The sequence below is a fragment of the Asterias rubens genome, chromosome 5, assembly GCF_902459465.1.
Source record: "Asterias rubens chromosome 5, eAstRub1.3, whole genome shotgun sequence".
In the NCBI taxonomy this organism is placed as follows: Eukaryota; Metazoa; Echinodermata; class Asteroidea; order Forcipulatida; family Asteriidae; genus Asterias; species Asterias rubens.
Genome location: NC_047066.1, coordinates 16820891 through 16937903, shown reverse-complemented (window position 1 = coordinate 16937903; position 117013 = coordinate 16820891). Strand labels below are relative to the sequence as shown.

Below are 117013 nucleotides of genomic sequence, written 5' to 3'. Positions count from 1 at the left end.
GGGTCTACTCTTAAATTTGTAAATAGCATAAGAACTGATTTTTTAAAACCTTAGTTAACTGTTTATTCACATTCCACTCATCAAAACACATATATTAGTGACAAAAGCTTTATTTTGAAAAAATACCACTTCCAGGTGACTTTAATGTTGTATGTTGATAAATTGTTGAGCGTGCACAACATAGTTGTGAAACTCGCCTCCCCTCCTCACCTTCTCTCTTGCGTTCTCCAACTAAATATTGGGGAAGTGTATATACTTTTGGCAATGATGGTACTTGGCATTGTAGGGTTTTTAGTGATATTTTAGTGTTGATCGAGCGGGCCAACGCATTATCCGTTTATTCAATCAGCTTTTGTCATTGTATCAATTTTATTCACTGCACTGAGTATTTCCCTGCTAAAAAAGATGACTGTCAGGGTAAATACTTAGTCGACTAAAAATATAGCACGTACACTGCTATAATGACACACTTATTTTATTGTGTTGAGCACATTGGGTATAATTCAAATATTGCCGACAAGGCGGTCTTTGTCAAAGAGCCAATCAGACAATATAACCTGACGAATTTGGAATCAGCAGTGGTATTTGGTTCCCTCCGCAACAAATCCATAGTCACCGTAGCTGTGGATTTACTCGAGGCTCGATCGTAAGAGTCTGGTCTCCCCCTCAACAATAATCACCGCTGCCAATAGCAGAGGAGATATCCGACTAAAAAGGCTTGTATGAAAGTGGTACTCTCCTCCTTTAAAGGCAGTTGACACTTTTGTTAATTATTCAAAATAATTATTATATTGAGTAATGGGGAGCTGTTGACAGTTTAAAACATTGTGCGAAACGGCTACCTCTAAAGTGACGTAGTTTTTAAGAAAGAAGTTTTTTCCACGAATTTGATTCCGAGACCTCAGATTTAGAATTTGAGTTCTCGAAACCAAGCATCTGAAAGCACATAACTTCGTTTGACAAGGGTGTTTTTTCTTTCATTATTATCTCGCAACTTCGATGACCGACTGAGCTCAAATGTTCACGTTTGTTATTGTATGCATATGTTGAAATACATCAAGTGAGAAGACTGGTCTTTGACAATTACCAATAGTGTCCAGTGCCTTTAAAACAAACTCATAATCGCGAAGTTTATCTGACTGAGAAGGAAGAAGTTCTGGTAAACAGCAGATATTAAAAAAAAAAAAGCGCCAGTTGGTATGGACGGCTCGGAACACTTTAACGACAAAGTCAATTTCTGCAAAATTGTATTGAAATAGATACATTTAATGATTGGTTGCTATACTTATGTTGAATAATTTTTTGTTTTGTTTCCAATAACGTTCACTCAACTTTAGAATCTAAGGCCCATTCATCGTGATTTATCGAGCGTACGTCCAACGACGCATACAAAGTTGTCGGATCACCAAATAAAGCGAGTTTTCGGAACATGCTGTGCAACAGATATCTAATCTACGGTTTTTACCGCCGCTTTTGGGGAGTAACAGAGAGTCGACCTCATCATTCTCATATTAATTCATTCTCGTGTAAACTTTCTGGTCAACATCCGCCGGGGCGCGTGCCCCGCGTGTGAATTCCCTGATAAAACATCAAATTTTATATGTTATCATATCTCTGGAACCCTATACAAACTAAAAATTAATAATAGAACCGGTAATTTTATTGGTCTCTATTCCTACATCCTCTCACTTATTTCACTTTTAGAAAACATTTGCCTCGTTATTTTGAGGGTTTGTACGTCCAGTTTGGTCAATTTTGTAGAAGTTCGGAGAGGTTCGTAAAATTAATGTAGTACCCGATTCAGCCGCACATGAGGGCTCTTTCGTGAAAAAACCCCGAAGGTTACGAACTTTGTGAAACATTTGCCTTGTTATTTTGAGGGTTTGTACGTCCAGTTTGATTAATTTTGTATGGAGAAATTCGTAAAAATGTAGTACCAGATTCAGCCGTTAACTCTTTCGTTAAGAAAACCCGACGAAAACGGATTTTGCTAAATATGTACCCTGAGTCCTGACCAAACTGCTCTCTAACAATTTTGTTGCTTCAGAATTTTGACAAATGGAATGTTTTTACAGCTTCAAAACAGCCGTTGATGTTTCACAAAATTATGCAACTTTTGTGTGTATACGTTCTCTGTGTGAGGGATGACATGTGGACTGTACCAACAATGGTACAGGGTTAAATGGTGTTGTGTTTACGAGCGACTAACAGCGCTAGTCTAATTACAGTTAGGTCAAAGGTCGTGTGTGCATGTGCCGACGCCATTGTGATTTGTAGTTTAGATACGAATAAACCGAAGATTCAACATTGGCGACGAGGATGGGATCCGGAAAAAAAATCATGGAGAAAACAGTAATCCCCATATTTGACTGTTTTTCGGAGCCAGCAACCCTTGGACCACGATGGGAAAGGTGGCTGATGTCGTTTGAGCTCTATGCAGACGGCAAAGGCCATATTATTGGGTCCACCACAACACCGGAGGTGAAGCAACGAAGACGTGCACTAATGCTCCATCTAGCCGGACCGGACGTACAGGAAATTTTCTTGACGCTACCTGACACGGGCGCTGCTACTGATTTTGACGCTGCCAAAACCGCACTGAACAAATACTTCGTGCCACAGAAAAATGCAGCATTTGAACGGCAGACTTTTCACCAAGTTGTCCAGAAGGAAGGGGAAACGGTATTACAATTTGTAACCAGACTTCGGAGAGCGGCTAGAGACTGTGATTTTGGAGGTGAAAAAGACAACCAGATAAGAGATGCTGTGCTGAGTAAGTGCAAATCTGATTACGTTAGACGCAAGCTATTGGAAGCAGGGGATGAACTAACTTTAGCAAAGGCAATGAAAGTAGCTGATAAATGTGAAAAGGTAGAAAGTCAGATGGCTGCACTGTCTGTCAAGGGCAAAACCTATCAGTCTGACACTACTGTCAACATGGTGTCTGACAGAAAACCAAAGCCTCATGACAAATCAAGCAAGCCTAAGAAATGGACCCAACAATCCAAACATCAGAGACAGGAAAACCAATCGGTGAAATCCGCAACCACTACCATGACTACCAAAGGTGCTTGTTACAGGTGTGGTCGAACTGGGCATTTTGGTCGAGACCCTAAGTGCCCCGCAAGAGGCCAGACATGCCAAAAATGTTCTGGAAGAGATCATTTCGCCAAAGTCTGCAAGACCAAGTCCAAGCCAACAGTCAACCAAATCGATGAGCAACATCTTGATTCAGAACCATCGCATGACTATGCATTTCTCATTCATGAGAATACTTACTCGAATAAGATGAAAGTAACTGTTGGTGGAATTGACCTCCACATGTTGATTGATTCTGGGGCCACGAGCAACGTTATTGATGAACATACATGGGAATCACTAAAAAATGCAAAAATTAAGTGTGAATCCCGTGTCGCCCCACCAAACAGGAAATTGTGGGCATACGGTGCTGACCAAGCCCTATCATTGAAAGGTCTCTTCAGCTGTGAAGCGAGTATATCGGGAAAATCTGTACCAGCTGAATTCATCGTCATTAAAGGCAAAGGTGTTCCCTTACTTGGCAAAGTTACTGCAATGGAGTTGGGTGTACTCAAAATTGGAGTGGATGCAGCCAACAGTCCTCCACACACCACAGCGGTAGCCAGTATTGATGAGCGCACAAAGAGTGGCTCGACCCAGTTCCATAAGCAATTTCCAGATGTGTTCAAAGGCGTGGGTAAGCTCAAAACTGAACAAGTGAAGCTTCACATTGACCCCTCTGTAAAGCCAGTAGCACAACCACTAAGACGCACTCCATTCAATTTGCGCAGTCGAGTGGAGGAAAAGATTCGTGAATTGGAGGATCTCGATATCATTGAGCGTGTGGATGGTCCAACCCCTTGGGTCAATCCAGTAGTCACGGTGCCAAAACCGAATGGTGACATACGACTCTGCCTCGACATGAGACGTGCTAATGACGCAATAATACGCGGTCGTCATCCAATACCGACAGTAGATGAACTGTTACAGACAATGAATGGATCAAAGTTCTTCAGCAAGCTCGACCTCAAATGGGGCTATCACCAGTTGGAACTTGATAACGAGTCGCGAGGGATCACAACCTTTGTTACTCATTGCGGTCTCTACCAATACAAACGCCTTCTCTTTGGAGTTAGCTCTGCCAGTGAGCAATACCAATACATGATCGCAAAGACACTAGCGGGACTTGAAGGTGTGGAAAACATCTCAGACGACATCATCGTTCATGCGTCTGACAAGAAGACACACGATAACAGAGTATTCGCAGTGTTACGCAGATTGGAGGAGGTAGGTCTTACCTTGAACCAAGAGAAGTGCCAGTTTAACATGAGTCGGTTGGTATTCATGGGAATCCTACTATCAGAGAAAGGCATTGGTCCTACACAAGAGCGCGTAAGAGCTGTAGCAGAATTTCACGAACCGGAAAACGTCTCAGAGATTCGAAGCTTTCTTGGCCTCGTTGGGTTTAGTAGCAGATTCATACCTAACTTTGCTACAGTGTCAGATCCACTTCGAAAGCTAACCAGGAAAGGAATTCCATTTCAATTTGGACCTTACCAGCGAACAGCCTTCAATTCGCTAAAGGAGAGCCTCGTAAACGCAACTACGCTCGCGTACTATGACAACAACGCACCGACAAAAGTGATATCTGACGCGAGTCCAGTAGGACTGGGTGCCGTTTTAATCCAGGAACATCACGACGGTTTAGTTCCAGTCTGCTATGCCAGTCGCAGTCTGACAGATTGCGAGAGGAGATATTCGCAAACAGAGAAGGAAGCCCTATCACTCGTCTGGGCTTGTGAAAGATTTCACGCATTCATCTATGGTCGCAGTTTTGAACTACTGACTGATCACAAACCATTGGAGGCGATATATGGACCCCGATCTAAACCATGTGCACGAGTTGAGCGATGGGTATTACGCCTACAGCCATACGAGTACAAAGTTGTATACATCCCCGGACGCGATAACATCGCCGACGCTTTGTCCCGGCTTTCGCAGGAAAAGATTCAACTCAAGCATGACCACGGGGCAGAGGACTATGTGCGTTTTGTAGCCATCTCTGCCACACCCAGTGCTATGACAACGAAACAAGTTGAAAGTGCATCCGCAGAGGATAAAGAGCTAGCAGAGCTAAGAGAAGCAATTCGAACCGGGTTCTTTGAAAACTGTAAGGCGTATGCACCGATCGCAGGAGAGCTATGTGTCATCGGACAGCTGATATTACGTGGAACGCGTATCGTCTTACCACAGAAACTCAGACAACAAGCCTTAGCTCTTGCGCACGAGGGTCACCTTGGTATTGTGGGAACGAAGCAAAACCTTCGCACAAAAGTATGGTGGCCAGGAATGGAAAAAGGTGCCGAAAAGTTCTGCAGATCGTGCCATGGATGTCAAATTGTAGCACGACCTGACCCCCCCGAGCCACTGAGACCAACCACGCTCCCTGACGGTCCTTGGCAGGACTTAGCAACGGATTTACTTGGACCATTTCCATCAGGACATTCCGTTCTAGTAGTTATTGATTACTATAGCCGATACTATGAGTACCAGATACTGAGTTCCACTACCGCAGACAAAGTCATTGATTCCCTAGAGGAAATCTTCAGCCGTCATGGACTTCCAGTGACACTGAAATCCGACAATGGTCCCCAGTTCCGTTCTCATGAGTTTCGAGAGTTCTGTGAGGAGAATGGTATAGACCATGTCAAGGTTACAGCTAAGTGGGCTCAAGCAAATGGCGAAGTGGAACGCCAAAACGACTCAATCATGAAACGAATCCGTATCGCACAGGCCGAAGGTCAAAACTGGCGAAAGGAACTACGGAAATACGTCACAAAATATCGCGCTACTGAACACCCTGCCACAAGGAAAACTCCAGCTGAGTTGTTGTTCAAACGGAAAATGCGCGGGAAACTACCAGTGTTTCAGGCCGATAATCATTCTGACTTGGAAGTCCGGGATCGCGACGCCGAAAACAAAGGAAAAGCCAAGCTTTACACGGACGCTCGTCGGAATGCAAAATACTCGGAGGTGGAAGTCGGTGATCAAGTCCTTGTGAGACAAGAGAAAACAAACAAGTTTTCTACCCCGTTCAACCCTGAACCCTTCACAATTGTGAACAAAACCGGCAATAGTGTCATAGTTGCCTCCCCGAAAGGTGCTCAATATTCGCGAAACACTAGCCATGTGAAGAAGTTTATGCAAACTGCACATGACGCGGATATGCCACTGTCTGACCCTGCCATTCAACCATCCAAAATGGATCACGGAAGTGCAGTCCCTGAACAGATTCTTGTTTCCCCGACTCAGAGTTTGGCAGATACCAATCCAGTCGCAACCCCCCCCCAACTGTCGTGGACAAACAATCTTCCCCACACAGTGCCAGACCCAAAAGACAGTGTGGCATGCATCCGAAATACAAAGACTTTGTTCTAAACTGAATGAACTGGACAGAACTTTGAACTCGAAGATGAGAGTTAAATTGAAAACATTGTTCTTTGTTTATTGAAGTTTGTTTAAAAAGTTAAAGTTTTCATTGTATTAAAAAAAGCAGTTGGTCTATATTCATGCACGACCGGTTTTTCAATATTGCTAAGTCAAAAGTTAAAACTCAATAAAATGTGTTTTATATTGTACGCATAGGTTACCTATATAACAACTTCATTTGAACCAATCAAGTCTTTAAACAAGTTGTAGAAATTGCCTTGTCAGAAACATACATGTAGTAAGTCAGAAAATAGGCTACTGTTGAGTTTTTGTCTAAAAAGGGACGGATGTTGTGTTTACGAGCGACTAACAGCGCTAGTCTAATTACAGTTAGGTCAAAGGTCGTGTGTGCATGTGCCGACGCCATTGTGATTTGTAGTTTAGATACGAATAAACCGAAGATTCAACAAATGGAACAAATAAAGTTATTCACAACAATGGGTTGCTGTTTGACGCGTTTAAAAAAATGTTGGAAAGTTGGGTAGGCCTACATGAGTGACTTCATTATAATAAACACATCCTGTAAAATACGCATGTATTTTTGTTTCTCATAAAGCCTTAAACGGAAGGTACACGTTTGGTTATTGTCAAAGACCAGTCTTCTCACTTGGTGCATTCCATCTCGTGCATAAAATAACAAACCTGTAAAAATTTGAGCTCAATCGGTCATCGAAGTTGCGAGAAAATGATGAAAGAAAAAACACCCTTGTTGGACGAATTTGTGTGCCTTCAAATTGGAATAAAAGACTTCTAGCTAGAAGTCTTTTATTATTTTAGTGAGAAATTACCTCTTTCTAAAAAACTACATTACTTCAGAGGTAGTCGTTTCCCACAATGTTTTATACTATCAACAGCTTATATTTTTGTTTTGAGTAATTACCAAACGTATACCTTCCCTTTAATATTTTGTATTTTACACGCAAAATACCCCCCCCCCCCCTGTACAAAATGGTATACACAATGCCATTTACCCCTCTGCAAAACATCAACGAGTCACTCTCTGAAATGTTAATGGGAGTCCGAGGTCGCAACTCACTTCAAACCTAAAGAGGTGGCTCTGTGTGCAGCCTACGGCTTCCCCCTTGTGGCCCATATCAAAACCAGACGTAAGGAGATATCGCTCGTAACTCCAGCCAATCAGTAAGAGGGAGTTTGAGTCAGGGTTTTGTAGACTTGCAACCCGACGTCTGAAACGACACAACAGTGTTGAATTCCACAAGGATGCCATGCCACTGGACCTTCTAATTTCAATCCAAGAAGATGGTGTGGGTTACGGCTCTAAAATAGTTTAGATAATTATGGCTTGTTAATTTGAATCAGAAAAAAACAATGATGCCATAAACGATATCAACCGATGCCCTTATTACCTTCATTTATAAATAATAATAAATAATTCGAGATTTATAAAGGAAAAGCGCACATGTATATCTGCCTAATGGCACCCAGGCGCACAAGAAAATACTAGACACTTTAGCAAAATAATGACAAGTATGGAAAAAGACAGTTAATTGCTGTCCATTTGTTCATAAGAAGTACATGCAAACGATGGCCATTGAAATTTTCACACCACACACCGATCTTCGATGACTTCAACATCAAACTGGTCCCATTCTTGTATTGAGTTTTTCCTGTTTCCGAGGCAAACGAGAATAGTGTGGCGGAACTGGTCCCTTACCAATCGAGCGGTCGAGAAAGGTAGCTAGTCAGTTTTGGATGAAATATACCGCCTATACATGTATATGCGTAGCTGCACTCACTGCGCCTCAGCCTTCTAGGACAGACAATGGACAGACAATATAAAAACACAGAGGCAGATATATCACTGTTCCAACCTATTTATTATGCAATCATTCTTGTATTAACTGGACCCCTGTTGAATAACCTTCCTAATTATTAATGTAATCCATACATCACAATAGCCTCCTATTCATCAATGAGAGGCAATGCTGTTGGTGGGGTAATGCCTGGCTGGGCTTAGCCTCCGGGTGTCCGTCGTGCCGTACGCCTCAATTGCGTGATAGTGCGCCTCCCTAGATGCCCGCCCTCTACGGCTCTGAGACCTCGGATCTCCCTCGTAGAGCTAAGAGGCGGCCGGTGCATCGACGCGCGCTCCCCGGCTCCGTCCCGTCGCGCTAGCTACCTACAGCAGTCCGTCTCTGCGCCTCCCAGTAGCCTCCTGACACCCAGTAACCAGCGCCCAGCCCGACTTCACCCACCGTGCAGCACGCCGTCTGCCCCGCCCGTGCCTACTACCCCTTGGACGTGCTGGATACACCAACTATACGACGAACTGATTATGACCTAACTGCGTGGGAGACTGAGAGCTGACTGAGAGACCCGACTGTTGCATGGTTTTTCTTGAGCTGGCGTGGTCTGCCATTTTCACGGAATGGCCGACCGTGTTAGTTCGCGACATAGGGGGAGGACCGTGCAGTTTCGGAGAGGGGGGTGTTTAATGTGTTGATTATTCTGCTCTACTCTCGAATTATCTATCCGGCCGCATGCAGTTTAAACCGGCCGCATGCAGTTTAAAGTAGCGGACGGTCTCGGGCACTTTTTGGTGATCGACTCGACCGATCCGGGGCAACGTGTTTCTTTAATGTTTTTCTGTCACAAATTTGTTGCCTGTGTGTTTATACATTTGATATTTTATTCTTTTCTTTTTTAATATAATAGTAATGTTTTTAATGACTTTTTTGTTAACTGTACATTTCTGCTTTTATTAGACGCTGTATTGCAGTGTTTTAATAAATAAACCATGAATAATAAATAATAATAACCGCTCGGCCACTACACTTCCAACAGAGTGGAAATGCTTCATGAAAATGGCCTTAACATTTCATTTGACAGAGCTCTGGAAGTCCCAGCACAATTAGGTGATGCCGCTACCAGCAAGTATGTTGATGATGCGGTGGTATGCCAGCAGGTTCTCAGAAAAGGGATATTCATACTCTTCCATGGATAACATAGACCACAACCCAACTGCTACAACAGCAGCTAGTTCGTTTAATCCAGTATTTCTATCTTCCAACATCCAATCTCAAAAGATGAAGGTGAACAATGCGAAACCCGTCAAGCTTTGGGAGAACAAGATCAAGTCTGTTCCTGAACTTCCTGACTCTTACACTAACATCCGCCCTGGACACACTTCACAACAAAGAATCAATTCCTGTCCAAGGTCAGTTTCACACAGAGCGTAAATGAGGCAGTAGATGTTACTTGGTCAGCCCATCATGCCTCAAAAGGAGGGGCCCAGCATTTGAAGTTAACATTACATCACTGTTACCTCTTCTTCGAGACCAAGCCCACTCGGTTTCAAATTTGAGACATGTGATGGAGAAGATCAAGGATACAGTAGCATTCCTCAACCCAGGACAAGTACATGTACCTGTCATTGCTGCTGACCAACCAATCTACGCCTAGCCAAGCAGATCCAGTGGCACTGGGCTGAGAAATTTGGTGAGGACAAGTTTGTAATCATGTTTGGTGGACTGCATATTGGGATAATAATAATAATAACAATAATAATAATAATAAGACTTGTAATGCGCACGTATCCACCCTACTGGGTGTTCAAGGCGCAGTAAAACCAACGACGAACAAAGAACAAAACAAAGAAAAACAGACGCAACAAAAATTAGTCCTTGAAAACCTGTGACATAAGATAAGTTTTGAGAAGAGATTTGAATCTTGTGGTACAAAGACAAGTGGTAGAGAGTTCCAGATGCGTGGCGCAGCTGAAAAAAAAGACCTGTCTCCCCATGAGTGTTGAGACTTTGGTTCAATGAGAAGAAGCATGGAACTTGATCGAAGATTTCTTGATGGAGTGTAAACTTGGAGAAGTTCAGAAATATAGAGGGGAGCCTTGCCATTAAGTGCTTGTGGACAATGAGCATTAGCTTGAAGATGATTCGCTGAGAGATACGGAGCCAGTGTAGTTGTTTCAGAATGGGGATGATGGAACAGGATTTTTTAGACAGTCAAATGCGGGCAGCAGTATTTTGGAGGCATTGAAGACGGGAAATCTGGTTAAGAAGACTGTAGAGAAGAGCATTGCCATTGTCAAGGCGAGAAGTAACAAATGCATGAATGACCTTTTCAGTGGCACTTTTGTCCAAGTACTTACGAGTCTTACCAATATTCCTGATGTGGTATGATGACAGACAAACGATGTTGTTGATGTGTGGTTGAAGTGTCATTAATGAATCAACAATAACCCCTAAGTTCCGAGCTTGCACCGATGGAAATGTATGGCACTGAAACCTTTGTTAACTGTTGACGTGACCCAAATAGAAGGAACTCTTTCTTATCATCATTTAACTTCAGGAAGTTTTGTTGTGTCCAACGTCGAATCTCTTGGATGCATTTCTCAAGTCTTGCAATAGATGCGTTGGCGTTTTCTTGAGAAGATTTAAACGTGAAGTATAGCTGAGTGTTGTCTGCATAGACATGGTAATTCAGATTAAATTTCAGGATGATGTCACGAATCGGTAAAGTGTACAGTGTAAACCACTGCGGGCCCAGGACAGACCCCTGTGGCACAGAGTAGTTCAAAACAACAGGGTCGGATACCGCGGTGCCAATACAAACATGCTGAGTTCTATTGTAGAGATACGATTTGCACCATGCTAGGGCCGTGTCCTCTATGCCAAGGTGATTCTTGAGCCAAGAGAGAAGGATGTTGTGATCAACAGTGTCAAAAGCAGCACTCGAGTCCAGCAGGACTAGTGCTGTAAGATTACCATTGTCCATTGCAGAAAGAATATCGTTGCTCACACGGACTAGTGCAGCTTCTGTCCCATGGAAAGGCTTGTATGCTGACTGGAAAACGTTGGACAGGTTGAAAGCGTGAATGTGATCAGAAATGCGTGATGAGACTACTCGTTCGATGACTTTTCCAAGATATTTTAAGTTTACAACTGGTCTGTAGTTTTTGAATACCTCCTTGTCCAGGTTTGGTTTTTTGATGAGCGGCCTGATGTAGGAAACTTTGAGGCTATCGGGGAAACAACCGGAACTGAGAGATTCGTTGACAAGATTAGTGATGTAGGGTACAAATAAACCAATGTTTTGCTTCATCATGGATGTTGACACTGGATCCAGCTCGCAGGATTTTGAAGGAGATTTCATAATAACCCTTTGAATCTCAGCAACAGTGGCAGGCTCACAATTATCTTGAAGAGCTTCTTTTGATCTCCTGAGGATTCTTGTACTTGAGATGAATAATAGGTAATCTTTGCCTGGTTGATCAAATTCCTGACTACTTTACATTGATTGCGATATTCTTGTCGTTGTATTTCCAGTTTGCCATTTTGTCCATGGAACTGGTAATTCTTTCACTCATAAGGTCATTTAGAGAAGCTCACTCACATCCTACTATCTTGCACTCACTGAACTGATTCCATATTTCTTTGCAAATAACAATATCAACTATGCACGGTGGCTCCCTAAAACAGAAACACCCAGAGGTTGCTAATGAATACAATGGTGGAAAGTTTGTGGTGCACAAAACTTCACCAAATGTGAATCACTTTGTACGTCTTTTAAAAAAATTACCTGCGAGGTTCAAGCTTTCAAAATATAACATTACATGTACATGTATATAGACATGTATACATTATAGACATACCGGGTATCATCGCAAATACTCACGCATTAGGGAAGAATGAGGTGCATGCTGGTACCTCATTCAACAGGAGCCCTTGCGCAATGGGTATTTGCGAAAAGTTCTTTGATGGTGTCATCTGCTGTTGAAGCATCCTCAGGTAAAAATGTTAAAGTACATAAAAACAAAAAGTAAATGTGGCCACTAAATGTTGTAATTTTCTAGCATGCCGTCTCAAATGCCGTCTCAAATAGTATAACCACAGTGTATGTGATTACTAATAGTTTGCCAAATTAAGATGTAACTATATGCAGGGCCCAGTTTCATATAGCTGCTTAAGCAAAAAATTGTGCTATTAAAGCAAAAAAATCTTTGCTTTTTTGTAAAATCAGATTACCGGCTAAGACTCCAATCAATTGTTATGCTAAGTAAACAACAGATAAATATTAGTCACAAGCAATGTACATGGCATAACATTTTTGCCAGTAACATGTGTAAAATAAGCAAGCTATTTTCGTGCTTATGCAAATTATTTGCTTAAGCAGCTCTATGAAATTGGGCCCAGGTATGAATATTATCAAAACAGCCTTAAAGGCAGTGGACACTCTTGGTAATAACTAAAAATAACTAGAGGTACATGTACAGTTTTTGTTTACTACAAAAACAAGGTGTTCGTGGTGAGTGAGTGAATGAATTGAAGACAACATTTTACCTCATCAATCCAATGACTGGTTAAGGAGTTATGATTTTTTTACAAATTAAACACCAACTTCCGGGTTGCTTCGGATAAAAGGTCAAATAGCGGTTACTTTTTATGTAGCGCGTGATAAGTTTATTAAGACCTTTTAAATGATGGATGGGTTGTAAAAATCCAATATTTGGTTTAGGAGTTATGATTTTTTCAAATATAAAGTTTCAACTTCCGTTTTGAACCGGAAGGTACTGTCAAATGAGGTCACACTTGGTAGCGTTGGTGATGTCTTTTGAGTTCTTTCTTTTGACGTATAGATGATAAAAATCAAATCATGTGGTTTAGGATTTGTTTTATTTTTCAAACATATTATATATCAGTTTCCAACTTTAACTGGAAGTCAAGGTCAAACAGGGTCGCATATTGTATAGCACGTGATAAGTCTATTAAGACCTTTCAGATGATGCATAGATTGAAAAAATCCAATGTATGGTTCAGATGTTATGATTTTTTTCAAATATTAAACATCCGGTTTGAACCGGAAGACAATTTTGTCAGGTCACAAATTATAGCGTTAGTAATGTTTTTCAAAGCCTTATCTGACGACGTTCAGATAATAAACAACTAATTTCTGGTTCTGGGGTAATATTTTTTCAAATAATTAACTGCATCTTCCTGTTTAACTGGAGGTCAAGGTTTAATAGTCAATGTTGTGTATCGTTTCTTAAGTTGTTACATACCTACCCAATGAATATAAATATATAAAAAATCAAATGTGTGGTTGTGAAATTATTTTTCTTTGACCAATTATTTTCAACCTCTGGTTTGAACAAGAAGCCAAGTTTAAACTGATTTCATTTGTGTAGATCCTGACTAGTTCATTATAACCTTTCAGCTGATGTATGACTTGTAAACATTTTATAATTATGTGATGGACTATCTGAAGGTGTATAATGTATCTTATAACATCAATGCATATGTATTCCTACTTGTAGTTTTGGTGCGAGACGTTGTTCATTATTACTCAACTACTGCGATTCACAGCGATTCACTCAGCGCTCGATGTTACTAAAAACGTTACAGCGCCCTCTTTCGCTGGACTAAAGAGAGCACTTTTGGGAATTCCCGCGCTTGCACTGCATAGCGTACATATAGCGTGCGTTGTTGATCAAAATGGGGTAAACGCGTGGGTCAACAGGTGCTTTGACGTCCCTTTTCGACTGATGTAAAGGTCAAAATTTTGTTATTTCTGTGCAAAAGATTGAGCGGGATTGCTGTTTTACAATCTGAAACAAAAATTACGTTGAAATGATTAGTAGTTTTAAAAACATGAATACGATAAGATTTTATGAAATTTCCAAATTTTGTTTTGCACTAGAAGTATTAAAAATATTTTACGTGTTCTGTGAAGCATTTGTCCAACTTTTAATGATCTATCCGATGATGTGTAGATTGTCAAAATCCGATTCATAGTTTTTGAGTTATGATTTTTACAAATATTAAACTTTGATCTAACGTAATTCAATTCCCGATGACGTCATAATGACGTAATTAAGTATGTGTTGTCTTGATACTGAGGTTCAACTATCTGTTGAGTTTCAACATTCCATTCAATCTCAATCTTGAGTTATTCCGTAGAAAAGCTCGAAATATGTTTTTTGACGAAAAAAACCCGAAGGTGAACTTCAACCCAGGAGAACGACCCGGATGCTAAGGTCGGACGATTTTGGCGTTAACTTTTCAAATGTTGCCCCAGTCTTGGTCTATCAGATGCGAAAACTTTGAACATCATAGCTTTCATATTCGTTGAGATACAGCAAAACGAAAATGGTCCCTTTTCAACTTTAAAAACCCTGTAATTTTACACCTAATGACGTCATCATGACGTAATGAAAACTGTGCCGTCTTCGTATTGAGGTTCAATTGTCTGGTGAGTTTCAAGGTTCAGTTTGGCTTGAATCTTGAGTTATGCTGTAGATAAGAGTTGACGGGAAGAAGGAAGATGGAGAAGAAAAAAAAACCAGAGCAATAACAATAGGTGTTCGTGCATCAGCACGACCACCTAATTATTAGCATAAATCTACTTGGTAGCAAGTAATGGGGAGCCGTTGACAGTATAAAACATTGCAAGAAACGGCTCCCTCTGAAGTAACAGAGTTTTCGATAAAGAAGCAATTTTTCATGAATTTGATTTCGAGACCCCAGAATTAGATTTTGAGGTCTTGGAATTAAGCATCTGAAAGCACACAACTTCGTGTGACAAGGGTGTTTTTTCTTTCATTATCTCGCAACTTCGGCGACCAATTGAGCTAAAATTTTTACAGGTTTGTTATTTTATGCATACGTTGAGATACACCAAGTGAGAAGACTGGTCTTTGACAATTACCAACAGTGTGTCTTTAAGTGTTTTAGCCATAAACGCATCCCCAAAAAGGACAAATCCTTACAACATTTGCCTTTTTGGCTGTATTGAGCTCAAAAAAGATCGACTGCATGGACTTGCTTGGTATGATTTGGTCATAGAGCTATATATGGATTTGGTACATATCTCCAAATGGTGGACTGACTTGCATGTACACGTACTAGCATTTTGTGCAATATTAAAACTATAAAGAAGTAGCCCACACTGTACATATACTCACAACAGCATTTACGGTTGGGGAAAATGAAACAATCTTGATAATTAATTTTACAAACTGTGGCAGCAGGATAATTCACTCAAATAAAATGAGAGCCATTCAGTTACCTATGTAAGATGAGTTTAGTCTCTATTTATTACAAATAAAATATACAATAATCTCTTTACATTGTGTATTCAACTCTGCTAAAATAAAAACAGTTTTGTATTACATGTACACTGGTAATTTCAGGCATATCAATCAAACATTTTTTATCACAATCACATAATCATGTCATCATTTATAGCATTTCACAAAAATTAAGATCATTCAATAATTATAAATTTGTATAGAACTCAACCAAATAATACACATGAAGTTTGTAATGGTGTGACATTGGTGTTGGAATTATATGCAAACAACCTATTTCATGTAGGTAATCAGGAGATTTTAAATAGGGAAAAAATGTTATTTTGAAAGAGAAAGACTTAAATTACTTTAGGTATATACATGTACAAAACTATTATTTTTAGACTTGAAAAACATGTCAAAGTTAAAAGGGTATTAAGACTTTTTGAAAGAATATACTTATGATACCCTCCTTAATTATTGCACAAAACTCCAAACATACAAAACTCTACACCCTAATACTGGATTACACAGTTTATTCACACAAAATTGTACTAAAGAAAACCACATGATGTATAAATGCTGAAAAGTTTCTACTTTTTTATTTTGTATATGAATTTTTGCTTGTAAGGAACACTATTTGTTTGACTAAAATGCTTTTGAATAGCCCCTTTGTTGCCATGAAAGTCGCCATCTTGTACGGCAAACTGTATGCGTGTCTAATCGCGTACATCAATGAAGCACGCAGCATTCCGGTTTGATTTCTATGGCACAAATACGCCCACACACACACAACCACGCACACACCATCCGAACTCGCTCATAGACGCCATGTTGTAGGGCAAGTTTTTGAATGGTGACGTCATATACAGTACAGTCTATAGCAATAGCAACTTTTATAAGTTATGGATCCCTTATCTTAGATGGTAAATTTTGTTAATCAAGGTTCTAATATGTAGAACCATATTTTTTTGAGGTTTCTCATCTGAGTGCATACACTCATAAGGCACTTCATTCATTAATTATTTGTAATTAGGAGGTCACATGATCATCAGCTGATATCTGCACTTTAAAATACATGAACATTGCATGTTATATAACACCCAATCAGATCCTTGCCATTTGATTGGAGGATTGTCCGTCATGTGATAGCAAATAAAAGTACCATTGCACGCAGAGTCACTCACCGTGCTTTTTCGTTCCATCCAAAAAGTACCATTGCACGCTGGCAGCGTGCAATGGTACTTTTCGGATGGAACGAAAAAGCTGAGTAAAAACATCACTGCGTGCGCGTGTCTTTGGTAACGCAGCAGTGTTTACTGCAAGGCATAATAGTAAAATTACTAGCATTCGGCTTCTACAATTAAAAATTGTAGGCCTACACGCTTTGTTTGTCTTGAAAGTTGTATCTTTCAATCAAAATGACAAAGATCTACTTGGCTGTTATATAAAACAAATAATTAATATTTTTCATTCGTGCAATGGTTCAAATATGTTCCTTCGTTGAAAGCTGGAATGTTCCATTCAACTCGGCTCCGCCTCGTTGAATAGCACATAAAATCTTTCAACTCATGAACATATTCGCACCATTGCAGTCATAAACATTCATTATGTGTAAATTTGTATCAGGGGTGGATTTCATAAAGAGTTAGGATTAGCCTTGTCTCGAGTTAGGATGAGTCTTAAGTTTGTTATATCTCCTTGTCTGAAGTTCTTTGTGAAATCAACCCCAGGTAAGGTAAATACCTTCAACCCCTTCATCAATTTAAGTCCAAAAGCAGGGACAAGTATAGATCCCACTCTAGAATAATATGCAGAAGGGTATGGAGTCCTTTCAATGGTGTGGATGCTGGGGTGATCCAGAGGCTGAGTGATGGGTCATCAGTAATATTCTGCAAATGAGTTGGAATTTCACATTTAGTACTTTTCACTCTAGATTAATTGTTGCAACACATTGATCTGGAAAAACAAAAATAATTAAATTCATTGAAATAAATAGTATGAACTTATTAATGCATATTGCACCCGTCCCCTAAATGTATGGCAGCTTTCTCCAGAAGACGATCAGAGCATAATGATCGAAACGTCGAGTTGAAACCAACGGTACTTTTCAGAACCAACCCAACTCATTAGAGATGGTCATTACATGGTGTTACCGCAAACCTTATATCGTATTTCCACCATGCAAAGTTTTAAATCCTACCCATAAAATGAACACAAGCGTATAACAAGAGGAATTATCAGTTGTGACAGGAACACTAAGATGACAATTAAATTATTTATCATTTAACATTTTATTTAACATAGAAATTATTCAATAAATCGGCAGTGGATTTTGTACTGGTTCACCCTTCAAATGAAATGTTCATTGTTTAGCTGTATTTTGTGGTGCACATAGAAATTTTGGCTTTTATAATGGCTTTTAGCAAGACACTTAACCATTACTTTGTCCTTCGGATGGGATGTAAGGCCGTTGGTCCCATGATATGTTGTGTAGGCCTATAACACCAGAATAAGAAAAAAACCAGTGCACTTATTGAAAAGAGACAGGGTTTGCCTAGGTGTTCCTGGCTGTGGCTGCTAATGCGCCGTATAAGGTGCTACATAAATGGGTCTCAGAATTTATAAATTCAATAACTATCTTTCTGTAAAATTGTATAGATTAGTACCTTGTTGGTAGATACGTGACTAAGATTTCGATGTCATGTTATTATTTTTATTATAAAAGTTTGATTCAGGTGCTGTTTGGGTAATGGAGGTTGTTTTAGGTTGTCTGACAGATTTAATTCTAAGTCACCATTATGACGTAACTCAGTAATCACATGAGATAGCGCCACCGCCCGGCAAGATCATTGTGCTTCAAACCCAGCTTAGGATCAGACGTAACCATTCTAGCACTCTTCAAGTCTTTGTACTGTGCATTGTATGTACTACCCATGCTGTGTGCCAGCCAACATGACAGAGTCTGTACTAGACTTTGATAACTTATCGGCCTCTGATTTTTCCCCGACGGTTTCTCCCTTGAGGGTGGGGAACAGACAACTTATGGAGCAATCTCCTGACGGAAACCAACACCACCCGTGACGCTGTCAATGAAGGTGGTAAAGGCAAACTAAACCATACAGGTAAATTTAAAGATAAAACTATCATCGAGAAAAGACGGCATGATCGAGCCAATGCTCTGATGCCAACTGCAACTTGGGGCGACAATTCGCACCCACAATCTGATGATACTGACAGGTTTGGCAGTTTAAGTGATGCTTTAATAACAAAATGCAAGTGGGCTTTGACAACATTGCAGGAGCCCTCACTGCCAAAATACCAGGGCTATATGAAGGCAAAGCCAAAACTGCAATCACTTATCCTTTGCCAAAAAAGCAGAAACTGTCAGATAATAGTAGTGCTATAGTGAAAATTCTGATGCCAAATAGAGGACCTAATAGCCCCCAGTGTTAGCAACATTGATGATGATGATTGCTCGACTGACATTCAGCAAGTACACATGTATATGAAGCTGAAGACAAAATAGGTCAGAAAATAAAGGACAAATTGGAGGCTTTAACAGATAATTTTTTTAAATCAAAATTGTCCGAGGACAAACTGTCTGCTAAACAAGACAAATACTGCCGCCCGCAAAATTGTGAAAATCCCAGGAAAAGGACTGTTAATCCAGAAATCTGGTCACAGCTTAAACCTGGTACAAGGTCTCGTGACATTAAATGTCAGAAGGTGCAAGGACTTTTGGTATCGCCATTTGTGCCACAACTCCAATTGACAGATAAACTACTAGCGAAAGAAAACTCAAAAAAAGGAAAAACTGGCCAGGGACGCTATGACTGTTATGGCAAATGACAATCTTGAGTTGAATAATCACAGACGAGAGCTGATTAAGCCAGAGATGCCAAGTCCAGAGGCCAGCTATGCGTGATATTTGCAATATCAACCCTATAAATGACCCAAACAGGGTTTATTGTTCATGGATGAGGTCAAATCAGTAGTTTACCCAGCTAAAACATTTACATTCTTGGGCTTTGTACTAGATTCAGAGAACATGTGTATTTTGCTAACAGAAAGAAAGTCGGTCACTACTGAAATATCATGCAAAACATTGATACTCAAGAAATCACCCTCAATACGAGAGGTATCCCAAGTTCTCGGCAAGCTTGTGTCAAGTTCTCCAGGCACATTGTATGGCCAGTTACATTACCGTCACCTTGAATGGGACAAAATTGATGCGCTTAGGAGCAACAACAATGACTATGATACTCTAATGGGGTTGTCACAAAAAGCAAAGGAAGACCTGACTTGGCGGAGTGCAAATATTGAATCCAAACAAACTCGTAACAGTTTGACTCGTACCCAGCCAAATGTTATATTGTCATCTGATGCATCTCTTGCAGGATGGGGCGCAGAATGCAATGGAATAACCACAGGGGGGCATTGGACACGGCAAGAATTGAAAAAACATATCAATGTACTAGAACTTATGGCTGGTTACACGGCTTTAAGGTCATTGTGTAAAGATCTGAAACATGTACATTTAAATATGGACAATACAACAGCAGTATTGTATATAAATAATATGGGAGGAATACAATCAAGAGCTTGTAATGATGTAGCTCAGGATATGTGGTCGTGTTGTATCCATAGACATATTTGGCTGTCTTTATCAGACACATACCAGGCAAACTGAATGTGATACCGGATTTAGAATTTAGACGAATTATTTTGGATACTGAATGGATGCTCAAGCCGTTTTTTTTACGGCAAACACCAGATAATGATTTATTCGCCTCCAGGCTGAACTACCAATTAAAAACATACGTTTCATGGCGACCACACCCTGGCGCACATGCAGATGAAGCTTTTTTGATACCATGGAATAATTTTTGTTTCTATGCCTTTCCTCCTATGCTGGAATCAGCCAACCCTTTGCCTTTAAGCTGCAACCAATTATCAGCCATGGTATGCTGGAATCAGCCAACCCTTTGCGTTAAAGCTACAACCAATTATCAACCATGGTATGCTGGAATCAGCCAACCCTTTGCCTTAAAGCTACAACCAATTATCAGCCATGGTATGCTGGAATCAGCCAGCCCTTTGCCTTTAAGCTACAACCAATTATCAACCATGGTATGCTGGAATCAGCCAACCCTTTGCCTTAAAGCTACAACCAATTATCAGCCATGGTATGCTGGAATCAGCCAACCCTTTGCTTTAAAGCTACAACCAATTATCAACCATGGTATGCTGGAATCAGCCAACCCTTTGCCTTTAAGCTACAACCAATTATCAGCCATGGTATGCTGGAATCAGCCAACCCTTTGCCTTAAAGCTACAACCAATTATCAGCCATGGTATGCTGGAATCAGCCAGCCCTTTGCCTCTAAGCTACAACCAATTATCAACCATGGTATGCTGGAATCAGCCAACCCTTTGCCTTAAAGCTACAACCAATTATCAGCCATGGTATGCTGGAATCAGCCAACCCTTTGCTTTAAAGCTACAACCAATTATCAACCATGGTATGCTGGAATCAGCCAACCCTTTGCCTTTAAGCTACAACCAATTATCAGCCATGGTATGCTGGAATCAGCCAACCCTTTGCGTTAAAGATACAACCAATTATCAACCATGGTATGCTGGAATCAGCCAACCCTTTGCCTTAAAGCTACAACCAATTATCAGCCATGGTATGCTGGAATCAGCCAACCCTTTGCCTTAAAGCTACAACCAATTATCAGCCATGGTATGCTGGAATCAGCCAGCCCTTTGCCTTTAAGCTACAACCAATTATCAACCATGGTATGCTGGAATCAGCCAACCCTTTGCCTTAAAGCTACAACCAATTATCAGCCATGGTATGCTGGAATCAGCCAACCCTTTGCTTTAAAGCTACAACCAATTATCAACCATGGTATGCTGGAATCAGCCAACCCTTTGCCTTTAAGCTACAACCAATTATCAGCCATGGTATGCTGGAATCAGCCAACCCTTTGCGTTAAAGCTACAACCAATTATCAACCATGGTATGCTGGAATCAGCCAACCCTTTGCCTTAAAGCTACAACCAATTATCAGCCATGGTATGCTGGAATCAGCCAACCCTTTACCTTTAAACTGCAACCAATTATCAGCCATGGTATGCTGGAATCAGCCAACCCTTTACCTTTAAGCTGCAACCAATTATCAGCCATGGTATGCTGGAATCAGCCAACCCTTTGCCTTAAAGCTACAACCAATTATCAACCATGGTATGCTGGAATCAGCCAACCCTTTGCCTTAAAGCTACAACCAATTATCAGCCATGGTATGCTGGAATCAGCCAACCCTTTGCCTTTATAGCTACAACCAATTATCAACCATGGTATGCTGGAATCAGCCAACCCTTTGCCTTTAAGCTACAACCAATTATCAACCATGGTATGCTGGAATCAGCCAACCCTTTGCCTTAAAGCTACAACCAATTATCAGCCATGGTATGCTGGAATCAGCCAACCCTTTGCTTTAAAGCTACAACCAATTATCAACCATGGTATGCTGGAATCAGCCAACCCTTTGCCTTTAAGCTACAACCAATTACCAGCCATGGTATGCTGGAATCAGCCAACCCTTTGCGTTAAAGCTACAACCAATTATCAACCATGGTATGCTGGAATCAGCCAACCCTTTGCCTTAAAGCTACAACCAATTATCAGCCATGGTATGCTGGAATCAGCCAGCCCTTTGCCTTTAAGCTACAACCAATTATCAGTCATGGTATGCTGGAATCAGCCAACCCTTTACCTTTAAGCTGCAACCAATTATCAGCCATGGTATGCTGGAATCAGCCAACCCTATACCTTTAAGCTGCAACCAATTATCAGCCATGGTATGCTGGAATCAGCCAACCCTTTGCCTTTAAGCTACAACCAATTATCAACCATGGTATGCTGGAATCAGCCAACCCTTTGCCTTAAAGCTACAACCAATTATCAGCCATGGTATGCTGGAATCAGCCAACCCTTTGCCTTTATAGCTACAACCAATTATCAACCATGGTATGCTGGAATCAGCCAACCCTTTGCCTTTAAGCTACAACCAATTATCAACCATGGTATGGTGGAATCAGCCAACCCTTTGCCTTTAAGCTACAACTAATTATCAGCCATGGTATGCTGGAATCAGCCAACCCTTTGCCTTTATAGCTACAACCAATTATCAACCATGGTATGCTGGAATCAGCCAACCCTTTGCCTTAAGCTACAACCAAGTATCAGCCATGGTATGGTGGAATCAGCCAACCCTTTGCCTTTAAGCTACAACCAATTATCAGCCATGGTATGCTGGAATCGGACAACCCTTTACCTTTAAGCTACAACCAATTATCAACCATGGTATGCTGGAATCATCTAACCCTTTGCCTTTAAGCTGCAACCAATTATCAGCCATGGTATGCTGGAATCAGCCAACCCTTTGCCTTTAAGCTACAACCAATTATCAACCATGGTATGCTGGAATCAGCCAACCCTTTGCCTTAAAGCTACAACCAATTATCAGCCATGGTATGCTGGAATCAGCCAACCCTTTGCTTTAAAGCTACAACCAATTATCAACCATGGTATGCTGGAATCAGCCAACCCTTTGCCTTTAAGCTACAACCAATTATCAGCCATGGTATGCTGGAATCAGCCAACCCTTTGCGTTAAAGCTACAACCAATTATCAACCATGGTATGCTGGAATCAGCCAACCCTTTGCCTTAAGCTACAACCAATTATCAGCCATGGTATGCTGGAATCAGCCAACCCTTTGCTTTAAAGCTACAACCAATTATCAACCATGGTATGCTGGAATCAGCCAACCCTTTGCCTTTAAGCTACAACCAATTATCAACCATGGTATGCTGGAATCAGCCAACCCTTTGCCTTAAAGCTACAACCAATTATCAGCCATGGTATGCTGGAATCAGCCAACCCTTTGCTTTAAAGCTACAACCAATTATCAACCATGGTATGCTGGAATCAGCCAACCCTTTGCCTTTAAGCTACAACCAATTATCAGCCATGGTATGCTGGAATCAGCCAACCCTTTACCTTTAAACTGCAACCAATTATCAGCCATGGTATGCTGGAATCAGCCAACCCTTTACCTTTAAGCTGCAACCAATTATCAGCCATGGTATGCTGGAATCAGCCAACCCTTTGCCTTAAAGCTACAACCAATTATCAACCATGGTATGCTGGAATCAGCCAACCCTTTGCCTTAAAGCTACAACCAATTATCAGCCATGGTATGCTGGAATCAGCCAACCCTTTGCCTTTATAGCTACAACCAATTATCAACCATGGTATGCTGGAATCAGCCAACCCTTTGCCTTTAAGCTACAACCAATTATCAACCATGGTATGGTGGAATCAGCCAACCCTTTGCCTTTAAGCTACAACTAATTATCAGCCATGGTATGCTGGAATCAGCCAACCCTTTGCCTTTATAGCTACAACCAATTATCATCCATGGTATGCTGGAATCAGCCAACCCTTTGCCTTAAGCTACAACCAAGTATCAGCCATGGTATGCTGGAATCAGCCAGCCCTTTGCCTCTAAGCTACAACCAATTATCAACCATGGTATGCTGGAATCAGCCAACCCTTTGCCTTAAAGCTACAACCAATTATCAGCCATGGTATGCTGGAATCAGCCAACCCTTTGCTTTAAAGCTACAACCAATTATCAACCATGGTATGCTGGAATCAGCCAACCCTTTGCCTTTAAGCTACAACCAATTATCAGCCATGGTATGCTGGAATCAGCCAACCCTTTGCGTTAAAGCTACAACCAATTATCAACCATGGTATGCTGGAATCAGCCAACCCTTTGCCTTAAAGCTACAACCAATTATCAGCCATGGTATGCTGGAATCAGCCAGCCCTTTGCCTTTAAGCTACAACCAATTATCAGTCATGGTATGCTGGAATCAGCCAACCCTTTACCTTTAAGCTGCAACCAATTATCAGCCATGGTATGCTGGAATCAGCCAACCCTTTACCTTTAAGCTGCAACCAATTATCAGCCATGGTATGCTGGAATCAGCCAACCCTTTGCCTTTAAGCTACAACCAATTATCAACCATGGTATGCTGGAATCAGCCAACCCTTTGCCTTAAAGCTACAACCAATTATCAGCCATGGTATGCTGGAATCAGCCAACCCTTTGCCTTTATAGCTACAACCAATTATCAACCATGGTATGCTGGAATCAGCCAACCCTTTGCCTTTAAGCTACAACCAATTATCAACCATGGTATGGTGGAATCAGCCAACCCTTTGCCTTTAAGCTACAACTAATTATCAGCCATGGTATGCTGGAATCAGCCAACCCTTTGCCTTTATAGCTACAACCAATTATCAACCATGGTATGCTGGAATCAGCCAACCCTTTGCCTTAAGCTACAACCAAGTATCAGCCATGGTATGGTGGAATCAGCCAACCCTTTGCCTTTAAGCTACAACCAATTATCAGCCATGGTATGCTGGAATCAGACAACCCTTTACCTTTAAGCTACAACCAATTATCAACCATGGTATGCTGGAATCATCTAACCCTTTGCCTTTAAGCTGCAACCAATTATCAGCCATGGTATGCTGGAATCAGCCAACCCTTTGCCTTTAAGCTACAACCAATTATCAACCATGGTATGCTGGAATCAGCCAACCCTTTGCCTTAAAGCTACAACCAATTATCAGCCATGGTATGCTGGAATCAGCCAACCCTTTGCTTTAAAGCTACAACCAATTATCAACCATGGTATGCTGGAATCAGCCAACCCTTTGCCTTTAAGCTACAACCAATTATCAGCCATGGTATGCTGGAATCAGCCAACCCTTTGCGTTAAAGCTACAACCAATTATCAACCATGGTATGCTGGAATCAGCCAACCCTTTGCCTTAAAGCTACAACCAATTATCAGCCATGGTATGCTGGAATCAGCCAGCCCTTTGCCTCTAAGCTACAACCAATTATCAACCATGGTATGCTGGAATCAGCCAACCCTTTGCCTTAAAGCTACAACCAATTATCAGCCATGGTATGCTGGAATCAGCCAACCCTTTGCTTTAAAGCTACAACCAATTATCAACCATGGTATGCTGGAATCAGCCAACCCTTTGCCTTTAAGCTACAACCAATTATCAGCCATGGTATGCTGGAATCAGCCAACCCTTTGCGTTAAAGCTACAACCAATTATCAACCATGGTATGCTGGAATCAGCCAACCCTTTGCCTTAAAGCTACAACCAATTATCAGCCATGGTATGCTGGAATCAGCCAACCCTTTGCCTTAAAGCTACAACCAATTATCAGCCATGGTATGCTGGAATCAGCCAGCCCTTTGCCTTTAAGCTACAACCAATTATCAACCATGGTATGCTGGAATCAGCCAACCCTTTGCCTTAAAGCTACAACCAATTATCAGCCATGGTATGCTGGAATCAGCCAACCCTTTGCTTTAAAGCTACAACCAATTATCAACCATGGTATGCTGGAATCAGCCAACCCTTTGCCTTTAAGCTACAACCAATTATCAGCCATGGTATGCTGGAATCAGCCAACCCTTTGCGTTAAAGCTACAACCAATTATCAACCATGGTATGCTCGAATCAGCCAACCCTTTGCCTTAAAGCTACAACCAATTATCAGCCATGGTATGCTGGAATCAGCCAGCCCTTTGCCTCTAAGCTACAACCAATTATCAACCATGGTATGCTGGAATCAGCCAACCCTTTGCCTTAAAGCTACAACCAATTATCAGCCATGGTATGCTGGAATCAGCCAACCCTTTGCTTTAAAGCTACAACCAATTATCAACCATGGTATGCTGGAATCAGCCAACCCTTTGCCTTTAAGCTACAACCAATTATCAGCCATGGTATGCTGGAATCAGCCAACCCTTTGCGTTAAAGCTACAACCAATTATCAACCATGGTATGCTGGAATCAGCCAACCCTTTGCCTTAAAGCTACAACCAATTATCAGCCATGGTATGCTGGAATCAGCCAGCCCTTTGCCTTTAAGCTACAACCAATTATCAGGTATGGTATGCTGGAATCAGCCAACCCTTTACCTTTAAGCTGCAACCAATTATCAGCCATGGTATGCTGGAATCAGCCAACCCTTTACCTTTAAGCTGCAACCAATTATCAGCCATGGTATGCTGGAATCAGCCAACCCTTTGCCTTTAAGCTACAACCAATTATCAACCATGGTATGCTGGAATCAGCCAACCCTTTGCCTTAAAGCTACAACCAATTATCAGCCATGGTATGCTGGAATCAGCCAACCCTTCGCCTTTATAGCTACAACCAATTATCAACCATGGTATGCTGGAATCAGCCAACCCTTTGCCTTTAAGCTACAACCAATTATCAACCATGGTATGGTGGAATCAGCCAACCCTTTGCCTTTAAGCTACAACTAATTATCAGCCATGGTATGCTGGAATCAGCCAACCCTTTGCCTTTATAGCTACAACCAATTATCAACCATGGTATGCTGGAATCAGCCAACCCTTTGCCTTAAGCTACAACCAAGTATCAGCCATGGTATGGTGGAATCAGCCAACCCTTTGCCTTTAAGCTACAACCAATTATCAGCTATGGTATGCTGGAATCAAACAACCCTTTACCTTTAAGCTACAACCAATTATCAACCATGGTATGCTGGAATCATCTAACCCTTTGCCTTTAAGCTGCAACCAATTATCAGCCATGGTATGCTGGAATCAGCCAACCCTTTGCCTTTAAGCTACAACCAATTATCAACCATGGTATGCTGGAATCAGCCAACCCTTTGCCTTAAAGCTACAACCAATTATCAGCCATGGTATGCTGGAATCAGCCAACCCTTTGCCTTTATAGCTGCAACCGATTATCAACCATGGTATGCTGGAATCAGCCAACCCTTTGCCTTAAGCTACAACCAAGTATCAGCCATGGTATGGTGGAATCAGCCAACCCTTTGCCTTTAAGCTACAACCAATTATCAGCCATGGTATGCTGGAATCAGTCAACCCTTTGCCTTTAAGCTACAACCAATTATCAGCCATGGTATGCTGGAATCAGCCAACCCTTTGCCTTAAAGCTACAACCAATTGTCAACCATGGTATGGTGGAATCAGCCAACCCTTTACCTTAAGCTGCAACCAAGTATCAGCCATGGTATGCTGGAATCAGCCAACCCTTTGCTTTTAAGCTACAACCAATTATCAGCCATGGTATGCTGGAATCAGCCAACCCTTTGCCTTTAAGCTGCAACCAATTATCAGCCATGGTATGCTGGAATCAGCCAACCCTTTGCCTTTATAGCTACAACCAATTATCAGCCATGGTATGGTGGAATCGGCCAACCCTTTGCCTTAAGTTACAACCAATTATCAGCCATGGTATGCTGGAATCAGCCAACCCTTTACCTTTAAGCTGCAACCAATTATCAGCCATGGTATGCTGGAATCAGCCAACCCTTTGCCTTTATAGCTACAACCAATTATCAACCATGGTATGCTGGAATCAGCCAACCCTTTGCCTTTCAGCTGCAACCAATTATCAGCCATGGTATGCTGGAATCAGCCAACCCTTTGCCTTTATAGCTACAACCAATTATCAACCATGGTCAGCCAACCCTTTGCCTTTGAGCTGCAACCAATTATCAGCCATGGTATGCTGGAATCAGCCAACCCTTTGCCTTTAAGCTGCAACCAATTATCAGCCATGGTATGCTGGAATCAGCCAACCCTTTGCCTTAAAACTACAACCAATTATCAACCATGGTATGCTGGAATCAGCCAACCCTTTGCCTTAAGCTACAACCAATTATCAACCAGGGTATGCTGGAATCAGCCAACCCTTTACCTTAAGCTACAACCAAGTATCAGCCATGGTATGGTGGAATCAGCCAACCCTTTGCCTTTAAGCTACAACCAAGTATCAGCCATGGTATGGTGGAATCAGCCAACCCTTTGCCTTTAAGCTACAACCAATTATCAGCTATGGTATGCTGGAATCAGACAACCCTTTACCTTTAAGCTACAACCAATTATCAACCATGGTATGCTGGAATCATCTAACCCTTTGCCTTTAAGCTGCAACCAATTATCAGCCATGGTATGCTGGAATCAGCCAACCCTTTGCCTTTAAGCTACAACCAATTATCAACCATGGTATGCTGGAATCAGCCAACCCTTTGCCTTAAAGCTACAACCAATTATCAGCCATGGTATGCTGGAATCAGCCAACCCTTTGCCTTTATAGCTGCAACCGATTATCAACCATGGTATGCTGGAATCAGCCAACCCTTTGCCTTAAGCTACAACCAAGTATCAGCCATGGTATGGTGGAATCAGCCAACCCTTTGCCTTTAAGCTACAACCAATTATCAGCCATGGTATGCTGGAATCAGTCAACCCTTTGCCTTTAAGCTACAACCAATTATCAGCCATGGTATGCTGGAATCAGCCAACCCTTTGCCTTAAAGCTACAACCAATTGTCAACCATGGTATGGTGGAATCAGCCAACCCTTTACCTTAAGCTGCAACCAAGTATCAGCCATGGTATGCTGGAATCAGCCAACCCTTTGCTTTTAAGCTACAACCAATTATCAGCCATGGTATGCTGGAATCAGCCAACCCTTTGCCTTTAAGCTGCAACCAATTATCAGCCATGGTATGCTGGAATCAGCCAACCCTTTGCCTTTATAGCTACAACCAATTATCAGCCATGGTATGCTGGAATCAGCCAACCCTTTGCCTTAAGCTACAACCAATTATCAGCCATGGTATGCTGGAATCAGCCAACCCTTTGCCTTTAAGCTGCAACCAATTATCAGCCATGGTATGCTGGAATCAGCCAACCCTTTGCCTTTAAGCTACAACCAATTATCAGCCATGGTATGCTGGAATCAGCCAACCCTTTGCCTTTAAGCTACAACCAAGTATCAGCCATGGTATGCTGGAATCAGCCAACCCTTTGCCTTTAAGCTACAACCAATTATCAACCATGGTATGCTGGAATCAGCCAACCCTTTGCCTTTAAGCTACAACCAATTATCAGCCATGGTATGCTGGAATCAGCCAACCCTTTGCCTTTAAGCTACAACCAATTATCAGCCATGGTATGCTGGAATCAGCCAACCCTTTGCCTTTAAGCTACAACCAATTATCAACCATGGTATGCTGGAATCAGCCAACCCTTTGCCTTAAAGCTACAACCAATTATCAGCCATGGTATGCTGGAATCAGCCAACCCTTTGCCTTTATAGCTACAACCAATTATCAGCCATGGTATGCTGGAATCAGCCAACCCTTTGCCTTAAGCTACAACCAATTATCAGCCATGGTATGCTGGAATCAGCCAACCCTTTGCCTTTAAGCTACAACCAATTATCAGCCATGGTATGCTGGAATCAGCCAACCCTTTGCCTTTAAGCTACAACCAATTATCAGCCATGGTATGCTGGAATCAGCCAACCCTTTGCCTTAAAGCTACAACCAATTATCAACCATGGTATGCTGGAATCAGCCAACCCTTTGCCTTAAGCTACAACCAATTATCAGCCATGGTATGCTGGAATCAGCCAACCCTTTGCCTTTAAGCTACAACCAATTATCAGCCATGGTATGCTGGAATCAGCCAACCCTTTGCCTTTAAGCTACAACCAATTATCAACCATGGTATGCTGGAATCAGCCAACCCTTTGCCTTTAAGCTACAACCAATTATCAGCCATGGTATGCTGGAATCAGCCAACCCTTTGCGTTAAAGCTACAACCAATTATCAACCATGGTATGCTGGAATCAGCCAACCCTTTGCCTTAAAGCTACAACCAATTATCAGCCATGGTATGCTGGAATCAGCCAACCCTTTGCCTTAAAGCTACAACCAATTATCAGCCATGGTATGCTGGAATCAGCCAGCCCTTTGCCTTTAAGCTACAACCAATTATCAGCCATGGTATACTGGAATCAGCCAACCCTTTGCTTTTAAGCTACAACCAAGTATCAGCCATGGTATACTGGAATCAGTCAACCCTTTGCCTTAAGCTACAACCAATTATCAGCCATGGTATGCTGGAATCAGCCAACCCTTTACCTTTAAGCTACAACCAATTATCAGCCATGGTATACTGGAATCAGTCAACCCTTTGCCTTAAAGCTACAACCAATTATCAGCCATGGTATGCTGGAATCAGCCAACCCTTTACCTTTAAGCTACAACCAATTATCAGCCATGGTATGCCGGAATCAGCCAACCCTTTACCTTTAAGCTACAACCAATTATCAACCATGGTATGCTGGAATCAGCCAACCCTTTGCCTTTAAGCTACAACCAATTATCAGCCATGGTATGGTGGAATCAGCCAACCCTTTACCTTAAGCTACTATCAATTATCAGCCATGGTATGCTGGAATCAGCCAACTCTTTGTCTTAAAGGAAATTTCTCAAAACAAATATTACCTTAAAAGCTGACTTGGTAATGAGCATTGGAGAGCTGAAAAAAATAGTATAAAACATTGTGGGAAACGACTCTCTCTGAAGTAGTTTTTTAGAAAGAGGTAGTTTCTCACTAAAATAATAAAAGACTTCTAGCTAGAAGTATTTTATTCCTATCTGAAAGCACACAAATTCGTCCAACAAGGGTGTATTTTCTTTCATAATTTTCCAGCAACTTTGATGACCGATTGAGCCCAAATTTTCGCAGGCTTGTTATTTTATTCTTATGATGGGATACACCAAGTGAGAACACTGGTCTTTGACAATTACCAACTGTGTACAGTGCCTTTAAAGCTACGTTCAATTATCAACCCTTTGCCTTAAGCTAAAACCTATTATAAGCCATGAACAAATTAGATTTATTGCGACGATATCCTCACAGCATTATTTTTAAAGTTTGAAAAAATAGCTCCTGTTGCGAATCAAAAATGATACTTTGTACCTTCATTTCACAGCCGTTTGTTAGGATTTGTGGTAGAAGGAGGATGCCCTCTTTTGAATTCCCTAGGATGCTGTGCTTCTTGGCCAACAACTTGTTGTTTCAGCTGTCTGGGTGAATGTGGTAATGTTGGAGTAGATGGACGTCTTGGCTCCCATGACATCTCCCATGCAGATCCTTGTGACTTTATTTGTGAGCCTTGACTTGCATTGAATCTAGAGATCCGGAACACTTGCTTGTCCTCGTCTGGTGCAGCGGGAGACTGAGGGTGAAAGCCACGAGTTGTCTTCTTTGTTGGTCCTGATAAAAAAGTTATTGGTATTGAAAGAAAAGCTTGATGCTTAATTTTAGTAATCCTGTTTGAAAGTGAGACAAGATTCCACTGTAAGCAAAACATTCCCTTCGAGCAAACTGGCTGCAATGCTTACTGGAACCCTTGTTGAAAACACAGTGGCCGGAGATTTAAAGTTTGGAAACTGTTAATATACATGTTACTAATTGTAAACTAATCATTTTAGGGAGCTTCCTGTCGATCAGTGTTGTGTTTTTAAACGGAATATGTAAAACAAATACAAATTTAATTTTTAAATTGCCTTTTTAACGCCCTTGCAATTACTCAAAGCCTTGAATGATCTGTTTTTTAAATTAAGAAATTGCTACGACACTGTTTGACCGTTAGGGCAACTTGAAGCACAAGTCTTTTTAGTGTGGGGTACAAGGCCTACTTTAGCATCCTGGGAAACTTATTTCCAACATTAAAAGCTCTTTTTAAAAGTACATTTCAAGTCTTGAGTACAAACCTGGAATTATGATTACAAAATATTGCCCCCAAATCTATCGAAAAGGAGCTTTTACAGAAAGTGTTCTCAGGACAATAGTTATTGGTTAAAAATATCTATTAAAGTCAGTTGTCTAACCTTGGAACACGCGTTGCGGTAGGTAGTCAAACAAACATGTGCATTTGTACAGCAGTTTTGAATTTTGATTTCAGAATGTTGCCTCAGTCTTTTCCGTCTCTCGTTCAAGGAGGGGGGGGGGGGGTGGCTGGGTATCCACGCCAGTAGATCCAAATATTTTTCTCATGACACAATGTACTTTGACATGCTTGTATCATCAAACTAACAATTCCCAAAAATATTTCCCCTACCTGCCCCACTAAACATGCTTTATTAACAAATAAAAACATGTAATGGGGGACAAACTGCTCACTTTGTTTGCTTGTATGACTAGCCAGAAAGACAGTTAAAGCATGGAGGAAGGAAGAGAAGGAGCTCGAACGAAGGGACTTCAAAAGTCGAACCCGTGGTACCGCGGTCGTTGAACGACACCTCGTAATCACCCACATACCTTGCACAGACAATGAGCGACCTGGCGTATGTGAGTTTGCGCACTTGGTTCTTCACTCAACTATGGTGTCGTATGTCGCATGGATATAATACAGAAAAAATTACTTTTTTGAGACCTGATAAAAATTGTGTACGCTTGTGCTCACCAAATCGAAAAACACAATTGAATACCAACCACCCCTTGTGTGCTAATACCCAAATTTTGAACCACCGCTAGTGACTGGAAAGTCACAAAAAAAGTTAAAATATGCCATGATGTTTCTGTGAAACACCACAAACGGTAAATGAAAACGTGTATATTCACAATTCTTGTCTCCAATGATTCAACTTTACACGCGGGCAAGAGCGCAGACTGGCGGTACCACACGTTCTGTACAAAGAGATTTAATCCCGCTCGTTAATCGGCCGTCCAGCTGGAGGTCTCCTATCTTTTTCCACTGGCCAGACAGGGGCATTGTCAGAGTATTCTTTTGTTACTCTGCGGTTTTGCGGGTCGTTCGAGCTCCTTCTCTTCCTTCCTCCATGGTTAAAGGCAGTGGAAACTAATGCTAATTATTTGAATTTTTGTTGGCATAAACGTTACTTGGCATGCTTGGTAACGAGACCGGAGAAAGATGAATATCTCACTTTTTTTAGAAATCTGAAAGCACACAAATTATGCAATAAGCTTGGGTGTTTTTTCTTTCATTATTCTCTTGAGTCAAAATTTTCACAGATTTGTTATCTTGTGCATATGTTGGGATACAAACTGAGCATACTGGTCTTTGACGACTAATAAAGGTGTCCAGGGGTGGATTTCACAAAGAGTTAGAACTAGTCTTATCTCGAGTTAGGACCAGTTACTCGTCCTAACTTAGGACTATCCATGCAATTTGTACATCTCCTAGGACTAGTCCTAAGGACTAGTCCTAAGGACTAGTCCTAACTCTTTGTGAAATCGACCCCTGTGCCTTTAAAGCAAATAGTTCAAGTATGTATGAGAAAATAGGTCGTTCTTACCTAGTTGACGAACTTGTCCATCTCCTCCATTATCTTTTTTCTTTTTCTTTCTACTCTTTGGCATTTCCTTGCTGCTTCCCTTTCCAATTTTTGCCAGAGGTAGCAGACGTGTTGATGATGAGGGTATCATTGGCTGCAAGAGAATGCACATTCACTGCAATATTAACATCTACATGTATGTAAAACACTCACTTCATAAAATTTCACCTGGGAGTTTATGCCTCGTGCAAGTCTTGCTTGTATCAAAAATTAAATAAACACTACATTTTGCTATGAAATCAAAGCTTCCATATTTATACAAAATTCCTGAAAATAAAAATATTTCCAAAGCAATTCATAATAACTACCATTATTTTTTGTATATAATGCACATAATTCGGCACATCAAGAATTAAACATACATGTAATCAGGCCATGGCATGAGGATACTTATTTTTTAGAAACCCGTATTTGCTAAGCACACGCCTGAATTTGTGTGACCGTTACAGGTTCATTGATAAAATGTATGTCAGTTCTTAAGTCACTGGAAATGGAGGTCAATTCTTAATTCAGGTTTTTCTTTGTCATTTGTTACTTTTTTACAAATGTCTGTGTACTTCATGGCAAAATTTTGCTTTCCCAACAAATAATTCAATCTTAATAGCCATAAACAACATTAAAACAAAGAATTTAAACAATCAGAATCACACAAATAACATTTAATGTGGTTGGGACCAATTTGGTTATTTACGCCGGCCGGCTGCAAAGGTAATTCCTTGCCACATGCGACAGAAAATGGCAGCACATTCGTGTATTTGCATGTAACAGGCGTTATAGCCATGTTTGTGTGTTTTACGGCGGATAAAAAAAGATACAGTGTTTTAAAGACATGCAGTATAACAATCGGATGGAAGTTGTGGGCACTTGTCGGAAGTATTGGTGAAAGGTCAATCTGGTCTACCAAGAAGAGCGGCCACTGGTGGGAGCAGGTTTTTTTTTTCCTTTTGAGAACTGTAATTGAATTGATTTTTGTGTCCGTGTTTTACCCATGCAGAGGTTTTGTGTCTGCAGTCATCTCAATTTTTGCCTGTTCACACTATAGTTATTTCCCGAGAAATTCCCGGGAACTTTTGGTCAATCTTTTCACACTACAAAAAAACTCTCAGGAATTTCCCGGGAAATTACATTTTCCCAGGAAATAATTAACCTTGCTAAGGGGCAGGGTTAAGGGATTCAACTCTGGGGTATGGCCTGGTAATTTTCAGCATTGCATTTTGAAAGGATTGAATAACAATGTTCATGATGTTAGGGCCTATGGTGATTAAAGGTTTTATAAAAAAATAACGTGTAATTCTAGGCCCAGCAGAGAGGTCGTTCACACGCCGTACTAAAGTTGGTCTAAGTCAACTATGACCGGTGGTTCGGGTTCAACTTTTGTGCGTCTGATTGCAAAAAAAGTTGTCCTGATCGGGTCTAAACCCCAAAACTTAAACCGTCCAGCGGTGCGATCTAAAACCAGTTTCACATCGGGTTTTAACTCACAACGGATGACCCATTGTGTGGTTCAATGTACACGCCCGGGACCCAGAGTGCTTGTATACGGTTTCTGTTGCCTCTGATGCCGAAAAGCACCGAGTATTTATATTACGTTCTTGCCGCTTACCGAGTTGGCGAAACTCTCTCGATCGGTGTATGCAGTTAAAAATAGTACAACATGAGTGGTTTACCCTTAAAATAATTTTTTTTCTAAAGGGGACAAAATCATGTTATAATTGACCTTCATAATATACCAGTCGTCCTGCTTCTCAGTAAAACAAGATACATGCCAATGTATCAAGCCATTACTTGCAGTTTTTGGGGTGTACCTAAAACAAAGTTTTGTGGTGTCATATTTAACTATAATTATACAGTGATGCAATTATCTCAATAAACAAATTTAGTCTCAACCAAATGCCATCAACTCTAGCCAAAATTAACATTCAACTATGACTGTTCCTCACCAATGAGATACGGATGCCATGGTCAGAGGACATTCTGATGAGCTTTTGAATATAAATTTATAGAAATGTTGCGAAATGTTGCACCAGGCCAAAGGTCAGATCAGAAACAAAAACCCTATTGAGTACGTAATTTTACCAAAAGGAGGTAGAAGTAAATAAATAATATAAATAACCATGTGTCTGAATTAACATCTACGTGTAATATCTGGTTAGAACACATCTAAAAGTATTCCTTGTCGAGAAAACATGTACATGTATAGAGTTTTGTCGTTATCATATAAAACACATTGATGAGCGTTTGTACACAAACATATGGGAAAAGTGATTTTTTTGCAATAACAAACAATGCTCAACCCTGCCAGCTGGGCATGCATTGGAATTGCATACTAGACACCTTGAAGAACATATTTCTGCACAAAAATCTTAGTTGTAATCAATGTCACGCTTTACCTAAATTTTGGGGTTTGGCTCCTGGACTAGTGTGTATCAATATTTTGTTTCTTTAATTATTTGTTTTAGAATCGTGTTCATGTTTGTTTTTAGGTGCCCATATCCTCCCAGCGTAAACTGTTTTACGCGTTCATTTGAGCCAATTTTGTCCAATAACATGTTCTAATGATCGTCAAGGGCACTCAATATCTTGGTGATGCAGACTGATGAATAAAACCGGATGTTGGAGCAACGGGGTCGCATCTACGTTGACCTCTTAAAATCGAAGCGGACTGGATCGGGTTTAACTCTACGCTGTCTGAACACAAGGGGGATTTATTTTTATGACCACCCCCCGCTGCTCGTAAAAGTTCAACTGGTTCGGGTCTAAGTTAGTACGCTGTCTGAACATACCCAGAGTTTGTAAAAGTTTACCTGTTGCAGGCTTATGCAAATCAGTCTTGCGTACCTGAATGACCATTGACCTCTGGCAGTGTTATAGTATGGTAAGGTGTGGCTCAATAGCCTATAGCAGTTCATGCAGTGAACATGTGTTGAGTATATAGTGCCCAGGCAGTCATAGTGTGGCAATTTGTGCTGTTACCTTTGGTGATTTTTAACCATACACCGATGTGTGTAAGCACTGTATACTCAGTACTTCCCCCGAGTCCTGTGAAAAAATATCACAGGCATGTTACTCGGATGGGATTCGAACCCACGACCCTTGCAATTCTAGAGCAGTGTCTTACCAACTAGACTACCAAGGTTGCCCGGTAGCTAGAGGCAGTCCGAATCCTATGTTTTGGCAGGGGGTACCGCAACGATATAAGAGATGTTAAATTTGCACTGTATTCTGAAACTCCAAATTCTGTATTTTGCATCAAAAACCTGTATTTTTGATAAAACATGCGTAAACGTAGTTTAAGCAACGAGGCAGGCAAAAAAGATAAGGTGCGTAGGCCATTAAGTTATCGAACAGTCTAATTAAATCAGTTAATTAAAAATTGGCAAACAAAAATTAACAAATGGGTGGTTATAACCCAATGAAACAGGTTTTGTATGAAAAAGATATTGATAAATCATATCTTATAGATATTGATCAATCATATCTTAAAGATATTGATAAATCATATCTTATTCATATAGAAACCCTTGGTAAATTTCATTTTGTCAAAAGAAGACAAGTGAAAAACAAAATTAATTTAATTTCAATGAAGAAGACAACAAATAATCCCAAAAAGTTTTGTTTCTTGTATTTGCGGGCATACATGTAGTTCTTAAATTCATCTTATATACATCTCGCTTCAGGTGCTCTTTTGCGTCTTTATTTTGGCAATTTTTTGTGCAAACTCGATTCATTCACCATGTATTTCGTCCGTTCACTAAACGACCGATACCATATAAGGGCATTTTTGACAACAGCGCTGTTCAATGAATTGTGTTAGACTGGTTCCCTGTGAAATCGGGACGTCAGATAAACTGGCGTGTAGATTATGCAATGCAGGTTTTCGCGCTACTAGCGTGCGTGCAATGACTATGGGTGGAGGGAATCTCTGTTGCGCTCGATGTATGTGTGGTGCGGTGGGTGAACGCTGAAGGAATACCACGAATAGAGTTCACTGGATAATCATTGTAGGCCGTAAGTAGTTGGCCGAAAACTTATTTGTGTCAACAACAAAATAGTGAACTTATGTTTTAAAAAGGGCACAACGGCCAACGGGGAGAAAATTGTATTTTTGCGATGGCGATGCTCAAAACCGTATTTTTTTTGCAAAACCCGTTTGCCTGTATTCTTTACAAAAACCCGTACGAAATACGGGAAAAACGTACTTGTTGGCATGTCTGGATTAGGAGAGGCTTGGAGAGCTGCTAAATTGAAGTCTGATTCCCTTCGAGACAAGTTGGAAACCAATCCATCTCTTGATGAAACAAAGGAGGCATATAAGGAATGGATGGATGTTTTTGAGGAACTCATGAAATGTTATGATGATTACTGCCAGTTGCTGAGTGACGATGAACGTCTACAATTTGAGAAGGATTGGTACACGGATAAGGAGGTCTGGCTTTCAAATGTAAACCAAAAGATCCAAGATTGGTTGGTCAAGCAAGAAGCTCCAATGCCGTCAAAATCATCTACACATGTAGTTCATCAAAACGCTCAAAGACATCCCAGTAACTCGTTGAAGAAGAGCAGAAGTTGAAACAACTAGAAGAAGAAATTGAGATTAAGACTGAAGATGCTGTGGCCGAGGCAAAATAGAAGGTTTGGATAAGTAAGAAAAGACAAGCAGAAATTGTAGTGAATTACTAGGGCCTCGATGGATGGGGGGATGGATGGAGGATCTGATATGAATGCCGGTGCAGCCGTAAAAGAAACCAAACCTGATATATTCAAAGATGCTACAGGGGATGGTGACAGGCCAAGTTCAGAGAAAGCCTCGGAGACTGCAGCTCATTGGATGGACACCTTCGAGAAATTCTTGGATCAGTATGACATTGCTGCTCTAAATAAACCGCCTCCACAACCTGAGCCAATGACCGGCAAGTCAACCCCGACACGATGTCCCTGATGTCAGTGGTATACAACAAACTGTTGTGGGTGTTGCACAGCCTGGCCAGTCAGCAAGTAGACAACCGCAAGAATCTGCCGTTGAGGATGTACAGCCGACAAGCCACCAAGATGGGTTAGCAGTGACTAAAGACGACGTGGGTGGTCAATCCGTGAATGAGATGATTAGGCATTTGCAATGACCAAAAATCAAGATTGAAAGGTTCAGCGGTGAGGCGACTGAGTTTAAGCGCTTTATGTGGATGTTTGCGCCAGAATTGCTAAGTTGTGGGACACTGATGATGAGCAGCTTTATTACAGACAAGGCATACCAAGTAGTAACTGGATACAGCTATCTGGATGGCCCTACTGGCTACGCAGCAGCCGCCAAGGAGCTGACAGAACGATATGTAATCCTGAGGTGAGCCAATGCATTAGTCAAGAAAGCAGCTTCATGGCTGCAAATAAAGGCAGATAACCCAAAGGCTCTTGATGGTTTTGCGATCTTTCTTCAAGAGTGTGAGAGTGCGGTCAAATGCGCTGGTAGTTTGCAGTACATGGAGCATAGTGAGAACATCAAGGCCATGGTGATGAAGCTACCTTACAACTATCACGACAGATGGAGGTCTCCTGTACAGCAGTGCAAGTACAAAGGAGAAATGGTAAAGTTTCATCATCTAGTAGAATTTGTTAGGTTCGAGTCCAAGAAGGTTAACGACCCTGTTTATGGTAGAGATGCTTTGTCAACCACAAGCCAGAAAAAACCCGCCTGTCGTTGTGACACCAGGCCTAAAATCACCATGGCAACAAGTGAAACTACGGATCTTAAGACCACCAAGGATGTTGACAAGGTGTGTTGGTTTTGTGGTGGTTCACGTTTGTTGATAGGATGCTCCAAATTGCGAGAACATTCCTGGAGTGAGCGCATCGAGTTTCTGAGAAAGCGGCGTCTTTGTTAAGATGGGGCACATGAAGAGGACATGCAACAGGAAGGCTACGTGCAATGTTTGCATGGGTCAACACCCAACTCTTCTTCACATAAATCAGAATGATACTTCGAGGCCTGCACAGTTTTCATGAAATGTGACAGGTTCAAGTGCCATGCCTGTGAGTAACATCGGTTGTGAGTATACCAACGTAGCATGTGACAACGAAAACGAGAACCAATGTACGATGGCTATCGTCCCAGCTCGTATGAGGCTTTATAAACTGCGCCAATAAAGTATCTTAACACTTACAAATGGTCAGATATATCGCAACCTGAAATAGTATGCCAAAAAATAACTATTCATTTTGATTCACCGTTAATTTCTGCACATTTTGACACCTCTTGTGTTGCGCTACGATGTTGTTAGGTGGATTTATGGGCACTTACATGGCTGAAGGTTGAACTTCAAAAGTTGCAAAAGCCCCTATTCAAGCTAAATCATTGTATTGTGACGAGTAAGATCAGCCTTTATTTTACCCGCTGATTATAAACCTTTAATTTTTTGTCGCGTGTTGGATAAATCGGTTGCGATGAACATCAGCAATAATTGTCAGTAACCAAGCAAAGGGGTCAAAGATGGGAGGCATACATCAATCTGGGTTAAGAGCCAGAATCCCTGATTATGGTGAGACAGTGAAAGGTGTTTCAAGATAACATGAAAGTTGGCTCAACTGACCAAATAGGAAAGAGGACAGATCGTTGGTTTGATAGAAGCCGGTATGTTGATGCAAGCTGCAGCTCATCAGGTTACAAAGTAACCACCGACAGTCAGTAAATGGTGGAATCGCTACCCAGCTCAGGGAAATGTGGACGACCTGCCAAGGATTGGCCGTCCGAGGGTGACTTCTGCAGCAGAAGAAAGTGAACAAGTCCATCTAGCCTGACACCACTCTCGAGAGATTGCGACGCATCCTGATCAGGAAAAGGCAGGGGATTGACCAGGGACAGATCAGAGGTCTCGTTGGGAGTATGAGAAGACGACTCCTTGCCGTTCAGGACAGTGATGGAGGACACACCAAGAATGGGGGACAGGATATCAGCAGTTTTAGAGTTAAAGATACGGCAATAAATTTCATGGTCAAGTAAACGAAACGAGTTTGAGTTTGTGTGATGCTTATGTGATTCCCTTCTGGAATTGGGGTGAATAGGGGCTTTTGCAACTTTTGAAACTCGACCTTAAGCCACTTAAGTGCCCATAAATCCACCTAACAACATCGTAGCGCAACACAAGAGGTGTCAAAATGTGCAGAAATTAACGGTGAATCGAAATGAATAGTTATTTTTTGGCATACTATTTCAGGTTCCAATATATCTGACTATTTGTAAGTGTTTAGATACTTTATTGGCGCAGTTTATAGAAACTGTACACAGGAACAGTACTAGCGAGTGAACGCTGAATAAATATCCTATCAGTCTCTACTAATACAGAGTTTTCCAGGACAAACGATCTCTTGCCATGTCACAAAGCCGTAGGATGTCACTGTGGGTTTTGAGGAACAGCTGACGAGCATTGAGGTCTTTCCGTATAATGTCGAGTAAGTTATAGTTTTGTGACGGCCACGGCGGCCTCTCAGGTGTCCCGATCCAACTACAGCGAACATGAGAGCATTATGAGTGGGTGAGTAAGGATGCATTCGAAGCACATGCCCGAGCATGTGTAAGAAACCGGTTATAAATCATACTGCTCATGTGCTCAATATTGACTTTAATCACCTTCCCTTGAGGACAGTGTGCGTCCGCGCCAAAAACTAGTTCCTTCTTATTCGTGTATCATATTAATCGGTGTTATAATCATGTGATTCTCACAGTGTAATATTATGTGATTGAATTGTTTATTTGTTATGGTTTTCTATAATGGGCCATATTTTTGACCGCGTGAGGGCGCTCTCAATCACTTCCGGGGGTATATTCATTCATACCCAAAACAGTTTTTAAAGATTGGAACACATTATAACCACAGACATCTAATCCATCACAGACAATAAGACTTTTAAAGGAGCCGTTATAATCCACCTCTAAAGCAAATTGAAACTACGGCGCAACAAAAGTGACAGAACGCCTATTAATTTGTGCAGGGCGAATCGCGTGTACCCCCGGAAGTGATCAAAATACTATTTATAGCGCCCTCGCGCGGTCAAAAATAAGGGGCATTGATAAGAGATGCATAATAGCGGGAATCCAATTCACCCACTTGAGTTTAGGTGGAAGAATATATTAACTAATAGCAGGTAGTTCGGTGCCTCGTTGTTCTCGCTCTCTCTATGTCTCTGTCCCGATGTTGGAGGAGACCAAGCTCAATAATCTAATGTTTTGGGTTTTATGTAGAATTTAACTGGATAATGTGGCGATGTCAGAATGTCATTGCTCTTTGGTTGTGTATGGGGATTATAACGTTACTGCTATCGTCAACATGAAGTACCCCGCCAGTACAACGAAGTTATGTTTGCACTCGTTGTTATGGTAATTTTTACGTGATAGCTTTTACTGTGTAAATCGTGCAGTCTAGTGCATAGTGAATAGTAGTGTAGTACTTTATACAGTAATAGTATAATTTACGGCAATGTATAATGCGCTGTTTCCTAATTGTGTTTGTAGGGTGTTTGTTTTCTACTTGTACACTGATGGGAATAGACAAATAAAGAAGTTCTACCCATTGACAATTGAGAATTCCCTGGTGTCATGACTTCACAGGGGCTTACCCCCCCCCCCCTGTAATAGACGGTCGTCAGCGTCCGTACCACTACACATGCACCACCTTGCCTTCCTCACTAATTCGGATAAGGGACGAGCTCCACATCGAATATATAGGAGTCTATTCGACATCACGGATGGTCGGCGACATCGAAGAATTCGTCTAAAGGTGGTTACGGTGGCAGGTGTTTAACTTCTCGTGCACGTTCTTAGGTGCAGCCCAGCTACTTGAGTTGTACATGAAGACAGACAATACCATTGCATTGTAAACATGCATCAGTAAGGTGATGGATATTTTAGGGGGTTGCATCCAGAGTTTGGTAAATGTGTTGAAGGCTGCATTTGCTAGACAGATACAGTGTCGAATGTCGGCTGTAGAACACATCAGAGAACCGAGTAGTTTGCTTGTCCTCCAGGGTTCCTGGTCTTTCAGTAGGAGGCCTTCCGAATTAACTTCAGTGTTTGAAGCCATGTATATACAAGTGTTTTCAGTTTTTCCCTCATTGACAAACAAGCTCCAATCTTTCAAGACTCTGGATGTAAGGGGGATTAGTCTTGCAAGGCTTTCACTGCCTTCATCAAGGAAGTCAATGTCATCAGCGTAAGCTGACTCCAGTGGTAAAGAGGATGGAGATATCGGTGGGTCAGGACGTGCAGCTTGTTGTCTGACGTCATTGAGGGCTCCAGCTAAGGTTGCGATGAAGAGTGCCCCGCTTAGACTGTCACCTTGAAATGAGCCAAGCGTTGTGTCAAACTAGCTTGAGGAAGATTTGTTGATATTTACTTTCAGTTTTGTATTGTAAATCAAAAATCTGACAATACTAATTTTTTCGTTTGAACAACCCGCAGTTTGTAAGATCTCTAGAATATTTCTTCGCTTAATCGTGTCAAATGCTTTTGACATGTCAATGCCACTTTTGTGAAGTTCCCAATATTTCTTCATTACCACTGAAGCAAGCATTCGCTGGGCCCAAACAGCGTCTGCGCAACTACGTCCTTTTTTTAAACCAGCTTGACATGGTCTGGTGAAAGTGGCGATTTTCTTCTCAATTCTTTTCAGCGTTATGATTGATAGTAGTTTGTAGGCTCTGTTTAGGAGGATGATAGGTCGTAGGTGCTCAGGTGGTCCAGGAGTTTTCTTTGGTTTTGGCAAGGCTTTTAGGATTGTCCTACATGTATATTCTACAACTCCATGTGGTACGGTGTTTACATAATAATAATAATAAGACATTTGTAAAGCGCCTAATGCAAAAGCCTCTAAGCGCATTAAAGAAACAACAAAATAAACAATTAGAGAAAGATACAAGATACAAATAGGCAAATTACAAAAAAGAAGCTTTAAACAAATGAGTTTTCAACAAGGACTTAAAACATTGTAAAGTATAAGCTTGGCGAATATGCACAGGAAGACTATTCCAAAGAAACGGTGCGGCGTAAGAAAAAGATCTGTGGCCATAAAAAATGGAAGAAGCTCTAGTAGCAGAAAGCAATGACTGTTGAGATGATCGTATAGTCCGAGTAGGGGAATAATGATGAACAAGTTCAGATAAATAAGCAGGAGATTGACATGTTTGAGCCTTGAAAGTTAACAGAAGAATTTTGTAAACTGTTCGAAACTTAACTGGGAGCCAATGCAATTGCATTAGTACAGGTGTAATATGGTGAGAACGAGGCAGACAAGAAACGAGGCGAACAGCAGTGTTCTGTACACGTTGAATTTTAGCAAGATCTTTATCGGGGAGTCCATACAGAAGTGAATTGCAGGAATCAAGTCTAGTAGTGACGAAGGTATGAACAAGACGAAGAGTAGTTGCTTCATCCAGGTAGCGGCGAATTTGTGATATTTTCCTAATAGCCATGAGAGCTCCTTTGCAAACATTATCACAATGTCTACTCATGCACAATGATGAATCCATAATAACACCGAGGTTACGGGCAAATTCAGATGGTTCAATGACAGACTGGGCAATTTGTATTGTTGGCGGCGAAATTTTTTTGCGAAACGAGATCGCAAAAATAAAATCTCAGTTTTTGAGTCATTCAAAGCAAATTTATTTGACAACGCCCAAGATTTGACATCTTGAATGCACACTTCAACTTTTGCAATGGCAGAAGCGCGATCAGCTGGATCAAATGTAATGTAAAGCTGGGTGTCGTCAGCGTAAGCAACACTAGAAATACCATGGGCAGCAATGAGGTCTTGCAAGGGTGCACTGAACAATATAAATTCAAGTGGCCCAGCTACAGAACCTTGTGGAACACCACACCAGAGATGATGGCGATCTGATTTAACATTATTGATGAGAACATGCTGGGTTCTGTTGTTCAGATAAGAAGAGAACCAGTTAAGGGCAGTTCCAGTTATTCCATAGCGTGAAGATAAACGTTGGATGAGATGCTCATGGTTGATGGTGTCAAATGCAGCTGAAAAATCTAACAGCACGAGGATTGCTTCCTTATGGTTGTCCAGTGCACGTAAGATTTCGTCCTGCACACGAACAAGAGCAGTCTCAGTACTGTGGAAAGGACGATAAGCAGACTGCATTTTAGCATGGAGGTTATTTTCATGGAGATAGTCATGAAGTTGACTAACAACAGCACGCTCAATCAATTTGGAGATGAATCTCAAGTTAGAGATAGGACGATAATTTGACAAACACTCTGGGTCCAAATGTTGCTTTTTCAGAAGTGGCAGGATGCAAGCCTCCTTAAGATGATCAGGGAAATGACCAAACATGGGTGTTGGAAAGCCGTGTTGCAGGCAAACAGTCCATTAGTTGTGATGAATTCCATTAACGGTTCCCCATTTGTGTTCATAGTACCCATTCCGAATGAGCCAATTGGAGGTGGCACATTGGCATCATGGGCCTAGTCGCAAGATCTGCCCAACTTTGAGTTAAAGTCTGCACAGATAAAAAGCTGTACACGAGCCGGAACAGTAGCTGCGGTTGCTAAGTTACTGTAGAACTCGTCAAGGCGTGTAGGGTCTTTATTCACTCGTTGAGTTGTTGGTCCAGAAGCGTTAATGATCCTGTACTTCAGTTCTGCACCATTTCTTTGTGGAATTTGTAAAGCCACCCGATCGCTTATGTAATGCCATTGTGTGATGCAGTCAGTAAAACATTTTGATATAAGGCTTGCTCATGGGTTAAATGATGTAGTGACTTATGCATTCCTGGATCCTGGAAGTAGTGTGTCATTCTGCAGTGAATCTCAGATGAAGAAGCTATGTGGCGTGGGCAGACGACATGGGAGAGCCACACAACATGGATACTTACTTGATTGAAGGCTTAGAAGTTCGGTGTCTAAATGGTAGTCCTACAGTCAAAGTCAATATTCCGAGGGTCTACACCAAAGAAAAGATTTCTGTTAAGCGACATCACATACCTACTCAAGATGACGTGTCTCACTGGAAACACCTGAAAGATGTTTATATGCCACAAATCAGTGCTGGCATCAACCTATTGATTGGTAACAATGTTCCTAAAGTGTACTCACCATTGGCGGTTAGAACGGGACCGCCGGGTAGCCCTTGTGCAACAAAAACAGTACTTGGATGGATTGCTTGGAATGTTGTGAGGTCAGTTCGAAATTGTCAACCATTCTCTGTAAATTTTGTGGATGTTGCTGCTAAAAGGTATGAGGAGATCAAGAAGCTCAACATGTTAGTCATAGAAAGCCTCAACTACGACTTTCCAGAACGTACGATTGATGACAAACGGGAATGGTCCCATGAAGACAAGTCATTCATGGAGAATGGCGGCTCTTGTAAATTTGTAGAAGGTAAATTAGTCTGCCCTTTAAGAAAGATGTCCACCTGCCCGACAATTCTGCTGTGGCATTGAAGCGTCTTGTAAGCCTGGAGAGAAAGTTGAAGGGGAATTTAAAAGTTCCACCACGACCACAATCTCTTCATATCAAACGTCCTGGACAAAGGATATGCTGAAGAAGTGCACGCATCTGAGGTAGACAGGCAAGATGGGTGAGTTTGGTACATATGCCACCATGGCGTATATCATCCTAGAAAACCCAAAAAGGTTCGAGTTGTTTTTTATTGTACAGCCAGTTATAATCGAGTTGCACTGAATGATCTTCTTCTTCCTGGTCCGAACTTAACGAATCATCTAATCGGTGTCTTGCTGAGATTTACATGTAGACAGGAAAGTGTGGCCATAATGGGTGATATTGAATCAATGTTCTACCAAGTTCACATCCCCAAGCAAGAGAGGAACTATTTGCGATTTTATTGGTGGCCGAATGGAGATTTAGGTAAGAAGCCAACACCCTACCAAATGATGGTTCATCTCTTTGGTGCTGTGTCATCTCCATCATGCTCAAACTACGCCTTAAGGCTCACAGCACTGAGCGATACCGACAAAGGCAACACTGTAGCAGCAGAGACGATTTTGAGAAATTTCTATGTTGATGACTGCTTGAAGTCGGTCAAGTCCACAAAGGATGCAGTTGTTCTGATCACCAAACTGACGGCACTTTGTAAGAAAAGGAGGGTTTAATCTAACCAAATGGATCAGCAATGACGACGCTGTGATGCAAGCCATGTCTGCAAGTGACTCTACTAAAAGGCCCAAGCTAGATGTGAATCACTCCTCTCAAAAGATGCCTCGTGAACGAGCATTGGGTGTTAGATGGGATGTGAAATAGGATTCGTTGGGCTTTAAGATCTCAGTGACGACCACGGATCCTACGTGAAGGAACATCTTGACTTATCGTAAGCTCAGTTTATGATCCTTTGGGATTTGCTTGTCCTGTCATTTTACAAGTCAAAAACCTGCTGCAGAAGTATTGAGTGGGATGCCGAAGATACAAGAAATTACTTGCATGTTTGGAATCAATGGTTGACAGATCTTCCAAAGCTTCAGGAATTGGTGGTACCAAGATGCTACATATAAGCCGTTGAAGTTTGAGGCTGCCCAACGCCAGGTACACAACTTCAGTGATGCTAGCGATTGTTGTTAAGGGGTTGTGTCCTATCAACGTCAGGTGACTACTAAGGGACATATTCACTGCTCCTTTCTGGGGGAAAGGTCTAGAGTCGCTCTTCTAAAAAAGGTGACTGTGCAACGAATGGAGTTGACAGCAGCGACCATTGCAGTTTGCATAAACAAGATGCTTGAGGATGAGTTGGATGATCAGATACATGACACAATTTTCTGGACAGATAGTACTGCAGTTCTGAAGTACATCTCCAATGATGCAACCCGTCTCCACACATTCGTAGCCAACAGAGTGCAAGTGATCAGGGAAGGTTCTAACGTTAGTCAGTGGAGATATATAGAGACAAAGGTCAACCCAGCAGATGATGCCTCGAGGAGGCTACGGGGGCTACGGGTCAACAAGCGCTAGTAATCAGCGCTGGTTGAAGGGTCCCGAATTCTTACGGAAAAATGAAGACCATTGGCCAATGATGGCCTACACACGTCGCTATGTGAGGTGGAAGCCGTCCTGAATAGCCGTCCATTACTGCTTCAACACAATCGGATGACCTGCGAGCACTGACACCAAACGACTTGTTGCCGGCTCACGGTACAGGTGCTCCTCCTGGTGAATTCTCAAAGGATGATTGTTATGACACGCAAACAATGACGGAGAGTCCATTATTTTGTTGACCTATTCTGGAAAAGGTGTGTGTCTGAATATCTACCTCTCCTTCAAGAGAGTCAGAAGTGGCTGAAACCAAGACGGAATGTCTCAACTGGTGACATCGTTCTCCTAATTGACAACGCACCTAGAGGATCATGGGCCTTGGGAAGAGTCGTTTGTACTAAGGAGGACTCCAAGGGTCTGGTACGTATGGTTAAAGTGAAAACAGCCACTGCCTTGATGGACCGACCAGTGCAGAAACTTTGCTTAATTCTGGAAGCTGACCGTGATGGCTAGATTCTCAAAGAACTGTCTGAAAGTTTCGCAAGTCAGTGAATAATTTTGAACTCAATTTGGACATTATTTAACTCATTTTGGACTTTGTTTTAAATTTGGTCTTATATTAATTTTTTATTTCATTGTGTAGAGCCACAATTGAGGGGCGGGTACATGTATGTAAGGTCCAAATTCTAGGCCCAGCAGAGTTTGTAAAAGTTATTAACTGTTAGTATGGTAAGGTGTGGCTCAATAGCCTATAGCAGTTCATGCAGTGAATATGTGTTGAGTCTATAGTGCCCAGGCAGTCATAGTATGGCAATTTGTGCTGTTACCTTTGGTTAGTTAAATCCTCTTGCTTTGTTTCATTTAGTAAATGTGGAAATAGCTTGCTCAATTATATTTGATACTGTCATTGCAGAGATTTGAGACACTATTGATCAGTAAAATTTGATGTATACTTTAGAAGCTCATTTTAAGGATTTTTGTGCAAGTATTCACAGTAGTAGATTTTCCAAATTTCAATTGTGCTACATGTCATTGTTTTTCCAATTAAGTTCACCTTTTCACAGTCCAAGAATTAAGGATTTATAACAGGTAACTTGTTCCAAAGTTTATAAATTTCCTGTGTTAAAACAATATTTTTATAAATGTTATTTATTTGTGGTTTATTACAGCTAATTGGTTTCATGGTTTCACATAGAGATACAATTACAAGTTTGGAAGTAGATGTTTGTGTTGGATTGAGAAGCTGTTATGGATCCAATAAACTGTATTAGCAATAAACAAATTGTGTGTTTATTTGAATTTCGACGTGTTCCAGTCAGCATACAAGCCTTTCCATGGGACCGAGGCTGCACTAGTCCGTGTGAGCAACGTTATTCGCTCTGCACTGGACAATGGTAACCTTACAGCACTAGTCCAGCTAGACTTGAGTGCTGCTTTTGACACTGTCGATCACAACATCCTTCTCTCTCGGCTCCAGAATCACCTTGGCATAGAGGACACAGCCCTAGCATGGTGCAAATCGTATCTCTACAATAGAACTCAGCATGTATGTATTGGCACCGCGATATCCGACCCTGTTGTTTTGAACTACTCTGTGCCACAGGGGTCGGTACTCGGCCCGCAGTGGTTTACGCTATACACTTTACCGATTCGTGACATCATCCTGAAATTTAATCTGAATTACCATGTGTACGCAGACGACACTCAGCTATACATCACGTTTAAATCTTCTCAAGAAAACGCCAATGCATCTTTTGCAAGACTTGAGAAATGCATCTAAGAGATTCGACGTTGGACACAACAAAACTTCCTGAAGTTAAATGATGATAAGACAGAGTTCCTTCTATTTGGGTCACGTCAACACTTAACTAAGGTTTCAGTGCCATACATCTCCATCAGTGATGCTCGGATAGCTCCCTCGCTGAAAGCTCGGAACTTAGGGGTTATTTTTGATTCATCAATGACACTTCAGCCACACATCAACAACATTGTTCGTTTATCATCATATCACATCAGGAATATAGGTAAGATTCGCAAGTACTTGGACAAAAGTGCCACTGAAAAGGTCATTCACGCATTTGTTACTTCTCGTCTTGACAACGGCAATGCTCTTCTCTACAGTCTTCCTAACAACCAGATTTCCAGACTTCAACGGCTCCAAAATACTGCTGCCCGCATTGTGACACTGTCTAGAAAATCCTGTTCTATCACCCCCATTCTGAAACAACTACACTGGCTCCCTATCTCTCAACGAATCATCTTCAAGCTGATGCTCATTGTCCACAAAGCTCTTAATGGCAAGGCTCCCCACTATATTTCTGAACTGCTTCAAGTTTACACTCCATCAAGGAATCTTCGATCAAGTTCTATGCTTCTCCTCATTGAACCCAAGTCTCGACACTCATGGAGTGACAGGTCTTTTTCTTCAGCCGCGCCACGCGTCTGGAACTCTCTACCACTTAATCTTCTCAAAACTTATCGTATGTCACAGGTTTTCAATGACTAATTTTGTTGTGTCTGTTTTTCTTTGTGTTGTGTTTTGTTTTTGTTTTGTTTTTGGTTTTACTGCGCCTTGAACACCCAGCAGGGTGGATATGTGCGCATTACAAGTCTTATTATTATTATTATTATTATTATTAATTTTGAACTGGACCACTATATACCGCATGGTCGATTCTGCACAATCTGACAATAGCAGTAGATAGAAAAAGAAGAGTTCTTCCCATCCAACATTAAGTTTTATATGGTCTTGATACATTTTTTTGCGGGCTTGGCAGGCTGACTACTTATGATTTTTATTTAAGAACGCAGAGTGCAATTTGTCTCCAAAAAGGCCCAAAGACAATACTGAAGAAAAAATTATGAAACAATTTTTTAATCTTTGTTAAATCTGATAAATTTTGCAGTATGAGCAAAACCACAGGCCCCTACTGAATAATAAAGTCAAACATCACTGCGTGTCGAAATGCCCGGTGACGTCTGGCACACCGGACATCTGAGACCCCGACACCGGCTAAATGAAATTGACTACATGTGGTACGAGGCTGTAGGACGTGGACACAGGAGATCGGCGTGACGGACCCTTGCTGTCTCTGCGGCTGATTGATTGATTGATTAATTGATTGATTGATTGATTGATTGATTGAGTGTTAAACAACCTTGGTCTGCTATTTGGTATTGAAGGTAAATCTTTAACACTAAGCTAGTGTGTATGTGTGTGGTGGACTTAGCAATCAGTTGGAATGATGACTGTTGGCAGTCTGGAGAGGAACAAAGAGGGGAAATATTCCAGTGTGAAGAGGTAGACCCTAAAGGCCGGTTTATAGTCGGTTGCGCGATGGTCGCGCGATAGAAATCTTGATGCGCAATCCTAAAAAAACACAGTTTACCTGGTGTCTAGAAAAAAACTAGACACTTTTGAAATGGCTGCCGAATAAAAAATATACGATTCTGGAGGAAAAAGTATATATGTATGGATAGCTTATGGACTCAACTTTCATAATGACACCAAAAAGTCAAAAAACACTTCATGATTGGGTGAGCACGGCTCACTTTTGTGAAGGGTTGAAAAATAGGCTGTGCAGGAATTAGCCTTCCCCTAATGAGAGGTAGTCCTTTGTAGCTTACACAATTCAATCCAAGATGACGGCTACTTCAGGTCAATGGGTAACCTGAAGAATCAGTCTAGCCAACATCTGTGACATTTCTTTATTTAACAAACCATATTTGAATAATCAATTTACTTAATCCCCATCTGGTTAAAAGAAAAACCAATGAAATGTTCAACTCATCGTACAATAACTGAAATAAGCGTTGTTGTTTTTCTTTTTTCAAAGTCACAGATGTGAAAAAAAAAACAGTTTGTACCATGGAAATGCACAAGTAACATAACCCCATCCTGACTCCCATGAACAAACCACTGAGTCTACCAGGGAAAGTTACAATGCTACAAGAAAAAAAAATGCAATTCCTGTTCACTCATGAAAGAAAAAAAATGGTTTAATGAACCATAAAATTCACTCAGCAAACCTAAACTGATCGCATTTGATCACGAATCTATCATAACATCACCCTCAAATTTGTAAGCTCACAAATTGGAAGGCTAATTCCTGCGCAGCCTAATTTTCATACCCTTCACAAAAGTGAGCAGTACCCACCCAATCATAAATTATTTTCGGACTTTTTGGTGTCATATGAAAGTTCAGACCATAAGCTATCCATACACTTAACCCTTTTCCTCCCGAAGCAAATACAAAAATGTATAGTTTTTTTTAGACACCTGGTATAGTCATCGCTGAGCCCTAAAAACTATGTATTTTTTTATGGCGCTTCAAGATTTCCATCGCCTTACCATCCATCACCCGACCGACTATAACTCGGCCTTAAGAGACCATTTGGAGGAAATAAACAAAAACAGTTTTACAGCTTACAGAGTTGCTGTGGTTACATTAAAGAATTGTAAAGTAGAAACCCAAAATGCAGCGCTACAAAATACAAAGATCAATATGAGGCGTGTAACAGTTTAAATAAGTCAAACTACCTGAGGTTTGACTGCTGGAGTAAACTGTGGCTGGGGTGCTGGTTTAGGTGATGCTGTGCGTAGAGGATTTAGTCCAGGAGTAACTGGACGCGGAGGGTGTTCATTGATCGCATGGCATATCAGGTGTGCATTTGACTTGTCATGTCTAGAAACCATTGTAACAGGGAGTTGCTCTTCAATCTGGAAATATAAACATAGAACCAAATATCAGTTATTTCAGAGCATTAGGAATACACCATAACCTGCAATGTGTTACTAACACATCTATGCCATTTTATCAAATTGGTCTGTACATAGACTGCATTTGGTGACTTGGTGGTAATGGCCGACCATTTTCAGGCTGGAGATCAGCGATTTTATGCAGGCAGGAGATTCAGTTAACAATGATTAGACGAATCTCTCACCATGACTAGTATAAATACCACATGTAAGTCTGTCAACTTCCACATACGTAACTTGTTGTGTATTAGTCGCAGCGCGGTTAGTTATGGCTTGTGGGCGGGACATGCCCTCTATCGACTTACTGAGGGAACTTCATTGGTTCCCTGTCAGACAAAGAATTGCTTTTAAACTCATGCTGTCTACAAGGCTACATGTATCAACAACCTTGCCCCTAGTTATCTTTCTGCCATGACTCAACTCCAGAACACTGGTTCCGCTGAACAAAAACCACGACTACGCTCCTCTACTGATCGGACCCGGCTTGTTGTCCAAAGATCATACAAGAAAGTTGGTGATATGACTTTCACATCTACCACGGCTCGTCTTTGGAATGAACTTCCGTTCAGTTTTCGTGAAGCGCCGTCTTTGTCTGTATTCAAGTGGCAATTGAAAACTCATTTGTTTCCATAACTCACTGTTCTTTTGTTCCCCTTTTGCTGCTGCTGCTGCTGCTGCTGCTGCTGCTGCTGCTGCTGCTGTTGTTGTTGTTGTTGTTGTTGTTATTGTTATTATTATGTGGGATAGCGGAAAAGCAGTGAGACTATTTTTTTTTTTTTTTTAATCTGATGTTATTGTGAAAAAATATTCGCCATTGATGAAAACGTGTCCTCTCTCAATGAGCGCCCTCTCCCAACAAAACAATATTTTTTGTCTGGTCTATCCACAACATGTGAGCAAATCCAAGAAGGATGTGATGGGATAACACCCAACACCCACCCACTTTTTGGACTGGGGGAGGGGGTAGTGTTGGCCCATCCCCCCCTGAGGTAATTTTCTCACTAAAGTATTTGAATTGCTCTAGTCATCTCAGCTGAGGTCTCGATTTCAAGGGTCTGAAAGCACACAACTTGTGCGACAAGGGTGTTTTTTCCCCCATTATTCTCTCGCAACTTCAACAACCAATTTACACAGGTTTGCTATTCTATGATGCATACTGTATGTTGAGATGCACCAAGTGAGGAGACTGGTCTTTGACAATACAAAGGTGTCCAGTGCCTTTAATTAAATTATATCTTCACACAAAAGACATGTAATTTAACTTGCAAAATGTTCAAAGAAGATTGAGAAGGGGCCCAGGTGCTATGTCTTGAATGTGCCGGATGCTACCACATGATCAACCACATAAACTGTGTCATAGTTTTGCACAAGGCATGCCAAGTTAAAAAGTCCTATATGTCCTGGAGATGGATAAACCCATACAAAACGAGGTTGATTCAGTTATTGAATTTTCCATCTTTTAAGTTTGCTTATAACAAACAAAATGAAGATGGAATGAATTTGAGCTAAGAATGAAATGTTCTCACCTTAACATTTTGAAGAGCCGTTGCAGTAGTGTCTATGTGGTCATGTTCCTCCTCTTCACAGTCTGATACATTCATACCTACATTAACACTTTGTTCACTCATGTCACTTGAAACACTGGCCAACCTCACCTCGGTTACTAAATACCCTTCATTAGGCTCTTCAAATGCAGATTCCTCATCTAAAATTGGGCCAGAAAAATATAAATTTAAATAAAAAGAACATCCATTAACCTAATTACATGTAAACGTAGATTCCCCCAAATCTAGGTGATTTGGGAGTCCGCGAAGGGACGATACTTACCTGTTAAACCTACAATTTGCATATTTCTCTTAGCCTTAGGCTTCCACGCTAGAATTTTATACCACAATAGGGCGCCCTCCATCGTCCTCCCCTGCCCACGGCCAACTCGTCCTCTTTTTCTCTAGAACTTAGTAAGGCGAGCCACTGTGGGGAAGGAGGGAGGGAGGGTTTAACAGGTAAGTATCGTCCCTTCGCGGACTCCCAAATCACCTAGATTTGGGGGAGTCCACTTCAGGGGACTCCCTTACCTGTTAAACCTACAATTTGCATAGACTAGCCCCGAAAAATGGATGGTGGGCTTCAGAGCGAGCCTATTCAAAAAACCGCGTCTCGGGAAACCTAAAACTTAATGTCCCTTCGCGTTGTCCCATACCAAAAGGTATGAATAAAAAAAAAAAACTAACAGAACTCACCAGAAAGCTTATTCTTTCTTGATCCAGAGGTAATGCCCCCATCACTCCAGGGTAGAACCTTCCTTGGATGCTCCTATTGAGAGGGCTGTACGGCCCGTCCTTCCTTCTGCTTGGAGAACATCCCGCAGGTAGCAGGATGTGAATGTTGATGGTGTTTTCCAGGCTGCTGCTTGCAAAATGTCCTTAATGGGGACACCTTTAAAGTAGGCCCATGATGTCGTCATGGCTCTGGTGTCATGGGCATTGACCCGAATGTCCGGTACCTTTGGCCAGTCTTTGATAGATGCCTGGATAGCTGTAACTATCCACCGGGAAATGGAGTCTGCAGAGACTGCTTTGTGTGGTTTATTTGTTGAAATAAACAGTTGGGTGGTGTCTCCTCTCAAGGGTTTTGTTTGAGCCAGGTACCACTTGAGTGCTCGAACTGGGCACCACAGTTTATCTTGTGGGACCGAGGAAAAACTTTTAAGGTCCGGCACGAAAATTGGTGGAGGAAGGAAGGAGATTGATTCTTCGTTAAAAACCCCTGACGAGGCACCAGTCTTACTCCACTTGGCTCCCATCTAATGTGCCCTGGTTCAACTGAAAGGGCATGGAGCTCACTTCTTCGTCTAGCTGTGGCTGTAGCCAACAGGAAAACTGTTTTGACTGATAGGTCTAATAAGGGGGCATTCGCCAATGGTTCATATGGCGGTTCCGCCAGGACCTTAAGAACTTGTGCAAGATCCCAGGATGGAACCAGCTTCCTAGATGGAGGCCTTTCAACATACATCCCCCGCAGGAGCTGAGCCAGGCTAGCGTTATTGGACACAGTAGATCCATCTGCGAACCCTTTATGGACAGCCGCTATAGCTGATCTATAGCCCCGAATAGTGGATATCGTCAAATCCTTATGAAACAGGTACAACCACTGCTAGAGGCGTTGTGCATGGATCATAAGTGTGTTCTTCGCACCACCTATGATAATGTCGTAATCGGCTGTCGTAAGTCCTACGGGTAGACAGTCTGCGGCCTTGGGCTGCCAATGAGGCAGCGTCTGCTGAAAGGCCCGCTAATCGCAGTGATTGCTCGACAGCATCCAAGATGTTAGGTGGAGGGACTCTACCCCTGGTTGCGGGATCAGGGACCGTGGTTGACGCAGTAGGTCTGATCGCACCGGTAGAATTATCGGCGGATTGCACAAGAGGCGAACTATTTTCTGAAACCAAGGCTGGCGTGGCCAAAATGGTGCGATGAGGATGATTCTGCACTCTTCCGCCTCGATCTTTGTCAGTACCCTTGGTAGAAGCGAGATCGGGGGAAACGCGTATGCTAGCATGTTTTTCCAACTGATGGAAAAAGCGTCTGCTGCCCATCCCTTCGGATCCTGGTTGCGTGTACAATACACCGGTAACTGATGGTTCAGTGCCGATGCAAACAGATCGATGTGAGGACGATCCCATACTTGGAAGATCGATTGAACCACTGCCGGGTGCAGAGTCCATTCGGTTGGAAGGACCTTCCCCCGAGACACAGCATCCGCCATGATATTCAGCTTTCCGGCTAAGTGGACCGCCGTAAGATTGATCTGTCTCGCCTGGCACCAAAGCAGAAGCTCCCATGTGTGCATGCACAACTGCGGGGAATGCGTTCCGCCCTGGCGGTTTATGTAAGAGACAACCGTTGAGTTGTCCGATTTTATGAGGACCACTTCCCCTGTCACTATTCTGACAAAATGTTTCAGTGCTCGAAAAACTGCGAGCAGTTCTAGGACATTGATGTGGTATTGACTGTCCGCCTGGGACCAAGAGCCCGCTACCGATTCCATTCCAATGTGTGCCCCCCAACCTGTGTTGGAGGCATCGGTCACCAGAGTTAAGGTAGGTCGCGGTCGTGGGAAAATCAGTCCCATCATGATGTTTGTTCGCCGCGACCACCAGTCCAGGTGGGGGCAAATCATATTTGGGATTGGCACTGGCCGCTGGATATGGTGAATACATGGTCGGTAGTATGCAAGTAGATGCAACTGTATCGGGCGCATCCGCAACCTGCACCATGGGAGTACGTCCACCATGCTTGCCATTAGGCCCAATAGCCGAAGCCATGCCACTGCTGGGGCCACACTGGCAGTTCTGAACAGAGTGATGCAGTCCCAAAGATTGTGGACTCGATCCTCGGTAGGAAAAGCTAGTCCTCGCTGGAGGTCCAGTTTTGCTCCTAAGAAAACTGGGTGCCTTGTCGGATTTGGCTGCGATTTTTCGATGTTGATCAGAAAACCTAACTCCGAAATGATGTTTGCAGTTAGTTTGAGTGCCCAGCTTGTTTCCTCCTTTGTCTCCCCAACAATGAGCCAATCGTCCAGGTAAACAAAAATCTGTACCTGACGTCGCCGGAGGATTCCCGCTACGACTTTCACCAGCCGTGTAAACACCCTCGGGGCAGTGGAAAGGCCGAACGGTAGTGTCAGAAATTCGTAAGTCCTTTGGTCGTAACGAAACCGTAGGAACGCTCGATGTTCGGCCCACATCGGAACATGTAGATCGGCATCCTTTAGATCGATCAACACTGCCCAGGTTGGAATGGGTAATGCATCCAAAACTGTCCGCAGCGACTCCATCCGAAACCGTTTTGGTCGGACATACTTGTTTAATGGCCGAAGGTTTAAAATCGGTCGCCATTCTCCTGTGTTTTTCTTTGGAGCTAGAAAAAAGGTTGAGAAATACCCTCGATTCGCATTCTCTGTTTGCACTCTGCGTATGGCTTGTTTTTGCAAGAGGGCGGATATCTCCGACTCCAGAGCATGACACTCGGTTGGAATCGGTGTTGTTCTCGGTAGGTATGCAGACGAGGGAGTACTTGTAAACTCTATTTTGTAGCCGGAAGCTACCGTTTTTTGTACCCACCCGTCGTTGCACAAAAGGGCCCAAGTCTTTGCGAAATAAATGAGTCGACCCCCCACGGGCCCTGGAAAGGGGGTCGTGGGAAGGGGGGCGTCACCGGCGCCAAGCACCACCCCGGTAACCTCCGCGCGAAGCTTTGGAGCGGGGGGTGAAGCCGGCTCTACCTCGTGAACGCGACCCAAAAGCCTGACTCTGTCCAACAGTTGTAGTGGGCTTGAAAGAAGAGCCCGATGGATTTGGAGCAAACGGCTTCAACGGTTTACGGGGGAACGTCTTGCCCTTAGTAGCTCCACTGTTGCCTCTTGCCGGACGAGAGCTGCCTCCTTGACTTGATTGTTTATTGAGGTTAATCTTGTCTGTGGCTTTAATTCGCTTCGCCTCGGCTTGCATGACCTCCTGGAATTTTCCTCCAAATAAATCGGAACTCAGCCGGGGGAGAGATTCCAGGTTGGACCTCAATCCATCAGAGGGAACAAAAATCGTATCCAAAACGTTTGTCCTCCGTGCATTGATTGTCATCAAGGACACCCGCATAAACTGGTCCATACACAGCCGTAGCCCGTCGTCAAGGCAACGAAAAGCTGTCTCGGTTGCCTCTGGTGATACAGGTCAATCTGCTTCACAAGAACACACCAAATATTCGGAAAGGAGTTGTAAAAAACATGCCACCCGAATTCCTGCCCGTGAAGCCGTATCAATTTTTATTAATGACTCCTCAAACACATTTTTTTCCTTGGACGGAAAAGGTGACTTCAAAGTACTTCGACCGCCCGAATCCGCCGTGATTTTATCACGCACTGTAGCGGGCATGGGCGGCACTGATAAAAAATTATCAAAGTCTGCCTGAGGTACTCTGAACGGGCGAGTTTCCCGGCGCACGAACGGACGTAACTTTTTCACTTCCGAAAGTGCGTTCATACGATCGGCACACAGCCGATCAATTGGAAGAACCGGAAAAAATTCCTTTGGTTCGACCGGCGCGGTACGACGCTTAAACGATTGTCTAGCGCCCTCTACCGGGTCTGGTTCTTCATTGGAAGGTATGTGCAACACCCGTACCATATCTTCCATGACCATACGCAATCGCTGGTCGGTTGTGGATTGGTAGGATGATTCATCACCCGAGGAATCATCCTCCCGCCCTGGGGGTCGTTCCCGGTTATCCCGTCGCTGTGTCAGGGAAACAGTTTCCTCATTTCCCGAGGATTGACGGTGATTGACATTACGTCCTCCGTCCTCGGTAAAACCTGCCTTGGCTCCGGTGGAGCCACCGGTTGAGCCGGCGCTGTCGGCTTGGGTATTAGTGACGTGATACTGGCCGTCAGTTCACGGAACCCTTGTAATAGAAGGGCCGATGTGGGGTCTTCCCGCTTACTATGATGCCGGCGATGACCCCGTGGCGATCGGGAAGATGAGGATGATGAACTGGAACTAGTATATCTTCGGCGTCTTTTACGCCGGTGGCGTTCCTCACCATCGGACTTATCCCGGCTCCGATGCTGTCCGTGGCTCGGGGCCGGGGCCACATAAACACCCGCCAATGTCTTTGGCCGGGCACCGGTGTTTCCGGGTACCGTTCCGGTCTTACCGGAGTCTGTTCCGGTTTCACCGGGGATAACGTGGCCTGTCGCTACCTGCACCGCAGGCACAGCTTTGGCCCGGGAAGTACCCTTTTTCTTCCCCTGCTTACGTTTGGAAGCGATCACGGGCTGCCCGGCTGGGGGCGCCGTGTCGGATCCATCACTCAAAACGGGCTGGGACATTTCCCCCGATTGAGTGATCTTGCTTGGACTCTCGGCGCCAGTGACTATACTAAATTCCGGAGGCCTCACAGGCACGGATTTAGTAGTATGGCCCGATGCTTTACCGGTGGCCAGAGACCCTTTAGGCATGACCCCGAAAAGCGGCGACTGTCCTGCCGATGTCGTCTTTTTGGCTCTGGACACAGCTCCGGAAGACGCACTGGCTGCCGATTCACCCGAGGGAGACCGGGAACGAACCCATGCCGCTACGGCCTCCCAATCTGCTGACCCCCAGTCCTTGCAAACCGAGCACGGCACCTGCCGATTACACGGTCTACAACGGGGGCACAAGGCATGTAAATCTTGCTCGGGACGGGGCTTAATACGTCGGCAAGAAGAACATGGAACAAAATTTTTGGGCGTCACCCCACGCTTGCTTTTGCGTGAGTCCGCCATCCTAATAACTGAAAATGTAAGGTGAAATCTTTTCACAATTCAAAAATAAAGAACTGACACAACTCGTGTAATTTTAATTACCAAAAACAGAAAACGAGTGTACTCTGTACAGTAAGTAAACGTCTATACAATATAAAACGTAAGAAGCACAGTATAATCACTAAAGGAAAAACTCACAACTTCCTCCGAAAATACCTTAAGGATCCGTCCGTAACAAAAACACGTCTGTCTTCGCTGAACGCTAGAGAAAAGAGGACGAGTTGGCCGTGGGCAGGGGCGGACGATGGAGGGCGCCCTATTGTGGTATAAAATTCTAGCGTGGAAGCCTAAGGCTAAGAGAAATATGCAAATTGTAGGTTTAACAGGTAAGGGAGTCCCCTGAAGTGGACTTTATGAACCAACAACATAATCCAACATAAAAATCAATAGTATATGATTTTTCTTGTTTTCCAACAACAGTTGGACTATCCCAAAAGTGTCACTTTTCTGGTTTCAATAAAATATCTTTTGCTCAACATGTACATTATAAGCTCAACTAAGCTGACACTATCACCACAATAAATCTTGGTTGAGCCATTTTGAGAGTCAGTTTCTATCGTATTACTGTTGTGTTTGGCATAATTTAGGCAATGTGCAACCATTTACACGCTCATCATTGTTTTACAAAAAATTTGACTGTCCAAAGTATTTACCTTCCTTTTGCAACTGATCAGAGGGCTGCATATCCTTGTTTATTATGGCACAATCTCTGGATTCAGTAATTGCATTGCAATGTGCTTGTTGTTCAGGATATATTTCCTAATAGTTGCAGGTGGAATAAAAACATTTATGATTTAAAGAAATCATACATTTGTGTTTGTTTTGGTTAAGGATGAGAAAATAGCAAAATATTTCACAGCTAAGTTTTGATGAAGGCATCAAATACAATCTTCTTTTAAAATAACGTTACAGAATTGGTTTTGGTAGCAAAAAAAATGCTGGCAGTGTAAGAACTTTATGTAATCCACCTCATAAATAAATTGACAAACCTGTGGAACTTTGAGATCGATCGGCCATCTGGGTCACGAGAGAAGAGTGAAAAACCAATTATAAATTTTGCTTTGCAAAACAAAATTTAATAAAACGCTGCTTTGCATCGATGCCAAAACAAAAATTAATAAAACGCTCACTGAGCGATAAACTCCAAAAGTGAAATTAAATTAGTTATTTCTCATCAAATATGAATTTTCAGACAGAAATATTTCAAGGGATGTTTTCTTCTATCATCATCATCATTAGACTGTGTAAGTTTTATGTAAGTCTGTGATCTTCTCAATTTTTGTTTCTTACCAATTCTGTAAAGTTCCTTTAAAGAAAGGCTCCAAAGTAGTATTAATTTTTTGTGATCCACTCATTTTCCAAAAGATCGAGTCTAAATGAAAATAGCGGAAAAACAAAAAAGTCTCCAATCGTCAACATCCAATAACTGCTCCATGATGGCACATTATTTCATCTTATCACAGCATGCAAAAGAAAGATCATATATTCATTTGTGCCGGTAACTCCTCGAGTCGGGCATCTTCCCGTAGCCTTAGATCTCAAGGGGTTTTCTTAGGATCCTCGCTGTTCCCCAAAGCGCCGCCTTCTGCAACAGATATATTCTCACTTTTGTCCCTATTTCGTCCAGATATTTCCCCAGTGCTTTGGGAATGGTGCCGAGCCCTCGGTTTCCTTCTTCAACATTTCAACATTTCAATTTAGCAAATTAACATACACAATTTACAACTCATTGCATTACTTCTGCTCAATGTACTTTAAAGCGAAATTTACATTACTCAACCATGCCCCTTTTTCCATAAAAAAAACCTCTGGAAACAAACATTCTTATACTTCAGAATAATTATTTCGCGTAACACCACAAATTGCACCTGCTGATACCTTTTCAACACAGGATGAAAACAAAACAAGAATGGTGTGTTGCCAACACTACTGCCCCGCTGGGATAGGAGTTGCTACACCAAGTCCTTTTTGAGTTATTGTTTTAGCCAAAATGAGCTTAATATTTATCTGAGGGGGTCCAAAAACAACAGGCGTCCAGGGGATCCCATGACCAATCCACAAACCAAGTTTGAAGTTGATATGCCAAGTCCTTCTTGAGATATCACTCCGACAACTTTTCTTTTGTTTTAGCCATAACGGGCTTAATATTTATCTGAGGGGATCCAAAAACAATAGGCGTCTAGGGGATCCCATGACCAATCCACAAACCAAGTTTGGAGTTGATACGCCAAGTCCTTCTTGAGATATCGCTCCGACAACTTTTCCTTTGTTTTAGCCCTAACGAGCTTAATATTTATCTGAGGGGATCCAAAACCAATAGGCATCTAGGGGATCCCATGACCAATCCACAAACCAAGTCCTTCGCGTACCTTTGGATAGCAGAGCCAATCCATACCCTAGACGGTTATGCAAGAAAATGTCTGTAAATTTCAGGAAGGTGTTGGAGTTGAACCTGCCCAGGATAACACTGAATGGATCACGGGTGTCATGATGACAATCAGAGAGAGGCGAGAACAAAAACAAAATACAGAGAGCCAAAACGAGATGTGTTGATCGCCATTTTGGTCATAATATGAAAGCTATTCCATGCATGCCACTTTTTGTTTGGGCTTTTGCATGCATCATCTTATTTACTCTTGATTGTTTTGTTTATGAAGTATTGAACCACACGGGAAACTGTCTGAATGCAAGTGGAATTGTTTCTTCGACCACCCCCGCTGCTCGTAAAAGGAGGTTCAGGTCTAACTTAGTACGCTGTCTGAACATTCCTTGTAAGACTTCCAATTAAATGTCCCTGGAAGGTTTTTTTGTACAAACATCTTAGGTAATAACAAAGGACCTTTAATAAAACTATATATTTTATTTATACCAACCACACTGTGAGTTTTTTCCCTTTCTCCTGTGCTATCTTCATGAACTTCAGCCTCTTCCCCACCAAAGCCAATTCCTTCAATTCCTGGAGATTGCAGCTCCACAGATAACACACCTCTTGATTGGGTTCCTCTTTTGGATACAGGTATGTTGTGTAAATAAGAACGTGGTCCAGTAGGAGGGCATGGAGAAACAGACCTTGCTTGTAAAACCGCAGAGTTGTTGTTTTCTTCTTTTGGTTCCTAATGAAGGGAATAACAAAACTAGGGCTACAGTTCATTACTTTTAACATTTTGATTTACCCTAACACACTGCAATGCATGATAACCACTGTATAGTGCGTGGTGCTTTTTGAGTCAGGAAATATTACTTGGGTTGGATTCCAACCCATGATTCCGCAATTGTGAAAATGTGTTAGGTTGGACTGCAAACATTCCCATGTTTTTTTTTCTGCAACCCGGTGCTCATTTTGGGTTCACCTTAACAAACTAAAATTGACAAAGAAAACCTAGTCCAGTAGGGTAATATTCTACATGTAACCTGAAAGAACCTGTATACTGCTTTGTTTCACCCAGAAAAATACGGGGAAAAGGGCAGTGAAAATCATGGTCATAATCTCCCTTTTTTTAGGTGTTATTGTGCTATTCTGAATTCAGACCTTTTTTCTTTTGTCATACAAAAATGGCACACACAAATTGACAGGATGCTTTCTGTTTATCATTGTAACAATTGGAAGTCAAAGGGTTTGGAGATTCCAGGATACCAAGGCAGATTAAATGGCCGTGGCTTATTACAAAGGTTTGCAAATCAACAAATCCCTGTGCTGTTCATGAGACAAGTCATAGTTTCTTAAGCTGTGGGATGATCATAAAAAGGGGCTCTTAAGTTTTTTGAGTTTTGTAGTCTACCTTCTGCAACTACCTGAATGTGTGCCCAGATGAACTCATGATAGTCCTAAATAACATGGAAACTTGGAATACATTTAAGTGTTTCATATTTTGTATGTCAATCATTTCCCCCATGATTTTATTTCAATGAATTCAAATTACACCCAAAAACTTTCTGGACCTCATATTGGTCATTTTACCAAGTCTAAAGATCTCACAGAAAGACCTTAATTAAGTTCAAATTTAAAAAGTAATTTGAAAAAAAAAGGATCAAGTGATACACAGTTTGATGTTCTCGTGGATTTTTATACTTTCTCATCAAAAGTCACACCAAACATGTGTTACTACTACATTGTATTAACATTGAAAGTTATTTGTCACTCTCGTTATGAATGTCTTGTTCTTAGAAAATTTGTTTAAACAAACAAAACTTATCTAGTGACCTCTCACTGGTTACATGCAACTCATTGTTTGTTCTCCTAATTTGCTCAACTGTCATAATTGTGGAACACAAAAAGCAAACCCAGAAACTCTGCCCACTGTGGCTTCTTTGCTTGAATTGTAAAGTTTTACATGGTTTTTCTAATGATGATCATCATGATGGTCAATTGTTTCTCAAATAAAAACATAGTTTTCAATCTAACAATTTCAAGGAATTAAAATTTGGAAAAAAAGTTGTTTAAAGTAATATAAACCTATATTCCAAACTGTCATTACCACAGTACCTGATGGGCGTATTTAGGGCATATGTTTTAGTCAACCAATAGCTCAGTGACACATTGTACTTGTGCAGAGTATTCTTCTTGTTTTCTGCTTTAAATTACGAGGACATCATGGCATTTTACGTATTTTTGGGGGGGGGGCACCAAAAAAAAAAATCTTCTTGTATCTGTCAAAACAACCCATTGCCTTACTAGCTTACCAAATACCTGCGAGGTCCTAAAGCCTTGTAATGCACAGTCACAATGAAGATATGCACACGGATATACACGTTCCCTGCTAAGCTGTGAAAAACGCTTAAAGGCAGTGGCCACTATTGGTAATTACTCAAAATAACTATGCGACAAGGGTGTTTTTTTTCTTTCATTATTATCTCGTAACTTCGATGACCAATTGAGCTCAAATGTTCACAGGTTTGTTATTTTAAGCTTACGTTGAGATACACCAAGTAAGCAGACTGGTCTTTAACAATAACCAATAGTGTCCAGTGTCTTTAACATAAGCGCAGAATTCCCAGATTACGCAAGCGCTGTGATTCTTTCCTAAAACCATTGGCCCAGGACCAACTTACATGTACATAGAGCTTCTTTAACACAAAAAGCATCTTAACACAACTCCATGCCTCATGTACATTTGTACAAGTTGTGACTGCAGGTATTCTGCTCAATTTATGCAGTTATTAAGTTAAACATTTTGCCTGTTAGCAGCTCTATGAAATTGAGCCACTCAGCCACCAGATTGAACGCCTTCACAAAGAAATCTCTGCTTCTGTATTCCCATTAAAGAATTTTTACATGGTAATTTTTTATTATTATTATTATTATTATTATTATTATTATTATTATTATTATTATTATTATTATCCAGGGAGCTGGAGAAGATATGGAAAGATCTATATCTCAACCTGAAGATCAAGATGAGGTTCTACAACTCTCGTGTTCTTTCAACCTTGCTGTACGCCACCGAATGCTGGAGTCTGACATGTTATTCTGCTTGTCCTTTTAGACCTTAGTGCAGCGTTCGATACTGTTGATCATGTAATTTTGCTGAAACGTCTTCAGTCTAAATGTGGAGTCACTGGCAAGGCCCTTGATTGGTTTTCGTCCTATTTGTCAGATAGAAGTCAACGTGTATCCATTCAAGGTACCTTATCAGAGAAGTTTAACATCAACTGTGGTGTTCCTCACGGATCCTGCTCAGGACCATTTTTATTTATTGTCTCTATGCCTCTAAATTGTTTGACATCGTTGAGCATCATTTGCCTGATGTCCATTGCTATGCCGATGACACTCAGCTGTATCTATCTTTTAGACCCGACGACGACAAATCTTGTCAAGCTGCTGTGACTTTAATCAAAGATTGCATTAGGGACATCAGGCAATGGATGATACATGACCGCCTTTTAATTATTATTATTATTAGCTGTTCCGACCTACCGTCGGAACAGGTATTGTTTTCGTCAAGATTTTTATTATTTTTGTTATTATTATTCTTTGTTTCTCGCCAAAACCCCATTGCATTTGTACACGTGTTTTCTTTAAGCCTAATCTCCTAAACCATAATACGAAAGAGTGAGTTTATTATACCAAATTGTAGCTTAGAACATAAGCTTTACTCTAAATGTAAAAAAAAATTAACCACGTAATCTCCATTTGAATATAACTGGATGCAGTCGCTCCATGTTATTGTTAAATATTCTCTTTGGTAAATGCCATACAGTATGTACCTATCATGAGTTGTGACATCTTGAGATGAGTCTACGCATTTGAATATAACTGGATGCAGTCGCTTCCATGTTATTGTTAAACATTCTCTATGGTAAATGCAATAACAATTAATAACAGCAATAGCCTAGTGATAAGTAAACTTCTGTGCCCTTTCCTCCCAAATGACTTTTGTAAACCTGCCCTCTGTGATCCGCTTCCGAAGTACATGTATGAACCATATCTTAACTTTCAAGCTAATGTATCAAATTTAAAAATTTCAATTTAAGCTAAAAATGATAAAATGCCTGAATTTACCTGTGAGTTTCTCTTTCTGCTCTTGAGCTGTGTCTCAAATGACTGTAAAATTAACTTACAGTAGTGTAGATTCTTATTACATGCATAATCCCATGCAGTTGCATTCCACTTATCCTTCCTACATACATCCGCTTGAAGGTATTACAAAAGAGAAAATGCCAAATTAACAAAAAGTATGTATTTGTCAAATGTGCGCATGTTCAGTTAACAGAAACTAATTACCTGTCCTTTATGCTATGGTTGACTAACAGCCAACAATATTATAGAAGATTGGAGCTTCTGTACTATAATTAAGCCTAAATTGTAAGGGCGCCGCAAAGTTGTATCCGGTCAAGTGGTGCCCGCACCCTACTGAATTGATGCGTCCTGGGGTAAACTTTGGGGTACCCGTGGGATGGGGGTTTGTGTTCTTTGTGACGTCACACTCAAAGTGCGAGCGGGTAGTAACTTCTTGGTTTGGGACTACTCTTGGGTTGTCAGGGGGTCTGCGTTGTTTCATATTACCGTCAGGCACCCTTTGTGATGTCACAGTCATAGCGCTAGCGTGCAGTGACTTCGAGCGTACAGTGGAAGCAAAGAACAAGCACGGGATCACCATGGGAATAATCGGGGCGGAGGGCACGATGGAGGTGGGGGTTATAAGAGCACGTGGAACAGGGAAAGGGAAGGGGCACACAGTGTGGTACCAATTAAGTCATCATATGTATGGAAAACCATATCTCACACTGAAACAATCCTATAGCACGTTAAGAACAGTCCATTCTCCTGGACAAATAAAACATGTACATGTAACTGTAAAATTATGTTAAACATTAAAGCAAAATGATCTTATTGTCATGCACACACAAATTGCAATTTACCTCCTTCTTCCAGCAGCAAATGAAGAACTTCACCGTGAGCTGACAAAGCAGCTAGGTGTACACATGTTCTGCTTTGAAAGTCTACAGCATTCAAACACGAATCCCCTCCATTGTCTAGGATGACTCTACAGGCTTGTATAGCTCCTGTATCAACAGTCAAATAATGTATCCATGTTATAAACACATCTAAATAAGATGGAGATGGTGTTTTTTTTTTTTAGTCAGATGATTTTTTTCTAAAATGATGGAGAGCACGTTGATAAAGCTATCGCTTGCATCGACGGTCGGTGTTCCCCAAATGTCATTGTATTCTTTTAACTACTCCAAATTTAGAAAGGCAGCAATGAAAATAGTTTATTAGCTGTGCATGAGCCGACGATTTAGATAATAAATATAGTTACAGCACCCTAAAGGCCGGTTATAGTCGGTCACGTGATGGACCCTATAAACACAGTTTGTACCCATCGCTGTAAGACCAAACTCAGTCTTCGCCTTGCGAATCATGCCTCTTCCATAAAAACCACGAAACCGTACCCAGTCTCTTTCAACTTCAACAGCTCCAATCATAGCGTCAAGGATGTTGAACTTCTGGTGATTGAGGCTTGCGATGGTGATGACACACACCGCAAGCATAGAGAATCACACTGGATTCACCAACTCGGGACAGTGCAACCCTTTGGACTAAACATAAACACTGGTGTCAAATAACTTCCCATTAGCATCCATTTCACTCCTGCCTGATAATTTATTTGTTGTCTGTGAATAAAGTCTGGTTGCTGTAAAAAAAAAAATCATCAAAATGTCACGTAATTAGCGAAAAATGATGAAGAAAAAGAAAAAAGCGGTAAAAGGCCAGCGTAAGCGTGTTTCCAGCCATTACAACTGTCAAATCTTACGTTGTAAGTAGACTGTGCTTCAACGTACATCCAAAGATCGTCATGAAAAACACAAAGAAACTAACCCAGAATATGATGGGACAATGACAAGTAAACAAAGCATTCCTGGCACCAATTAAACTAGGCCTTTGATGTAGTTTGGAATGTGATCGTGGAATGCGATCATGATGCAGTTTGGAATGCGATCGTGCCGTTACGTTATCCCGACGTGCCAGGGCCCAATTTAATAAAGCCTGCTTTATAGCAGAAAAAATAGTATTGCATAAGCAGAAACTAATTACCAGCCAATGTGGACTTATGGCTGGTGGCCCACTAAATTTTTGGATAGTAAACAAATTTCGTAAGCAGTATTTTCTGTTAAACAGATGAAACTGATCAATGGGCCCTGTTATTCACAGCGAAAGATTTTTTAATCTTGGGGGAAGGGAATCTTGATGGATTCAAAAGCGTCCTTGTGAGAATGTATTTTGAAACGTAAGAGTAGCTGCGAATTTTTAAACGTAAGCCTAGCTTGACTCGGGATTGAAAGCGTACCTTTTGATATTATAGCGTAACTGGAACCTTACTGTAGCTTGGATCGTAACCGTATCTTTTGGAACGTAAGAATATCTTGGAACGTAAGCGTAGCTGGCAATCTTGGAATGTTATCGTAGCTTTGTTTCTTGGAACGTAAGCAGAGCTTGACTCGGGATTGAAATGATTGATTGATTGATATTATAGCGTAACTTGAAGGAGCGTAAGGGTGACTTGGAATGTAAGTGTAGCTTGGAACGTAACCATAAGTTTTGGAGCGTAAGCATATCTTGGAACGTAAGCGTAGCTGTATCTTGGAACGTAAACGTAGCTGCATATGGAACGTAAGCGTAACTTGACTGAGGATTGAAAGTGTACCTTTTGATATTATAGCGTAACTTGAAGGAACGTAAGCGTATCTTGAAATGTAAGCATAGCTGGGTATCTTAGAACTTGACTCGGGCTTGAAAAGGTACCTTTTGATATTATAGCGTAACTTGAAAAGCGTAAGCATAGCTGAGTAGCTGCGTAGCTTGAACGCAACGCTAATAATATCTTTTGGAACGTAGTCGTAACCATATCTTTTGGAACAACTCATGAGAAATTGTAAATTTTGATTGCTTAGTCGAGTTACGACTACTGCTTTTCAACTCACTTGGTTGATTGTGCGGTTAAGACTACGTACTATAAAAGTAGTAGCAAGTTCACAACAACTTTTTATGTCGCTCACGGCTGTTCACGACAACTTTTTACAAAACACAACCAGACATCAGTGACACAATCTTTCAATCCATTCACGAGTTTTACTTTATTGCGCCTTCGGCAAACAACATGTCGCGATCCATCTTTGGCAATGTTTTTGAGCAATACAGCGCAGCCGCGCCCCTGCTAAAACAAAGGAGCACCTGTGCACAAGGTTGTGATCCGATTTGTGCATTGTTGCCGCTATGCGGTGCTATATGATTTTTGGTTGTCAGTAAATTTGTGTGATTTTTCATAATGTTATACTTTTAAAAAACATCAAATGACAAGGATCTATATGTCAGTTATATAAAACAAATATTGAGTGGCTTTTTATTTGGGTTTTTTTTTCCCCTGCTTTTTATATCTTCTTAAAAAAAACCTTTTTTTAAGCTTCTCACACAAAAACACTGCGTTTTGACATCATCAATCTAGATGTATTATTTCAGATGAATTTCACCCTGCGAATAGTTTGTTTGAATTAATGAGATCGGGTAAGCGATTTAGAGCGATCAGAGTCGACTCCAACCGTACTCGCAATAGTTTTTATCCCAGTGCAATAAGGTTACTTAATGAATTATTCTTTTTAATTTGTTTTGGGGGTTTGCAATTTTGTAACTGTAATTGTCTCTCTGCATAATGTGCGCATACTGTTTATTTGTTCGTTATTGTATGCCTATGTGGTTTAAGGGTTTTCTGAATTTTTTGTAATTTTTGTAATTTTTCATATTTTTAGACTCGCAAGCCAAAGTGAATTTCACTGTATATGTATTTATATGTGTGACAATAAACAATTGAATTGAACAAAAATAAATTAGGGGGCCATGAAACAAAACAGAGCATATGGAGCGTTGCGATCATAAGAAATAATGGATTTGACACGAGGTGTACCGACTGACAAACCCACGATGACAAACATGTACTTTGATGTCTGGCTCCCCACCCCTCCCAAGCTCACGGCGAGACCCGCAAGCTGGGAGATCATAGCGCCCGGGATATACACCTCCAGCCCCGGCATAGAGACACGGCATAGGTGGTACGTGATATGCCCCAAGGCATTACGTTCCGATTGCTCCACGCAATTTGTATCCATAATCTGAATACGTAGTGTTTTTTGTCATACATGCATGAATAATTGTAAACAAAACATTAAATTTGGTTCAGCGAATTAGCTTTTCTACGGCTGGAAGTAAAACTAACTCGGGGGGTCAAGTGATTATTCTAACCACTTTGTGGTACAAACTATCACGCAACTCTACGTTTTTGTTTTAAATGCTCAAAATCGGCTAAATTATTTTTAGGGACTGCTCTTCTCCATTCCTGGCAGACCTTTGAAGTCATATCTTAGTCTGTTTTGTAGCCCAAATAGCCCAATTCAGCCGGTGTGCCCCTTTAATATTTGATATCTGATCTGGTTCAGTGACATTGTTATGAATTATTGGCACACTTAACTACAATGTGTTTTTTTCTAGTTGTTATTTATTAAATTTGTGAATGTTAAAATAAATTTAAGTGGTTTGAAAGTCAGCTGTGTGGTGATGAGGATCTTGAAATTCTAGCAGTGTTACCGATAGGTACATTATGACCATCAAACACACAGTGGTCAACTTGAGCAAGGGTATCACCAAACACACAGTGGTCAACTTGAGCAAGGGTATCATCAAACACACAGTGGTCAACTTGAGCAAGGGTATCATCAAACACACAGTGGTCAACTTGAGCAAGGGTATCATCAAACACACAGTGGTCAACTTGAGCAAGGTTATCATCAAACACACAGTGGTCAACTTGAGCAAGGGTATCATCAAACACACAGTGGTCAACTTGAGCAAGGGTATCATCAAACACACAGTGGTCAACTTGAGCAAGGGTATCATCAAACACACAGTGGTCAACTTGAGCAAGGGTACCATCAAACACACAGTGGTCAACTTGAGCAAGGTTATCATCAAACACACAGTGGTCAACTTGAGCAAGGGTATCATCAAACACACAGTGGTCAACTTGAGCAAGGGTATCATCAAACACACAGTGGTCAACTTGAGCAAGGGTACCATCAAACACACAGTGGCCAACTTGAGCAAGGGTATCATCAAACACACAGTGGTCAACTTGAGCAAGGTTATCATCAAACACACAGTGGTCAACTTGAGCAAGGGTATCATCAAACACACAGTGGTCAACTTGAGCAAGGGTATCATCAAACACACAGTGGTCAACTTGAGCAAGGGTATCATCACCACAAGTCCCTCCAGGTCCATCCCTACCTAAGAAATCATCTAGCCTACTGAGCAATCCCTGAAACACCTTAGCAAGATCAAGTAGGATGATCTTCGGATTAAGATAAAAAGTTCTCTGGAAGGCTTAACCAGCCAAACCCACAACCTTTCAAATGTTGAACAGGTAGCCCTGGAGATGTTCGTTGGGACAAGTCCATTCGACTGCTGACCAGGGCAATGCCACAGACACCATGACGTTATTGCATTTATCTTGTTAGCGCAACAAAGAAGTATACACATCCTAATACTGATGTACTTTTTCGAGCGGTGAACACAGAGCTTTTAAATGTCAATGAGTGGCTTAAAGCCAATAGGTTGTCTTTTAACATTAAGAAAACTAACTTAAGTTCTTCAGTAAAAAACACAAATTCCAAAATCAAAATGTCTTTTTTGATAAAAACGTATCAAGAACACAGATAGTTTTAAAATAGGATTGTATATTGATCAATCTCTCTCTCTTGGAATAAGCAAATTAATAACACTAATGCTCAATTTTTTTAATATAAATATTGGTGTTATCAACAAACTTAAAACTTGCTTCCCTATAATATCTTATTTACTCTTTACAATGCTTTAGTTTTACCTTACATTAGTTATGGCATATTGGCATGGGGTAAATGTGGAATAGGTAGAATTAATAGAACTAGACATGATTGCATTTGTGCACAAATGCAGAGCTGTTGCGTTAATCACATTTTCAAATGTCTCAACTGAATTTGAAATTCTCTTGGCATCAAAGCAGTTATGACCAATAAGCCTATTCAGAGTTCCAGCTGCGCATGTCTGTTACTGCTGACAACGCAATTTGTAGTTCTCCCTTGACCTTTTGACAATACCAGCTGGTATTGTCAAAAGGTCATGGGAGAGGTGACGATGTGATAATGACATCCTTGTTTTGTGATGATCATTGCACCAATACCATGCTGAATGTTTAATTGCAATTTCTCTTTAGGAACATTGCAAATCAGCACTTATAAAAATTAGTCCCTAAGATGACAAATAAAAAAATATATAAAACTAGACATAATTGCATTTGTGCACAAATGCAGAGCTGTTTCGTTAATAAAATTTTCAAATTATTTTTCCACTTAATTTGAAATTCTCTTTGCATCAAAATAGTTATGACTAATCCAGCCTATTTAAAAATTTTTTTTTGGATTATACCATGTTCAGATAGCATTTTATGACTTAAAGGTGCAAAAATGGAAAAAAATCATAAAAAATCATGTGATGACGTTGTTTCACAAGAACTTGTCAATATCCAACAAACTAACAAGTTTCAACATGATCGCATAATTACTTCGGGAGTTATATTAGTTCAAAAAGTGCACCTTTAACGCTGCGTCCAGGACCCCCGATGACGTCATTGATTTGAAACTTCACACATTATGATGGCTGCCTGACAGTAAACGCGTGTGTAAAATTTGAAGTGATTACAAAAAACTTTACCACACACATCTTCAAAAAGTCCATTTTGACGAGTTTTGAACCTGTCGCTAGAGGGCGCTGTTACACTTTGTGACGTCATTGATATTTGTTTTTAACTGCCCACCCTTGCCAGACACTAACATCGTTGAAAGCAACTTCAAACCATTTGCCACTTTTGAATTAAAGGGGCACTTCCTGTTTCGACCGGAAGTAGAGGTCATGTGGGGTCACGCACACGAAACAAATGAAGACCTAATTTATTCCTCCCCAATCCCGCAAACAGAAACCTACGGTCTCTTGTGGCCGATTTGTTATAAATCTTCAAACATTTAAAACACAACACCTTTAAGATGACGTCACGTGACTTGTGATGATGTCATAATGACATCCTTGTTTTGCAATGATCATTGCACCAATACCTATCATCACTGAAAATTTCATTGCAATTGCTCTTTGGGAATATTGCAAAACAGCACTTGTAAAACAAATTCTGAAGATGACAAATAAAAAATTAAAAAATAATAACAATAATAAACTAGACACGATTGCATTTGTGCACAAATGCATAGCTGTTTCGTCAATAAAATTTAAAAATTTCTCAACTGAGTTTGAAATTTGTTGTGCATTCAAAGCAATTTGCCCAATGTGGCATAAATACAATTTTTTTTTAATTATACCATGTTCAGATAGCAATTTATGTGTGAAAGGTGCAAAAATGAAATAAATTATGTGATGGCGTCATCATGACGTCATTTCACAATACACGAGAACTTGCCCATATCTAACAATCTACAAAGTTTCAAAATAATCGCATTATTACTTTGACAGTTAAACGACTTCAAAAAGTGCACTTTTAATGCCGCATCACGTGACCCCCGATGACGTCATTGATCTGAAACTGTCCATATATGATGCCTGCGTGGCAGTAAACGTGTGTGTAAAATTAATTACAAAAAACTTCACCACAGACATCTTCAAAAAGTCCATTTGTTACGTCTCTGCTTCTCTGTGTTTAATCAAAACACGACCAATGCCGTCTTTTTCTGCCTGTATTTTCTCACATAATTAGAAATCTTACGAACCACTGAAGTAGGTGGCCATCTCAGCGTACCTTTGTCTTCAATTCCACCTTCACCATTATGCCATCAGAAGTGCAAAAAGGAAACAATTTGACGCCGAAAATTCAGTGGCATTCGTTTCAGTTGCGTGAGTACCGCCATATTGTTATATGCATTGATCATCGGTACAGCGTAAAACTTGGCACCGTGCCAATTCAGTGAATAAAACGCACGCCTGGAGTCATAACAACAGCGTAAACAGACGACATTCTCATTACTGTTTCATTCGTGCTGTATGTAGGCGCATCCAACAGGCGTCGGCTATAGATGTATGTAGGCGCATCCAACAGGCGTCGGCTATAGATTTGTTAAATCTTCAACTTATGTTTTGAACATGAAGTGAAGGTCAGAGTGGGGTCATGTCTGTGAAGCGTTCCAAGCTCTTTGCAAGACCTTTCCGATGATGTATTGATTGTAAGAATCCCTCATGTAGATCAAAAGTAATGATTTTTTGAAATAATAAACTTTGAATTAGTGTATCTCGTCAACTGATGACGTCATCGTGATGTAAGTTTCAACTTAATGCAAGCTGCGCAACTATGCTTTTTGTTGCGGACAATCGACGCGGAGAAGAATAAGAAAAACAAAAAAAACAAACAAAAAAAACAAACAAAATCAAAGAGTTGTTCGGGCTGTTGCCCGAACACCTAAAAATAACAAAGAGTTGTTCGGGCTGTTGCCCGAACACCTAAAATTTGAGATAAGAAGTTGTTGCAATGACACATCAATTTCACATAGGCTATACGTGAACAAGATTTCTCATGAAGTATGATCACATACTGCACCAATGATAATATTATTTCAAATAAGAGAATTACAGCATATTTGTTTTTACCTGTTTCTGATGCTGTGTGCATGGCAGTTTTCCCCTCTGCATCTTGCATTGCTGATGTTTCTGGTGAGATTAAACTCTGTAAATAAAAAAACGAAAAATATTAAAATCTAGTAACACATCATATTGACATTTATACCCTTATACATTTAATGTTCATAAATACCTCAGACAGTTTCGTTATTCCTATTGGTGGAGAAAGTGTCACGTGGCTGTGTATAAACCTTTGTTTATGACCAGTAAAAAGTGTTTAAACATGGCTAGACCTGCGAGATTGCACCTGTTCTTATAAGACAGTTTCTTCATTCCTATTGGTCAAGAGCAACGGCTGAAACAGTTGTGCCACATCATGCGATACGCGAGACGCGCGACGCATTCCCTTATTAGGAGTTGTTTACCCAGTAAGAAAAGCAATGAAAATGGTTCCTGGTCTTCACACTGCTATTCCCTCATTCATGTAGTTCAAAAGACTAATTTTGTATAGACTGTATCAAATAAGCCCTTTGTTGCTATGAAAGTGGCCATCTTGTAGGGCAGGCCGAATGCGCATCTAAAAGCGTACATCAATGAAGCACGCAGCGTTCACAGTTTGATCCCCGTAGGCGCACTTGCCTATAATTACAGACGCCATGATGTACATAGATATTTCAATGGTGGCATCATATTTTATACAGTCTGTATGTCAATGTGAATCAGCACTCTTCAATTCATTCTCAGAAGACCACTGTATTGCAAGAATTTGGGAACGACAGAAGGAGGTAGTACATGAAACAGCAATGCAAGATTCACATTCTGATTCACATGTCATGACCCCAGACAGTAGCCAAGATTATTGAACAAATTAAGCAAGTCATATAATCAATTGATTTATGAGGGACAACTATATGCAATGGTTTGAGTAAATGTGTCCTTTAAACGTTCCAAACATTTTTGCAAACCTTTTCTAAAAGGAAATTTTGAATTGTTTGACAAAGTTATCCCTGACATCGAACTGTTATGATATGACAGGAGCTAAGGAGGAACCAGCCTGATCATCATTAGTAAATGATGAGCCAGAAATCTTTTCTTCTGATTCACATTGGTCAAGGCAGAAATAGGCAATTAGTTGAGGGACACAAGAGTGAATTATTTTTGTTTACCATAGCAACTCAAAACTGAGCATTTGCTGCTCAATTTTATTGTTAACTTTAAAACTGCATAAAATATTTTCAGTTTAAATTTAGGTTTTCCTGGTCAATTTCGGCAAATGAGCAGCCAAATTAACCACCAAGCTATTCTACTTCGCGCGAAATCGAATGCTACTGAAAAGGGTCATTCGATTTCGTTTTATAATCAGTCAAATGTAATGTTGCGTCATTCGATTTAACAAAATGATCAGTCAATTTAACAATTCATCAAAGCAGCATTCAAATTCACAGTGCTTCTTGAGGCGTGTGTGTCACGAAAAAGAGTGACGATATGCTAAATTTAACAGAGTGCTAAAGGAATTCGACTCGATCCAAAACGAAATTGAATGGCCGAATTCTGAATTTGAAACGTAGTAACAACTGGAGAGTCAAAACAGCTTTAAAGCCATTGGACCCTTTCGGTAAACAGTATTGGCCAAGTCCCACACTTCATGTATCACAACTTATATATAAAATAACAATCCTGTGGAAATTTAGGCTCAATCAGACATCGGAGTCGGGAGAAAATAACGGGAAAACCCACTCCTGTTTTCGCGCATTTCGCCGTGTCATGACATGTGTTTATAACAAATCCGTAATTCTCGCTAACGAGAATTTATATTGTTTTACCGTTTTCTCAAAAAGTAAAGCATTTCATGGACTAATATTTCAAGAGAAGTCTTTCACCTTTACCTTCTGTAAACCCTGTAAATTATTTGTAAATCTGTGAACTTTTTTTTTTCTTTCTGTACCGAAAGGGTCCAATGGCTTTAATTCGAACGCATGAAACTGAATTTGACCGCTCATTTGCCGAATTTGACCGAGAAAACCTATATTTCATTATGGTGTTGGATGGATTAGTTTCTTTTTGAAGAACCTCTGCAGAGATGGCGAAGGGAATTAAAATAATTTATTAGTTCTTTCTACCTCAGGCAGCACCAGATTACTTTGTATTTTGACATTGAGATAATGATAATGTACCGCCAATGAATATGGATGAGCACAGGAGTGGCAAGGAGATTTAAAAAACACAGACAAGAATAAAAATGCTCTTTAGGAGCCTGGTCTATAGTATGCAACTCAGGACCCAGGAATATTGATGGCGAAACGACAGGTCAGAAAGATCGGAGAATTGTGGAGAAAAGATGATCTGGAAGTGATACAAGAGGGCACCCTCTATCTGCAGATGAAGTTTCTTGGATTCATTAGTTGACAGCAGAAGTTTGTGCTGTGTTTTCTTTGGGTAATGATACTGTCCATTTATGAACAAGAGAAATAACGTTTGAAATGACGTTTGAAAGACATCTACTTCTCAATGTCAGTTTCACAAAACAACTTGGTTTGGCTCTCACATCATGTATCATGTCATGCCTTTTCATGCCCTTGCTGTCGTTTGTGTAAAACTTTGTGTGGTACATGTATGTACATGTATGTACGATTGTAAGCCATGGACAGCATGTGGTTGTCACTAGTGGGGGGGGGGGGGGTTAAGCAGCCATTGAATTTTCAACCCAGGAATCCATGGAAATTGTATTTAGTAAATTTTAACAAAAGTAATAAATCTCACATGAATGTTGAAGTTTTGTGCACATTTCCTGAACTTTGGTTGATGTTAAAATGCAAAACACTTACAGCCATTATTCAAACCTTTATAAACCAGGGTGCACTGTACTCAAATGTGCATGTGAAGTCTTATTTGATACTAAATATGTAATCCGTGATTGTTGAAAATGTTGCAGTAAATTGACGTCAGAAAATATGACAGCTTTCTTCAAATGATCTGCGGTTTACCGCTTGACATCACCATCACTATCTACACACACAGATACTAAAATGCCAGTTTATCAACTTACTGCTGTGTGTTGCATAAGGACACAAATGCCACGACTGGGACTCAAACCCCAGTGCATTAAACTGCTCGGCAAAATGTAGGTTCAGGTGTAGAAATAGACATCCGACATACATGTAGGTTCAGGGGTAGAAATAGACATCCGACATACATGTATCAGACCAAGTTTAGCCCCTGGGTGAGCAAAACAAAAGGACTGGCCCAGGGGCTGTCCTCTTGGCTTTTGAAAACAATCTCTGCCATGGACAGTTGTATTAATAATAACAATATTTAAAATTATTGCGCCCCTTACGTACAAAATCATCAAAGGCGCAGAACACACATTAAAAAGCACAGAGTGGAAGAAAAAGACAAAGAAAAAAGACTGGTCGCCAGTGCCCAAACAAAAGTATGGGGATACGTCTGTCCCGCAAACAGAGAACTAATACTTAATAGAGAACTAATAGTTACTTATTATACATAGGCCTATCCCTGCTGGCATCAGTAATGTTTTGACCTTTTCAGGAGACAGACGCCTCTAACCCTAATTATGCTAAAATTCTAAACTAACTGGCAAGGTGACCATAGAAGAAGACATACTACAAAGCGGTTCTAAAAAGGTGGGTTTTTATATTATTTAAAAGAGACAAGTTTCTGTGATGTGAAATGGTAGCACACTCTAAAGCTTAGGGGCTGCCACAGAAAAAGCCCTATCACCAAATGTAGTCAACATTTTACCAGAAGGATACATGATACTCCAAGAAAATACCATTATTCCCTGACCTAAGTTTATAAGAAGATACTTTCCGGATGGAAACAAGATCCTGTAAGTACTTTGGAGAAAGACCATGAAGAGCTTTGAAAGTCAACAACAGGATTTTAAAATGAAACCTGTACAAAACAGGCAGCCAATGTAATTGATGAACAGAACTATAGGTGTCATGTGTTCAAAATCGGTGTGTGTTAGTAACAATTCTGGCAGCTGCGTTTTGAACCCTTTGTAGTTTAGCTATTTGTGACTCTGGCAGACCATACAAAAGGCTTTTACAATAATCAAGAAGACTGGTCACAAATGCATGAATGAGTTTTAAAAGAGAGTCTTGTGTAAGGAACTGACTAATGCGTTTGATGTTGTGAAGATAAAAAAAGGCTGCAGAGCAAGATTTATTCAGAATCGAACCAAGACCCCAAGTTACGAACACATGTTGTAGGAAAAACAGTAGCTTCACCTATCATTATATCAGAAATATTAATTTTCTTTAACTGTTGCTTTGATTGGATGATCAAAAATTCACTTTTAGCATCATTAATTAAAAGCTGGTCATGTAACATCCATTGCCTGATGTCCCTAATGCAATCTTCGATTATAGTCACAGCAGCTTGACAAGATTTGTCGTCGTCGGGTCTAAAAGATAGATACAGCTGAGTGTCATCGGCATAGCAATGGACATTAGGCAGATGATGCTCAACGATGTCAAACAATTTAGAGGCATAGACAATAAATAAAAATGGTCCTAAGCAGGATCCCTGAGGAACACCACAGTTGATGTTAAACTTCTCTGATACATGTAGGTACCTTGAATGGATATACATGTATGTTGACATCTATCTGACAAATAGGACGAAAACCAATCAAGGGCCTTGCCAGTGACTCCACATTTAGACTGAAAACGTTTCAATAAAATTTCATGATCAACAGTATCGAACACTGCACTCAGGTCTAAAAGGAAAAGCAGAATATTATGTTGGGAATTCATCCTCATCAGTAAATCATTTTTAACCTTAATAAGAGCCGTTTCTGTACTATGATGCTTCGGGTAAGATGATTGGAGCACCGGAAACATAGAATGTTTTGACATGTGACTATAAAGTTGGTCACAAACAGCCCTCTCAGTTAACTTAGAAATAAACTGTAAGTTACTGATTGGTCGATAGTTTTCTAATTTCATATCAAGATTGGGTTTCTTTAATAAAGGGCATATTAAAGCTTCTTTCCAGTTAGTAGGAAATGTACCAGAAACTAATAATGATTTTATAATGTTGGTATTTACTGGAAGCAAAACATCAAGGCACTCACCCACAAGGTTAGTAGGCATGGGATCCAGAGCGCATGATCCCTTAGAAGAATTGACAACAAGCTCTTTTACCTGTGACTCGGTTAGTGGTATGAAACTATCAAACAGGATATTACTGGACATTGTTTCAGGTGTAAAAGTCTTCAAGTTTAGCATGAATATTATATATTTTCTTTGCAAAAAAAGCTACCCATATCATTGGCAAGAGACAGTTTATCTTTAAAAGGTGGATAGAGGACGTCAACACTATGCCCAAGCAGCTTTTTAGATGCTCTAAATAATTTCCTCTGGTCGTAACTATTACTTTCGATTAAGTCTTTGTAAAAACTGCAGCGAGCTTTATTAAGAAGAAAGGTCACCCTATTTCTAATAAGCTTATATTCTCAAAGATCAGAGACCATGTTTGTCTGTCGCCACTTCTTTTCTGCACATCTCCTCGTCCTCAAGGCAGAGTTGATTTCTTGACTAAACCAAGGTAGATGGGCCTAGCGGCGACCATCTTAGACTTTAATGGGGCATGTGTTTTGAAGGCACCAGCTAGTGTAGAATTATAGCACTTGGTAAGCTCCTCAAGACCTTGAGGAATGTCCCTGCACAGCCAAGTAGAGACTAAGTCACCCTTCAAGCAATTAATGTCAATGGATATAATATCCCTATAAACAATCTGTTTAGCAGGAAAAGCAGACTTGTTTTGTTGCAAATTGCAAATAACAGAAAAATGATCAGAAAAAGGTGGTGGGGTGTCGGGGGGCTGTTAAGAACCATGTCCGATTTCCTGGTAATAACAAGATCTAGTGTGTGACCCATCTCATGAGTACATGTAGGTTTGTTAACATGTTGCTGGAGACCCATGGATTTAAGAAGTGACAAAAAACCTACAGTGTTTGGATCATCAGAGATGTCAACATGGACGTTAAAATCCCCAGTTATTAAAACTGGTTCAGAAGATAAAATAATGGATTCTAAATAATCAGCAAAATCATTGATAAACCGATTAACTGTACAAGGGTGGCTAGCTGAGTAAAGTGGCCTATAAATAATTACAAGTCGTAATTTACACAAATTAATCCCTACAGACCATTCTGAAAACTCAAATGAGTCTAGTTCATCTCCAGCAATTTTCTGGTCATGAAACACGAAGCAGTGCCTCCCCCAACACAGTTTTTCCGGGGATGATCTAGCAATCTAAAACCAGGTGGAGTTGCTTCAACCTTGTGGGCAACATCCATATCTGTAAACCAAGTCTCTGTAAGGGCAAACAAATCAGCGTTACGATTAATAGCATAAGAAACAAAATTAGCTGTATTTAAGCAACAGAGTTTAAAAAGATTATCAGAGGGATCGCAGGATTTACAACAATGTGTTTAAAGACAGGAGGGCGGTTTTCCAAAGCTCTCTCATTATGAACATAATCAAGCCGGTGACCAATTTGAACAGGAGTTTTACACTTATAGTTACAATGACCCACTCTATTACCCCTGAACCGAAGAATTCCATTCGCTTTTAGAATAGAAAGCAATCCAGGCTGAATGGAGTGACAAGAAGTCTTACGGATATTAAAAAGCTGACCACGGGAATGCATTATAGTTGAATTAGTAGACATGATAGAATGAGAACTATCTGTATGTACAAAATGCAACTCGTCATTACTAAGGGATCCAATACGAGGGCCTGGGTTAACAGAAATATCCATAAATATTGTTATGTCATGTGGAGGGTCATGACCAGGAATAACTAAAGTAGTTTGGCCATGTTTGGACCATTTGACTAATGGAACTTTAGAGAAATTAAATCCAGTACGGCACAGCTGTAATGTTACCCCATGACAGGGTGAAAATGACACAACAAAATTAGTCAGACACATGTACTGGTATGAAGACACAAAATACTAATTTCTGACAGTCTCAGCATCAGGAAGGATATATTAGAGACATAAGAGTTTGGATGTTAAATGACAAACTTATGTTCAGATAAAACTAGAACAGCGAAGCTGCCATTGCGAGCTGCCGATCGCCAGAAAGAACCAACAACTGGCAGAAAAACCAATCATTTGATCAACTGATGGTCAAAGGGGTGGGGACATTGACAAGTATGAAGTAATGGTAATTTTCTTGATTTTTATCTTTTCATGAGTATGTAAGAAGCAATATTTGGTTTAAGTTTCAAGTCAGTATGCATTGCAATAAGGAGTGATAGTTTTTGAGAAATATGTAGAACAATGTCATAAAAATAATTTTTGTCTAAGTGATCATGAGACGAAAATTATTTTAGCATGTAAAAACGGATTTTTGTGACATTGTTTTATTCATTTCTCAAAAACTACAGCACCTCAGCAACTATTTTTTTCAGGGAAGCTTTCTAATATAATTATCTTCAAACGGTGTATGTAAGTTTTATGTAACTCTGTGGATATTGTGTTTTGTGTTACAAAAAGTACCTAAATCCTTTAATGGGGTCTGGTACATGTATATTTGCAATGGCAATAAGATTGCCACTAGTTACCATACAAAGTTCTTTCATCGAAACCAATACAAAATTCAGCCACTTTCTAAATTTAAAAATTGAACCCTAGAAATGGGCACATTGTAAATTAGTGACTGCCAAATCATTCAAGGTTTACTGTTTAAATTAGTGACTGCCAAATCATTCAAGGTTTACTGTTTAAATTAGTGACTGCCAAATCATTCAAGGTTTACTGTTTAAATTAGTGACTGCCAAATCATTCAAGGTTTACTGTTTAAATTAGTGACTGCCAAATCATTCAAGGTTTACTGTTTAAATTAGTGACTGCCAAATCATTCAAGGTTTACTGTTTAAATTAGTGACTGCCAAATCATTCAAGGTTTACTGTTTAAATTAGTGACTGCCAAATCATTCAAGGTTTACTGTTTAAATTAGTGACTGCCAAATCATTCAAGGTTTACTGTTTAAATTAGTGACTGCCAAATCATTCAAGGTTTACTGTTTAAATTAGTGACTGCCAAATCATTCAAGGTTTACTGTTTAAATTAGTGACTGCCAAATCATTCAAGGTTTACTGTTTAAATTAGTGACTGCCAAATCATTCAAGGTTTACTGTTTAAATTAGTGACTGCCAAATCATTCAAGGTTTACTGTTTAAATTAGTGACTGCCAAATCGTTCAAGGTTTACTGTTTAAATTAGTGACTGCCAAATCATTCAAGGTTTACTGTTTAAATTAGTGACTGCCAAATCATTCAAGGTTTACTGTTTAAATTAGTGACTGCCAAATCATTCAAGGTTTACTGTTTAAATTAGTGACTGCCAAATCATTCAAGGTTTACTGTTTAAATTAGTGACTGCCAAATCATTCAAGGTTTACTGTTTAAATTAGTGACTGCCAAATCATTCAAGGTTTACTGTTTAAATTAGTGACTGCCAAATCATTCAAGGTTTACTGTTTAAATTAGTGACTGCCAAATCATTCAAGGTTTACTGTTTAAATTAGTGACTGCCAAATCATTCAAGGTTTACTGTTTAAATTAGTGACTGCCAAATCGTTCAAGGTTTACTGTTTAAATTAGTGACTGCCAAATCATTCAAGGTTTACTGTTTAAATTAGTGACTGCCAAATCATTCAAGGTTTACTGTTTAAATTAGTGACTGCCAAATCATTCAAGGTTTACTGTTTAAATTAGTGACTGCCAAATCATTCAAGGTTTACTGTTTAAATTAGTGACTGCCAAATCATTCAAGGTTTACTGTTTAAATTAGTGACTGCCAAATCATTCAAGGTTTACTGTTTAAATTAGTGACTGCCAAATCATTCAAGGTTTACTGTTTAAATTAGTGACTGCCAAATCATTCAAGGTTTACTGTTTAAATTAGTGACTGCCAAATCATTCAAGGTTTACTGTTTAAATTAGTGACTGCCAAATCATTCAAGGTTTACTGTTTAAATTAGTGACTGCCAAATCATTCAAGGTTTACTGTTTAAATTAGTGACTGCCAAATCGTTCAAGGTTTACTGTTTAAATTAGTGACTGCCAAATCATTCAAGGTTTACTGTTTAAATTAGTGACTGCCAAATCGTTCAAGGTTTACTGTTTAAATTAGTGACTGCCAAATCATTCAAGGTTTACTGTTTAAATTAGTGACTGCCAAATCGTTCAAGGTTTACTGTTTAAATTAGTGACTGCCAAATCATTCAAGGTTTACTGTTTAAATTAGTGACTGCCAAATCGTTCAAGGTTTACTGTTTAAATTAGTGACTGCCAAATCATTCAAGGTTTACTGTTTAAATTAGTGACTGCCAAATCATTCAAGGTTTACTGTTTAAATTAGTGACTGCCAAATCATTCAAGGTTTACTGTTTAAATTAGTGACTGCCAAATCATTCAAGGTTTACTGTTTAAATTAGTGACTGCCAAATCATTCAAGGTTTACTGTTTAAATTAGTGACTGCCAAATCATTCAAGGTTTACTGTTTAAATTAGTGACTGCCAAATCATTCAAGGTTTACTGTTTAAATTAGTGACTGCCAAATCATTCAAGGTTTACTGTTTAAATTAGTGACTGCCAAATCATTCAAGGTTTACTGTTTAAATTAGTGACTGCCAAATCATTCAAGGTTTACTGTTTAAATTAGTGACTGCCAAATCATTCAAGGTTTACTGTTTAAATTAGTGACTGCCAAATCATTCAAGGTTTACTGTTTAAATTAGTGACTGCCAAATCATTCAAGGTTTACTGTTTAAATTAGTGACTGCCAAATCATTCAAGGTTTACTGTTTAAATTAGTGACTGCCAAATCATTCAAGGTTTACTGTTTAAATTAGTGACTGCCAAATCATTCAAGGTTTACTGTTTAAATTAGTGACTGCCAAATCGTTCAAGGTTTACTGTTTAAATTAGTGACTGCCAAATCGTTCAAGGTTTACTGTTTAAATTAGTGACTGCCAAATCATTCAAGGTTTACTGTTTAAATTAGTGACTGCCAAATCATTCAAGGTTTACTGTTTAAATTAGTGACTGCCAAATCATTCAAGGTTTACTGTTTAAATTAGTGACTGCCAAATCATTCAAAGTTTACTGTTTAAATTAGTGACTGCCAAATCATTCAAGGTTTACTGTTTAAATTAGTGACTGCCAAATCATTCAAGGTTTACTGTTTAAATTAGTGACTGCCAAATCATTCAAGGTTTACTGTTTAAATTAGTGACTGCCAAATCATTCAAGGTTTACTGTTTAAATTAGTGACTGCCAAATCATTCAAGGTTTACTGTTTAAATTAGTGACTGCCAAATCATTCAAGGTTTACTGTTTAAATTAGTGACTGCCAAATCATTCAAGGTTTACTGTTTAAATTAGTGACTGCCAAATCATTCAAGGTTTACTGTTTAAATTAGTGACTGCCAAATCATTCAAGGTTTACTGTTTAAATTAGTGACTGCCAAATCATTCAAGGTTTACTGTTTAAATTAGTGACTGCCAAATCGTTCAAGGTTTACTGTTTAAATTAGTGACTGCCAAATCATTCAAGGTTTACTGTTTAAATTTGCTAAAATGAGTACCTGCAGACATTGCAGAGGTGGTTCTTTCCGAACAGCCCAATGAATCCACGTTTTTCCTGCTGTATCTCTCTCAATACCATCTAGCTCCTCAATAATATTGTTATCTGATGAGATGAGCAACTCAAAGTGTCTTTTGTTGTCCATTCGACATGCCCACATTGCTGGAGTCAGCCCATCCAGGTCACGAATATTCACACATATGCTGTCATGTTGCAAAAGAAGCTGACAAAAGAACTGATATATTAGTATTGACCACAAAGCTGATTGGTTAAATTTTAAATTAGAGCACTTGCACATCAGTTTTTCTTTGTCCAACCAGCCCCTAGTTTATACTAAATTTTCATTCAAAATAACACCCCTTAACGAACGAAAATCATTTGCATGTAATCAAGAATGGTATTTTAGCCAAAGTTCACCTGTATTGGTCAGAACATGGAGGAAGGAAGAAAAGGAGTTCAAGCGAAGGGACTTCAAAAGCTGAAACCGTGGTACCGCGGTCGTTTAACGACACCTCGTAATCACCCACATGCCTAACACAAACAATGGGCGACCTGGTGTATGTGAGTTTGCGCATGCGCACTTGCTTCTTCACGCAACTACATGTATGGCGTTGTATGTCGTATGGATATAATAAAGAAACAAATACTTTTTTGAGACCTGATTAATTTTGTGTACACTTTCACGCGATACGCGCATAGCATTCCGTTATACATGTAAGGAGTTGTTTACCTGAGGGTCTTACCATTTCAAAGCTGGAGGGGTGTTGTGTTGAAAGAAATCATTGAACAATTATAATTTTTGCATTTATTTTACTTTTTGACCAAAAGTGTTGATGTTTTTTTACCGAAAAGGTATTTATGAATGGGAATCAAAGTGTGTTGAATCGGTTTTGAACTAGTGGTTTAAACCCGCCAAGGCCTGGTTCTTGATAATTTACCTCGACTTCGTCTCTGTAAAATTATCAAGAACCAAGCCTCGTTGGGTTTAAACCACTAGTTGAAAACCTCTTCACCACACATTGATTCCCTTATTTAAGTTACTTAGGGAATAAGTGCCAGGACCCGGTCTTCACTGCGTGGTAATGACCGGGTTGGTGGCTGGCGCTGTTAACGGACAGAGCCGGAGACGAGGTCCGTTAACAGTGCCAGCCACCAACCAAGGTCATTACCACACAGTGAAGACCGGGTCCGAACACTGTTATTCCCATTAATAAATACCTTTTTTATGGAATTAAACGGCTAAAATTGTCCACATTTTGTGACTTTTCTCTCCGCGATACTTCAGACATGTTGAGGGGCCATATTTGAGCTTTTGATGGTTCCCATCTCTTTCGTGCGTTAATCACATTACTGATCTTTGAGACCAGTGACTCTTTTAAATAATGGTCTGTTCAGCACCTTCACTGGGGTCAAAGGAGGCAAATGAATGGACGATAGCTGTTTTTTGTGCATTAAAACGCGTGCATGAGCTCAGCGTCCATGTAGCATGTGGATATAAAGCATGCGATACAGTGCAACGCGCAAGGTTTACACAATGTATGCTGATTTAGGGGCCACTTATTCGCTTTTTTCCAAAGCCGGTCTTTATACCGACCATTAACACTCCCACTGGTGACCGGGTTTTGACCAATCAGAGACTTGAAACCGTCCAAGGTATTTATTAATAAATGCTATTATGTACATAAATTACCTGCAAGCACTGTATATCTGATATTGCTGCAGCCCAATGTAATGGGGCTCTACCCTCAGAGTCTTGTAAATCAGCAGAAGCTCCAAACTTCAGTAACATCTCCAAACCCTTATAGTTTCCACTATGAACAGCAATATGTAGAGCAGTGCAGCCATCTACATGTAGGTTGAACAGATAAACTTAAATAAATCATCACAAACTAATATCACACCCCCCAAATATGAGCCAAAATCGGGTATGACTTGAGCTAGTCTAATTCCCATCATTAAGACAGTGTTGGGTCATTATGACTAATGCCTTTCTCCCTGACGCAGGAACAAACAAGGATACTCATATTTCCTTGTCTTAACTGTTTCTTGAAGAAATTTCTCCCTAAAGTTGGGAGAGTGGGAATAAAATTGGGCCTATTGGCAATCAGCTAGGCATTCTGACTTGGAGCTGCCTTGCTGCTAAGCCGTGCAGCCGTTAGAATCGCTGCTTGCGATCATGATGACCAGCTTACGTGCAAGCACCGAATTTCTGCGCTAGCCTTGTAAGCGTAGAATTCGCCGCTAACCCATGAAATACCCTTGCCGTAAGCACAGAATTAGCTGCTTCAGTAAGCATCGATTCTGTGCTTACAGTAAGCAGAGCCATGAAATTGGGCCCACATCACTGGTTGAGTGGGAATGGCGAAATCCATACTGGCAGTCATTTAGAAGGTCGTTGTCTTAAAAAAATCCAAGGAGCTGTTGATTGACAAAGCATTCAAAGATCTTACTTATTACAGAAAGGAGACTGATAGGACGTTCACTAGCCGAATCTGAACGCACACCCGCACCCTTGAAGACAGGGACAACAAATGCCACTTTCCAAGATAATGGGAACACAGAGTTAGCCAAGCACAAATTGAAAAGCTTGGCAAGAACAGGAGAAAGTTCTAGAGAGCACATTTTCAAAACAATTACAGGGATTCCACCAGGCCCAGTAGCCTTGGAGGCATCACTGAGAGTAGAGTTGGAAGCAAAATTGCCAGCAAAGAGGTTTGCCTTATCTAGAGGATGAGTAAGAACTTCGGGTCCATAGTCAGGTTGCTTAGGTCAAAATTTTGACGAGATCATGACCCGACTGGCCCAAAGCACCAAACTTGGTAGATCTATTCTTTAGGTCCTAGAGAAGACATTTAGAAGGGGTCACACCTAAAATAATCTTGGAAGGGTACCTAATTTGCATAAATCCAAATTTGTGCACAATTTGCATATAAAATCTTTAAAAAGAATTATGTGGCGATTTTTTTTTCTCAGTTGAGTGCTGTATTCAGCCCTTCAGGCCTGTTGATAGGGTTCGAATTATGTATTTTTTACTTTAAAGTCAAAGTAGACTGATGCTTATAACTAATTATCACTAATTAAGACTAATTACAACGTAATTGTTAGTGATTTGGTGAATAATTCATTTATAAAGATTCAATGTACAATTTTAAATACAGTTCCAGCCGCAAGTAATTCCAAACCCCCGCAAATTCGGAACGGGTACCCGCGAGTAAACTGCGTGGCGGGTACAGGGACCCCCGCACCCCCGCGTATTTTGCGGGGACGGAACGGGGTCCACGCGAGCGGTGGTACTTGCGAGTGGCAAGTTTTGCGGGGCACACGAAGGTCCCCGCAACGAGTCTAGTAATAACTTCACGCATGGGTTAGCATGAATACCTTCAATGATAATAGGAAAGGCGGCCTGAATAATTGTACACAAAAGAATTCTTTAATGCCGCTTGAGACTTTGAAGAATGTCCATTTCCGTCTTTTAATAATGCCGGCATTCGAGTTGGGGTTCATTTTTTTACAAGTTAAGAATGTCTGACCTCCCCTCCTTGTTTATTTTTGCCGTCCTGGGACAATAAACAATTTTTTTTAATGGTAAAATGGCCGCTGTATTCCGACTGATAATATTGCTGGCATTCGAGTTGGGGAACATTTTTTTACAAGTTAGGAATGTCGGACCTCCTCTTGTTGTTATATTTTTGACAATTTTTTTTAATGGTAGAATGTCCATCTTCTGACTTTTAACATGGCCGGCATTCGAGTTGGGGAACATGTTTTTACACGTTCAGAATGTCAGACCTACCCCAATGTGAGGAATGCACTGAACACTTTCACATCAAATGCATTCCCATTACGATTGAATGTTACCATAGACTTTTAAACGTTGATGGAGTAGCTTCATGGACTTGTTATATGTGTGCTCTACCAACATTGGACTTATCATTAGAGTCGTCGGTTTTATCTGAAACACTCGGAAACGATATAACCATCGGTACATCATCAAATCCAAGTGGTACATAACGGGTATACTGTACAACGCTCGAAGTGTTAAAAATAAACTGATAGAACTTCAAGGAGTAGTCACCTCTCAGAACATCGATGTTATTGGAATAACTGAAACATGGCTGACACCTGATGTTCCGAACTCTGCAATCCTTCAGGACTTTGTCATTGCTCGCAAAGATCGCGGCTCCAGGGGAGGGGGTGTGCTCCTTGCCATGAAACCTGAACTTAATCCTCAACCGTTTCCCTTAAACAATGAAGTTGCTGTGAGTACTCAACTCGAAAGTGTATGGATGACATGTAACATTAGTGCAGAAAGGTGGCTTGTAGGTACGGTTTATCGACCACCAACTGATACCAACTTCACTGAGAAATTTGATGAATTACTCTGGAGTTTGCCCTTGGATAGCTTCTCTGGCCATATAATCATCGGTGACTTTAATATAGATTGGAATTTTGAAAAGAACAACTCTAAGCTGTTTGCTGATTTACAACGTATCAGTGATTCAAATGGTCTACATCAACTGGTGAAGGAACAAACTCGCCATAGTTCAACGCTACACTTGCTTTTTACATCAAGACCTGATCGCGTTCTAGATGTTTAAGTGTTGAATGGCCTAGGAAACTCTGATCATGCTGCCGTCTCTTTTAAAATTGCTGGTCAACCTGGACGACTTAAAAAGCTTCTGCGCACATGCTTCATGTACAAAAAAGCCAACGTCGATCATTTAAAACATTTATTATCCGCTGTTCCCTGGAACTCCTTCATTAGCCAGGATATTGATGCATCTTGGTCATCTTTTCTTGATGTGTTTACAGCATGCATCAAAGACAGTGTTCCATCTCGTAAACAAAAGAAACAAACCAAGTCGTGGATCACACCAGAGACTCAAAAACTCACCACACTGAAAAACAGACTTTTTCGTCGTGCAAAAAAGACCGGATGTGACAACCTCTGGACGAGATATAAATCCTTCCGCAATAAACTCAGCAACTCAATTAAACTTGCTTATGCAAATCACATAAATAAGTTACTTCAGTCTAAAGATGGGAAGAAACACTTCTGGTCATTCATCAGGGCACGCCGAGTTGAGCCTGAAGTAAGGTCCTTTAATGTAGACGGACATGAATGTAGGGATACTTCTCGCATTGCTGATGCCTTCAACGTCCATTTTCAAAGTTTTTTCACACGATCTTTAGACCATGAAAACTCCACCATCACTTCTCCTGTCTTACAAATTCCTCGTTTGAATTCTGTAAGTGTCAACAGTCATCAGGTTCTCAGCAGAATCAACAAAATGACCCGTGGTAAAGCTGTTGGTCCAGACCTGGTATCTGTGGATATGTTGAAACTCTGCCTAGAGGAAATCGCACCAGTTCTGGCTAGTATATTCAATCTTTCTTTGAGCACTGGAAGATTACCACTTGGATGGAAGCAAGCAAACATTGCACCTATCTTCAAAAAGGGTAATAAAATGGAACTAAACAACTATCGTCCAATTGCACTGACGTCGATTATCTCCAAACTTCTTGAGAGCATCGTCTGCGAAAGTCTCCGGGATCACATGAATAGTTACGGTTTATGGACCAACTCGCAACACGGTTTTCGACCTGGTTTTTCATGTGACACCCTCCTTCTAAACTGCACAACGGAATGGCTCCAAACCTTGGACAAGACAAACTCTAGAGTTGATATTATTTCTTTGGACTATAGCAGAGCCTTTGATAGTCTCTGTCATCAGACTTTGTTAAAAAACTTGATCTCACTTATGGTATTTCCGGACATCTCTTAGCATGGACCAAATCCTTTCTATGTGATCGATTTCAAAGAGTGGTATTTGGGGGACATTCTGCAGACTGGATACCAGTGGAATCTGGAATTCCTCAAGGTTCAGTTTTGGGCCCACTTCTTTTCAGCGTCTACGTTAATGACCTACATCTTCATGTAAATTCCTCCATTGGTCAGTTTGCAGATGACACCTTCATATACCACTCTGTGAATTCGCAGGATCATGAAACAGTTAAATTACAAAATGATCTTGATAACCTTGTAAGTTGGTCTCAAAAGAATGCTCTGACCTTGAATATTTCCAAATGTAAGGTTTTATCTTTGAACCGTAGCAGATCTCGAACTAAACCTACCTACTATGTGCAGGGCCAGTCTCTAGAAACAGTTGACAATCTAAAATTGCTTGGAGTTACATTGTCTTATAATATGTCTTGGGATATGCATGTTCAAAACACAGTTTCTAAGTGCAATAGATTACTTGGTTTTATCCGCAGTGTAGCTGGTCATTCATCACTTGAAGCTCTCTTGCAATTGTATAAGTCTCTGGTTTTGCCTGTTTTAGACTATTGCACTCCAATTTGGAATCCATACTTACAAAAAAATATTGCGGCTGTCGAAAAAATTCAACGGACAGCCACTAGAATGATCCTTAAACAGAGACGCCAAGATGAACCTTATGAGTCTAGACTTGCTCGCTTAAATTTATTTCCTCTTTGTAAACGTCGAGAGTATCAAAGCCTATGTTTGATTTCTAAATTGCTTATTAATGGTCAAAGTGACAGTGTTCCCATCCTAAGTTTAATTACCATCAACAGCAGGCATACTGACAAGCTTTGTTTTAACCATTTATCATTCAAGAAAACTTCTACCAAAAACAGCTGCATTTTCTCTTTTCCAACTAAGTGGTCTGCTCTACCCAATGATGTTAAAAACTCTCTGCTCACTGCTAATTTCAATATTTTTAAAGGGAAACTAAAAGTTGCGGTTTATTCCCGATAGTTCCTTTTCTGGCAGTTTTGTAAACCGTTGTTTTTTATCTTGTCAGTTTTTATTGTTGTCTTGCATCCATGTTTTGTTTGTTTGTTTGTTTGTTTGTTTGTTTGTTTGTTTGTTTGTTTGGGTGTTTGTTTGTTTGTTTGTTTGTTTGTTTGTTTGTTTGTTTGTTTGTTTGTTTGTTAACCTGGTTATTATGTGTAATTGTTTGTCTCTTGTCCTTCCAGGTTAGACTGACACACCTCTTGGTGACAGTGCAGGCACTTTTGTCAGTCCTGGCAAACCTGGATTGTTGATGTGTTTTTGTTGTCCTCAGTCGTGTAGTACTTTGTCTTCTCTTTTACTGCCTGTCCTCCTTTTTTATATCTTGATGTATCTCCCTTTTTAATGTTTTCCAATCCAGATGTTTATATTTATATAGGCCTATTTAATGTTTTTAAGAGCTTTATCCTTTACGTATAAAATTTTTGTATTTTTGTATTTTTATGTGAATTGCCGAATAAATAATAATAATAATAATAATAATACCCTCGTTGTTAAATTTTTGCCGTTGTGGGAAAATGCATTTAATATTTTTCTTTTAAATGGTAGAATGTCCGTATTCCGACTTTTATTGTTTTAATATTGCCGGCATTCGAGTTGGGGAACATTTTTTACAAGCTAATAATGTCGGACCTATACCCTCGTTGTTATATTTTGCCGTTGTGGGAAAATGCATTTAATATTTTTCTTTTGAATGGTAGAATGTCCGTCTTCTGACTTTTAACATTGCCGGCATTCGAGTTGGGGACAATTTTTTTTACAAGCTAATAATGTCGGACCTACCCTCGTCGTTATATTTTTGCCGTTGTGGGAAAATGCATTTAATATTTTTCTTTTAAAAGGTAGAATGTCCGTATTCAGACTTTTAATATTGCCCGCATTCGAGTTGGGGAACATTTTTTACAAGCTAATAATGTCGGACCTACCCTCTTTATATTTTTGCCGTTATGGGAAAATGCATTTAACATTTTTCTTTTAAATGGTAGAATGTCCGGCTTCCGACTTTTAATATTGCCCGCATACAAGGCTTTCCATGGGACCGAGGCTGCACTAGTCCGTGTGAGCAACGATATTCTCTCTGCAATGGACAATGGTAACCTTACAGCACTAGTCCTGCTAGACTTGAGTGCTGCTTTTGACACTGTTGATCACAACATCCTTCTCTCTCGGCTCCAGAATCACCTTGGCATAGAGGACACAGCCCTAGCATGGTGCAAATCGTATCTCTACAATAGAACTCAGCATGTATGTATTGGCACCGCGATATCCGACCCTATTGTTTTGAACTACTCTGTGCCACAGGGGTCGGTACTCGGCCCGCAGTGGTTTACGCTATACACTTTACCGATTCGTGACATCATCCTGAAATTTAATCTGAATTACCATGTGTACGCAGACGACACTCAGCTATACATCACGTTTAAATCTTCTCAAGAAAACACCAATGCATCTATTGCAAGACTTGGATTCGACGTTGGACACAACAAAACTTCCTGAAGTTAAATGATGATAAGACAGAGTTCCTTCTATTTGGGTCACGTCAACAGTTAACTAAGGTTTCAGTGCCATACATCTCCATCAGTGATGCTCGGATAGCTCCCTCGCTGAAAGCTCGGAACTTAGGGGTTATTTTTGATTCATCAATGACACTTCAGCCACACATCAACAACATTGTTCGTTTATCATCATATCACATCAGGAATATAGGTAAGATTCGCAACTACTTGGACAAAAGCGCCACTGAAAAGGTCATTCACGCATTTGTTACTTCTCGTCTTGACAACGGCAATGCTCTTCTCTACAGTCTTCCTAACAACCAGATTTCTAGACTTCAACGGCTCCAAAATACTGCTGCCCGCATTGTGACACTGTCTAGAATATCCTGTTCTATCACCCCCATTCTGAAACAACCACACTGGCTCCCTATCTCTCAACGAATCATCTTCAAGCTGATGCTCATTGTCCACAAAGCTCTTAATGGCAAGGCTCCCCACTATATTTCTGAACTGCTTCAAGTTTACACTCCATCAAGGAATCTTCGATCAAGTTCTATGCTTCTCCTCATTGAACCCAAGTCTCGACACTCATGGGGTGACAGGTCTTTTTCTTCAGCCGCGCCACGCATCTGGAGCTCTCTACTGCAAAATTCAAGTCTCTTCTCAAAACTTATCTTATGGCACAGGTTTTCAATGACTAATTTTGTTGTGTCTGTTCTTCTTTGTGTTGTGTTTTGTTTTTGTTTTGTTTTTGGTTTTACTGCGCCTTGAACACCCAGCAGGGTGGATATGTGCGCATTACAAATCTTATTATTATTATTATTTTTATTATTATTCCAGTATTGGGGAACATTTTTTTTACAAGCTAATAATTTCGGACCTAGTTGTTATCTTTTTGCCGATGTGGGAAAATGCATTGAATAATTTTTATTTAAAAGGTAGAATGTCCCTATTCCGTCTTTAAATATCGCCGGCATTCGAGTTGGGGGAACATTTTTTAACAAGCTAATAATGTCGGACCTACCCTTGTTGTTATATTTTTGCCGTTGTGGGAAAATGCATTTAATATTTTTCTTTTAAATGGTAGAATGTCCGTCTTCCGACTTTTAATATTGCCCGCATTCCAGTATTGGGGAACATTTTTTTTACAAGCTAATAATGTCGGACCTAGTTATATTTTTGTCGTTCTGGGAAAATGCATTTAATATTTTTCTTTTAAATTGTAGAATGTCCGTATTCCGACTTTTAATATTGCCCGCATTCCAGTATTGGGGAACATTTGTTTACAAGTTAAGAATGTCGGACATCCCCTCTTTGTTGTATTTTTGCCGTTGTATGACAGATAAAGATGTTTCCAGGATTTGGGACATTTTTTTAATTTGAACATATTCAGAACATTGGCAGATTTGTATATTTTCAGTGAATTTTCTCTACAGAATCAGGGAGGGTTGGCAGTTCTGCTATGTATCAAATGCTTCCTTTTCTCTGCCCTTTCTCTGTAAATAATATGGGTTGCTTTTTATGTCTCATTGAAAACAGTAAGGCATGACAACAAGCATGATGTTGCTGGGGATATATTTTTACTGTACAGAAAGTGTTAGTTAAAATATTTATATTATTCAAAGTTTGTTTGAATTTGCTTTGTTCTTTAATCTGATTAACAATAAATACAAATTAGGAAGGATAACCCTATATATAGAAAAGTTTGCGGTAACACCATGTAATAACAATCTCTCAATGAGTTGGGGTGGTTCTGAAAAGAACCGTTGGATTAACTCGACGTTTCGATCAGTATGCTCTGATCGTCTTCTGGATAACCCTGTAATATTCATTATATTCAAAACTTTCTTTGTAAAACGTTTTCCACATCGCAATGTTTACCCGTCGTCGTCGGGTACAACAACAACCGCAGCCCACAACAACAGCAGCCCGGTCACCCGACCTAACAAGTTTTTTTTTTAAAGCAAATTACTGACAAACTTGTATTATTATTCATTCATTCATTCATAATTGGTTTATTATTTTAAAAACAAATTCCCATGGCGACCGGAGGTCGAATTACAGCAAAATATACAGAGATTAAAAAATAAGAAAAAAAACACACTATTTCACATTATTTAAGAAATAATTGATTAAGGAGAGACAAATATTTACAATGTATAAAATAAATTGTTCTGAAAGTTGCGGGGAAAAAAACCTGGATAAAAAATATTGCTGGCACAGTCAAAGGGCGCATAAAAAGCTGCATTCTATTATCATTTTTTGTTTGCCGTTCTTCTTTTCGTTTTTTTATGGGCCGAGTTCAATTATACCTCTATATAAAAATAGAAAAGAGGAAGGTTTTAATGAGTTTTTTAATGTCTATATAGGAGGGGGATCTCTGATGTGGATAGGGAGTTAATTATTTTTTGTAAAATCCTCTAAAGTTATCGATCACTCATACAACATAACATGCATATTATTTCAGAATCACAGTTCCAAAATGTAAAATTCTAGAACAACTGCTACCAACAAAGCAAAATTAACATGTTTCAACTAGTGACAAACATTGTATGTTACATTTGCATAGGGGATAAAGAATAATAATTTTGTACGGTACTTTCCCGAGTCCTGCAAAAAAACACTGGCTTTTAATTTAAAAGTTTATTAAGGCAAGGCCAACAAAACCTTGCTCCAACCATGGAGGTAGAAATAAACGAGACCATCTACCAAAAGAAAAACCAACGAGGGGAGGTCCGACATTTTGAGCGTGTAAAATAATGTTCCCCAACTGGAATGCCGGCAATATTAAAACATGGAATACGGACATTCTATTTAAAAGAAAAATGTTTGAATGCATTTTCCCACAACGGCAAAAATATAACAACGAGGGGCGGTCCGACATTTTTAACTTGTCAAAAAATGTCCCCCGACTCGAATGCTGGCAATATTAAAAGACGGAATACGGACATTCTACCTTAAAAGAAAAATGATTAAATGCATTTCCCCACAACGGCAAAAATATAACAACGAGGGGAGGGCCGACATTCTTAACGTGTAAAATAATGTTCCCCAACTGGAATCCCGGCAATATTAAAACATGGAATACGGACATTCTACCTTAAAAGAAAACTGTTTAAGTAAATTTTCCCACAACGGCAAAAATCTAACTACGAGGGGAGGTCCGACATTTTGAACTTGTAAAAAAAATTTCCCCAACTCGAATGCCGGCAATATTAAAAGTTGGATTATGGACATTCTACCTTAAAAGAAAAATGTTTGAATGCATTTTCCCACAACGGCAAAAATCTAACAACGAGGGGAGGTCGGACATTTTGAACTTGTTAAAAAAAATTCCCCAACTCGAAGCGGGCAATATTAAAAGAAAAATGATTAAATGCATTTCCCCACAACGGCAAAAATATAACAACGAGGGGAGGACCGACATTCTTAACGTGTAAAATAATGTTCCCCAACTGGAATCCCTGCAATATTAAAACATGGAATACGGACATTCTACCTTAAAAGAAAACTGTTTAAGTAAATTTTCCCACAACGGCAAAAATCTAACAACGAGGGGAGGTCCGACATTTTGAACTTGTAAAAAAAATTTCCCCAACTCGAATGCCGGCAATATTAAAAGTTGGATTATGGACATTCTACCTTAAAAGAAAAATGTTTGAATGCATTTTCCCACAACGGCAAAAATCTAACAACGAGGGGAGGTCGGACATTTTGAACTTGTTAAAAAAAATTCCCCAACTCGAAGCGGGCAATATTAAAAGAAAAATGTTTGAATGCATTTTCCCACAACGGCAAAAATATGACAACGAGGGGAGGTCGGCTTCTTAGCTTGTAAAAAAACGTTCCCAAATACTGGAATGCTGGCAATAACAAAGTCGGAATACGGACATTATACCATTTTAAAAATAATTGTTTTTGTCCAACGGCAAAAATATAACAAAGAGGGGAGGTCCGACAAAGGGGGAAATGATTGTACCATTTTCAATGTTTGCTGTAACATCTGGGAATAACAAGTGGATGTGGGAGGAATCATTGAGGAATCGACCATAACGGCACTTGGGGACGCTCTATGGACGGCAATATTAAAAAAAATTCAGTGTCAAAACCAAATGGTTGCGTAAAAAAAATTCTACAATGCTGGAAAGTTTCGAAATGGCATAAATTAAAAAGACGAGTAGGCCTATGGACATTCTTTTCTTACCAACTAATTGTTTTGTAAGTAATATACAAATGTCCCACAACGACAAGTTATTAAAAAGATGGAAGTTATATTAGAGAATGGAGGAATGATTGCAATACAATCATGCCAAGTAACTCCCACGGTTCAGGAATCCACACTCAGTCATGTTTTATGTAAACGCTGGCAACGAGTGTGAGAAATAAGGGGAAATCCCAGACTGAGCAATATTTGGAGAAACACGTGCACGATGTCACGGACCCTCATTGGACAAACAAAGGCCCCCGTTGAGCCCACGAAGCCGTTTGCGGGTTGCGGGGGCCATTTCCGAGGCCCCGCAAATCTCTTGCGTGGTCCCTGTTAATTTTCTCGTGGGCCCCTTCACCCCCGCGGATATTTTGCGGGGGTCCCCGCCGCGTACTCGTTGCCACAGTTTCCTTGAGACCTGTAAAATGCTCATGCACAGCATAGTAAAAACATGAAGCAGCCTGACATAAAATACAATCTGTGTGCCATAAACACAGAAAATTGGACCTTGCATAATTTAAAACCACAAACAAAATGAAACAATGGGGGTCATGAGGCAGGCTCTGCTTGAGAATCACAATGTGCCAACCTTTTCCTCAGGCAGGGGACACTATTGGTAATTACTCAAAATAATTATTAGCATCAAACCTTACTAGGTAACGAGTAATGGGGAGCTGTTGATAGTATACATGTAAAACATTGTGAGAAACGGCTCCCTCTGAAGTAACAGTTTTCGAGAAAGAAGTAATTTTCTACGAACTTGATTTTGAGACCTCAGAATTAGATTTTGCGGTCTTAAAATCAAGCGTGACAAGGGTGTTTTTTCTTCCATTATTATCTTGTATCTTCGAAGACCAATTGTGCTCAAATTTTCACAGGATAGTTATTTTATGCATACATATGTTGAGATGTACTTTGACAATTACCAATAGTGTCCAGTGTCTTAAAACAATGCAAAAGTAGTCTCTCCTGAGAAAATGAAGACTGCATTTTGTAATGACCTTCTATGTACATAAAACACAGTGAAAGATTTTACCATGTGCCTGAAAGTTGATGTCTATCTTGCTATTGAGAAGATTTGAAAGACACTTGTTATGACCAAAATGAACTGCATACATCAAACATGTTCGACCAATAACATCAACTTGTTGGACACTGGCTGGTTCTGTAATGACAAAAAAAATATTCTGTTATCAGGCATGATATTTGATTCTTTGGAAAAAAAAGTAGGGATGAAGTATATGTACAAACATATGCCCCAACAATCATTAAACAGATTTAAAGGCAGTGGACACTATTGGTAAATACTCAAAATAATTATAAGCATAAAACCTCACTTGGTAACGAGTAATGGGGTTGATAGTATAAAACATTGTGAGAAACGGCTCCCTCTGAAGTGACAAAGTTTTCGAGAAAGAAGTAATTTCCACGAATTTGATTTTGAGACCTCAAGTTTAGAGTTTGAGGTCTCAAAATCAAGTTTCTGAAAGCACACAACTTCGTGTGACAAGGGTGTTTTTTCCCTTTTATAGTTATTTCGCAACTCCGCCGACCAATCAAGCTAAAATGTTGACAGGTTTGTTATTTTATGCATATGTTGAGATACACCAATTGAGAAGACTGGTCTTTGACAATTACCAATAGTGTCCAATGTCTTTAAGTAGGCAAAAGATATCTTGCCTGAGTAATACAATTGCATGTATCTTCATTAAAAATATGTCTTCCTTTATTTCCCTTCAATTGTTTAGTTCCAGAAATAAGAATTGGAACATTTAATTATTAAAGAAAAAGGATACAACATGTACTTGTTATGTTTGTTGGTATATTTTGTGTGTCTTTGTCTTTCCAATCTGCTATAGTGGTAGCATTCTTATCACATTGATTGGCATGTTTACACAATCATCTAGAATTTAGAAATATGGTAGAATTTAGAAATATGGTTGACTTTATAATAAATGCCTGGAGCAACTTCAGAGCAGCCCCTCTTGGTTGTGGTCAGTTGACCAGCTGATGTACATTACAACCCCAGACAATCCACTTTGTAGTGTACATTGTATACACAGGCATATCCTACATGTGTACTACATGTATGCTACATGTACACTTTGTTTTACAAAAATGTGTACACAAATACAAAGAGTTCTTGAATTTATGCTTGCAGTCCACCTTTCTTTTTTGCAAGAATTCTAGACCTTTGTCCTTTTGTTGAAAACAAAACCAATATGAAAGATTGATAGGCACCAATATGAAAGATTGATAGGCTGCCACCATTTTGTCATTGTAATTGGCATATATGAGAGAGAGGAAGAGCAAGATTCAAGCATACATGTACCATTGCTGATATTAGCCACAATGTTTCATGGCCAAGGTTCTTCATGCCTATTCTGGGTAAAACATTCCATAATTATGAAAACCGCAGTGCATCTTTACTTTATTTAGTCAGGGTTTCATTGTGACAACAATATCCTCAACAACAAAACATTGCCTGAAATTCAAAAAAACTATGAAAAACGATATCACGCAGAGGCATAGTTCATGTAGGTCTATAGATTTAGTAACTGGTGAAGTGAAGAATTTGTGTTTTTTGTTCAAAACTCATCAAGTATTGTACACTGTTGTGAGTTCATTTGCAAAAGTAGTTTGATGTTCATATCTGGCAATAAGGTTTGAAAAATTCAACCAAAAGCACTTTTAGGTAACGAGCAATTAATTAATTAAAATTAGACAGACTTGTATTAATGGTGTGACCTGTGGAAAGTAGATAAGGCAAAGACAACAAAATTTTGAATCGCTTCCTTCTTGGATGTTCAGACTATAGAACTACATGTAAACAGTCTGGGGAGCCTTATCCAACGCTCTCTACTCAGATGAAAAGTCTTTGTAGTTGCCCGGTGCCTCATCAACACCCTTCAAAATCATGTAAGAAATAGAGTAGTTAGGTACATGATGTTAATTGAGGTGATATTCAACATATCCAGCTTTTGGGTGTTGACTGTGGATCTATACAAAATGTCTTTAGAGTGAACCTTAACAGTTCTTGTTTCACCTACATGTACATTACAGTACGAACACCACAAAGTAGGCAAGATACTGGATAAATGAAACTAGTTGTGGAACAGGCGACTTGGCAGCTTGTTCCACAGGTACGGCTGGTTAGATAATCTGATTTCCTGATAGTCTACGTACAGACTATATGCATTTCCCTCGGTTGACGAGAAACCACAATGAGTTTTTATTGGACCTACATGTACATTGTACATGGTATGTATCTAGGTACAAGATACAAGATATCTGTATTCAGGCAAATGTTCAGGATTTTTACACTCTGGGTTACAGATCAACTAAAGACAGCAAAAAAAGTAGTGCAGCTGTTGGAAAAGCACCTATAATTTAATATGTGTTACTCGTATTCTAAAAATGAAAATACCAGGAGACGAACAATTTTATTGCGGTGATTTGGACACCTTGTTTGTTACAATCGGTCGAGTATTGTTGTCGCGGTATGTGCTTACCGGTGAAAAGTGCCCATTTCCATTGTTGCAGTATTGACATGATTGATCTTTCCTCTGATTCAGCCCGAAGCTAATAGCGGGAATTTTGAAAGCTTTTCTTGTCAATAGGAGTTACTTCAACAATGGAAATGGCGGTTTTCACCTGAAATACTCGACCGATTATAACAAGCGAGGTGTCAAAATCACCGTAATTAAATTTTCCGTCTCCTGGTATTTTCATTTTTAGAATACGAGTAACAATTTTAAAATAATAGGTGCTTTTCCAACAGCTGCGTTACTTTTTTTGCTGTCTTGACATGTATACAAACTACCCGGCCAGACTTATTAAAGACATACTTGTAAAAACGAGCTTGTATCCGTTGGGTACTCACCTTTCTGTAGTAAATGTTGAATGAGTTCATGGTCACCTTCCTTGGATGCTTGTAAAATTAAAGATAAACTTGAGGTTTCTTGACCATCTATAGGTAGACTGGCTCTTAAGCTTTTACAATTGTCTACATTGAGCCATTTCCAGTAAAACCTGTCGGGTACATCTGGATGTGGTGTAACAGGGCTCATTCCACGAGGCAATGAGGAAGACAACACACATTCATCTTTGTCATGAGTCTGTAGCCAAACTGTTTTAAAATATTTCTTCATATGAAGCAATGACAAATTAAGGCTATCACGTAGTTCAGAACACGCTTCATCATCAGGTAACTTGAGCAGAAACTCTTTAATAAAAGTAACAGCTTTCTTGAAATCTGCAGAAAAACAAAATATACAAAAATATAGTAAATAATTATTTTAGTATAAAAATAGAAAAATAAATATTTTGTCAAAATATTTGGTTAATTTTTTCCCAACTTTGACTGTAATTCTGTATCAGTAACTTTAGAATCAGTAGGCCTAACCTTTTATACTGAAACAAAATGGAAAAGAGCGATTGTCCTCCTTTCAAGAAAACATCTCCTAAAATTTGCGCCACATTTCCCCCAACAGAAGTGATAGATAACTTCACAAAAGTGACAGAACATTTTATTGCACAGCAAATGATGAACTTATATGGGAACAGACTGTGCAAGTCTCGCGCGGATTTGAACTGCCGGGACCATTGTGGTCCCAACCTTATGGAGTTTTACGTTGGGAAGATTTTTTTTCGTCCATTACTGTAGTTTATGACCATAAAAAATGACATATGTTGTTAAAAATGTAATCTTTATTATAAAAGCGCTTAAATCGCATGGGCGCCGCCATTGTTGTTTTGCAAGTGGTGCCCGCACCCTGCTAAAATGATGCGTCCTGTTGTAAAGTTCGGGGTACCCGTGGGTTGAGGCATGTGTTGTTTGTGACGTCACAGTCAAAGCGCGAGCGTGTAGTAACTTTGGGGTTGAGGGCAGGTATCATTTGTGATGTCACAGTCACAGCGCGAGCGTCCAGTAACTTCGCGCGTACCCAGTAAAGAACAATGCATGGGGGGGGGGGGGGGGGGGCACGACGACATGACGAAGGCTGGTGGGGGTTATTAGAGCACCTTGTGGGGACAAGGAGATGGAAGGGGCATGTAGTGTGGTACGTCTGTTGGACGAGGGCGGGGGAACGGCAAAAAATGTGGGGAACATTAGTAAAAGGTCTGGGAAAAATAATACGGAAAGGGGAAAAAGAAAAAGGGACTAATGATGACATTGGACAGGGAAGAAATAAACTGGACATAGAAAAATACACGAAACGGAGAACCACCTGATTGGCGGGACCCGCGGGGAACAGGGAAAGTTATGGGACGGCAAAAAGTGCAAAGAACAATTCACGGGCGGGATGTAGTGAAGGAAGTACGGGTTAGATTTTGGACAGGGATAGGAGGTAGGGGCACAAAGTGGTATGCTGTGGAACGGGGGAACGGCAAAAAATAGAAATGACGGAAAATGCAAAAGGCTGGGGTAGGGATTGAACAAAATTAAAAGGGACTATCGTGATGTGGGACATGGGACAGGAAAATATTAAACTGAATGGGGGGGGGTGGGAATTAAGCCCATAAAACGGGAAAAACCCCATAAACAGGACCCGCGCGAAACTGGAAAACATGAATTATGGGCAAACAGATGGCAATCAAAGAAGAATGCCAATGCAGGGGGGATTGCGGGGACGGGGAGTGGCACGGAGGCGTGGGTTAGATATGGGATGGGATAGGGAAGGGGCACACGGTGGGACAGGGAGTTGGGGAAAAAAAGGACAAGGCTGGTGAGGGGGGAAAAAGCAAAGGGGTTTGAAAACTATACAGGACAGAAAATAATCATACTGAACAGGAACAAAATAAACAAAACGGGATATAAACGGGACTGGGAAAGAACCACTATCGGGATCCGCTGGAAACTGGAAAATATGGGATCGACAATGCCGAAACGATTTCACAAAGCACTAAGATTCGTCTTAACTTAAGATGGGTGGTTTGCCACAGTGATTTGTATTGTGACCCTGCCCAGCCACTTTAGCCCTCCCCTGTACACAACACTACACTTGCAGCAAGCTTTCTAGCGGGGTTGCCGCACGAAGCGCGGCATGCCGCTAGTACTAATTAATATCATAAAATAAAAGAAAAACCGATATTTAAACTTGACCTCAGGTCAGGTTACTTGGTAAAAATTAAGAATTTGTGCCCATCTCCGATCACGAAACTTACGCTGACGCTTGTTTTGGTCGCGCGGGGTGAAAAGCCTTTTCATTGGTCGTTTAGGCGCCGGCTTCCTCTTTAAAGTGTTTATCTAACGCCCTTGCGACCATCGTGCGTCCGCGTATAAACCAGCTTTGAGTAGTTTCACATTCAGGCGTAGATTTACAAAAGGAGTTTAAAAAAATTTAAGATCAAACAAACATCCTTTTACAGAGTTTTACTTTTGTCTACATAGACTTTAACCGATAATTGTGTATTTGTTTAAAAAGCTAAAACTAATTCAAACAAGCTCTATAGGGTATTTTTGTTGTTCAGATTCGGCATTAAGAATAAATTAAAGCAAAAATTTGATTCATAAAAAAATTAAGTTCTTCAGTTGTCGTGTTTTCTCGCTCCGGTGCGCGCGAAACTTGCACAGTCTATTTGGGCATTGCATGGTAAGGGTACCAATATGTACATGTATTTGGTTTGCAGAACACCATGTGTGCTATGATGTGTGTAAATAGGATTTGAGGCATTGCATGGTGAGGTATCAATATATATTTGGTTTGCAGTAACACCTTGTGTGTATCTACTTGTCAGGTAGAGTTTGTTCTTTAGAGAACTGTCTTGCTATATACGTTATTATATAACACCCAAGCAGATCCTTGCCATTTGATTGGAGGATTGTCCGTCACGTGATAGCAAATTACTACTGCATGCTACATCACTGACCGTGCATTTTTCGTTCCATCCGAAATATACTATTGCATGCTGAGTAAAAACATCACTGCGTACACGTGTCTTTGGTAAAGCAGCAGTGTGACTGCAAGGCACATACATTTTGCGTCTGCGTGTCTCAACATAGCTGTACAGTACGCACATTGTCACTGTTGAATCCAACAGGCCGACCCAAAAGAAACGGGTGTAATTTCACAATTAAAAATTGTAGTCCTACGCTTTGTTTGTTTTGAAAGTTGTATCCTCCAAACAAAATGACAAAAATCTACTTGGATGTTATATAAAATAAATAATGAATGTTTTCCATTTGTGCAATAGTGCAAATATTTTCATTCGTTGAAAGCTGGAATGCTCCGCCTCGTTTGAATAGAACATTCCATCTTTCAACTCATGAACATACTCGCACCATTGCACTCATAAACATTTATTATTTGTATACTACCACAGATTAGACTTCTCAGTTCTGAAAAGAACTGTCCTGCTTTTTAACTACTACCTAAGTGGAAGGTAAAGAAAATTAGCTGGGACTACTACTTAAGCTTATAGGATCGTTAAGAACTCACTCCGCTGGTGATGTGGTTTTGAATCTCGAGAGTCGAGGGCTATAAGTACAGCAGAGGATGCCAGCGCACTGCTAGATTAATTTGGAGATGGCTGTGCAGTGGCGACCCCTATATCGGTCTTCTTCGCTAGGAGGCAACGCCGGATGAGAAAGCAACAGAGTATGCCGTAGCCCTGGAAGCTCTTTCACGGAAGATAGAAGACGTCCACAAACGGCTGTGTTACTTCATCGAGGACAGGGATGCCCTGCTGACGGTACAATTTATGTCAGGTCTGCACGATGACGGCATAAAACAACGGCTAGCCCCAACACAGCCAAGCAAGTTGGCTTGCAAGGCACTCATGTCAAAGCTTTGAATCGTTGCTAATGAGGTTAGACAGGCCAGGACAATGAGACGACATACACTTTAATCAACACATACACTTTAATTGACCAGAAGACACCGGTAAGTGCTGCTGATGGTACACAAGTGACAGGCAAATCAGCTGATATCAGTAAACAGATTGGAGAGCTGTCCTCGATAATGCACCAACACATGATGGCCATTGACCATGTCCTCCAGGGTCAACATCCTTGGGACAGCGGGTCCAACACCTCGAGGATGCGATGAGCCGCCTTTACATGAGAGCACCCTGGATGGGCCCAACCAACTCAGGCCAAGCTTCGACGCCAGCAGGGAGACGTTACAACTGTAGTGACACCGGACATTACGCGAGGCAATGTGGAAGGCCGAGGCGACAACCACAAGTCGAGAGGCAAAACCAGAACCTGTTAAACTAGATAGACCTGCTGATGATGGGCAATTGGCAGGTGTATCTAGTTTGGACAGCCCTACTGGATCCATGAGCAACAGTAAACTGGGGTTGGTTTCAGTTCATACTAGCCTGGAGTCTCAACGAGAAGAGGAACACCTGGTTGGACCAGTCAGCACTGCTGTCATTAAAGTCTTAGGAAGGTGTTGTCAAGCTGTACTTGACACATGGTCCCAAGTGACTACCGTCACCGACGAGTTTGTCTCGAGTCACCTAGAGCTTCGACATCTACAACTGGTGCTGGTGGCCGGAGTGTTCCCCATCAAGGATACATCAATCTGAACATTGAGGCACTCAGAAAGATGGTGAAAAATATTCCCACCTTTGTAGTCCCAGCAACCTCTTTCCGGCACTCAATCCCTCTCCGTCTTGGGACGAATGCTATTCTTGCCGTACGCACTACTTTGCACAATCAGTATGGTAGGGGTCTGATGTCAAGAACCAAGAACAGTTCCAACACTTGGTTTTCGGTATTCCAGTGTGTAACTGTAAATCAGGATGGTATCGATCTCGCTTGACCAAATGGAGAGATTGGCCACTTGCAGTTTATGGGGAGATGCCCGCTAGTCATTCCGCCAGGGACCGAAGTCTCCATCCTAGCTCCAACCCCAAGGTCCACTCATGGACGGCGTATCACCTTGGTCGAAGGCGGAGACAACAAACATCTCGCAGTTGGCTGTTACTAGTAGAAGTCAAAGATGGCAGAGCCCCAGTTAAACTCCTCAACATCTCCGACCAGGTAGTGACAGTACGTAGAAACATGAAGGTTGCGACCCTGTCCTGTATGCAGATAGTTTGCCCAGTACCCTCTAGCCCCGAGGGAGAAATGATGAGCTCCGACCAGGTTGTTAATGAAGCACAGGAAATGCCAGAAGACGATCTCAGCGGCGCAGCTTTGTCTCCGTCAGAAAGGAAAGCAGTGCAGAGGCTCCTTTCAGAACAAGGATGTTTTCTCTACCACCTCCATGGATGTTGGCTCTACTTCCACTCTCTTGCATGAGATCCCTCTGGTTGACCCAAGTCTAGTCCGTTTGCCATATCGACGCATTCCCCTTGCATTCGCCGATTATCAGCAACCTTTCATGGTACAGACAGATGCATCGGTCAAGGTCTTGGTGCCGTGTTGTTGCAGATGCAAGATGGCAAGTAGTCTTGGTGCAAGACATTTCTCTTTTTCGTTTCACGCACACCGCGGCCAATTCACCAACAGCGCCCGCACCGACTCACCTGACTTAGTCCACTCACTGCCCCGCGAGAAATGTCTTGGCCCGTCTGCATGATCGCTCGGGAAATTCCGGGCACATCCCAACCATGCCGCTGTGCTGGGCCTGCATAACTCTGATGTAGCAGTATCAGCATAATTTTCCACAGTCTGGTATCTGTACGTCTTCGGTGCATCGCAACCAGAAACAGCTAGGCTTCCTCGTATGGCTTGTTGATGGTGTGTAGGGCTTGTGATGTTACGTTCGTCTTTTAATTTTTGTAAACATGATTGCTGATGAACGATGTGCGAATATTAGTTTACCCTAAAATACGTTTTTGGGGAAGATTTTAAGTATATTTTTAAGTGCAATTAATTGAGGGGGATGGAATCTAAAATGTTATGAACGAGCTAAACAAAAATCGATCGATGTACAAAAACATGGGATTTTCTGGCATCTTTCAAGGGTAACTTTATACTTAAAAATAATTATAGGGTCGTTAAGAATGCCTGAAAGTTATTTTACTGCAGAAAACTTACACAATGTACATGTACGATACTTTCGTATTATGCTGAAGAGTGCCAAACTGGATGCTCATGGTCAATGTTGGATTAACGACTTGTCTCTTTTTTATCTCGGTATTCTATACCATCCAGGGAAGAACAACGCCATCGCAGGCTCTCTTTCAAGAATTCCACGGGAGGAGGTGACATATGTCCTTGATGCTACAGAACAAAGAAAGATGGTACAACAGGAAGAATGGGAAGATGTAGTTGCCATGGTTCAACTTCAGTCCAAAGAAACTGTTCCTCTCCGTCCTGACACTTCAGACATTGCCGAGATTCCCAACTGGAGGATGTGACTTTGGCTAGAATCATGCATCTCAAAAACACACGACAGTGTAGGCCCACATCGTGAATCGAAACCTGTCCAGAGACTACTTAGTTCCTGGTACCACCTTGAAATCCAAGATGGACTACTCGCATACACCAGAGTTGAGGATGACCAAGAGAGAAGGGTTCCTGTCCTACCTCAAGCATTGAAGAATCGAGTGATGCTCCGATAAACATGATGAAATGGGCCACCTAGGTTTCCACAAGACACCCCCAGTCAGCTCAGAGGCGATTCTACTGGCCTGGGATGTACACTGAAGTCAAGACATACATAGAAAAGTGTAAGCGATGTACCCTGCAGGGAGTCTCCTAATAGTAAGAGATATTCTGGCTTACACAGCATCTGAACAGCACGGCCATTACAACTAGTATGCATCAACTTCATATGTCTGGAGCGGTCATCTGGTGGATGTGAGCACCTTCTTGTTACATGTATAACTGACCATTTCACTGCAATGCATGCTGAGGCGATGACCCATGTATCAGTACTACTGTCAACAGGGTATTCCCCCTTCCCACAGGGAACCCAAACTTCCTGTTGATGTGCAGTTGACAGGGGTTTCCCTTAAAGACCATACAAAATGGTACAACAAACTTTCAACATTTTAAACATTGTATATATATTAGTAGAAATAACCCAAATTTAGTCATGTAATAATTTTTATGTTCCTGAAAAAAAATTATGAAAAAGTGCTTTGGGTCTGCCTCCGTGCAGCAAAAACACAAACAAAAGCCGTCATATTGTTTATCATCTCCATTCGATGAGGAAGACTCTGAAGTGAAATCCGAGGAAATTCGGGGCTTGGAACCCTATCAGTTTGAGCCAAAATTGGCCGATGACGACGAATCTGCGGGCCTGAAGACACTGATAATAAATGCCAAAGATCTTGAACACTGGCAGGATTATACAGAATGCCATACATTTACCTCACCTTTTTCTATAGATTCTTACAAATAAACTTGTATTAAAAACCGACACTGTGAAATTTTGGTTCCACTGTCCTTTTTTTGTCTTTGGTTTCATGGAGTGAATTTCTCATGGCAATTAGGTAAACGATCTTTGTTTTGTTCCGCTAAAAAGTGCAGTACTGTTGTGTGGCGAGCTTCGCTTTCGCAAGCTGTGTGTATGAAACCAGACTATACGTCGAACGAGAAGCTTTGCCAGCGTGAGTCCGCAACCAGGCCATTGCTGTGCACATGGGGGTTGTGTGCAGGTGGCAGCGAAGTTACCCAGAGAAACCCGAAGAAACCACAACTCCAGCTAAAGGTAAATGTTTGCTGCCGCCATCGGATAAAGGCACTCGTGTTTCTGAATACAAGATGAGTGTAAAAAGTTAGCAATACGGTAATGTACTAATGAATACATGACGTTTCAAATGCAGAAGGTTAGTGGGGAGCATTTTGTTTGTTCTTTACATTTTTTTTTACTCGCCCGCCGGGCGAGTCAACCTAAATTCTTGATCCCCCGCAGGTTGTTTCACTAGCCCGCATGTATTGACGATACACAGAATTTAAAATTAAAAAAAATATACAAAAAAAACACGGAAGTGAAGTCCTTAAAATTGCATTTTTTGACAATTTTTTCTCTTTTTATGCCCTAAATTATCCCTTTTCCATCAACAACCACTTTAATGTGGTTTGAGGATCGCCTGTTTTCAACATGTTTTGAACTCTGTTTGCAACAAAATGTTCTTGAATTAATGATCGTCAACAATAGTAGACCAGCCAAACTTTAAAGGAAAGGTACACGTTTTGTAGTTACTCAAAACAAATATTAACTTAAAAACTGACTTGGTAACAAGCATTGGGGAGCTGTTGATAGTACATTGTATAAAACATTGTGGGAAATGACTCCCTCTGAAGTAACTTATTTTTCGAGAAAGAGTTAATTTCTCATTGTCTTTTATTCTTATCTGAAAGCACACAAATTCGTCCAACAAGGGTGGTTTTTTCTTTCATAATTTCCTCGTAACTTCGATGACCTATTGAGCCCACATTTTCACAGGCTTGTTATTTTATCAAACGTGTACCTTCCCTTTAAAAAGTGCTCTAGAAAGAAAAAAAAACGGCATAGTTTGTTAATGGCTGGCATCTATGCTAGATGTACATTGTGTGGATCATGGGCTCGGGAAGACGATTAGGGTGGATGCCCAGCTTGATTTTGAATTTTAAGGTCATTTTGGGGTCAAAAGGTCAAAAAAGGTCAAAAATCAATATTTTCATTTAAAAGTCTATCCATAAAATAAGGGAACCAATGTGTGGTGAAGAGGTTTTCAACTAGTGGTTTAATCCCAACGAGGCCTGGTTCTTGATAATTTTACCGAGACGAAGTTGAGGTAAATTATCAAGAACAAGGCCTCGGCGGGTTTAAACCACTAGTTGAAAACCGATTCAACACACTTTGATTCCTAATCATAAATAAGGGAATCAATGTGTGGTGAAGAGGTTTTCAATTAGTGGTTTAATCCAGCCGAGGCCTGGTTCTTGATAATTTACCTCGACGTTAATCCCGCCGAGGCCTGGTTTTTGATAATTTTACCGAGACAAAGTCCAGGTAAATTATAAAGAACCAGGCCACGGCGGGTTTAAACCACTAGTTGAAAACCGGTTCAACACACTTTGATTACCATTCATAAATACCTTTTTAATAAAAGGCATTTATAATAAAGTAAGAAACTCTGTAAAACTTATCCGTTTCTGAGTGCTTGAGCTCTGTATGTTTCCACCTAAATGGTATGTTCAGTATACATGTTACATGTACATGTACGATGCCCTTACGCGTGTGTTTTTCGGTACCATTCGTGCCCATGCGAGTAAAGTCTTGGTGCATATTCGCTAGTTTTCCTTTCACACACAGCGCGACCAACTCAACCACAGCGCCTGCAGCGCCCGTAACAAGAAACGTCTTGCATCAAGACTAGCGAGGAGTCTCCGCTCACAACCGGTTATAAACAAAGGTTTAAACACCCCCACGTGATGCACTCTCCACCAATAGGAATAGCGAAACTGTCTAAGGTATTTATGAATACCTTTTTGGTTAAAAGGCGTAATAAAGTAAGAAACTCTGTAAAACTTATCCGTTTCTGAGTGCTTGAGCTCTGTTAGTTTCCACCTCCATGGTATGTTCCACTCAGTAGTATGTTACATGCACATGTATGACGTCCGTACGCGTGTGTTTTCCAGTTCCGTTCGTGCACATGCGCGTATAGTCTTGGTGCATATTCGCTGGTTTTCCTTTCACACACAGCGTGGCCAACTCACCGATACTGTTGATACTACAAACCTATGTAATTAACGTATAAACTTTGACCTTGTACACAAATGTATAGCAAAACAAAATGTAAAAGTGTGATTATCTTGAAAAGGGTACATTTTTATTACACCAATTGTTTTTGCACTCCCCATCCTCATTGGTGCATATTTTGGTTTAAAACAACTTTTTTTGAAAGGTAAATATACTCAGGAAGTTTTTGAGAAGAAAAAAAACATTATAATACCATCTTCATGTGGGGTCTAAATGACTCATTTTAAGGTCATTTTAAAAATGACTCATTTAAGATGAGGCACAAATTTTGCATTTTTGAAATTTTCACAAAATTTGACCCAAAGTGATCTGATAATGAGTTAATCTTTTGTCTTGTACACCTTCCAATAAGTGTTTCTAAGGTCGCTAATTTCAAACCTTGGTTAAGATCAGTAACTCCAAGTGTCAACTCAGGTCGAGGGGATTCATCCGTTGTAATGCCTCCAGCAGTAGTGAGCAGTGATCAAAGTAGTGACACTAATGCTGAAGTTGCTTTGGGTTTTTTCTTACCCACTGTGGTCAAAGATAAGATTTGGCAGGGCGCCGATGTCGATTTTCTCTTTTACACTTTTAAAGAGAATGTGGCCACTATAGACTGTGCAAGTCTCGCACAAGTCTCTTGCATATTTGAACTTCCAGGACCATTGTGGTCCAAACCTTATGGAGTTTTACGTTGGGGAGATTTCGTTTCGTCCATTATTTTAGTTTAACATAACTGATTACCATAATGATTACATATGTTGTTGAAAATGTAATACTAACTAACAACATTGTAAAAGTACAAATAAATTCAACAAAATAACGAAGAAAAACCGCATTAAAAACACGACCTCAGGTCATGTTACTTGAATGAAAACAATTAAGACTTTTTGCCCATCTCCGATCACGAATTGTACGCAGACGCTTGTTTTGTTCGCGCGGGATGAACAGCTTTTTCATTGGTCATTAAAAGCGTCAGCTTCCTCTTTAAACTGCGTCACTCATTAATCTAACGCCCTCGCGAACATTGTGCGTCCACGTAAAACCCAGCTTTTGATAGTTTCACAATCGGGTGTAGATTTGCAACAGGGGTTTCACAAAATTTAAGATAAAAAAAAACATCCGTGTCCCAGAATTTTCCTTTTGTCTATAAACTATAACCGATTAATTGCATATTAAAAAGCTAAAACTAAATTAAACTAGATATAGTGTTTGTAGAAACAAACACTAGGTGTTCGGCTACTGTTGGGTCTGTGTTTGAATAAATGAAACAAGTATTGTTAATAGCTCGTCAAATTACAAAGAAATCAAAACCAAACACTTTTCTTTTTATGGAAAAAGCATCAAAAAGTGTACATTTCAACCTAAAAGCCGTTACATAATGCCTTTTCAAAGCATTTTACAGGCTCTTCTAGTTTAAAAAGGTCAAAAAGTCAAGAGAAGGTCACCAACATACCCATTTTTGTGAAGTACGTGAGGCCCTTTCAAATGATGTATAGATTGTCAAAATAGCTTTTGTGGTCGAGGAAATATAAACTGATGAATAATGACGACTGGAGAAGAGACTAACTAACCGGAAGGAAAATGTTTGTTGAAAACGCCTTGAAAACAGACTACGTACGTAAAGCCCTTTCATATGATGTAGATTGTCTAAATAGCTTTTGTGGTTGAGGGAATAGGAACTTATGCATAATGACGACTGGAGAAGAGACTAACTCACCAGAAGGGAAATGTTTGTTGAAAACGCCTTGAAAACAGACTACGTACTTAAAGCCCTTTCATTATGATGTATAGATTGTCAAAATAGCTTTTGTGGTTGGAGCCTTATGCATAATGACGACTGAAGAAGAGATTAACTAACCGGAAAAGAAATGTTGGTTGAAAACGACTTGAAAATAGACTAAAAACGAAGCTAATTACAGGAGAAGAAAAAATTAAATAAAAAAATTAAATATACAAAATTTGGTCGCCAATTGGTCGCCCATCCAAGTACTGACCAAGCCCGATTTTGCTTAACTTCATTGATCGGACGGGAACCGGTGTTATCAACGTAGTACAATAAATTCGATTTGAACAAGAAGACAAGGTCAAAAGGTTAAACGCCTTGAACGAAGACTATTCTACATGAATCTTTTTCGCGCTCTATGGATGATCACTGGAGCGTGACTCTGCAGCACAGCTAATACACTACACGTTGTGTGTATGGTTAAGTGTAATGTTTATGCACATACCAACGGGGATTTACGTTGTTCTTTAGACGTGAATTTTGAAATTTTCAACCTCTCTTTTGAGCCGGAAGACAAAATCAAAATGGGGTCATGTCTGTGAGGCGTTTACGGAGTTTTTAATGCCCTTTCCGATGATGTATTGATTGCAAAAATCCCTCATGTAGATCAAAAGTTATGATTTTCTGAAATAATAAACTTTGAATTAGTGTATCTCGTCAACTGATGACGTCATCGTGACGTAACAACTTTAGTATCATCTACTGGTGATTGTCTACCTGTGTGCAAAGTTTCAACTTAATGCGAGCTTCGCATCTATGCTTTTTCTTGCGGACAATCGACAGCGAGAAGAATAAGAAAAACCCCCCCCCCCCAAAAAAAAAACTAGACATAGTGTTTTTTGTTAATTACAAAAACACGGTGTTCGGTTGGACGTTACGTGATGACGTATTTCAAAAACATTGAACTACATGTATAAAGATGTTTTTTATACAATGTGTCGTTATTTTATAGTTAAACTTGTATCACAATTTTGAACGCCTTGTTTCTTCACAAATGCAATATGTTTGTGTGAGATTGGCATCTGTTTTTTGTTTGTAACTCATGAAAGCCCTTTAAAAATCTAGCTCACCCCTGCACTGGATGCTGTACACAGATTTGATAATCAACAGCGCCCTCTTTGGTGGGCAAAAAGAGAGTGCGCTGTTGGGAATTCCCCCAAAAACTTTCGCGCCATATGATTTTTACAAATTTTAAACGTTGTTTTATTGTTATTTAATACCCGATGTCGTCATTTTGAAGGTTCAACTATCTGTTGAGTTTCAAGGTTCAAATCGATCTCAATCTTGAGTTATGCCGTAGATAAGCTCAAAAGTTGTTTTTTTTTATGAAAAAAACACGAAGGCGAACTTTGACCCAGGGTAACGACCCGGAAGTTAAGGTCGTACGATTTTAGCATTAACTTTTCAAATGTTTCCCAAGTCTTTATCTATCCGATGCCCTAGTATGAACATCATGGCTTTTATATTTGTTGATATACAGCAACAAGCACATGGTCATTTTTAAACATTAAAAACCTTGTCATGACCTCATCAATGACGTCATCATTCCAAAAAAGTGGCGGTTTCATCTACTCACTATTGCCTATGTACATAGTAAGTTTTAAGTTTGTACAAGCTTTACTTTTGTTTAAAATTGCTTGGGAAGGTTCAGAGGTAAAGAAGAACACGAGGAAAATTAAATCTATGAACAGATTGTTGATAGCTTTTTAATTTTCACAGAAAGTAAAAGTGTAAATCTATTACATTTATACCTTTCTTTGCACAGAAAACAAATGCTAAGGTTAATACTTGTTAAAGCGATGTATTTTATTAGTAAAGAGCTAACTATGTGCAAAGTTTGAAGGTTTTGTGATCCTTGTGATGTTTAACTCAAGAGTAAACTTCTTAAAAGGTTAGCTGGATTTGGGGAAACTTTATACGAAACAACAGTTTACTAATTTTAGACTTGTGAAGTAAATAACTGTAAAAGACTTATTTATTAAGTATTACAGAGGTTTCGCAAGTGTACGACACGTGTACAGATACAACTACGATAACTGGGATGCACTTTAGATTTTGTTAGGCATTAAATAAACACTTATTTTGAAAAGCAATGATTTGTACACAAAGCTTTACCGTGTAGCGCGCTAAACACTGCCGTGAGTGCCGGATAGAAACACCCTTCACGAGTCGATGTCACGAATCCGCTTCCCGGTGTTTGATCAAAACATAACCACTGTTCATCTTTTTCTTGTTGTATTTTCTCACATAATTAAAAGTCATACGAATCACTGAAGTAGGTGGCCATCTCAGCGAAGCTTCGTCTTTAGTTCCGTTTTGATAATTAAGCCATGAGAAGGGCGAACAGGGGAACAATTTGACGCCGAATATGATATGAGCGGACTTCAATTGTAAAATGTTGGTACACCATTAAACTAGTGCTACGTTGTAAGTACAATGACCTGAGACTTGTCAAAACATGAATGGAAATCACGCGTACAGTCAAACGATGCACTATTCCGAGCAGAACACACAGGCCTCGTGGACTGATAAAGGTGTGATCAATGGAGCGGAACGGCCAGCCAAAGCGCTTTTGCAGTGTACACAGTTATCACGCGGGTCAACACATCCGTGGGCTTTATCGTCCGATTTCGACCAGAGTTTCAGGTCAAATTGGTATCATCTCTGTGGGAAAGTTTGAGCAGGATCACTCATCTATAACGGGATGCAAAATTTATGTTGAAATGTTACGTAGTTTTAGAGATCAAAAATTGTAAAATTTTTCAACTTTTGGTTTGAACCGGTCAAAGGTCAAATGTGGTAATTTTGTGTGTAGCGTTTTTTGAAGTTTGATCGACCTGTCCGATGATATGTAGATTGTCAAAATCCACCATGTGGTACAGGAGTTATGATTTCTTTAAAATATTTAACTTTGATTTGTTGTAATTCAAAACCTGATGACGTCATCATGACATCATTAAGTTTGTGTGGTCTTATTATTAAAGTTCAATTGTCTGATGAGTTTCAATGTTAAATTCCATATCAATCTTGAGTTATGACAACAAATTGTCTTTTTTTACAAAAAAAACACAAAAAACACAAAGGCAGAGTTTGACCTTCCGGTACGACCGAAAGATGAGGTCATACGATTTTGGCGTTAACTTTTCAAATGTTGTGCAAGTCTTAATCTATGTGATGCCCAAGTATGAACATCATAGCATTAATATTGGTTGAGATACAGCGAAAAGCAAATGTCGTTTTTCAACTTTAAAAACCTTGCCATGACGTCATCAATGACGTCATCATTCCCAAAAAGTGGCGGTTTCGTCTACTCACTATTG

General features: G+C 40.4%; 2 protein-coding genes across 5 annotated transcripts; one reads left to right on the top strand and one right to left on the bottom strand.

Moving 5' to 3' along the window:
• Positions 1-2340: 2340 nt before the first annotated feature.
• On the top strand, positions 2341-6456 carry LOC117290459 (uncharacterized protein K02A2.6-like). Its single transcript, XM_033771875.1, has one exon. It carries the CDS (start codon positions 2341-2343, stop codon positions 6454-6456), a length of 4116 nt encoding a protein of 1371 aa, XP_033627766.1.
• A 10701-nt stretch (positions 6457-17157) lies between these two features.
• LOC117290275 (ankycorbin-like) lies at positions 17158-102527 on the bottom strand. Of its 4 annotated transcripts, none has more exons than XM_033771581.1 (14): positions 102160-102527; positions 99313-99441; positions 87447-87601; positions 85758-85979; positions 75159-75234; positions 67349-67492; positions 66489-66619; positions 62863-63102; positions 60643-60748; positions 54160-54338; positions 52415-52594; positions 33855-33987; positions 31513-31809; positions 17158-17509 (listed from the first exon to the last, which is right to left on the bottom strand). In XM_033771581.1, the coding sequence occupies exons 1-13, from the start codon at positions 102425-102427 to the stop codon at positions 31520-31522; spliced, it is 2253 nt and encodes a 750-aa protein (XP_033627472.1). In that variant the 5' UTR covers positions 102428-102527; the 3' UTR covers positions 17158-17509; positions 31513-31519. The 4 variants fall into 4 exon arrangements, with proteins under 4 accessions (XP_033627472.1, XP_033627473.1, XP_033627475.1 ...); XM_033771582.1 differs by having other exon boundaries at positions 17158-17442; XM_033771583.1 differs by lacking the exon at positions 17158-17509 and adding an exon at positions 31045-31068.
• Positions 102528-117013: the final 14486 nt, after the last annotated feature.

Excerpts from the sequence above, each read along its gene's own strand:
- LOC117290275 (XM_033771581.1), bottom strand. The coding sequence starts at position 102,427 with ATGAAGAAATATTTTAAAACAGTTTGGCTACAGACTCATGACAAAGAT. Across the intron at positions 75,235-85,757 it reads CACCTCTGCAATGTCTGCAG|AGTTTAATCTCACCAGAAAC; the intron begins GTACTCATTTTA and ends TTTTATTTACAG. Across the intron at positions 63,103-66,488 it reads GCAGAAAGAGAAACTCACAG|GAACCAAAAGAAGAAAACAA; the intron begins GTAAATTCAGGC and ends TCCCTTCATTAG.
- LOC117290459 (XM_033771875.1), top strand. The coding sequence starts at position 2,341 with ATGGAGAAAACAGTAATCCCCATATTTGACTGTTTTTCGGAGCCAGCA.